Genomic DNA, 133614 nt, shown 5'->3' on the forward strand with positions numbered 1-133614 from the left:
GATCGAGAAATTCATTCCAAGGTCGTATGGTTTCTTAAGTGAGAATTGTGAGATGGAGACGTGGTATAGGCGTCGTAGAGTTTCGCCGGAGCAAAAGTGTGTTTCTCCATTGCGTCGGTGTATAGGATACTGGGGCTTGTTCGTTAGCAGCAGGTCTTGGAGGAGCATGTTAAGCAGGAGCATGTTTACAAAGATCTCGTACCTAATCTAATGCTTGTCCCAAATTAGGACGACCCAGGTCGAGCAGAGCTAGATATGGGACCTCAACTGCACGAGGAAAATTCGCTGCCACCGGCGGTGACGCTAGAAGATTTGGCACGGATTTGCACCAACATTGACGTGATCCGCGTCACACAAGCATCTACAGGCTCAGTTGGATTTCCTCTGACATGAACACGACCATCGTCAGATGGCTTGCATTGGACGAAAACGGTGGCGAAACTCAAGTCATTCTCCGTTCAAGAAATCAATATTTAATGCATGGCTGAATTTCAAATTACTTGTTGCTGTCAAAATAAAATTTAAATTAGTTACTAATGTTATAGACAAAAAAAACTGTAAAAATACTTATATATGACAATTTTTTTCTTTTTAACACCTTAAATCCACTCACACTCAGAAAAATAGAAATAAAAGAAAAGAAACGATATAAATAAGACATATGATTAATGATGTGTTAGAAAATGAAAAAAAGTACAACAAAGTAAGTGGAAATAAAACTAAAGTGTAGAAAAAAAGTAGGTCCAGGTTTAAAAACATTTATATTCAGACTCAATTACACTTTGAGTATATTTTCACTTACTTTTCATTGAAAATTAATATGTTGATTTTATTATTCGTATTTAAATATTAATTTCTCAATGGAGATGGTCGCATTCCTACTGAAGATGATTCAGTTGAGCCTGCAAAAGCTTATTCTGTTGTTGAATCGTATCTATGTTCTCCTGCATCCGCCGCTAATCATCAGGGGGTAACAAAGACCAGAGGAGGAAAAACGTCGTCAATCAAAACTCCACCTATGTTCTCAACCACCTCGCTCTTGTCACCTCTGGGAGCACGACCTCCAATGATTATTCTCCCTCCGCCAACGTTTCGATACCCACATCCAGCTTTTCTTCCCAGTGCTCTTCCGCTTCCCTCTACTACTCTTCCACCTCTATCATTTCCAGGGCTACGTCCACCATTCCAGCTTGGACCTCATCGTCTGTCTCTCACGCCTTCATTACGAGTGTTCATCGATTTGAACTAACAATAACGACAGGACCTGGGAAAAGTTTTATCATATACCCATAGATGACATCAATGTTCACATCGAGTAAAATAATGAAGCAAACCAAGTCGGAACCCTAGCAGAAGTAGGAATGTCTAAAGACCTAGCCGTTTTTGTATAATAATCAAGTGAGCATGCCAATTACAAATGAAAATTTTTCTCTTTTAGAGGAAAAGTCTAAAACCCTAAATCTGATTCCAAATTGGACTCTTGGGCCTCACAGAATAACGATCCAAGATTCATTACATACTGTTAACCATACTTGGCCCGCCATAATAGTGTAAAATCCCTAAAACAAGGAACCAACTCGCCATCTACATGAGTGGCTTTCCATGAGCGAAGGCTTTAGAGTGGACGCTTCCTTTGCCCTAACACAACACCCTAGTTATATCTTGATCACCGAAGGCTGACCCTTAGGTTAAATTTATGGGATCCTTGCTCGCCTCAACCATAAAACATTTTGAGAGCGATCGTCTTCTAAGGTGAGCCTTTAACCTAGGAAGTCCCTGATCAGTCCAAATTAAATTAATATATCAAACACTACATATACGTATGTAGAAATATCAAGATATCTAATCCCAAAATGCAGGTCATGTTATTGATGAATTATTGCCAGAATAAACTGAAAATGAAGTCAAGCTTAAGCATTGGGGTATTTGTTTTTTTTTTTTTTGTTATGAACCTTAGCGCAGGATCTGGTCATTGGTCAGGACGCAGAGGAATTCTTCTTGCGACCCATTTTGTAGAAAACAAGCGTGCTCGTCCTTGACAGAGTTTCTTTTATTTACGGTTCCTTTAGAAAATACTTGCTTGATTGTATTCAATACTGAAATACCTATTTATAATAAGGGTTGAGTACAAGAAAATAGGAAACTAGGAAACTAAGAAACAAATCCTAAGGTCTTATAAAATAAGATAGAATCAAATCCTAACTTATAAAGATATAACAATAAAATAGAGTTATCCTAAATATCCTAAATAAAATAAATCATATCAGCATCAATTCAAATATGCATCCATATCATCACACCCCTCCTCAGCATTGACCTTGTCCTCAAGGTCAAATTGTAAGATCGTTCTCCGGGTCGTTGTCATCATTGGGAACCTCAATCCAAAATAGCCTCTTACACTCGTGCCAAGTTGAATATGACTCATCACAGTTGAAACACATCCCTTTTTCCCTCATTTCCGCCATTTCAGCTCGTGTTAACCTTTTAAAAAAGGTGTTGAAGAGCCCCCCTCTGTTGTTTCCACTTGTTGGCTTGCAGATTTTTCCACTTCCCTTGCCAATCTGGGTTTTGTCAATCAGGGCAATCGAATGGCCATTCCCCACAGTCCATGGTGGAAGAGTTCTGTGTGATACCTTTTGTTTACGTTCTAATGCTCGAGCCAGGTTCATGGCAGCACCGAGATTTTCAGGTTGGTGCATCTCGATATCAATTCTGAGTTCATCTGTTAAGCAAGTAGTGAACATGTCCACTTTCTGATGGTATTTCAGGTCAGAAGTCCGAGCCAGCAACGATTGGAATAGACATTGGTATTCCTCAACAAATCTTGTTTGTTTTCGGTTAAAGAGTTCCCCAAAGGGGTTGTTACTCAAGGGTGGCCCGAACCTTACATGACAACCTTCCTTGAAACGGTTCCAGTCCAATTCTTCTCCTTCCTGGTCAATATGATTAAACCATAATTGAGCCTCGCCCAAGAAATGGAAAGCCGCTAGTCCCACGTAGTCTTCCTCAACAGTTCTTTGGCTATGGAAGAATCGCTCACAGCGTTTCAGCCAACCCAAAGGATCGTCGTTGCCGTCATAAACTAGAAATTCCATCTTGGGATATCTCGGCACCATGGATTTTCCTGCGCAGTAACGTACACCGGTGCTGCTGCTGCCACGTATGCCAGTGCTGCTGTTGTCACGTACGCTAGTGCTGCTGCCGTCTGCGCTGGTTCCCAGGGTTTTCTTCTCCAAGTCCCGAACGACGACAGAGAGATCCGCCATATGTTCTTCTAGCGCTTGCTGCCTGGCAGCCATTTGTTCCATGAAAGCGTTCAGCATTACTGTCAAATCCGCGTCCCCCGTGACAACCGACATTGGGGTATTTGTTAATCCAATCAGTATATGATAAATATTTCGAACCAAAAACTTATATAAGCTGGTACTTTCTATAACAGGCAAAATCATGGTTCATTGGTGGACTAGTTTTAACATGGTCCACCGTTAATATTTACAATTAATCTTGCTTATTTCTAGAAACAGATGAAGAGGCGTAAGTTGTCAATTGATATTTTTTAAAACAAATATAAAATAAATATTGTTGCGTAAGTAGAGACACCCTGTGAACAGTTGTCCCGAAAGAAAAATTTACTCAAAATATGCTCTGGATTTTTTTTTTCATAAACTTATCTTATTAATAAAATATTTACCTTTACAAAAAATCAGAGTCATATTGCGAACAGCTGTCTGTAATGCAGCATTGATTCAAAATTAATTTTATACTATATGAGTCATGCGAATGAGGATATGCACAAAATTTCAATCCAGATACATGTCAATACAACATTAATCTATGCATAAAAATTGCCTATAAAAAGAGCATTTTTTACGTGATTTCGAAATGTGTCTGCAACTCATCCTCTACACTCTTATCCCTCCATTTCTCTTTATTTCGTTCTTCAACAGCCATGTCCACCTCAGGAAAGAAAAGTTGGGGGCGTAAAAAGATTGACATAAAGAAAATGACGAATCAGAAACATTTGCAGGTTACTTTCTTGAAGCGCCGCACTGGGATCTTCAAGAAAGCAAGCGAGCTCTCCACGCTTTCTGATGCAGAGATGGCTCTCATCGTCATCTCGCCGGGCCAGAAGGTGTTTTCATTCGGCCATCCGAATGTTGAGACCATCATTGAGAAGTACCTCTTGGAGGTCCCGACTCAACCGGCTAACAACATGCAATACGTCAATGCTCAGAGTAGCGCTGACGTGCTTGGGCTCAATGCAAAAATATTTCTATTTAACAACCAAATCGATGCTGAGAAGAAGCACATCAAGGAGCTAGATCGTCAGATCAAGGCAGTGCAAGCTCAATTTTGGGGGGCCTCTCTGATTAAAGAGATGGACAAGTCTCAACTTGAGCAGTTCAAGGGGGCCTTGGATGAGGTCAAGAAGCAAGTCACTCGCTATTGTGACATGCTCCCTATGCAAGGTGATGTTGCTGCTAGTGATGCCCCTACCAACCCACTGATGTATCAACATTTTGCTACTGGACCCTCGAACGCCATGATCCCTCTCCACCACCCACCACCAACACCTCCTCAGGTGTTTTCACCACTAAATTTTCAAGGCCCAATGATGCAGACTCAAACCTTATTTGGTGGCCTTAACAACAAGGGAGGACATGGAGGACTACCCCCTGGTTTCTACTAATATCATCCCATGATGATGAAGATGATGCCCAATTTTTTTTCAAGTTCAAGTTTTTTCAACAATCATAGAGTTAGGACTGTTTAGGATTTGAAATTTAATTATCGCTTCATAAGTTGTTTTGAAATTTGTTCCCCTTCTATTACATATCCATTATGTAGTTGGGAACTATTGTGGTGTAGTTTTATATATGCATTATTCAAATAAAGGGCATCATACTAGAAAAAAAAATTGTGTTTTCTTTATGTCTTTTCTCTCCAAAATAGCCCCTTATTCCTTCATCTGGTGGAACGCATTTGAAATTTTCAAGTGAAATTGGCCAAAGATATAGATATGTGTTAAAATAATTAAATGTTGTAATATAATTTATGCTGATCATTTCCCACGATGTTGTCCCAAAGAGTCAAAACCTTTATGAGAAGTTTCGATTATGCATATGTCATTTCATGTATGTAATTTAGATTAATGGTGAAGATTTTGTTTGAACATTAGTAAAAACTATGACATAAATCATACTAAAGTATATACGATGATAATTTGCACTTACACCATTGTCTACCGAACAGTACTCCTCGGGAGTACCGCTTATCATCTTATATACTTTAGTATGATTTATGTTATAGTGTTAATTCAGAACAGTCTTAATTTATATATAAGGAACAGGCTACGTATAATAAGGACATATTCTTGCCTAATGTCAAATTTTATGGATTAATAGTGTAAAAAAATTAAAAGAGAAAACCAAGGCTTTCTGCTAGGTTTTGAGCGTTGGAAGGTTCCATTGTCGCTCAAGACCTCTCATAATTCTAATGACGCCATCTTTCATAATTGTCGATTTTTTCATTTAACCCCCAGTAAATACTAGTACGATTCAATTAAACATTTTGTTCATTTGGATTTGTTTGAGTTGTAGCTTTATAATTTGGATTAGGTTTATCGTAATTCGGAGTCCTTCGTTGTGTAACAAATAAGGTCCTCTTCACAATCGCCCCTATTTAAGGCGTTGTTTTTTCCCGGGTTCCAGAATTCCGGCTGCGCTCACGATCATCACGACCTCTCGCGTTGCCACTAGTGCCTCATCCACCGTTGATCTATTGTCATTCGCCCTTATTTTAAGCGTCTATATTTTTCACCCCTGTTTTGGGCGTCCTTTTTACCTTGGATTTTTTGGATATGGAGGTTCCCAGACATAAAATTTCTCCTTCTCTGAGAATTGTCCTTGCATTTCGCATCAGATAGAGTCACAATCACAATGATGCCACTCTAGGGCGTCGCCAGACCTCCACGGCGGAGACAGAAGGTGTTTGTCTCTTAATTCAGGTTGGTAAAATCTTGACCACTAACAACAATTTTCAACTATTTGAAGTCACAGTTTAACATGGCTCTTGTGTGCATCCAGGCCTTCACAAAGAGATTCCACCACCTGCACAAGTAGCGTGTTTTCCATTTCAGTGGGGTGTTGTACTTTGTTCTTCTAAGATGGTGGATCTTCAAAAGATCGAGATGTTCTGGAGGGCTTGTTCCGGATTTTTTAGTAGCCATTTACAAACTCCAAAAGAATCGAACATGAAATCAAGATTACAGGGAGATAACAGATCTAGGATTTCTCTTCTAGCATTTTCTTTGGTCTTCTTTCGTTACATTTTGTCATTATGAGGCTTTTGGAAGTCGCTCCCTCCACCGGTTTCATACGTTGTGACAGTGATGATACTAGCTCTACATTAGTTCTGCGTGATATAGGTACTCTGAATCAGTGCGTGTTGGTTTTGTCATACCTATGGCTAGTGGGTTTAGTGGAGGCTCTACGGGGTTGGAGGTCCAGCTTGACTTCATGCCATTGCGTTTTTCCGTTTTATTTTTTATTTACGTTGTTTTCGCTCTTTTAATTCAGTTGCAGAGTTTGGGTGTTTTTGCGGTTCTTACGCTTTGTGTTTGTTGGGTTTTTGTGTTGTATTGTGTCCTTTGTCGAGGACTTGTTTCTCAACTCCCATTGATTTCAATAAATTTTTGCTTTTGAAAAAAGAAAGTTAAAATTATTTAGTTACTCATATAAATTTAATTAATTCAAAAAAAAATTAATGAAAATTGAACTAAATTATCAATTGTGAAAATATTGGTCTTGGTTATATAAAAATAGACAACTCTTTCTCTTATCACTAGCTACTACTCAATTAATATTATACCATTACTTATATTAGGGTTTTTCCCACTGGGTTTTTCCTATGGAGGTTTTAATGAGACTCCTTCATTAGCATTTCTTTTCACCAAAATAGCACAAGGATTTATTAGGACATTGAGCTGGATTGATTTAATTCAGAGTTCTTCTTCTTTTGTCCTTTAGATAATCTAAATGATAGGATTGTTCTCATGACCTATTTATATATCAATAAAATCTTCATGTTCTCGAAAAAAAAAATTGCATTACCTCTAAAATAGGTATATTGAATTATTATGAGTAAATATGGACTGGTTTTCTCTTATCATCTTCTATACATACTTACAATATTTTTGTACTTATATAATTATTTATCATTTATAATTTATAAATAGAATAACTATTAAAAAATAAATAACACTACTTATAATTTTTATAAAATTAATTAATTTTATTATTTATCACTTTAAAATATTAAATTAAATTTATTTGATTAGTGGTGTATTTTTAATTTAAATAGAATAATTAATTAAAAATAATTTAATTTTAGTTAATTTAAAAATATATATAGACTCATTTATAAAACTAAAAAATAATTGACCAATTACTCTTTAGAAAAAAAGTAATTATAAATATTAAATTCTAAAAATAATATGTACTTTCATTATTATATCATATCCTATTATTATTGTGTCAACCTCCAACACATGATAAGATAAATGCTTATCTTGCTCTTATATCATATCATGCCCTTATCCATATCTTTATCATATCTTGCTCTTATCATATCCTAACTATCAAATGGGCCTTTAAGACTAACAGTAGGTCTATTTAAATAAATAAAATGGATAATCATCAAATTAGTCCTTGTGTTTGTAAAAGAATTTAATTTTAGTCCCTCCCCGAAAAAAGTTGTCTGGCTCGCTGAACTGTAAGCTGAGTGGGAAGCCAGCCAGGTCTATGGCGGAGATACGAGCTCGAGCAAACACGTACATTCTTGACAAGGAAGATGACGCGTTCAAGCGGAGGCGTGCAAAGAAGGAAGGCGACGGTGCTCGGGAGAAACAAGCGGGAAAGGAAAGGCGCGTGAAGAAAAAGGCGAAGGAAGCAAGCACAGGGAGAAGAAGGGGAAGTCAGTGGCAAAGTTGGTTAAGGAACAGCTGTACCCGCGATGGGAGGCTTTAGATCGTTACCGACCGTGGCAGCCTCAGGGATCTCGCCGGCGGGAGGAGGATATGGAGCTCAACGCACATTTGACAGATATCCTACGACAGGTGAAGGCCGCACACATGGTTGGAGAATCCACCCAGAAGGAACCCCCACCACGCAGCGGGATCGACACAACCAAGTGGTGTGAGGACCACCGGTCGGTGGGCCATGACACAGATGATTGCTTCACCATGAAGAGGGAGATAAAAAGCTGATCCAATTGGGGCGGCTGAAGCAGTATGAGCGAGGAGGCCTCCAGCAAGGAGATCGCCAACAAGGAGAGCGCGACAGGGAGACCGCCAGCAAGGAGATCGCCAACAAGGGAACCGCCAGCCGGCGGCGAAGAAGGATCAAAAGGAAACGTTGGCGACCGGAAGGGGAGGAGCTGAAGAAACCTTCAACAAGGAAATGGAGTCGGTGGTCGACACCATAAACCCAACTGTAGGTGGGTTCGGAGGCGGCGGCGACACTCAATCGGCGAGAAAGCGGCACGTGAGAGCGGTAAGTTCAGTTCTGGAAATTCCTTTTGGCTTCCAACACTCAGACATAGTGGTGTCAACGGCAGATTTCGAGGGCATCAAGACGCATAAGGACGATCCTATTGTTATCATGGTGAGGATCAACAGGTTCAATGTCAGACGAGTGCGTATAGACCAAGGCAGCTCAGCGAACATCATCTACGGCGACGCGTTCGAAAAGCTGGGGCTGACGGATCAAGACTTGATTCCCTACACAGGAATCTTGGTAGGCTTCTCAAGTGAACAGGTTTGGGTAAGGGGTTATCTGGACCTTGATACGATCTTTGGCTTTGATGAGAAGCGAAGGTGCTGCGAGTAAGGTACTTGGTTTTGCAAGTAGTGGCCTCCTATAATGTGATTATTGGCCGAAACACATTGAACCGCCTGTGTGCGCTAATTTCCACGGCTCACCTGGTGGTCAAATACCCGCTTAATAGCGGAAAAGTTGGGAGAATCGCGGTCGACCAAAGGCGAGCTAGATAATGCTACAACAATTGTCTAAGCCTGTACGGGAAGAAAGGTGCTGCTGCTAGGTATAGGTGTTATGAGACCGAGGTTCGCCAGCCATGGCAGGATCTCCCCAGCTCGAGGAGGACGGGAAAAGATGGTCAGTTTACTAACTCCAAGGCCGAGAGCCGCTGGCGGATATCATTGCCGATTTTGAAGAGCAAAAATTCAGCAGGGGAGTTCTGGCGATTGTATCCAGGCTTACTGCTTAGCAGGAATTGCGTTTGGAAAGATTGTTGGATGATAATTTAGACCTTTTCGACTGGAGCGAGAGTGACCCAACTAAGTAGGGAATACCTAAGGTCAAGCTACCAGCGCCGCAAGGACCCCTTCTAAATGAGAAAGAAATAGGGAAGGCGGTGCAGCAAGAAGTGGCAAAGGTCGCAGCTAAGGCCATAAAGGCGAGAGGAAGATTCAAGGCTCCAAAGGCGGGTTGTCAACAGAAGGGTGAGTTCAAGAAGGTCAATAACAAGCGAGGTGGAGGATGGGCGAAGGTCAGTAACGCATCTAGGCAAGGTGAAGGATTCTTTAAGAGCGACGAGTGGAAGGCGAGCACTTCGGGGAAAAAGGACGTGGAGCTAAGAGAGTTGCTGTAGCCGGGGGCATGGGAAGGCGACGCTGGGATGCGGCGAGAAGGAAGACTTTGAAAACAAGTAAGGACGAAATAAAGACGCACTCTTTTTCTCCATCTTGGGAGTCTTTTAATGTGGCGTCCAGAAAAAATGTAAAAATACAAAGTTTGTATTTGCAAAACATATATATGATAGGGCATTCTCAGAAATATTCCTACGATTGACTTTACCAATCGAGAAAAACTGAATAACGGCGGTTGCACGGTGGGAAAAATTCTCTGAAGGTAGCAATTCCATTTACGACCTTTGAAGTGTTACGAGATTTCCAAACACACCAACTCTTGAAACTCCACCCAACTTTAACCCTGTCTTCAATTCACATATCCACCTGACTTTAAGGGAGACTATTAAAGTACAGGATGTTAAAAAACCAAACTGATGATGCTGTTTCGTTGAAATCTGTTCACACATTAGTGTCTATCAAAACCAAGGTACAACTACTACGTGTTTCAAATTTTTAGGGTTTAGGGAGAAAAAAAAAAAGGAAAATGTAATTCGAGAAAACAGTGTTTCTGCAATATGAGTGATTCTGTAATAATTAAGAGGGCGCACTTCAATAAACTCATTGTGATTGATTTATTAAGAAATCAACACATTTTTTTATGAAAAGCCAGAAATATTTTGACTTCTAAAATAAATAAATAAAAACAATCACAGTGAGTGTGTTGTAGTGCATCCTTACAAGTGTATTGGTAGCCCTCCTCAATCTTATGTTCATTTGGAGACATAGAATTACTCATATTACAGAAACACTCAGTCTTGTCTTTACATTTTCCATTATTTTCTCACTTTCTCGCTCACACAAACCTTGTCCAACAAAGTAACTACATCCTTTTATCACATGGCAGTAAGTATAAACAGGTAATCAAAAAGAAACTTTTCCAGGTAAAATATCAACTCTAGCCCACATGGTCATAACCAAAAATAACAGAACCAGGTGGGTATCATGTTTTACAAGGTCAAAAGAATAACCTAGAAAAGCCCCATGATTTTTCGCGATTCAGAAAAACCGAAATTTTACCATTCCAACCTACTATGATTTACAATTTACATTAGAATTATAATTGTGGCTGTCCTGGACCTCTCTTTGACCTTGAAGGAGGAACATTTAGGTCAATAGACTGGGGTCTCCTTGGCTCTTCCTCTCTTTGTGCCTCCTGCATACAGTTTTGATAATGACATCAGAATACAGAACAAAGCAAAAGGATGTCTTAAATGAGGGCAAAAATAACAAAATTAAGAAAATAATCATCGAGAAGTTATAAATCATGCAACACATCCCTCTTCATCTCCAATTCCAAAATTCTCTATAAATTATATGAATAAACTAATGAAACAAAAAATATCGACTCGTAGAATGAAGATGTCAGTAACCTTTAGTAATGAGCTGGAAATATTACAGGACTTTGTCCGTGCTTTATGGTGCATCCGATGCTGGTTTTGCATTTGCTGAAACTGTTGTAACCTTGCAGGAAAATTTATTGCATTGTAGCTTTCACCATCTTCAGTTGAGTCACCATCCTCAATGGTTGAATATCCATCAGGCATCCGATGATTGAATTGGTAGGGATCCGCTGAAGGCATTCTCTTCAATTGCTCAACATTGAAAGAATTTGACGGCACAGCTTTTAAACGAGTTTTTAGTATCTTAAAGGCGGCACTTTGCTGCAAAGTCCATATATAAACAGCATATCATGAATTCATGAAAGAAGACTTTCCTTAGAAAGGATCATTAACACAATCATCTCCCCCACCCCACCCCCCCAAAAAAAAATTGCCTTGGGTACACATCAATCTGTCGAAGGTAACTAGCATAAAGATCAAGTTGATACATCCAACAATAGTTACTGTTATCAAAATATCAGAATCACAATTTTTACTGGCCAGACAGAAACAATTCTATAAAAAAAGGAATAACATAAGGGATAAAACATATAAAGATGAACTCACATCGGCCACTATATTCAATAACATAACGGACCACACCAATTACCAAGAAGAGGGAAAAGTTTCAAACCATATTGAATTACATTGATATAAAGAAGAGATACATCACTTATTCATAGAAAGCGAAAGCGGAGGAGTAACTATTCTCTAAACAGTCCAAAAAACTCAGCCTAATTCATAGACAACTAGGAACTATAGGAACATGTAAATATATATGTAGATATATGCCCCTGCAAACTGGCGAGGGGCATGCGTGCACTTTGGTCAGAATTGGTGAGGAGCATGCCCCCTCAACCTGCCAACGAACACATAACCAACTAACATAAGGTAACTAACACAAGATAACAACCATACATGAACAACTAGTAACTATGTGAACTGGTGGTAACTAGCCATATTATAACACTAGATGTCTTTTTTCCGGAACCTCTACTACGATATGTCTTTCTCCTAAATCTCAACCTATGAAGTACCAACTCCGACACGGACACGAGACATCACATGACACCACACAGACACGAGACATGACACGCCACGGACATAGTGAAACAAATAACATCCAAAAAGTAGGACATTGGGACAACGTGTGTCTGCGTGTATACTAATCTTCTCAAAATCAAGACAAGTAAGAATTTTTATAAAGAAAACATTAAACATCTCGTGCCCTGTCCTGGCAAGGCGGCAATGACCTTAAAAAAACGTAAAACGCGTTTTACAGAGTAAGCATTATGTCTCAAAAAGAAACAGGTAATATACCTAATGGTTTCGCTTCCTTCTTGATCATGATTGAAAAAAATACACTCTAAAGCTCATTTTACAGACAAGTACGAATATTTATAAAGAAAACATTAAACATCCCGTGCCCTGTCCTGGCAAGGCGGCAATGAGCTTAAAAATTGTAAAACTCATTTTACAGAGTAAGCATTATGTCTCAAAAAGAAACAGGTAATATATCTAATGGTTTCGCTTCCTTCTTGATCATGATTGAAAAAAATACACTCTAAAGTTCTGATTTATCAAATGACAAATTAGATAAACATGAAGAATACAACCCTCATCAAGTGTTCCCAACTCATCTTCTATTGTATCTAACATACAAAAACAAAATTATTATTTGACTTTGAAAAAATATATTAGTCCCACGAGTATCCAGCCATCAAGAGGTGTCGGCTTGAAATGTCTAAGCCGAAAGAAAAAAAAAAGTTGCTTAGAGACTACCAAAAGGTCTCATGTTGGAGTCCTACAACGGGACAGTGCTTTACAGACAGGTGTCAGTGTTTCAGAGATCACAATTACACAATGTCCTTTATGTATGTATTTTTCCTTGTTTTTATCCAAATGTATTTAGTTGTGCAACAACTAGATTAAATCATTTTCACCCACATAGAAGACTTGTTATTCTAAACTACTAAACAACATTAATGCAGTTTGATTAACTGCATTGAAATAAGAAAATTAGCTATACAAGAATGTAGTAATGAAACCCAGTAAACAGAGAATAATACAAAGAAAAATTTCACTTCTAAATGCTTAGAAAAAATACGAGAGAATTCAAATATGTAACCTATGTGAAAGGACATTTGAACACACCTTATTAGTAGGAAATTAATGTCTTAACAGCTTTTCTTAAGATAAAAAGAAATTGATAAATTCGTGGATACCTGAGGAAGCAACATCAGAAGACCATACAATGCTTTGAATAACCAGATATATCTTCCAGGTTCAAGAAGCTGCGAAGTTATATCACAGTTTGGGCACATGAGAGAAGTCATTTACAAATAAAATTATACCTTACCACATTAAAAAGAGGACTGACCATACCATACGCAATGAAGAAAGGATAAAAGCTAACATGAGGATCAGCACATGCAAAGAAGAATTCAATTTATAATACAGCTGATAAAGATTTGTATATACATTCTTCTGGGTATAGAAGCAAAAAAGAATTCAAGTTATAATACAACTGATATATTCTTTTAATTGCCTTCTCTTTTCGTAAAAGGGAAGCCAAAAACCCAGTCAATGAGTTCCACCTGTGTAACTTTTCAAAAACATTTTATCTTCGTCCTGCTCCAGTTCTGTTCCTGCGCGATATAGCGCCGCTATAGCGGCTACCTGCAACTATTGAAATGAAATAGCGGCGCACTTCACAGTAGCGGCCGTAGCAGCACGAATAGCGGCAAAAATAGCAAGAGGTCGCGGCCAATAGCCTGAAATAGCGGCGCTATATGGATGAAGGGAAAATGACTCAAGCCCCTTGATTTTAAATCGTTGGGGGACCTTTTTTGGGGCACTATAGGCCTTCTCAGGGCCATTTTAGGTTAAATTTGAAACAATGAAGCTTCATTCTCCATTCAGATTTGCAAATCCGACTTCTTTACCTTAACATAATGCCTATGAGTGAAATTTTCCCACATATAAAATAACCTTCATTTTTTAAGTTAAAAATAAAAAATTAAAAAAGGATTGTCAGAAGTGTGTTTATCAAGGATTAAATCTCTACTTGAGGTTTGATAAAAACAGGTGGCCCTTTTTAATATTTGGCTGGTGGTAAGATAAACAAAGCCTGAAATTGCTGAAAGATACATTACATTATTCCTGAAATATAGAGATAAAATAGTAAAAGTATTGCCCCAAAAGGGAATAATAATAATAATTATTATTATTATTATTAGAAGAGATTGCAGATCTTTAAGTTTAATCATCATAAACATAATCAACATCTCCATATTAATCATATTTTACCAGACTTGAGTACAAAATATATGCAATTAGAAGACTTTTAAAGATGTATATTCATGAAACAGTCTGTTTGAATTAAGCACCTGTAATCTAAGATAAGCGAATATTGGAGTTTCCATCAAGCGAATCAATTTATCCAGATGGACCAGAAACTTGACATGTATATCCTCCTCTACCAGAGATTGAATCACAGCACTTGCATGTCTGTAAGTCTGTTAAGGAAGATGCAAAATTGATATCACACAAAGGCAGCATGTCATCCAAATAAAGCTAAAGGACATAAAGCTAATATCCACAGATAGAAATTGCCGTGTGAGTGTATCCATGTGCACATGTGCTAGACTTAAAATGGAAACCAACAAATCATAACCAAGATAAAGATATCTACCTGTGCTAAAAAGCAAAGACTTATAATTGCCATTGGAGAATGACACCAAGAGGCATACAGAGAAACATACAAGTCCTTCCCAGCAGGATTAACCAGTGATTGCTTCAAAAGATCTCGAATCTCAGATAATTCCAATGATGTAAGTAAGATCAAATTCAAAGCCTGAAAAATTTTGCAAAGGAAAAAAAAGGCAGATGCAGATGAATACTGTTTCACTCACTACATAGGGTCGCCTAAATGAAAAGAAAAAGAAAAATAACAATGAAACAAGCACAACAAAAAATATAATATTGATAAGTGTCCAAGAACTGTTGATCTCAACATCATCTAGGATAGTTATACATTAGTCACTACTCACTAACTTCTCTAGTTCTATTAATTGATTGTAGCCTACAACAGAGGACCATTCAGCATTACTAAGTTAACAATGAAAACAATTTTCCACCAAATAGCAGAAGCCGTCACCTTTGAGATATTGTGCTTTTAATTTCATTGAAGTACAATATTTATTTTTAAAACATGAATGTTGGGTGTATCCACAGGATCCAAGATAAAAGTCTACAATACTACATGTAACCCAAACAATTAAGCCAGTTGTGTAATGAGAGTGCAAACCAAAGCCCACCCATAAAGGAAAATAGTTCTCTCTTCCATCCCCATAAGTCCATAACAGTATATTAACAAAACAGCAACATGAAGTTCATTGCAGCCTTTGATTAAGCTCTTGGGAAGGACCCACAAACCTGAACCATAATTGACGCAAAATCCAAATCTGATTCTCCTTCTAGTATTATCGAAAGTTCCCGGTAGACTCTCTCAGCATTCAAAAGAACACAAAGACGACGGATTATCAAAGCACCACGCCTGAAGTTTAATATACAAAAATTAAAAATTTCATCAATGGAAAAGTGAAATTAGTAGTAATTACATAGTTCCACAAATTATAGGCCCGTTTATTTCCACTTAGAAAAAAAGTGATTTTAAAATTGAATCGAAAATTGATTTTATTTTAAATGAACATTTTAAAAGCATAAATTCATTTATGTTTGTATACAAATATAATAAGTGTTTCTCACTGTAAAATTGATTTTGAATTGTTTGGATCTAAAACCAAAAGTTCTTCTTTCATATAAAATTACATTACAGAGGACATAAAATTATGAAGAATTATTTTTTCAAAGAATTATTTTAGGATTAAATTGAAAATTTGAATTCAAGTAGTGTTAACATAAAAATAGATCTCAATTTCTCTCTCCTCATCCATAATTGATTTTGTCAGAAGCTACTCAAAATAGCTTAAGAAAATAATTAAATTTCTGCTTATTTTTAAATTTTGTTATTTTCAAAAGCATACACCCACGTAAAAATATACATAAGTGATTATTTAACAAAATAAGCAGAAACAAACGGGCCCTACTAAAAGAATCCAGAGCATGAAGAAAAATATCTTACTTCTCCAGAAGAGAATTATCTAGCCGAAAACTGTGCACTAGGAAAACAACAAGCTGACGGAAGTGCTGAGGATCTCTTGCAATGCACGCATGAACATCAAGAACTAAAAGCACAACCTATTTCACATTAAAGGATTGTGATGAATTAATGACTATTTAAGTGAATCATTGATTTCCACAAATAAACAATACAGAACACAAGAGAAACTTAAAAAATATAACTGTTTATTTTAGTCAGCACTTGAACAATATTTAAAAACCAAACCAGAGATTAAACCGATGATCTCCAAGCAATGACTCAATTAGTTCAACCAGTTAAATTAGTGATTAAACCCTGATTTAACAGTGGTTAACCCAGATAATTTTTTAAACATAGATCACAGTCCCAACCAGTTCAACAAAACAACCCAGTTCAATTTTTTAAACATTGATATTCAAGATGGCGTATACGGAAATCTATATGGCCTTCTAACCATACTTATCAATCCATAATACAATAACAGCACGAAGCAGCCATTAGGTAACCATCAAAGATAGAAATGGAAACTGGAGGTCTGTAATATTTGCGTATTCAGGCCTGATATGTAGATCAACTTTTTCACATAATGAGGTATAGCAGTTACAGCAAAGTTTAGAAAGAAAATCCTAGGCACTTCGACAGACCTAAATTCCAGAAGAAGCATTGCCATTTACTCACTTTTTCCCATCTGTTTCATCGTATTTCATTTTTAGAGTATATGAGTTCTTCTATTGTTCTTATTGCTCATTTATTGAGTACAACAAAATCAGAGAAGATTGTGCCTAAAGAGGCGGATTTAAGAAATCCAACCATGAATCATGAAATATTAACAAGATTATCATGCACTCAAAATTTTAAATAAAATAAACATTCATCGGTAAGCAATCTTGAAGTTGATATTCGCCCATATTTCAAAAATATTTTATACGTAAGAAAAATGATCTTATAAATGTAAAAATCACAACTTCACCAGAACTTATGCACAAAGATCTTGAGAAATAAATTATTGGATTTTGTTGGGGGAAAAGATGCAGTTAGCACAAGACTACCTCATCAGATGGATCGGAAAGTGCTTTGAGTAGGGTGTCAAATATGTCATCAAGGTATGTCAAAACCTGTTTCAGACAACAAAAGTCAATATATGAGCTGGACACCGAAATCTGTGTCATATGGACATAAAGAAGATCTCCCAACTACAAAACATTTCATGTAAACTGCAAAAATCGATTGGCATTAAAGTCTTGAACATTAAAGGAAGAGAATGCCAAACAATAGGTAAACAAATTATACATCATTCATTCACTATGACAACAGCATAACTATTTGCAGAATTGCAGCTTAAGTAGATAAACTGCAAACTTTGGTAGTATAATTAATTAAACCATGTCAAACAATAACTACATCAGACCCCAAATTCAAGGAATAACTTCATGGAGAAAAGCATAGTCTCTTTAGATATTTACGGAAAACGCAAAAAATATAAAAGGGGCATATTAGAATTATTTACTAGTTACAGCCAAGTAGCGTCCATCATTATTCAATAGAAATAGAGCTCTTAGTGAACCTATAATCAAAATGTTGCCATGATATAGGGCATAACAAAAGAAGTGTTTCCACTGACTTCAGCAAATATCCAAACAGGCATGCAATTGAGCTCTATGACATAGGCTTCAAGGCACATAATGAGAAACTAGATTAACACCACATGTCAATATATAGAAGCCTCAATATATATAAAAATGAAATCTGAATTCAAACAATGTAGTCACCTCAGTACGATGTCTGCTTAAAAGGGTTGATATCCAATGCAATGCTTCAATTTGAGTAGCTTCCCATTCACTAGATAGTTGCCTGAAAAATCAAAACATTCTCAAAATCCCTCTACAAAATAATTAGCTCAAACTAGAGTTGGCTAAATAAAAAGGTCCTGCATAATTATGTCTAAATAGCCTCTCAGGCGTGCACACCAATATAGATAGAAACAATTTTTCAATTACAAGTATTTTGAAATTCAAACCTAGCCTTTTTCCAGGTTAGAAAAACTACACCTCCTAGCAATGGATAGGATTGCTCCTGCATCAAACACTTCTGCTGGATCAGCCTTGATTGCTCGTAACTCTTCATTGGTTTCACGGGCAACCTTAAAGCCAAGAAATATTTCAAATTCATCATTTTGCATCGCAGGTGACGATAAAATTAAATATGGGACAAAACAAAAATAAAATCGAAAAAGTAAATTTAAAAAGAAAAAATGATGGAGGGGAATGAAAATAAGAATAGCTCAAACAAGCCTACCACTCTAATTTTCTCCTCTTTATCAGATATGCAAGGCAAAATGGCTCCAAGAATGTCAGCATAATATGGAACAAGCTGGTCTCCAGCAAGTTTGACAAACTCATTTATCTGTTAAAACAAGAAAGCAAAGACATTATTTAAGAAAAAATAATGAACAAATCAACAAAACAATAAGCAACAGTTTAATGAAATTAAAGACTTGTTTAGCAAGTCAAAACATTGCCATACCACTTACCCATGTGATAGCGGTTAACCTCGTAAATTCATCTGGAGAACCTCCCCTCTGGACCAGTATTTCAGCCATTCGACCATAATCTACAGACTTCAACAGTAGCACTGCTCGAGTCAGAAAATGACTAATGAACAAATCATGTTGCTTTTGTTTCAAAATAGTAGGTGAAAAAATGATGCAAAGCATAGTTAATTGATAAAGAAAGGCACGAACAAAAAGGAGTCAGTAAATAAATGAACCCTAAAAGATGGAAACATAACGTCGGGAATCATGGCTGGTAGTAACAAGGAAAAACGATAACAAAAGCAGAATTGGGAGTCGGATAGTTCAGAAGCCTTGTTATTCAAAATGTAAATTATACATTATCTGAAGCCTTACTGGGGAGGTCCTAATCTCTTGAAGAAACTCAGAAAGAGCAGAATCAGCTTGTTGACGTATTTCATGACTTGAATCGCTCAACATATTAAACAAACCTGAGGTATTTATAAACGATTAACTAGTTTACATTAATATTGTATAAAAGTAGAATAAACCTCATTCTTCAATTGATACTTACCGTCAAGAAAATCAGGAAGAAAACCCAGCATATCAATATCTGGAACACTGTCCAACACAGTAATCCATCCTACCAAAAACTGGCGAACAAATGGATTCAATACACTCATGCGCTCCCTCAACAATGGTATAAATTCTTCAATACTGAAGATCAAGAAATAAAAGAAGATTGGTATGAAGCAGTAGAAGTTACATTCAGAGATTTCTGTTGTTTTACAAGACGTTTGAAATCAAAACACGAGGTACAGTTGTACAGAGAAACATATAGCAGAACTGCAGAAGTGAGAAGGTGTACCTGAACTGGTCACTTTCAGTCACAATATCCTGTTTCAATAGATCAATATATAAGCATTAGTTAATATAAAGAGAATAATTATTTGATTAATTCCCAATTAGAAAATTTCTTAAGCGTGAACACATGTAGATCTTTCCAAAGGCTTGCTGGAGTTGAGAAACTTATTATACCTTCACGAGTCGGTCTAAGAGATGAGCAGCACTTTGTACATTGCCATCTGAGTCAGCGGAAAGCTTGCATAAGGCATCAAAGATCTGGTTGAAGTATATAATAAACTCTCCTCTCACAACCTAGCATCAAAACCCAATTCGTAATGGAGTATTGTATATTATCATATTGAAGCTTTTCATAGGTCCATGATTAAATCCTCACCTTAGCTATGTTATATAGTGCTTCACAAGCATAATATCGAACTCTGCTATCTTGATCAGAAAAAGAATTTAGTACAGGAGGCACAATTTGCTGTCAAATAAAAAGTGTATAGGTAAGAAGAAGAAAAAGAAGGAGAGGTAAATGAATATACACACACACACAAACCCGCACACGCACACAGGAAGAGGGAATTAGCAGATTTAATTAGATCGTTTTGAAAAGAAAAATCACCTAATCCAATATTTCAGTTAACTTATTTTGTCATCCATTTCAATCCATCATAAATTTAATTTTGAACCAATCCAAGTCAATCTAAAGCGATTTGTATTGGATCGGTTTTCAGTTTGAATCTTCTTCTTTTCTCTAAAAGGGATGCCAAATTAAATGAATCTCAAAATATATAATAAATGTGTTATGGCCCCTAATGTATCATCTGGTCATGGGTCTAGACACAGGAGAGTTCTTCTTGCGACCCAGACTGGAGAAAGAAGAAGCAACTCATCCTTTTGTCAATATGCTATATGAAATCCAGAAAATTCTAAAAGAAAAAATAATTGGGTTTACGGTGTGTTTGGTTTTGGGTTTCTTTATTGATTTTTTCAATTTATTAGATTAGGTCGCCACTGCAGCAGGGACATGCAAACACATACATATGCCAGGCCTTGTCAAATTAAGTTTATAATAAAGTGAAAGATGATTACAATGGTGATACATGCTTTTGACAAATACATCTTATAAGAAGATATTTCTATTAATATTAGACATACTCTAGCTTGATAAAATTCCACATATTTCAGCTTTATACCCCTTAAGGTGAAATCACCATTTTTGTTCTTCAATGTTCCGATTCCAGAAATTTCAAGCCATGTTAAAACCAGGTCAACCAAGGTAAAAAAAACAGAACAGGGCCAGCATCTAAAAGTAATTAGCGTGTCTAGTGTTGGTAACAAGAATTGCAAAATTACACCTACTATTCCATGAACTGACATGCTTGCAATTGCAGTTCCAGAATGCAGTGGTTTTTCAAATTGCCTTGTGCATATGCTACAGAAATGCTATTGAAGAATGTTAAGAACTATTGTAAAAAGTCCTCAGAGCTTCTTATGAATTACACATTTGACACAGAATAGCTTCTTCTTATGAATTACACATTCACACAGGATAGCTTCTTATGAATTATTGAGCATCTAAATGTACACAACTTCAAAACTGGAAATGAACTATTTTTGTGGCAATATCGCCATAGGAACAATGAGTCTAACAACTAACAAGTAGTGGATACATAAACTAAATAAAGAAATGAATGCAACATGAAAAAGTGATTGCTTCCACTAGACCCAGTTACCACTACCAAGTTTCTAAGATACACTCAGAATTAGTTTTGCATATAATCTCACGACAGTAAACAGTTCAAATTGCAACCCATCATACACAAGTTTAAAACAGAAACAAAAACAATCCAATCAAAGTAAAGAAATTCAGACTTAAAATTCTACATTCCAGTAACTAGTGGTTAAACCCTTACCTCAAGATGCTGAGAAGCTTCATTAGTCAACCCAACAGTAGCAGCAGCTAAGCCTATTAACCCTCCCTAAATTAAATTTCAAAACAAAAAAAAAACAAATAACATTCTCAAATCATTACTTCAAACTTGAATCAACCCAGATAATAATAAATAATTGTGCTACCTTGCGGTGATTTGCTTGTGGGGAGTAAGTGTATTCCGTAGTCAGCAAATTGATCACAGCAGTTATCTTGTCATGATCCCCGGCAGTAGCAAGCTGCTTCAGTATCCCCTCAACCTAACCAACAACACAAAACCCACAACAACATTCACCAAATTGCAATTGCATTATTAACAAACAAAAACGAAAACGAAAACGAAAATCGAAAAACCTCGAGAGCAGCATTCTTGCGCTTCTCGTAGAGCTTGTCGGCGAGGTTGCGGAGCACGGCCGCCGGAACCACCGAGAGAGCGTCCACCATGGCTGTGGGAGAAATGCAAACAAACTCGATGGAAGAAAAAAAGATCAAATGCGCTTCCGGATCTTTTCCTCCTCGAAACGAAACATATCACTATATCATATCAGCTTCTGATTCAGAGATCGAGAATTGGAATTCGCGAGATTTTTGGAGGGCATGATTTGCGTGATTGATTGACGTGCTGTGCAAATGCGATTGATTGAGTGAGGATTTTGGAATTGGAAACCAGATCTGTGAAAATGAAAAGGAAAATTGAAACTGCAACTGAAATGTCAAGTTTCTTTTCTTTTCTTTTCAATTTTCTTCGAAAGTTTCCGTTTCTGCGAAATTTTACATGAAAATTTGGAGTTTTTTTAAGATGACAATAATGATATTTAAGCACTGAGTAACTGCGCGCATTGTGTTTCTTCGTAATTTGTTGAATTGAAAGGAGAAAGAAAGACCGGAAATTGCCTTAATTTGTGGGCAATTATATCATCATAATTTTATTATTTTTGCGTCATAAAATTACATCACTTTCTAAACATTAAAAAAAGGAAATATTAGGCTCAGCGTTAGATAAAAATATATCAGGCCGTTCGGGAGACTTAACCCTAATTTACATGAGGTTCAGATTAGGCTATATTAAATTAATAAATAAATAAATCTAAAGCTTTATTAAAAAGACTATTTCGGTAATCTACTACATCTTATTTGTGAGTTACTATTCCTAAGAAACCTCCAATCAGCTTTAGCCATCTGTCTTTCATTCCTTTTTTATTTTTTTTTTCGTTTGTAATGGACTTTTGGATACGATGTCGTTTACTACCTAACCAGTCATGGATTTTCTCATACGACATCGTTTTCCACCAAAGAACTCATCATCCCTATCTCAAATCAACCCTAGCTGGCAAAGGCGTTTTGCTTCTCACCGTGTATCTACTCCATCGTACCTTTCCTAATCATCCTTTCATGGGTTTATCTTCGACGGTTTCCTTTTGGCCACATTCATTGGATCCGTACATTAGGTTATCGTGTGTGAGTTGGTTTTTCCACCCACTTTTGAGCAATCTATCAACATCGTCTTTTCCGATTGATCGGGTGATGTGGTTCTCTTTGCCGCCGGTTGCTGTTCATTTCTTACCTTCAGTAGCTTGCATTCGTGGGTTGAATTCATCTTCAAAGGTTCATTCTGTGAACTAATGGTCAGTATCAATCGAAATCTAAATTCATTCTCCTACTACTTTTAACCTTTTCTAGGGTACTTACCTACATCTCCTAGAGGTGTGGTTCTGTCAGTGTAGTTTCCAAATTTTTCTATAAATACCCCTTGCAGTGAATACCATTCAGCACATTTCCCCCTCTCATTTTCACTGATTGTTTTCTCTGTTTTCTATTTCTATTTCTATCTGCAATTCGAATTCCAATTCCAATGTCTGGACACATGACTCCCATTCGGAGCTTATGCCCTGGTAGACAAACATGGAAGATCAGAGCAAGGATAATTAGAAAGTGGGAGATGGCACCTACTGCTGAACCTTCCAAGCCATATGCTTTGCAGCTTGTCCTCATTGATTCTGAGGTAGTTTATATCTTTTAATTTCTCTTTGCATTTTGTTTTCCCTTCAACAAATTTATGTGGTATGTTCATCAAATGTAATGTTCTGTCCTAATTGGCAGGGTTCCAAAATTGAGGCTACTATCAAGAAATATATGCTGGCCAAATTTCAAAGGGAGATTGTTGAAGGCAATGTATATAAGATAACCTTCTTCGTTGTTGTGGACAACAATGGATCATATCGTGCTGCTGATCATGAGTACAAGATTCTTTTCAATAGCAAGACAAGGGTTCAAATTGACCAGTGTGATAACATTCCTAGACTTGGTTTAAAGTTCAAAGATACCTCTGAAATTCAGATGACTATGGGAGAATCTGACTTCTTGATAGGTCAGTGTTGTTGTTGTTTGTTTGACTGTCTGTTTGTGTAGTCAAATTAGCATTTACATTTATAGATTTGTTTTTATGTTATTTACTCATATTTTTAGAAGTGTTGGATAGGAGTGTTTGGTTGATGTTTTCATTTGATATTTCTGTGTAGATATTATTGGATTGGTTACAGCAGTTTCTACTGAGCAACAATATACTAAGTCTGGAAATGTGACTAGAAGGATTGAGTTGGAAATAACTGATGACAAGTATGGCATATTTAACATTCTATGTAACTAATAGTCATAATAGTAATTATTGGGATGATTTATGCTGTTTCTTTTTAAATATTTTGTCAGGGGAAAGATTAAGATGTCTGTGTTTGGAGAGTATGTTGATATTGTTAAAGCTTTTCTTGCTGTTGATGGTGTTGGACTTGCAGTTATTGTTGTTCAGTTTGCCAAGATCAAGACTTACAAAGGTTTTTTTTACTTATATTTACTGTCCTCACAACATTTTACTTTTTCTATTCATTACAATTCAAATTCAATTCAAAATTTTGTGCATTTTATACTGATTAAGTTTGTATCACTAATTGTAGGAGAAGTTGTTATCCAGAATGTTATGCAAGCTACAAAGCTATTGTGGAATGCTGAAATTCCAGAGGTTGCTGTATTTCGTGATGGGTAATCTCACTGTCCCCTCATCATAAAATTCAGTTTCAGTATGTTATAGTTGTGTGTATTTAGTTATGAGCTAATTTAAGTTTTCCATTTATTTACAAGGTTGGCCTTGCATGGTATTGATGCTCAGATTCCTATTGGTCATATTGGTGGTGGATTCCACAATATTCCTCCCCATGAGGAGTTCATTACAATGTATCCTAGGAAGACTATTTTGGAGCTACATGACACAGATGAGGTATTATTTGAAATTTTGAACTGATGAGCCATTTTTACTTTGATTTTGAGGTTCATTCATTTTGTTTCTTTGTTTATATTCAATGTATTTTCGATGTAGGAGGGTTTGTTTGTAGTCTTAGCAACTTTTAGTCAATTGGTTGATGGGGAGAAGTGGTGGTACTCATCTTGCCGCTGCCGCAGAGCTGTGACTATTGAGGAAAGGAATTTTATTGTTCTGCTTGCTCCACTGCTGTTCTAGATGTTACTCCTAGGTTTTTCTATTTCCATAATGCAGTCCTATATTATTTCCTGGATTTTACTTTCTTATTCTTATTGTTAATTTCAGCCATAGTTCTCATGTCTTTTTATTCATCATTGTGCAGATTTCGTCTCAAGGTGGAGGTTTATGATGGAGATGAGGTTGCCACGTTTGTGCTGTTTGACACTGATTGTCAGCATATTTTAAAGAAGAGCTGCAGAGAGATAGTTTTATGCTCAAAGGTTGCTATTCTTTTTTATGCTCCTCTTCATGTTAAGTCTTCACAACTTCTAATCTTATTAGATGATTATCATCATTACATTATTAGTGAATTAGTAAATTAGTAAATCAAAAGGTTGTATATGTTGTTCTAAATTGCTTGGTTGTATATTCTTACTTTTTTTCAATAAATACCATGTAGGGTAAATCTGCTGATGAAGAATACCCTGATGTTATGAAGTCAATCATTGGGAAGGAAGTTCTCTTCAAAGTTGAAAAGTCAAGTGATCATGGGATGAAGTATGATGATTCATACAAGGTTAAAAAGATCTGTGATGACTTGGCAATAATTGAACTTTTCAAGGACAAAACAAAGATTCAAACTCCAACTAAGGTATGTCCTTCACTCAAACCTATTTTATAACTGTAATTTTTTATTTGCCCATTTAAGTACACTAACTATATTTTCCTTTTTTTTGTGCTCAGCTTCTTACTGACCCATTTGCTACAATATCTTCATTTGAGGACAAAGAATCTCTTTTCAGTGAGAAATCAGTTGGTTGTTCCAGCGAAACATCTGCGGTTGCTGAAACCAGTGTATCTCTTGATGACCTTTCCCCATTTGAAGGTGCATCAATTTGTTCAGTTGCTGGCAACTCTGAGAATGATGGTTTAAGCAATTCCAACCCTGAAACAGATGGTTTAAGCATTGCCAACTCTGAAAGTGATGGTCGAACCTTGACCAGGCCTGCAAGAAAGAGGAAGTTGGTCAATGTGAAGACTGAAAAGTGATTCCTTTTATCTACCTATTGTTGAAGAGATGTATCAGATATTGTGGTTGTGACTTAATGTCTATCTAAATGTATTTTGTATTTAGTACTATTATGAAGTCCTTAGACTATCTGTTTTTACTAGGATTTTCCACCAGACTGTACCAAACATTGTTTTGTTTGGGTATCTAGGTGTCTACTGTTTGGCATTCTGGAGTTTATAATTTGTAATGTTGAAGACATCTCTTTATTTGAACCTGTATGTTTGTTTGAAGTCTCATTTGAATTCTTAATGGCAGTTCAACTTTTATGTGATGCAGTTACGTTTTAATTTATTCTGTTGGTTATATAGTTTTGTTTTTCCACTATGATGCTTTATGTATGAAATTTTTAAAGATTAAAATTTGAATTTAAATAATCTTAACTGAAACATCTTTTTTTCATGATTCAAATATTATTTGCAAACGTTAACTTTGGTAAATAGTTGTTTATTTATTACCTAATGTTCTTTTGTATTTAGTTGTGTTTTAGTGCATTAACATATTAGTGTGTTACATGTCTACTTTCTAATCTTAAAGGGAAAACCTGCTGGTTTTCAATGCCTCCTCTTCTGCCATGCGGTGATGGTTGTTTCATGGGCTTGAAGACCAAAAAAAAATACTTTGTACACTAAAATCCAAATTTTACTTTCCTTCCTCCTTACACATTTATTTTTCTTACTTAAAATCCTGTTTTCACACCATTTGTTGGTTTTCAGTTATTTAGATTTCCAGTTATTTGTTATGTCAAGAAAATAATATTTGTTTTAGACTCAAGTCAGAACTCATGCCAAGGAAATTTTTGTTTAAGTGTGGATTTGTGTAACACCCCGATTTCGGTGGCGTCACTTTAGTAACCAAAAGTAAACTTAATGCGGAAAACGTAAATATTTTTTTTTTTGATAATAACTAAGACAAGACTGAATTAAATAAAACCCAAATGCGAAAGGCAACAGAACTAATATACAATATATATATAGCATCCCCCGCTGTAAATAGCGACCTCGTCACGAGTAACCTCCAATGACGGAAAGTAGAAAGGTGTAACGCCCGTAGGCAAAATGTACAATCCCAAAATGTTAGGTCAAGTGTCAGCAACACAAGCCCTCAAAAATAAGAATAAGTCAGAGCTAGGACACTAACACCCAACCTTAATAGACTCTAATCACCCATCCCCCATACTTCCATCATCGACTCCCATCTGGTCATGCATGAAGTCCGGGTCCACGTCGAAGGCTCAATAGTAGTCATTTCGCTCCGGGTCTTCCCCGAACGACGAGGAATCACGGAAGAATCCACCAACGACATCTGACAAAAAGGGCATACATAGCCCCCCAAACACAGGTAGCACGTGCAAGGGTCAACTTACGGAATATAGGATAGAGAATACAAGACACCAGATAAAGTATAAGGGGTATATATATATATGTTGTCTACATACATATAAGTTCTGCATTGTCTACCCTAAGGTTTAAACATAGCATGTTATCAAATCTCTAGTACAATTCCATCATCAAAGCACATAACGATATCTATCAACATCTACTCATCAAAACACATAACGATCTCTATCAACATCTACTCATCAAAACACATAACGATGTTTATTAACATCAACTCATCAAAACACATAACGATACAATTAGAGTGCATGATATGTCAATGCAACGTCACTCTCGACGGTTCCAGAAAGAATAGGCTGGGCACGTTTGAGTCGGTCCTAACACTGGCATTGTGTCGACCATAACCCCCGAGTGTCACTTACAACCTTGACATAGCCGGATCAGTCCTAACCCTGCGGGTCGACTTTTCCCTCCGCTATGCCCGACAATCAACAGGTCGATCCTAACCTCACGGTCGATCATATCCCCCGTCGATGTCCGAATTACCCGAAGGTATAAACTGTACCCGAAGGTATAAACTGTACCCGAAGGCATAAACTGTACTCGAAGGTATAAACTGTACCCGAAGGCATAAACTGTACCCGAAGGCATAAACGGTACCCGAAGGCATAAACTGTACCCGAAGGCATAAACTGTACCCGAAGGCATAAACTGTACCCGAAGGCATAAACTGTACCCGAAGGCATAAACTTAACTCATGATGATTCCTCGAATCATCCGACTCATCTCCATCTGATGGTCAAAAGCTGCTCAGCGAGCAAAGAGTATCGACATACTCAAAACTTCTCAACTTTCTCAACACTTGGATCCGACGACACTTCTCGTTTTCCAAAACTAAGATCATCATCCTAAGCTTCCTTTCGAGTTTATTATCATTATTTGAAGATTTTAGAGGTTGTTTAATGTCTTATGAGTTTTCTTTACAAAATGAGATCCTTTTAATCTTATCGCGAATCTTATAAGTTCCCGGGATCTCCAAATCCCCAAATGACTCCAGAGAATGTCTCGATCCATAAAACACCATAACAAGGCCCGAATCTCATTCGTCCTATCAAACTTTCCCCAAAACTCTCAAAATAAAATCGGCATGACCTGCCCGCTATTCTCACTATTCAGAAACTCAGATTTCATTGCTAAAGCATAAATAACTCAGCACCATCAATCAACATGTCATATATCAACATAATAAGCAATAACCACATAGCACTTAGCATATAAGGCATGCACCACACATCCTAGATTACCCACATAGCACATAGCATGTAATTCACTCTAAAAAACATTCAGTAGATGAATCATCTACATTGTCAGCCGAAGCCTCAGAAAACATTTTACCAGTCAAACACAAACAAGTGCATAAACAATAAATCAAGTCGAATTCATCGACACCTAAAGCATTAACTAGCAAGGTAAGTTGCCCTTACCTCTAGTTATTCCAGCGTTCTCCTCAAACGTTCCTTCACAATGAGCTCCTTGATCTTCAGGAAATTCTTCAAAAGAACCTTTAAAGTAAAACCACAGAATTCTATCAAAATCTATCGGAAACTAAGCTATCAATGCTCACTAAGGTTACACGAAGTAGTTCATACTCCGAGGTACGATAATCTAGCGCGAAAGGACAAGTTTTCGGAAAAGGAATTTTCCCCCTCCTCCCCTATAGGGCTCGGCCACTTTTCACAATTGTGGGGCTCGATTTTTCTTCGATCAAACTTGGTTCCTATGCTTTCATTAGCCGTAACTAAGGGTATTCTGAACTCGGAAAAATTATCGGATCAAAAACTGTCGCAGGGGTATTTTGGTCATGATTTTTAACTTAGAAATTTCAAAACTGAAATCCCAAAAACCAAATTTTGCAGGGACGTTACTAACGACGTTTATGACAACTAATCCTACTAACACTAAGCTAAGGCGATAGTTTTTAGCCTAAAGGTTGAAGCTTTACCTCAAAAACTCCAAAAATGGGTATTTAAGGCTAAAATTGATTCCGGCGGAATTCCGGCGACATAACGGAAAGTCTAATCCGGCATAAGTGATCTTGGGCACATATAGAAGAGGTTTAGAATCAGAAATGAAAGATTCAGGATAGTTTTGCAAAAACCCATAAACTATCCGCTCAGAAAACTCTACAGAAAAGCTATGGAAAAAGCGATCAGAGGTAAGGATTAGCGACTATACCTCGAAACCTTGAAGCAGCAACTGATTGATCGACGATCAAGCAAGGATTGAACAAAATCTCTTCCTCCTTCTTCTCCTTCTTGGCCGCGGGTTTGGGTGGGGAAAATGGTGGAAAATTTGTATTTTTCTTCCTTTCTTGGCTATATATAGAGGTTGGCAAAACGCGGTAAAATGAAAGTTTCGCGAATCTGATTTTTCCGGCGTCATTCTCCATGAATTCTAAGATAGGTTTTGGCGAAAGAATTCCAAAACTAAAAAGAGGTCTCTTTGTATTTTTGGCAACTAAAGCATAGTCGGTATAAAACTATTTTACCCGATAAGTTGCTTTTTGCATCGGATGTTGTAGTTCTTTTGATTGGCTGCATTTTGCTCAAACCATGATGTGCAACCATATGTTCCAACATCTGGAGCAACATGGTGGAATTACATATGTTGTTGGTTTGTTGTGAGGTTGCTGATTGCATGAGGATTCAGAAGATTTATTCTATGCTGTGCGTTTTATCTTCTGAAGGTGTGTTTGTTTTAATCTTGGCTGAAGTAACAAGATTGATAGCGTGTGAACCAAGTCTATCTCAAAGTTTGAATTCTGTTTTACTTGGTTCTGTTATTTTATTCTGGTAAGATTTGATTCCATGAAGATTCTTTCCAGAAGTGTGTTAGTGGACTCTATGACGTTTAGCCCATTGAAGGTCCAAGCCTCAAGTGAACGTCTATATAAAGGATCTTATAAACCCTAGCTGCTTACGGATTCAGAGAGATATATACTGATCTTAGGGTTTTTATTTGTGAGTCCTCTTGTGAGTTTTGTACCAACTTAGTGCTTTCGTTCATCAAAGTACTAAGTTGATTTGTTTAGGTGAGTTGTAATCTCATCAAACTTGTTTGTTGATTAACATGATATGATCGCTGTGGCAGTGGTCATTAGGGGTTAGAGAAAGTTTTCTCATAGCTTAGAGGAGAAGGGCTAAGCTAGATTCACTTGTGTAATAGTGGTGGACATAAAAGAGGCTCTATACTAAGGGGGAGTACTTAGGTATAGGAGGGACTTTCATGTGACCTGAGAGCTATTATTTGATAGTGAATTGACTCCTGGATTGGTATCCTCCAGACGTAGGTGATGTTCACCGAACTGGGTTAACAACTCCTTGTGTTTGTCTGTTTAACTGTTTGTTTATTTTTAATACTCTGATTGTGTTTTGTTGTGCTAATTGTGTTTTGTTGTGCTACACATTGTTGCAACATTGTGTATCACATCTGTCCTAGGTGAATACGAATTTCAATTGGTATCAGAGCAGGCACCCTGTTCTGGTTGGGTGAGCTCCAGGGAAGACAGATTCGGTTCCAATGGACAACTCAAAGGAAGGTGGCTCTGTGAATAGACCACCTATTCTGGATGGCACCAACTACGACTACTGGAAGGCTCGCATGATTGCGTTTCTCAAATCAAGTGACAGCAAGACCTGGAAGGCTATTGTCAAAGGTTGGAAACATCCGGTGAACATACCCAAGGAAGGGTCATCTGTTGGTGAGTTGAAACCTGAGGATGAATGGAACAAAGAAGAGGATGAGGAGGCGTTGGGTAACTCTAAAGCGCTAAATGCTATATTCAATGGAGTGGATAAAAACATGTTCCGATTGATCAACACTTGCACTGTGGCTAAGGATGCTTGGGAGATTCTCAAGACTGCTCATGAGGGGACTTCCAGAGTTAGAATGTCAAGGCTTCAGATTCTAACAACTCAGTTTGAGAACTTAAAGATGAAGGAAGATGAGACCATCTCTGATTTTCATATGAGACTGCGTGATATGGCAAACTCCTCTTTCGCTTTGGGAGAACAAATGTCAGAGGAGAAGCTTGTGAGAAAGATTCTCAGATCTCTTCCTAAGAAGTTTGACATGAAAGTAACTGCTATTGAAGAAGCTCAAGACATAAGCGGTATCAAGGTGGATGAGCTTATTGGATCCTTGATGACTTTTGAAATGACTCAAAATGATAGACCTGAGAAAAGAAATAAAAGCATTGCTCTTGTCTCAAGCACAGATTTAGATGAAGATATGTCTGATAATGAAACGGGTGAAAGCATATCAGAAGCCATAGCTCTTCTCGGAAGAAAATTCAACAAGGTTTTGAAAAGGCTGGATAAGCGATCGAGGCCAAATGTGCAAGACAAACGGCTTGACAATTTCAAGAATCAGCAATTTCAAAGAAAAGTGAAAGATGAAGACAAGATAGGAAATGGCCGAGGGGTTCAATGTCATGAATGTGAAGGTTTTGGCCACATCAGGACTGAATGTGCCACCTATTTGAAGAAACAAAAGAAAGGGATGGTCACCACTTGGTCTGATGATGAATCTGATACAGAAGGTGAAGATGAAACAGCAAACAGAGTAACTTCATTCATGGTTAGATGTGATTCAGATGATGGGGATAGTGACAAGGAGATCTCTGATGAGGAACTTGCTGAAGCTTATAAGCTTCTCTACACTAAGTGGAAAGAAGTATGTATCTACGGTCAGCAACAGAAGAAGCAAGTTTTTGAGCTTCAAGCTGAGAAGAAGAAGCTAACTGAAGAAGTGGCCTTATTGAACTCAAAAATGGAAGGAATGACCAAGTCCATTCGCATGATGAGTAAAAGCACTGACATTCTGGATGAAATTCTTGATGTTGGAAAAAATGCAGGTGATAAGACTGGGATAGGATTTGATTATCGTGCTGTTAACAAGGCGAGCCAGAACATGACTAAGGAACATGTGCAGATTGGAAGGCAATCAAATGTTAAAATGTGGAACCGCAGGCCCCAGCAATCAGTTGCACATTCGTATGCTCAAGTCAGGAACTATCAAAATTCAACTTGGAGATGTCATTTTTGTGGGAGATTTGGTCACATTAGACCTTATTGCTTCAAGCTTTATGGATATCCTATACTTCAAGATGTATCACGAGAGTATGAAAAGAAAAGTCCAGGCAAAAGCATGTGGAAGCCCAAGGTTAATGCTACTGCTCTCATTGCTCACACCTCTCTGCGTGCATCATCAAAAGAAGACTGGTACTTTGATAGTGGATGTTCCAGACACATGACAGGAGTGAAGAGCTATCTGAAGAAAATGAAACCACATGCTAAGAGCTTTGTTACTTTCGGTGATGGAGCCAAAGGAAAGATCAGAGGAATTGGAAAATTGTCTGACACAGGGTCTCCAAACCTTGATGATGTTCTGTTAGTTGAAGGTTTAACTGCAAACTTGATCAGCATAAGTCAACTCTGTGACCAAGGCTTGAAGGTGGTGTTCAAACAATCTGGGTGTGTTGTCAAAAATAAGAACAAGGATGTGCTAATGAGAGGAGCCAGATCAAAGGACAACTGCTACATGTGGACCTCTGAAACAACATCCTTGTCTGCTCGATGTTTGATGTCTAAGGAAGATGAAGTTAGAATCTGGCACCAAAAGTTAGGTCATCTGAATCTTAAGAGTATGAAAAGAATTGTCGCTGAGGAAGCAGTTAAAGGAATACCAAAGTTGAAAATTCAAGAAGGAAAGGTTTGTGGTGAATGTCAGATTGGGAAGCAAGTCAAAATGTCCCACCAGAAGCTGCAACATCTGACTACATCAAAAGTGCTTGAATTACTACACATGGATTTGATGGGACCAATGCAAGTGGAAAGTCTGGGAGGAAAAAGGTACGTTTTTGTATGCGTAGATGATTTTTCCAGATTCACTTGGGTAGAATTTCTGAAGGAGAAGTCAGACACCTTTGAAGTGTTCAAAGAACTATGTCTCCAAGTGCAAAGGGAAAAAGGAAGTGGGATTGTCAAAATACGAAGTGATCATGGAAAAGAATTTGAAAATGGTCAATTCTCTGAGTTCTGCTCATCTGAAGGAATCAAACATGAATTCTCTGCTCCTATCACTCCTCAGCAAAATGGAGTGGTTGAAAGGAAGAACAGGACATTGCAAGAATCTGCTAGAGCTATGTTGCATGCAAAAAATCTACCATATCATTTTTGGGCTGAAGCCATCAACACTGCCTGCTACATTCACAATCGTGTCACTATTCGTCAAGGAGACACAGTCACTCAGTATGAACTATGGAAAGGAAAGAAACCTACAGTGAAGTATTTCCATGTTTTTGGGAGCAAGTGCTACATTCTGACTGACAGAGAACATAGGAGAAAACTGGATCCTAAAAGTGAAGTTGGAATATTTCTGGGATATTCTGGAAACAGCAGAGCTTACAGAGTTTATAATATCCGCACGAGAGTCATGATGGAATCCATTAATGTTGTTGTTGATGATACATCCAATGAGAGAACGGAACAAGCACATGATGAAGATGATCTACCGTATGAGTGTACTAATGGGGAACCAGATGAGCCAGCAATTCAATTCCAAAATGAACAAGAAGACACTGTCTCTCAACTGCCTTTAGCTACCAAAGAACCTTCTTTTAGAATTCAGAAGATACATCCAAAAGAAAATATCATTGGTGATCTGAATGATGGGGTTATTACAAGGTCAAGGGATCTAGTCTCTAATGCATGCTTCATATCAAAAATGGAACCAAAGAATGTCAAAGAAGCTCTGACTGATGAGTTCTGGATTCAATCCATGCAAGAGGAACTGGGACAGTTCAAGAGAAATGAAGTGTGGGAATTGGTTCCAAGACCTGATGATGCAAATGTTGTGGGAACTAAGTGGATATTCAGGAACAAGTCTGATGAGAGTGGTAATGTGACAAGGAACAAATCTCGTCTAGTTGCTCAGGGATACTCTCAAATAGAAGGGGTAGACTTTGATGAAACATTTGCTCCTGTTGCTCGTCTTGAATCTATCAGATTGTTGTTAGGAGTAGCATGTTTGCTAAAATTCAGACTATATCAGATGGACGTCAAGAGTGCATTCTTGAATGGTTACCTGGATGAAGAAGTCTATGTGGAACAACCTAAAGGGTTTGTAGATCCAAGTTTTCCAGATCATGTGTACAGATTGAAAAAGGCTCTGTATGGCTTAAAGCAAGCACCTAGAGCCTGGTATGAAAGATTAACAGAGTTTCTGATCAACAATGGTTATGACAAAGGTGGCATTGACAAAACCTTGTTTGTTAAGAAAAATGGCAGTGAACTCATGGTAGCTCAAATTTATGTTGATGACATCGTGTTTGGTGGCATGTCGAACCACATGGTGGAACAATTTGTTGAACAAATGAAATCTGAGTTTGAAATGAGTCTTGTAGGCAAGTTAACTTACTTTCTGGGACTTCAAGTAAAACAGATGGAAGATACCTTATTCATCACACAAAGTAAGTATGCCAAGGGAATTGTTAAGAAGTTTGGTCTTGAGAATGCTGGCCATAAAAGAACTCCTGCTGCAACTCATATCAAGCTTACAAAGGATGGGAAAGGTACTGATGTGGATCCTAGTTTATATAGAAGCATGATTGGAAGTCTTTTGTATCTCACTGCCAGCAGACCAGATATTACTTTTGCAGTTGGAGTTTGTGCTAGGTATCAAGCAGAACCAAAGACTAGTCATCTCATTCAAGTGAAAAGGATCATTAAGTATATCAGTGGTACAAGTGATTATGGCATTTTGTACTCTCACAACACTAATTCAGTGTTAACAGGTTACTGTGATGCGGATTGGGCTGGAAGTGCTGATGATAGGAAGAGCACGTCAGGTGGATGTTTCTTTCTTGGAAACAATCTAATTTCTTGGTTCAGTAAAAAGCAAAATTGTGTCTCTCTCTCTACGGCAGAAGCTGAATATATAGCTGCTGGAAGCAGTTGCACTCAGTTGATGTGGATGAAACAAATGTTAAAGGAGTATAATGTGCAACAAGATGTTATGACATTGTTTTGTGACAATCTAAGTGCTATCAACATATCCAAAAATCCAATTCAGCACAGCAGAACAAAACATATTGATATTCGTCATCATTTCATCAGGGAGTTGGTTGAAGATGGTACTGTTACTTTGGAACATGTCTCAACTGAAAAGCAGTTAGCAGATATTTTTACCAAAGCTCTGGATGCCACACAGTTTGAAAAATTGAGACAGTTATTAGGTATCTGCCTATTTGAGGAATTATAGCAATCAAAGGGATTGTGGTGTGCCAACGGCTCTTCTATCATAACTTTTGAGGCACGCTTAATCCGGAATTTCCATTGTTTCTTGATAACCTCTCCTGCAACCTTCACTGCACGACTTCAAATCTCTGCAACTCATTCCAAAACCGTCCATCCTTTTCTTGAAGACCTGTGTTTCCTTCTTTGTGTCCTCTTCACCATGAGTCAAGATTCTAGCAAGAAACTCACTCCTGAGATGAATGCTTATGGGGTAAAGGTATTGGGTTTGAAATCCAAAACCCCAAAATCTTCAAAGGGTTCAAAATCCTCTCCTCATACCTCTGAAATCGCAATTGCTCAAGGTATTCCTCAACCATCGTCTGATCCGAGTAAGATGAAAGGGAAAAAGGCTCGATCCAAGTCAGATGCATCCAAAGCAAAGAAGAAGATGGTAACGAGAAGCTCTGAGGCAACCCAGGGAGTAAATTTCGAGGCTGAAATCAACTCAAGTACAGGTGATGATGTTGCTGATTTTCGTATCACTGAAGTGTTGGACACTCCTCTCAAGGAAGTTTTACATGCAAATGTAGATCCAATTGTTCCATCACCAAGCAACAACCAATCAAGCCACGGTGTTGATACTGATTGCAACAAGGATTCTGATCATCTTGAGGAAGAGGTAATGGTTCCCATCTCTACTCCCTCTGTTGATAAAACTATGCATGTCGAGGATGTTCAGGATGTTATTGAAAACTCAGAATCTGATGAGGTGTTGGTCAACACCCTTGGTGCTTCTGCTTCTGTTGCTTCAAAGAGGAAAAAGATGACTGTTGTTCGTAAGTACTCTACGCGTTCCTCTGGCAAGAAGTTAGGTTTGGGTTTGAGTGAGAACAAGAAGCGCAAGAAGGTCATTATTCTTGATGATGATACTCCTGTTGTCCAGAATGTCAAGAGAAAGGTTCACAAAGATAATGCTGCTCCTGTTGTTGATGAGACTCCAACTGAGGAGTTGGATAAGTCAGATACTGGTCCTGCTGCTCGGAAGCGCAAGATTGGGAAACGAATTCCAGAAAATGTGCCTGCTGCTCCTTTGGATAACATTTCTTTTCACTCTGAAGAGAGTGTTGGTAAGTGGAAGTATGTTTATCAGCGCAGGATTGCTCAAGAGAGGGAATTGACTGGTGAGATTCTGCATTGTCAAGAAATTATGAAACTTCTTGAGGCTGCTGGGTTATTGAAAACTGTTACTGAGATAGGTGGCTGCTATGACAAGTTGGTGAGAGAATTTATTGTGAATGTGACTACAAATTGCACTGTTTCTGGGCATCCTGATTTCAGGAAAGTTTTTTTGCGTGGTAAGTGTGTCCATTTTTCACCTAAGATCATTAACCAGTATTTGGGAAGAAGCACTGTTGCCACAGGAAATGAAGAGCTGTCATTGAGTGCTATCACTAAAGAACTCACGGCTGGTCAGAATATGGTATGGCCTGCCAAAGGATTGCTGTCTTCTACTTATTTGAGTGTGAAGTATGCTATCTTGAATCGCATTGGTGCTGCAAATTGGGCTCCTACTACACATAGTTCAGATGTTTCTTCAGGTTTGGCAAAATTAATTTATCTGGTTGGGACTCAAACTCAGTTTGATTTTGGTGAATATGTCTTTGCTCAAACTATGAAGCATGCTGAAACTTTTGCTGTCAAGCTTCCTATTGGTTTTCCTTGTTTAATTTGTGGGATTATTTTAAGTCAACATCCTCAAATTCTCCTTGATGATGAGGTTCCTAGCCAGAAAGCTAGTCTTCTCACTATTGATTCCAGGCTGCTAGCTGGTGCCCATGTTTCTGATGTTGCTGGTTTGGCTGAGATGACTCAGGGGGAGGGTACTTCCTCTCAGAAGACTCCTGAGACTCCTATTGCTGCGCTTATGGCCGTATCTAAGATGCTTCAGGACACGATTACTAGTTGTACATTGAGGAAGAAGAATGTGGACACTCTCATTCTGCAGTTGACTAAAGGCAAGAGGCCTCTTGAAGACACTGCTGCTGATGATCAAGATGCTGCTGGTACTTCTGATGATGACACTTCTGCTGGTGCTTAGTGTATTTGTTCCTTCTTCATTCAATCTGGTTGTAATATTTTGTTGGCTTCTGCTGACTCTCTGCACCCTTTGACAAATTCTGCTAATAAGGGGGAGAATGGTATACTGTTGCTTGTGTTACTGTTGCTTGTGATGTTGTTGCTGTTATTCAGACTAAGTATGGTATTGGTATTCCGACTCAGTAGTGTGTTCAGCTCATCATATGCTGTGTGCTGTTTTGTGTTAATGGATGCGTATGGTTGTTTTTGCATTGTTTGGCTTTCTGATCATGTTTTAGCAAAAATTTGCCAAAGGGGGAGATTGTAGTTCTTTTGATTGGCTGCATTTTGCTCAAACCATGATGTGCAACCATATGTTCCAACATCTGGAGCAACATGGTGGAATTACATATGTTGTTGGTTTGTTGTGAGGTTGCTGATTGCATGAGGATTCAGAAGATTTATTCTATGCTGTGCGTTTTATCTTCTGAAGGTGTGTTTGTTTTAATCTTGGCTGAAGTAACAAGATTGATAGCGTGTGAACCAAGTCTATCTCAAAGTTTGAATTCTGTTTTACTTGGTTCTGTTATTTTATTCTGGTAAGATTTGATTCCATGAAGATTCTTTCCAGAAGTGTGTTAGTGGACTCTATGACGTTTAGCCCATTGAAGGTCCAAGCCTCAAGTGAACGTCTATATAAAGGATCTTATAAACCCTAGCTGCTTACGGATTCAGAGAGATATATACTGATCTTAGGGTTTTTATTTGTGAGTCCTCTTGTGAGTTTTGTACCAACTTAGTGCTTTCGTTCATCAAAGTACTAAGTTGATTTGTTTAGGTGAGTTGTAATCTCATCAAACTTGTTTGTTGATTAACATGATATGATCGCTGTGGCAGTGGTCATTAGGGGTTAGAGAAAGTTTTCTCATAGCTTAGAGGAGAAGGGATAAGCTAGATTCACTTGTGTAATAGTGGTGGACATAAAAGAGGCTCTATACTAAGGGGGAGTACTTAGGTATAGGAGGGACTTTCATGTGACCTGAGAGCTATTATTTGATAGTGAATTGACTCCTGGATTGGTATCCTCCAGACGTAGGTGATGTTCACCGAACTGGGTTAACAACTCCTTGTGTTTGTCTGTTTAACTGTTTGTTTATTTTTAATACTCTGATTGTGTTTTGTTGTGCTAATTGTGTTTTGTTGTGCTACACATTGTTGCAACATTGTGTATCACATCTGTCCTAGGTGAATACGAATTTCAGATGTCGGAATGGAAAACTTCCTTCTGAAGAAAGATTGAAATCATCAAGAGAAATGGGTGTACGCGTGTAGAATATTCATTTGAAGCTCTGAATAGATAAAGTCTTCATTGCCAAGAATTTCTAGGGTTTTGAAATACCAGGGTTTCGGTTTCGGCAAACTTCCGATGATTGGAATCGGACGTTCGTAGATCCTAGAGTTTCGCCTCGAAACGATTGTGATATATGGAAAAAGAGAAGTTCTAACATTTCTTTGAAGATTTTTGGAATTAACTTCCGTCGTGCCTATAAATGAAAATTAGCTATATATTAGGGTTTCTGACCTAGGTTTAAGCGTATAACGATCGTGCTATAACTTTTATCGATCATAATGCAATCCTTGAACTTTTCCTGAACTTTCTCCCTCATAAATGTATTTCATTTAATGAACTTTTGTTCAGGTTTCCCTTCGCATTACATCAACCCTAATCGTGAATGGAAATCTCTTCCACTGATCCTAAGCTTAAAATCTTGGGTCTTACATTACTACCCTCCAAAAAGAAAGTTTCGTCCTCGAAACTTAAGGGTCAGTAATAGTTCTGGATATTATTCCTTGATCTTTTCCTCTAACTCTCACATAACACCGTCCGTGTCTTTATTCCAAATAATTTTCACTAAAACACTCTGCTTTCTCTTCGATTGTTTCACTCTTCTAGCCCCAATGCTGGTTCGACGGCGTCTCAACAGACATAACATCTTTCAACTTGCCGAGGTTTAACTACAATCGTCAATGATGACACCACTAAAACTCTTACTCAAATATGATCTTCAGCTTCCGAAGTCGATCTTTACCCTAAGATTCTCATTCCACTTAGCAAAATCCACTTGCTAATCTCTAGCTTGTATCACCGAAATCCATAACAAGTTTCATTCACTCTTAGACTTTAAGCAACTTGTCCAGATATGACAACCTCAAGTGTTCATCTTAATACTAACACTCCCCTTTTCTGTAACTTGATCACCATCTCGTCCATCAACTTCTTAATCTCTCAATCAAATTCTGACCAACTTTGAGTCCTAGAAACTTAAGACAACAATTCATAGACCTAAAACCTAAACCTTTACCAAGTTTGGACCTCTAAGGTCCGTTAATTCTTCAATACCTCTTAAATGAATATCCATTTCTTCAATCTATAACTCCTTCGCAAGAAAACTAATACTAAATGCGAACTTTTCCTCCCAACTCGACTAATCCTGGATCCAATCAAGTTAATCTTACCAATCCTTCTATCAAAGTCCATAGCCAGCTCTGATTCCGAATATCACCCCCTCAATATTAAGTTGATCAAGCCTAATCTATCGAAGGTGAAATTTAGAAAAACCCACTGGAACAGTCAATGAGTTCCTATCATCCAGTAGTCACAATATCCTGACATCACATCCTCAACGATTCCGCTACGGAACTACACGCCCTCAACATCATACGTATACTATCCATAAGAAATCTCTATGAGATTCATTCTTCAGCTTCTAGCTTCCTTTTAAACACATCGGTAGAAGACTACTTTCTAGGCTTAGCGTGTCATTCTACACCTCGTATAACTTCTATAGCTAAAATACGAGCTACGGTCAAATAAGGTATTAATAGGCGTAATAACTATAAGGTCAAAGCTTAGACAGTATAAGTAAGTTAGGTGTGTTTGCACACGCTACGAGAGTAATGGAATATATTATACTGAAATGAGAAAGAATGGTTAGAAAGTTACCATCGTTCTGTTAAATTAGACAAACAGTTAGTACTCATCATAAGATAGCATTTCCATAACTATACAATATGATTAAGCAATAACTTCAATCAATTTTTAAGCGAAAAATCGCGTGCAGACAATCAATTTTCACTCTTTGCAGAGTCACACAACCTAGCACAGAAGACCTATTCCCCAACAACTCCCGAAAGACTCGACCGTGCTCTGATACCACAATGTAACACCCCGATTTCGGTGGCGTCACTTTAGTAACCAAAAGTAAACTTAATGCGGAAAACGTAAATATTTTTTTTTTTTTGATAATAACTAAGACAAGACTGAATTAAATAAAACCCAAATGCGAAAGGCAACAGAACTAATATACAATATATATAGCATCCCCCGCTGTAAATAGCGACCTCGTCACGAGTAACCTCCAATGACGGAAAGTAGAAAGGTGTAACGCCCGAAGGCAAAATGTACAATCCCAAAATGTTAGGTCAAGTGTCAGCAACACAAGCCCTCAAAAATAAGAATAAGTCAGAGCTAGGACACTAACACCCAACCTTAATAGACTCTAATCACCCATCCCCCATACTTCCATCATCGACTCCCATCTGGTCATGCATGAAGTCCGGGTCCACGTCGAAGGCTCAATAGTAGTCATTTCGCTCCGGGTCTTCCCCGAACGACGAGGAATCACGGAAGAATCCACCAACGACATCTGACAAAAAGGGCATACATAGCCCCCCAAACACAGGTAGCACGTGCAAGGGTCAACTTACGGAATATAGGATAGAGAATACAAGACACCAGATAAAGTATAAGGGGTATATATATATATATGTTGTCTACATACATATAAGTTCTGCATTGTCTACCCTAAGGTTTAAACATAGCATGTTATCAAATCTCTAGTACAATTCCATCATCAAAGCACATAACGATATCTATCAACATCTACTCATCAAAACACATAACGATCTCTATCAACATCTACTCATCAAAACACATAACGATGTTTATCAACATCAACTCATCAAAACACATAACGATACAATTAGAGTGCATGATATGTCAATGCAACGTCACTCTCGACGGTTCCAGAAAGAATAGGCTGGGCACGTTTGAGTCGGTCCTAACACTGGCATTGTGTCGACCATAACCCCCGAGTGTCACTTACAACCTTGACATAGCCGGATCAGTCCTAACCCTGCGGGTCGACTTTTCCCTCCGCTATGCCCGACAATCAACAGGTCGATCCTAACCTCACGGTCGATCATATCCCCCGTCGATGTCCGAATTACCCGAAGGTATAAACTGTACCCGAAGGCATAAACTGTACCCGAAGGCATAAACTGTACCCGAAGGCATAAACGGTACCCGAAGGTATAAACTGTACCCGAAGGCATAAACTGTACCCGAAGGCATAAACTGTACCCGAAGGTAAAAACTGTACCCGAAGGCATAAACTGTACCCGAAGGCATAAACTGTACCCGAAGGCATAAACTTAACTCATGATGATTCCTCGAATCATCCGACTCATCTCCATCCGATGGTCAAAAACTGCTCAGCGAGCAAAGAGTATCGACATACTCAAAACTTCTCAACTTTCTCAACACTTGGATCCGACGACACTTCTCGTTTTCCAAAACTAAGATCATCATCCTAAGCTTCCTTTCGAGTTTATTATCATTATTTGAAGATTTTAGAGGTTGTTTAATGTCTTATGAGTTTTCTTTACAAAATGAGATCCTTTTAATCTTATCGCGAATCTTATAAGTTCCCGGGATCTCCAAATCCCCAAATGACTCCAGAGAATGTCTCGATCCATAAAACACCATAACAAGGCCCGAATCTCATTCGTCCTATCAAACTTTCCCCAAAACTCTCAAAATAAAATCGGCATGACCTGCCCGCTATTCTCACTATTCAGAAACTCAGATTTCATTGCTAAAGCATAAATAACTCAGCACCATCAATCAACATGTCATATATCAACATAATAAGCAATAACCACATAGCACTTAGCATATAAGGCATGCACCACACATCCTAGATTACCCACATAGCACATAGCATGTAATTCACTCTAAAAAACATTCAGTAGATGAATCATCTACATTGTCAGCCGAAGCCTCAGAAAACATTTTACCAGTCAAACACAAACAAGTGCATAAACAATAAATCAAGTCGAATTCATCGACACCTAAAGCATTAACTAGCAAGGTAAGTTGCCCTTACCTCTAGTTATTCCAGCGTTCTCCTCAAACGTTCCTTCACAATGAGCTCCTTGATCTTCAGGAAATTCTTCAAAAGAACCTTTAAAGTAAAACCACAGAATTCTATCAAAATCTATCGGAAACTAAGCTATCAATGCTCACTAAGGTTACACGAAGTAGTTCATACTCCGAGGTACGATAATCTAGCGCGAAAGGACAAGTTTTCGGAAAAGGAATTTTCCCCCTCCTCCCCTATAGGGCTCGGCCACTTTTCACAATTGTGGGGCTCGATTTTTCTTCGATCAAACTTGGTTCCTATGCTTTCATTAGCCGTAACTAAGGGTATTCTGAACTCGGAAAAATTATCGGATCAAAAACTGTCGCAGGGGTATTTTGGTCATGATTTTTAACTTAGAAATTTCAAAACTGAAATCCCAAAAACCAAATTTTGCAGGGACGTTACTAACGACGTTTATGACAACTAATCCTACTAACACTAAGCTAAGGCGATAGTTTTTAGCCTAAAGGTTGAAGCTTTACCTCAAAAACTCCAAAAATGGGTATTTAAGGCTAAAATTGATTCCGGCGGAATTCCGGCGACATAACGGAAAGTCTAATCCGGCATAAGTGATCTTGGGCACATATAGAAGAGGTTTAGAATCAGAAATGAAAGATTCAGGATAGTTTTGCAAAAACCCATAAACTATCCGCTCAGAAAACTCTACAGAAAAGCTATGGAAAAAGCGATCAGAGGTAAGGATTAGCGACTATACCTCGAAACCTTGAAGCAGCAACTGATTGATCGACGATCAAGCAAGGATTGAACAAAATCTCTTCCTCCTTCTTCTCCTTCTTGGCCGCGGGTTTGGGTGGGGAAAATGGTGGAAAATTTGTATTTTTCTTCCTTTCTTGGCTATATATAGAGGTTGGCAAAACGCGGTAAAATGAAAGTTTCGCGAATCTGATTTTTCCGGCGTCATTCTCCATGAATTCTAAGATAGGTTTTGGCGAAAGAATTCCAAAACTAAAAAGAGGTCTCTTTGTATTTTTGGCAACTAAAGCATAGTCGGTATAAAACTATTTTACCCGATAAATTGCTTTTTGCATCGGATGTCGGAATGGAAAACTTCCTTCTGAAGAAAGATTGAAATCATCAAGAGAAATGGGTGTACGCGTGTAGAATATTCATTTGAAGCTCTGAATAGATAAAGTCTTCATTGCCAAGAATTTCTAGGGTTTTGAAATACCAGGGTTTCGGTTTCGGCAAACTTCCGATGATTGGAATCGGACGTTCGTAGATCCTAGAGTTTCGCCTCGAAACGATTGTGATATATGGAAAAAGAGAAGTTCTAACATTTCTCTGAAGATTTTTGGAATTAACTTCCGTCGTGCCTATAAATGAAAATTAGCTATATATTAGGGTTTCTGACCTAGGTTTAAGCGTATAACGATCGTGCTATAACTTTTATCGATCATAATGCAATCCTTGAACTTTTCCTGAACTTTCTCCCTCATAAATGTATTTCATTTAATGAACTTTTGTTCAGGTTTCCCTTCGCATTACATCAACCCTAATCGTGAATGGAAATCTCTTCCACTGATCCTAAGCTTAAAATCTTGGGTCTTACAATTTGAATTGATACTTGATACTCATGAATTGAAAGGCATTGTATATATACACTTCACACACACTTTGATAGATTCTCATACAATACTCGCATTTTTCATGATCATGAGTTTCATGATCAGTATGCAAACCTGATGCAATAACTTAAGAATGTTAATTTCCTTAAAATTGATTTATTTTTTTTATAGGTAATAAGAATTATATTCAATAGAAGTACAAGGGGTATTTCAACCCAATACAAAGAGAAAGAAAAAGATAAAAGAGACAAGTTAATAACTAACATGTACAATGTCAAGGACCCCAAAATGACAAAATTACCCCACCTAATACCTTCTTCAAAATAGACTTCACGAAACAAACTTCATTAAAACATCATTAGGATAAAACTTCTTAATAAAACCTAGCAAGAAAAAAGACTACCAATTTTGAAAAGTCAAAAGGATATTTTCAACGAAGTTTACAAAGAAATCTAATATTCCTCACCAAAACAGAAATTGATATCATCAGAGTTCAAGGTTTCATTGAAGATTTTGTGTTTTCTTTCACTTATGAGGTACAAAATTAAGCACCACATTACAAAACTAATTAGTGAAGTAGAAGATATTTAAAATAACATTTCATTATTAGTATAAAGAATGATTAGTTTTAAAAAAAATAATGGTTGAATCGTTTACTTTCTCTTCCTTATTAAATCTGCATGTTTTATTATTTTAAGAATTCAATTCACTATACACAATATAATCAATTTTGTATGTTACAATTCAACATTTTTCATTAGCCCAGATAAACCAGAAATCATTTTTGACATAAACATAGAGGGTACAATACAGTGGTGCAAACTTCTTATTGTACCATAATGTAGCCGGATGTTGATTTCTAATTTCAGTTACCTCTTATTAGTTTCCATGATACAATTATCTATCACTCAAATCAACACTCCCTTACGTATGACAAGGATAGTGCTGTCACTTAATACACTGAATCCTTTGTTAAACCATTTTGTAACTGACATTTTTGACTGATTTTTGGGTGTAATGAAAATGATTGTCATTGTTAAAATATTTTCATGCCTTGCCAATTGTTTTCCTTCTTGCTGTGCCTATTCTATGACAGTACTAAATTGAAAGATTATTTCCGTCATGTAGTTCATATGAAATGGTAATTGGTGTATCATTTCGTTGGTTTTGTGTACATAGTTATTACTTTTTATAATTATAACTCAGTTTTATACTCAAGAATACCATCATACAATGTTCATTCTTAATAACAAAGTATTCACTCCAATTACTTGACGTACTATGTTTTCCAAACAGTACCACCATTCAGTCTTCAAATTAGTTGAAATCTTAGAATGGTTCAATCAGTGATTGATTTTTTTTTTTGTTACAATAAGTGATTGATTTGTAAGTAGAGACTTAAGCAAACCTTTTCTTTTGGATAAGATATGCCTGTGACATATCATTTAGAGTTGGTATGACACACTTTTGAATTAGATAATCATGATTGTACTTTTAAAAGTGTCCAACACCCTTTCATATTTCAAATTTACTTTTATTAGATAATAAAATATTCAATGTTTATTAGCTTACTTTTACTTTGGGTTACATCAAAAAGATAAATTTAACCTCATGAGATAAATTTTTTACCACTTAAGTGCACCTTATAAGTTCAATATAGTATTTTAACAAATTATAGTATATTATTTTACAAGGAATTTATTTCGAAATAGGTTTTAGATTTAGTATTTTAAGGATAAGGATTTCAATATTTTCTTGCTATAAAGAGGTTTATTTGTTACTCTATCTAATTACTGAATAATTTTGTTAGCATGTTATGATTGTTTAATTTTTTTCTGTTTTTACATGATCTTATTATTATTTACCTTTTTTATTCTATCATCTCTAAAATTCACTTATATTTACTTTCGAATGAGCACTTCCCTTATAAGTTATAATACTGCTTCTGAAATTGTTAGGTAACTTTTGTTCAACTAGACTAACAGATCAAAATCAGTTTATTTCAAATCAAATCAAAAGTATGAAACAAACTGATTTGCTTTTTTTTTTGTTGATAAATAAACTGATTTGCTTTTCATGGGGACTAACATGGAGTTGTTAATTATTTTGACAAATCTTTGTTATGTCATCATTTGATTTCTTTAAATTGTCTGTCCACTAAAACCTTTTTCTGATTTTTGGCTTTTGTTTACATTGGTTTGTCATGTCCATCCAGAATTTCATAAACTTTTATGTACTTAAGTGATGGCCATAGTGTACTCTAAAGTTCTTCATGATTATAATATCTTTTTCATTAGTCTATATAAGCAAGTCTTAACCTGTTCCATACACTATCACTCTCCACATCCTTTTTCTCTAATCGTCTCTTCCTCTTCAATCTTTTTACTCCTATTCAGTCCCCATGAATCAATTTGCTTTGTTAGACTATGATAATTTTCGTGACATTTCAAAGAAGGATCACCCATGGAAGCTGAGAGCACGTGTTATTGCATTGTGGAATGTTCCTGAGCATATGCTTCCTTTGTCTTCTTCAGCAATGGACATGGTTCTCATTGATACACAGGTTGATTTCATGTTCACATTATTCATTGAGCTTTCTTCATCACCTCTCTTTATTCAGAACACAACAATGGTATGCTAAACTCCTTTTTAGTCCCACACAGATTATTTATCTTTTTGACTTGCAAATGTTTCCAGGGTATGAAATTCGAAGCTTCTGTTTGTAAGTCACACCGTATTATCCCCAAGATTGTTGAAGGTGGTGTATACCAAATATCGTTTTTTAGGATCATTGACAACATTGGGATAAAGCGCTACACAAACATTGAGTTCAAGCTTTTTCTTCACTCATGCGCCAAAATTGTTCCTGCTGTGGATCACAACATTCCTTGCAATGGATGGGAATTCTTCAATATGGCTGATATCAATTACTATGGCAACACATTTGGATACTTAGTTGGTAAGACTTGAATGTCATTCACAAGGTTCTATTTGTTCACAATACTCTTACTTATGGTATCAATACTAACTTGAGTCTTTCTTTTTTATCATGGTATTTGATGCATAAAGATGTCATTGACATGTTGACTGCTGCCTCTTCTGAAAAACTTCTAATTAAGGATAACAGGGTTTATAAGTCTATGGATATCCAACTTTTGGATAAAAGGTACTTATTCTTTGTTGTCTAACAAACTTATAAGTTAATACTTATTTCTGTGTTATACTGCATTCTGAAAACTCATAACTTCATTAATTGTTTGTGTAGTGGAATGAAAAAATGTTACTTGGTTGGTGATGTTGTTGATATGATGTCTGAGTATCTATGTGCTGATTGGGTTAGAAGGCCTGTTGTTGCACTTCGTTTTGTTGAAATCAGGAAGACTAATGGTGAAGCTTTCTTAAAACTTTATCCTATTCGACTTTCTTATCAGTCTGAATTCTCACAATCTTTAAACCATGTTTAGGTGTCATTTATATACATGCTGTTCCTTATGTCACTAAGATCCTCATCAACCACAGATTTGAAGAAGATTGGGTTCTTGCTGAGAGGTAATTTTTAAATGCATCATATGTATGTATCAGTTTAACAAAAGTAGTTTTCTTGTGTGACTAATATTAGGTTACTTCATTAGTTTCAGTTTTAATATGTAACAAGTTCATGTTTAACAGATTTGATGGTCTTAACTTCAACTTACCTGTTGAGTACATCTTTAATGTTGAAAAGAATATGAATATTCATGCTGAGATGCTTGACTTGCACCCCAAGAGAACAGTCCCTGAACTTCTGTTAAAGAAAGAGGTCAATACCTGTTAATACACTGTTTTCTATTTTTATAGCATTTGATCTGTACTAACTGATTAATATCTATTGCAGAAGGGTATATTTATTGTTCATGCTTCCATTCTTAGTTTGGTCAAAGATCGGCAATGGTTTTATCCAGCATGTCGTTGTTTCACTGAACTTGAACTTGGTGATGGTGTCTATAGATGTAATCGTTGCTTTCGCCGAATTGAGAAATTTATGCACAGGTTAGTTATTTGTTGTCATCTTCACTTAAGTACTAATACCTCATGCTTGATTCTGAAATTAGGCTATTTGAGGGGACTTTATTTACAAGAATTATTAGTAAGTTTTATTCTATTTCTCTGAACTTTATCATCTATTTATTTGAATAGGTACTCTTTCAAGGTAAAAGTCTCAGATGGTCTTGATAGTACTATCTTCTTACTCAAAGATCATGCAGCAATGCAACTTATCAACATACCTTGTGAAGAACTCATGAATTCAAAGAAGGTTACTGATTTTTTTTTCATCATTGTATCCTGCACCAATTAATTTATTTCATGTTAGTAGGTCTCATAATTTCTAACTTGAAATTATAACTATTTTTGTATCAGCCTGAACTGTCTGCTGAGTACCCTGCTGAACTTGAAGATAAAGTAGTAGGCAAGGACTTATTGTTTAAGATTCGTGCTGGATTTGGTATAACATACAAGTGTTAACAAATTTATGAGGTCCTGAGCATTTGTGGTGATTCTGAGATCATTCACAGTTTTACTTCTCAAAATATGTTCACCACACCCTTGAAGGTATAAATAAATCCTTCATTCATCAACAAATAATATATTTTCTATTCCAATTTTGAACTGTTCCAGTTTTGAATGCATAGTTATCTGAGGTGAACAATATAATTTCACAATCCAGTATTCTTTTTTTACTTAATCTACCTCTGTAAATCCATTAGGACAAATTTGCTCCGCCATTCACACACTTAGAGGATATTCAAGTCAGTACAAAAGTTGAAGAAAAGCATGTTAGAAATCTGAAGTATAGGCGTGGTCGTGCTGGCAAGTTTAATGTGGATAACAATTCGTCTGTAGTTGTTGATCAAAGTTCTAAAACTACTATTATCCATCACTCCTTGAAGAGGAAGCTTGAAACAGAATTTGAGCCTTTTGTTTATGAAATATCTGAGGATATTGATGTTGTTGAATCTATCATGGAAACAATTTTCAAACAAAAGTATGGAATGAATGATGAAACTGATTTCTCTGGTGTTAAAACTGCCAAACAGAATATCAATAAGGCTGCTACTGGAGTTGTATTCAAGGATACTGCAGGTTGTGAATTTTCTGCAACTAATATTGCTGAAGGGAATATAACTGCTAATGATATTAAAGGGAAGGAAAAATCTGGTGAAGTAATTGATCTAACAGAGTCAGAAGAAGAATTTGAAATTTCCCCCACTCAAGTGGCAATGATGACTGACTCAGTTTATGTTATTGATTTGACCAAGATGAATGAGGATGATGAAGTTACTTCCAAAGAGGTTATTGATTTAACCAAGGGGATAGAAGATGTTGAGGTTTCTTCTACTCAGAAAATTGAAGATGTGGATGTTTGGGAAGTTGTTGACCTCTCCACCTGAGATGTTATTCTACTTTATGTGTTTAGAATGAGATATTAGTCTCCTTATATGTTTAGTATTTTCATATTATGTCATGTTGTTTTATTTACTAGGACTCTCATTAGTCTAAAATGTGGACTCCCAATATTATGTGCTGACATTGGACCATGTTTTTTTGTTTAGTAACATGTGTATCACTTAGACTAGGAAGAGTCCCTGTATGTTGTTTGTTGTTGTACTATGTTTAATTGTTGTTCAATCTATATAATGAAAAACCTATTATTATATATTTGTAATTCTCATCTAATTTCATTCCCTGACAGTATTTTATGCCTTATAGTAAATCTTTCTATTTTTTTGTCTCCAAATATATGTTTTGCAAAGACTTGTGGTACTCATAGTTCCCATTGGTTGTCTTTTTTTTAGTCTACTTGCAAAACTGGCTCACCACCTTTGTCTTTCCCCTGGTTTTGCTATTTCTGTTTCTTTCCTCTCTTTTTTCCTTTCTGTTTCTATTTGTTCTCATCTCTTTGTAACTATGTATCTGTTCTCTTTAGCACGTCATGTGCATGAGGTTGTTTTCTTATCTCAAAGTTGAGAAATAGTTTATTCATTGTTGCTATATATTCAAGTTATACATAATGGGTATCTCTTTCCTATCTTTTATAATTTCATTAATATATAAAATTTTGGGCTTGGAGACAGAACATGATTTTTCTTCCCATTATATAAATTTCTACCTAGGTTTGCTTTTTATTTTGTTTTTTTTAAGAAAAAAAAATATGTATTAATGTCTTATATGTTAGAACATTGAAAAAGTAATCATTTTATTTATATCTTTCATTTGATTATGGTGAATAAGAATTCACCCACTTTCATTTTAGTGAATAAGATTTGACCAAATTTTCCAGTTCTACTTTATTATTTCATAATAATATGCCCCAACGTTTTTTCTTTTTCAATATTCATATATTCTTTTACTAATTAAAACAAAATGAAATTTACATTATTACATTATATCTTGATGACATTACATAATGATATTTTTCAAAATATGTGAGATATTTTTTAACCGTATTAGGAACAAATATTAAATTGCTTTTTGACAAAATCCAAGCAAATTATAATTGAGTTTTGCTTATATTCTTTTCAAAAAAAAAAAATTTGCTTATATTTTTCTTCCAGTGACGTTTAAAAAAATTTCAGTTATTAAATATATCAATTTCGTATTTGTAGGTTTTTTATTTATCAAAACAACAAATTTAGATATACTTCTGAATTTAAATTACTGGAAATCAGTAACAAAGGATATTTTTTCTAAAGTAACAAAATCAAAACTGTTAAATATTGTTGATATTTTTTTATATCATAATTTTTGTATAGGATTATAAGATAAAAAGTAAAAAACTTCTCACCTTTTCAAATCCCGTTATCCAACACGCGTTCAATACTTGCCAATCAGATGGCAACAACGTTTTATCTTCTGCTTTTAAAGGCTATACATTATGTGTCTTATTAAAAGTCTTGTGCAGAAAACTTAGAACACTCTCTATCTTTCTCAAACACGATTTGCTTCTAATTCCCAATCTAACCAGGTATGTAGCTCTCAATACATTCTAAAGAAATATGATTGTCCAATTTCTTTCTACTTTCTCATACATTTTTCATACTAATCAAACAATTCCTTGACATGCATGCTGGTCATTGTGCTCTTATTCCCATTGCCTCTCTAATTATATCTAACGAAAACACACTGATGCATGCGTAGTTTTTTGTCTTTAAATTCTATATCATTCAAAAGATATTGTCAATTTCTCTATAAACCTACATGTGATATGTTTGCTTGACAATTTATTTGATTTATGTACCCTTTTCGTTTTAATTTGATACAGTTCTGTGCTTTAACAGGTTTTAGAGATGATAAACTTTTTCAGTCAAATATTATTGAATTCAATTTGATATGTTGAGATTTAAGGAGATCTATTCGCACTTTATTAGTGTTGTTGTTTATGTGAAATCACTTTTGTATCTGAAATTATCTCTTTCAAATTATTTTCATGTTCCCTGATTTTAGAGATGATAAACTTTTTCAGTCACATATTATGAATTCAATTTTCATATGTTGAGATTTAAGGAGATCTATTCGCACTTGATTAGTGTTTTTGTTTATGTGAAATCACTTTTGTATCTGAAATTATCTCTTTCAAATATTATGATTTTTTTGTAATCTACTAATATCCATTAGATGTTCTCCCATTAAAATGATTGTTATCTCTAATTTTTTCCAGTAAGTTATTAAACTGAATTCATTATTTGCCAGATTTTTTTAATCTATGACTTCTTAATTTACATCTTTCTATACTACCATAATTTACCTTTTCAGGTGTTCACTAAACTATTAACTTGCGACGACGATGTATGCTCTTCGTCTAAGGTCCCCTCATTCCAATCCCAGGATTTTTGTGCGACCACTTAATCCTCTGATGGTATTACCCTAAACTTTTGTTAAAGTTCCTCAATTATACACATAAGTTTAGCATTTCAGAAATTACTTGCATTTTATTTGAATTTTTGTACAATTTATAGACATATGTCATTGTGCCAAGACGATTTCATGATTCTGTTGGACATGAAATCAACGATGTTGTCCAGATTCGAGACCCTATTGGTAACACCTTCAACTTTTCATACTACTACAATTTAGGCGACTTCAGACTTGGTGCTGGATTTACGACCCTACGTGCAATACACCATATTGAAACAACTGTTTTCATTCATTTCATATATCGTCGTTACTCAACATTTTGCATCCACATTTACGACCCCATGGGTCGGGAGGTCTCATACAACATTGCCCCAGAACTAGGACCTCCGGTGAATCCTAATGTTGTTGGTGTTGAAGACAATAATGCTATTGATTTATCCAGTGATGATGAGTCTGATGACGAACTTGATCAAGCTCCATGGATGGAAAAGATCTGGGAAGCTCATATCACAGATGCACATATACTTGAATATCAAACAATGGTTTGTTTAATATCTTTAATCATTTTAGTCTTTTATTTTTTACTTTTGCCAATATTAACCATGTTCAGTATGAACAGTGGAAAAGCTTCAGAAGTTCTGAAGTTATACAAACTCTGATGAGGACTCAGTCACTAAAAGCTCTGAAGATCCAGAAGTTCTGATAACCAAGAAACACTGAAGGTTCAGATGTTCTGATGGTGTAGAAGACTCTGAAGTTGCAGAAGCTGAATAGTGGAAACTCTGAAGTCCAGAAGCAAGAAACTCTGAAGGCCATGTTCTTCCGTCTGAGTTCAGAATCAGAAGATACAATGGTCAGAGGATCTGTGCTTTCCCTCTGACTCTGATCAACCGGCTTCACAAGTTCCAATATGAAGTATTCCTCTGATCAGAAGTCTCCTAGGTTAAAAGGTCAAGTCGCTATCCAAGTACAAAAGCAAGTGTACCTTCCTGACGACCTACCTAACGTTCTCAGCCACAGCAGAAGCTGGATTTTCCAGAACTGCCCTCCAACGGTAGCATTTCCCATGCAACGCTCAACCCTAATCCTTGGAGTATATATAGAGGCTGAAGATTGAAAGAAGCGGCCAGAAGAAGATATAATACACACGCGCAAGACATATTCAAAATATTCTAAGCTTTCTTTCATCTGAAATTCATTGAGTTTACAATTAGCTTTTTAGAAGCAAATCTCTTGTAAACAATTATTTGATAAACAGTTTGTTTAGTTCCTTTAGGAGATCAAGGTTGATCGGATCCTAGAGAAGACTAAGAGAGTGAATCTTAGTGTGAGCTAAGTCAGTGTAATTGTTAGTCACTTGTAGGTTTCAAGTGCAGTTGTAACTCTTACCTGATTAGTGGATTGCCTTCATTCGAAGAAGGAAGAAATCACCTTAACGGGTGGACTGGAGTAGCTTGAGTGATTTATCAAGTGAACCAGGATAAAATCCTTGTGCGCTTTTTTATCTCTTATCTTTAGCACTTAAGTTCTCGAAAGATTTGTCTAAATCTTTAAGGTGGAAGTTTTGTTCTGAAAACGTTATTCAAACCCCCCCTTTCTACCGTTTTTCATACCTTCAATTGGTATCAGAGCGCAAGTTCTGATTACCACACCTAACTGTGTTCAGTGATCCGGGCCGGTGTGAAAAACAATGGCTGCCACCACTAGTGAAACTCAAAGAGATGGTTACAATGCAAAGCCTCCTATGTTCGACGGTCAAAGGTTCGAATATTGGAAAGATAGACTGGAAAGTTTCTTTCTGGGTTTCGATGCAGATCTCTGGGATATTATTGTGGATGGCTACGAGCGTCCAGTTGATGCAGATGGCAAGAAGATCCCAAGGTCAGAGATGACTGCAGATCAAAAGAAGCTGTACTCACAACATCACAAAGCAAGAGCAATTCTTCTAAGTGCTATTTCCTATGAAGAGTACCAGAAGATTACAGATCGTGAGTTTGCTAAAGGCATTTTTGAATCTCTGAAGATGTCTCATGAAGGAAACAAGAAAGTCAAAGAATCAAAGGCATTGTCTTTGATCCAAAAGTATGAATCCTTCATCATGGAGCCAAATGAGTCCATTGAAGAAATGTTCTCCAGATTTCAATTGCTTGTAGCTGGCATACGACCTCTCAACAAGAGCTACACAACAAAAGATCATGTCATAAGGGTCATCAGGTGTCTTCCTGAAAGTTGGATGCCTTTGGTGACTTCAATAGAGCTCACAAGAGACGTTGAGAATATGAGTTTAGAAGAACTCATCAGCATTTTGAAATGCCATGAGCTGAAGCGCTCAGAGATGCAAGATCTGAGGAAAAAGTCCATAGCCTTGAAATCCAAATCTGAAAAGGCTAAGGTTGAGAAGTCAAAAGCTCTTCAAGCTGAAGAAGAGGAATCTGAAGAAGCATCAGAAGATTCTGATGAAGATGAGCTGACTCTGATCTCCAAGAGACTCAACCGAATCTGGAAGCACAGGCAGAGCAAATACAAAGGCTCTGGAAAGGCAAGAGGAAAGTCTGAATCCTCAGGTCAGAAGAAGTCATCAATCAAGGAAGTCACTTGCTTTGAGTGCAAAGAATCAGGGCACTACAAAAGTGACTGTCCAAAATTGAAGAAGGACAAGAAGCCAAAGAAGCACTTCAAGACCAAGAAGAGTCTGATGGTGACATTTGATGAATCAGAGTCAGAGGATGTTGACTCTGATGGTGAAGTCCAAGGACTCATGGCCATTGTCAAAGACAAAGGAGCAGAGTCAAAGGAAGTTGTTGACTCTGACTCAGAATCAGAAGGAGATCCTAACTCAGACGATGAAAATGAGGTATTCGCTTCTTTCTCTACCTCTGAACTGAAACATGCTTTGTCTGATATCATGGATAAGTATAACTCTTTATTGTCTAAGCATAAAAAGTTGAAAAAGAACTTATCTGCTGTTTCCAAGACTCCTTCTGAACATGAGAAAATTATTTCTGATTTGAAAAATGAAAATCATGCTTTGGTAAATTCTAACTCTGTGCTTAAGAACCAGATTGCGAAGTTAGAAGAAATTGTTGCCTGTGATGCCTCTGATTGTAGAAATGAATCTAAGTATGAAAAGTCTTTTCAAAGATTCCTAGCTAAAAGCGTGGATAGAAGCCTAATGGCTTCAATGATCTATGGCGTAAGCAGAAATGGAATGCATGGCATTGGCTATTCTAAACCAATTAGAAATGAGCCCTCTGTGTCTAAAGCTAAATCTTTATATGAATGCTTTGTTCCCTCTGGTACCATATTGCCTGATCCTGTACCTGCTAAAGTTGCTAAAAACCCTCTTAAAAAGGGATCTTTCTCTATGACTAAATATCATGCAAATATTCCTTTAAAATATTATGTTGAGACACCCAAGGTGATCAGAACCTCTGGGGTAACTAACAAAAGAGGACCCAGAAAGTGGGTACCTAAGGACAAGATTATCTATGTTGCAGATATCCTTGATAGCTCCACTGAAACACCAATCATGGTATCTGGACAGTGGATGCTCGCGTCACATGACGGGAGAAAAGCGTATGTTCCGAGAGCTGACACTTAAGCCTGGAGGCGAAGTTGGCTTCGGAGGAAATGAAAAGGGTAAAATTATTGGTACTGGTACTATTTGTGTAGATAGTAGTCCATGCATTGATAATGTTTTATTGGTAGACGGCTTAACACATAACTTATTGTCTATAAGTCAATTAGCTGACAAGGGTTATGATGTTATATTCAATCAAAAGTCCTGCCGGGCTGTAAGTCAGATCGATGGCTCTGTTCTGTTTAACAGCAAGAGGAAGAACAACATTTATAAGATCAGATTATCTGAGTTGGAGGCTCAGAATGTGAAGTGCCTTCTGTCTGTTAATGAAGAGCAGTGGGTATGGCATAGACGGTTAGGGCATGCCAGTATGAGAAAGATTTCTCAGCTGAGCAAGCTAAACCTTGTCAGGGGCTTACCCAATCTGAAGTTCGCTTCAGACGCTCTTTGTGAAGCATGTCAGAAAGGCAAATTCACAAAAGTCCCTTTCAAGGCAAAGAATGTTGTCTCAACCTCAAGGCCGTTAGAACTTCTGCATATCGACCTGTTTGGACCAGTGAAAACTGAGTCTATAGGTGGCAAGAGATATGGGATGGTTATCGTTGATGACTATAGCCGCTGGACATGGGTAAAGTTTCTAACCCGCAAGGATGAGTCTCATGCTGTGTTCTCTACCTTCATTGCTCAAGTGCAAAACGAGAAGGCTTGTAGGATTGTGCGTGTCAGAAGTGACCATGGTGGAGAGTTTGAGAATGACAAGTTTGAGAGTCTGTTTGATTCCTATGGAATTGCACATGATTTCTCTTGTCCCAGAACTCCTCAACATAATGGTGTTGTTGAGAGGAAGAACAGAACTCTTCAGGAGATGGCTAGAACCATGCTCCAAGAAACTGGCATGGCTAAGCACTTTTGGGCAGAGGCAGTAAATACAGCATGTTACATTCAGAACAGAATCTCTGTGAGACCAATTCTGAATAAGACTCCCTATGAACTGTGGAAGAACATAAAACCCAACATTTCTTATTTTCATCCTTTTGGCTGTGTTTGTTATGTTCTCAATTCTAAGGATAGATTGCATAAATTTGATGCTAAGTCTTCTAAGTGTCTATTACTTGGTTACTCTGATAGATCTAAAGGTTTTAGATTCTATAATACTGATGCTAAGACTATTGAAGAATCTATTCATGTTAGATTTGATGATAAGCTTGACTCTGACCAGTCAAAGCTAGTTGAAAAGTTTGCAGATTTAAGCATTAATGTTTCTGACAAAGGCAAAGCTCCAGAGGAAGTTGAGCCAGAGGAAGATGAACCAGAGGAAGAAGCTGGTCCCTCTAACTCACAAACTCTGAAGAAGAGCAGAATCACTGCAGCTCACCCTAAGGAATTGATTCTGGGCAACAAAGACGAACCAGTCAGAACCAGATCTGCCTTCAGACCCTCTGAAGAGACCTTGCTGAGTCTGAAAGGATTGGTGTCCTTAATTGAACCCAAGTCCATAGATGAAGCTCTTCAGGACAAGGATTGGATTCTGGCCATGGAAGAAGAATTGAATCAATTTTCCAAGAACGATGTTTGGAGCTTAGTGAAGAAGCCTGAGAATGTTCATGTTATTGGAACGAAATGGGTATTCAGAAATAAGCTGAATGAGAAAGGAGATGTAGTCAGAAACAAGGCAAGGCTAGTTGCTCAAGGCTACAGCCAGCAGGAAGGAATAGACTACACTGAAACATTTGCTCCAGTAGCAAGACTGGAGGCAATCAGACTATTGATCTCTTTTTCAGTAAATCACAACATAGTTCTACATCAGATGGACGTAAAGAGTGCCTTCCTAAATGGTTATATTTCAGAGGAAGTCTATGTTCATCAACCCCCAGGTTTTGAAGATGAGAAGAAACCAGACCATGTGTTCAAATTGAAGAAATCACTCTATGGTCTGAAGCAAGCTCCCAGAGCATGGTATGAGAGACTCAGCTCATTCCTTCTGGAGAATGAGTTTGTAAGGGGTAAAGTAGATACAACTCTTTTTTGCAAGACTTATAAAGATGATATCTTAATTGTGCAAATTTATGTTGATGATATTATATTTGGTTCTGCTAATCAATCTCTATGCAAAGAATTTTCTGAGATGATGCAGGCTGAATTCGAGATGAGTATGATGGGAGAATTAAAGTACTTTCTGGGAATACAAGTTGATCAAACACCAGAAGGAACATATATCCATCAGAGCAAGTACACTAAAGAACTTCTGAAGAAGTTCAATATGCTGGAATCTACAGTGGCCAAGACTCCAATGCATCCTACATGCATTCTGGAGAAAGAAGATAAAAGTGGTAAAGTATGTCAGAAGCTCTATCGTGGCATGATAGGTTCACTTCTATACTTAACTGCATCTAGGCCAGACATATTATTTAGTGTTCATTTATGTGCTCGATTCCAATCAGATCCAAGGGAAACCCACTTAACTGCTGTTAAGAGGATCCTAAGGTATTTGAAAGGCACCACTAACCTTGGCTTGATGTATAAGAAAACATCAGAGTATAAGCTTTCAGGTTATTGTGATGCTGATTATGCTGGAGATAGAACAGAGAGAAAAAGTACTTCCGGAAATTGTCAATTTCTGGGAAGCAATCTAGTCTCATGGGCAAGCAAGAGGCAATCAACCATTGCACTATCAACTGCAGAGGCAGAATATATCTCAGCAGCAATATGCAGCACTCAGATGCTCTGGATGAAACATCAGCTGGAGGATTATCAGATCCTTGAGAGCAATATCCCAATCTATTGTGATAACACTGCTGCAATCTCATTGAGTAAGAATCCTATCTTGCATTCAAGGGCAAAGCACATTGAGGTAAAGTATCACTTTATTAGAGATTATGTACAGAAGGGCGTACTTCTTCTGAAGTTTGTTGATACTGACCATCAATGGGCAGATATCTTTACAAAGCCCTTAGCAGAGGATAGATTTAATTTTATTCTGAAAAATCTAAACATGGACTTTTGTCCAGAGTGAAGATGGATCAGAACCTCTGACTATGATACTTCTTGATCAGAAGATGTCTAGTCCAGAAGGTAACTCAATCAGAGTGTGTGTACCCACTGGTACTGACTCTGACGCTGAGACAACAACATGTGTGTCAGAATTTCTGATGCATAGTTCCTTGTGCCCGTGTGACAGTCTGTTATGATTGCGTGTAGATATGTTTATCTCTTGTGTGTGATTTGTGTATTTTACTGTTACTATCTATCTTTAATTTTCAACCGTTGATCTTTAAGTGCTTTTGAATCAACAACGGTTATTTGATAAAACCCACTATACACACACGTTCTCTTCACTTCCGGTTTTCACTCTCGCTCTCTCTGCTTTTCAAAACCGCTTTTTCTCGATTTCTCTCTCGATCTCTCTTCATCCTTCAACCTTCATCTTCTACCTCAAACCTTCAACCACTTCAAAATGGTGAGACAAACCAGAAGATCTACTGCAGATGCACCTCAGTTCCCTCACATGGTAGTTGGTCTAGCAACGGGTCAAAGGGGCTCTGAGAATCCGACACAAGAACAAGTTCAAGCTCAAGAGCAGATCGTTCCAATTGCAGAACGGGGCTGTGCCGTTCACTGCGTATTTGCTCCTGAGGAACTTCAAGTCCTGGCAGAATGGAGATTCGACCTCGACAACCTGGCTGCAAATGGGTATGATATTCGTCCTGAAGTCCAAGCTCAAGGTTGGGGAAATTACTTCAACCGACTTCAAGGACCGGTGTATGAGAAGCTGGTAAAGGAATTCTGGAAGCACGCCGACTGCGATGATACTCAGGTGGTTTCTCACATTCTTGGAAGAAAGATCATCATCACTGAGAAGTCATTCGTGAATCTGCTAGGTGCAGACACTGCTTATGGGTATCGGTTCCAATTCACTGAGTCGAAGCTGAAACCCAGCACCAAAGACAAAATCAACCAGGCCCTGTACACCACCTTCAAACCGGGCAAGACGAGTTACAAGGTGATGGACCTTCACCCCAAACTCAGGATCTGGCACAAGATCCTACTCAACTGCATAAATCAGAGACCGAAGGGCAGTTCTCCAGACTACATCAACTTCAACCAGAAGGTGATGTTGTTCTTCATCCAAGATCAGGAGAAGATCTGCCTTCCCTACTTCCTGTTCTCCTACTTGAAGGAATGCATCCGGAAGTCTCGCACCACCGCCTCCATCAAGTCTGCGATCAAATATATCCCTTTTGGGAGGCTGCTCTCAGACTTTCTCATTGAAAGCAACCTGGTGCAAGATCTGGTTAATCCTGGATGTGTAGAGGATCTGAGCACAATTGTCAGTGATGTCTTCACTGCAAACTCTCTGAAGAAGATGGGTTTGGTCCAGAAGAAGATTGCTCCTGCTCGTGAAGACACATCCTCTGAGATCAGAAGCAGACGGATGCCTCTGAATGACTACCCACTGTGGACTCAGGCAGACAATCCTGAAGCCATCCGATGCTATGTCGAAGACCTAAGGGCTCAAGGCTTCGAAATTAATCTTGATGATTTCTTCAGCAGACTGCCGCCAGCTCCAGAGTTTCCTTCTCCTCCCAAGAAGAAAGCTCAGAGGAAGATGGTTCTGGAAGAATCCTCTAAAGAATCTGATGTCCCTCTGGTCAAGAAGACAAAGAGAAAGCCTGATGATGGTGATGATAGTGATAGTGAGGATGGTCCTCCAAAGAAGAAGCAGAAGAAGGTCAGGATCGTGGTGAAGCCTACTCAGGTGGAACCAGGTGCTGCAGTGGTCAGAAGGACTGAACCTCCTGCCAGAGTGACTCGATCATCAGCACATTCAAGTAAGCCTGCACTTGCTTCTGATGATGATTTGAATTTATTTGATGCACTCCCTATTTCTGCCTTGCTCCAACACTCCTCAAATCCCCTCACTCCTATTCCTGAATCCCAACCAGCCGCACAAACCACCTCTCCACCACATTCCCCAAGATCTTCCTTCTTTCAACCTTCTCCTACTGAAGCACCTCTCTGGAATTTGCTTCAGAACCAACCCTCTAGGTCAGAAGATCCAACCTCTCTCATTACCATTCCATACGACCCATTATCTTCTGAACCCATCATCCATGACCAACCCGAGCCAAACCAAACAGAACCACAACCCAGAACGTCTGATCACTCTGTTCCCAGAGCATCAGAACGTCCTGCTGTCAGAACCACGGATACAGACTCTTCAACAGCCTTTACACCTGTATCCTTTCCAATCAATGTTGCTGACTCTTCTCCCTCCAATAACTCTGAATCCAATAGAAAATTCATGGAGGTTAGAAAAGAAAAGGTGTCTACCTTAGAGGAATATTACCTTACTTGTCCAAGCCCTAGGAGATATCCTGGCCTTAGACCTGAACGTCTAGTTGACCCAGATGAACCTCTCTTGGCCAATCCCTTACAAGAGGCAGACCCTTTGGCTCAACCAGCTCACCCTGTCCCTGACCAACAAGAGCCAATTCAACCAGACCCTGAACCCGAACAATCAGTGTCTAACCAATCCTCGGTTAGATCACCTCACCCTCTGGTTGAAACTTCAGACCCTCACCGTGGAACCTCTGAACCCAATGCTCCCATGATTAACATTGGTTCTCCACAAGGTGCCTCTGAAGCTCATAGCAGCAATCACCCAGCCTCTCCTGAAACCAACCTCTCCATTATTCCCTATACTCACCTCCAACCCACATCTCTCTCTGAGTGCATCAATATTTTCTATCATGAAGCCTCCTTGAGGCTCCGCAATGTGCACGGTCAGACTGACCTCAGTGAGAATGCTGAAAGTGTGGCTGATGAGTGGAACAATCTGAGCACTTGGCTAGTGGCTCAGTTTCCAATTATGATGCAGCTCCTGCATGCAGAAGGAAGTCAGAGGATTGAGGCTGCCAAGCAAAGGTTTGCTAGAAGGGTGGCTCTTCATGAACTAGAACAAAGAAATAAGCTTCTTGAAGCTATTGAAGAAGCCAAGAGAAAAAAAGAACAAGCAGAAGAAGCTGCACGTCAGGCAGCAGCTCAAGCTGAACAAGCCAGACTAGAGGCAGAGCGACTTGAAGCTGAGGCTGAAGCCCTTAGATGCCAAGCACTTGCACCAGTTGTGTTTACTCCCGCTGCTTCTGCTTCCATTCCAGATCCTCAAGCTGCTCAGAATGTTCCTTCCAGTTCTACTCAGCCAAGCTCATCCAGACTCGACATCATGGAACAGCGTCTTGACACTCATGAATCCATGCTGATTGAGATGAAGCACATGATGATGGAACTTCTGCGACGCACTGACAAACCTTAGTTTTAGGATCTCTTCTTTTTCCTTCTTTTTCGTTACCTTTGTTTTATCTTCTTATTAAACTCTGTTTCTTTTTATTTATTTATTCTTTTTTGTTCGTTTATGATTATATATGCATATCTATATATATATTTGTGTCACATATGTTTGCAAAACTCGTTTTATTCATAATCTTTTTGTGTTTACATCATACATTTCTTCCCTAAGAAGTCTAGAATGGAGGATCTCTCCTCATTCTTCTGCACTCCTGGCGCTGCTCTGACCTATCCTTCTCCAGACGATCCAGTGCATGCTGGATGTTGCTGAGCCTGCTCTTCAGCTCATCCCTCTCCAGACTCTCTTCTGCGGTATTGAGCTTCTCTTCCAAACTCTCTTTCTCTTCCAGCAGCTTGAGTTCAAGCCGGCTGAGTTCTTGCACCTCCTCCACGAAGGCAAGAAATTCCTTCAGGTCTCTCTCCAACTCTGGACGCAGGTCCTCTTCCAGCAGTGTCCGTGTTAGCTCCGCGATGGTCGTTGTACCCTCTGGATGCCTAATGTTCAGGAACAAGTCCTCTTCAAAGGCCTTCTTCCTCAGCTCTTCTAGTGCTACGTTGTATGATGCCATTTTTCACTACAAATTGTTTACGGTGTGAAGCTTACCTTTCTCTCCAACGCTTTATATAGGCTTCACTTTCTCTCTGAAAGTTAATGCTCTTACAGTTTCTCGAGGTTAAGTTCTTGGTAACTGACCCTTCTATTTACTCCCTTGACCGGTGGTAAACGTTCTTCTCTTGCATTAACTCCTTTATTTATTTCGCCTACCTCTGATTCTTACATCGTTTTCATTTTCTTTAAACTTAGACCTTCTCTAAGGGGGAGTACCTTGTACTTCAAGCTAAGTTTTTCACACCCCAAGCTTTTTGCTTATGACAAAAAGGGGGAGTAAACCCAGTTTTTGATGTGTAAGATGTGTTAGTGTGATTTATTTTTCTTTTGGAGAATTTAAGAGTTCCACCTTCATGACCATAGATGTGTCACTGGGCAAATACAAGGAATACATTTCACTTCTTCTGAAGTGATTCTAAGTTGACTCTGATACCCAAGACTCTGATACCTTGTCCGTGACTCTGATTACTTATGCGCTCTGATTATTCGTTTTTCATCTATGTCATAAGTTTTTCACTCTGAACTCTTATATCATTTAGCTCAGAATCTAGACTTTACTAACGTTTTCATCAAGTATTAGATTCAGGGGGAGCTAAGCTCAGAATCAAGCAGTGACTTGAATTCAGTATGAGCAAGATAAACTATTCACATCAGGATAAGTATTATTCTATATCTCTAAACTCTGAGTGAATTCGGTTTAATGTTTAAGAATTGTTCATCAAAAATCTTAGTTTTGTCATCATCAAAAAGGGGGAGATTGTAAGATCAAGTTTTGATCTAGTAGTACAACTCTATGTTTTGATGATTACAAGTTAACCTTTTGATATGAACAATTGTGGTACTCTAACGTGTTTTTCTGAGTGTGCTATTTACAGGCTCTGACCTCAACTCAATCTCACACAAATCAGAAGCACTGTGTATAAAGAGTAACCCAAGCAACGCTTTCGCATTCACCATGTTCAGTATGAACAGTGGAAAAGCTTCAGAAGTTCTGAAGTTATACAAACTCTGATGAGGACTCAGTCACTAAAAGCTCTGAAGATCCAGAAGTTCTGATAACCAAGAAACACTGAAGGTTCAGATGTTCTGATGGTGTAGAAGACTCTGAAGTTGCAGAAGCTGAATAGTGGAAACTCTGAAGTCCAGAAGCAAGAAACTCTGAAGGCCATGTTCTTCCGTCTGAGTTCAGAATCAGAAGATACAATGGTCAGAGGATCTGTGCTTTCCCTCTGACTCTGATCAACCGGCTTCACAAGTTCCAATATGAAGTATTCCTCTGATCAGAAGTCTCCTAGGTTAAAAGGTCAAGTCGCTATCCAAGTACAAAAGCAAGTGTACCTTCCTGACGACCTACCTAACGTTCTCAGCCACAGCAGAAGCTGGATTTTCCAGAACTGCCCTCCAACGGTAGCATTTCCCATGCAACGCTCAACCCTAATCCTTGGAGTATATATAGAGGCTGAAGATTGAAAGAAGCGGCCAGAAGAAGATATAATACACACGCGCAAGACATATTCAAAATATTCTAAGCTTTCTTTCATCTGAAATTCATTGAGTTTACAATTAGCTTTTTAGAAGCAAATCTCTTGTAAACAATTATTTGATAAACAGTTTGTTTAGTTCCTTTAGGAGATCAAGGTTGATCGGATCCTAGAGAAGACTAAGAGAGTGAATCTTAGTGTGAGCTAAGTCAGTGTAATTGTTAGTCACTTGTAGGTTTCAAGTGCAGTTGTAACTCTTACCTGATTAGTGGATTGCCTTCATTCGAAGAAGGAAGAAATCACCTTAACGGGTGGACTGGAGTAGCTTGAGTGATTTATCAAGTGAACCAGGATAAAATCCTTGTGTGCTTTTCTATCTCTTATCTTTAGCACTTAAGTTCTCGAAAGATTTGTCTAAATCTTTAAGGTGGAAGTTTTGTTCTGAAAACGTTATTCAAACCCCCCCTTTCTACCGTTTTTCATACCTTCAGTTATTTGGCTGCTGGTTGGTGTGACTTCTATAGGAGTGAGTTTAGACGCCTTCGAAATTCTGGTCAAGTTCATAGGATTGAGTTGTGGGAACTATCTGATTCCGATAGCTACATGGTTCAAGTCTTTACGATGTAATCTGTTTAATGCTCTCAAATTTTATAAGCACTATCTCATTAGAATGTACTTTTCTGTTGTGGACTTTTTCCATATTTAGTTGACTGTCATCTTTGTTGTTGTTTGAATGACTATGCTGGATTCCTGATTAATTGTTTTTTGTCAATTATATGGTTTCCACCCTATGTAAGCATTTATGGTTAAAGACTGTAATCTAAGTTTTGTATGAGTTAATATGTGTGACCTCTAATATTTCAAGATTAATTTGAAACATTAGAGATTGTTTAACAATTATATGGAACAGGAATTGTGCTCCTCTGTTGGTAGAAATTCTGGGACAACAATTGCTTGATTTTAAACAGATATAAATTCCTTATTTCATTTCTTCTTTTGTATTGTTCAGCATTTCTAATCAGTTTGAGTGTTGCTTAAATCAGATCAATTCACTGCAAATATCATACAGCCATTGCTTGAGCTATACTTATCCCTTTATAATTTCAATCACATGAATGTTCTTTCAAATTATACCATGTTTTCTTCATCCTTTTAATCATTCGTTCAACAAATCTCCAATCCTTCAATCAGTCAAAATGTGAGAACAAGCTCCAATCCTTCTTTTCATTAAAGGATTTGACTATGGACACATGATTTCTTAGACTGTTCATGTACCACTGGTTGATAAAATGGCAGTTCTCATTCTTTCTCAATCTATTGCTTCTCCTTTCGTTAATCTTATGCTATCACATGATATGAGTTGAATGACAATGAGGTAGTTGGATTTAATGGCATGATGTGAGTGCATTTAATGCTTATTAGTTGATTCAATTGGTTCACCACTTTTTACTCTAATTCTTAGATCAGTTTCCAATTCAAATGTATTATTATATTACTATATTATTAGTACCATGCATATTGTCATTGGCTTTTTGGTGCTCAGTATGCATGCTTTGACGGTGGAGTTTTTTTTTGGATTGCCACCTTTCATGCTAGAGTGGTGGACACACAATGTGTTGTGCAGCCAATGTCAATTTCTTTGCTAATCATTTGATCTCATTTAATGCCTATCTACTATACTTCTTTATTCACTCTAAGCCCATGCTTTGTCCTTTCTTTTATATATAATAAATTCAGCTATGTCTTTCGTCCACCAATCGATTCTTTTATTAGCATTTTCTTTTTCTTTTAAAGCTTTTAAATCTCTTCATATACTAATAGATTATCATCTATATAAGGGTTGGAATCCAACTCTCAAGCAGTTCATAATTTCATAACTTCTACTCACAAACTCCTTACTACCAGCACAACATAAATGGCTCCTCCTCTTCAAGGTACCAATACCGTTCATTCAAACTTTAAATATGAATTTATTGATTGATTTTCTGTATTTTGTTGCAATATGGAATAATAGGATATATACTAAAGTTGGTATTAATAAACGTCAACAGTGAAATAAGGTCAGAAAATGGTCTTTTTTTTTTTTTTTAAATGATCTATCTTAAAAGGTCATAAACATGAATTTTTATTTTTTTATGTGTAACTTTGGTTTCTCAACAATTATACTCAAATCAATATATGAAATCCTTTACCATAAACCAAAATCACCTTTATCAAGGTAGTATTATATCTTCTTAAAGAAAAGAAGGTAGTTTTATATCGACTTAAAAAAAGGGTAGTTGAATATCTTTACCATTTATATTCAATTTTTAGTTATGATGTCAATGACTATGAATATTTTTTTTGAAGTCGTGACTATGAAATAATTGATAATGAAGTTGTTTAGTTTATGAAAACCTATATTATATGCGTAGACTATATTTTTTAATTACGAAATCAGTTTATTGACATACTTTTATACTCCTAATAGTTCATAAAATTATCAAACCTATCATTTATTCGATTGTATCTGACACCAAAAATCATAATCAATTGATTACAAATTATTGTTTTTGTTTTTCTAAAATGCAGATATCTCTAATCAGATTCAGTTATCATCAAAGGATAAAGCTGAAAGTGCAACAGGTATTCATCATTATCTTATTTTATCATATGATTTTTTGTAATCTACACTGACTCAAATTTTGAAATATTCAAATATGTTAGGAAATAATAAGAAGAAGTATAAACGTGGTTGTGCTCCAAGAAAACCTAATCAACAACGACCAAAAAAACAGAGCACGAGTAGGAGTGAGTTTTAAAGTTTATTAGATTATTTGATTTAAATCAATTTATATAAGTAAAGTACAAATTTGCTCTAATCAATTCTAATAACTCCCAGTATAATTTTTTCCCAGTGTCAGCATGGACTATTTCAGGCGAAGGCTCATCATATAATTCATCTCAAATCGATATACATTTAAATACAGGTACTTAACTATATCTTTCAAAAACTTCGATGAGTACATATGAAACTTTTGTTATTAGTATTTTGTTAAAAAATATACTGCCACCTAGATTTTCGTTATTTAACTCATTTTACATTTGCAACATAAAAAATTAAATAAAATATGTATATTTATTGATTGTTTATTTTAACCCATTTTTATTGTTTTCCCTTAATTTCATTTAATTAGGTTCCAATAACCACCTTTCATCTATCATCATTGCTTCTAAGGAATTTGACACCAGATTCAATTTTGTTGAAATTGAGAAACAAAGTGAGTTATGTTTGCTTTAATGTACCAACAATTATCAATGCACTTGATATTAACTATTTTTTTTTATGACATAGCATATGTTGATCTGGGGGAAATGAATACAATATGTAAGTTTTGTGGAGCAACAATATGGGCTGAAGAACGAGCTGAAAAGAATAAATCTCCACTTGAACCGGATTTCTCTATGTGTTGTTCGAAAGGAAAAATAGCAATTCCTTACTTGAAAGACCCGCCTGAATTGTTGCTTAACCTGCTTACAAATAATGATCCCAGAAGTCGAAATTTTCTTGATAATATTCGATCTTACAATAGTATGTTTGCATTTACCTCCATTGGAGGTAAACTTGTCACCAATATTAATGATGGTCATGGTCCTCCTCAATTCATTATCAGTGGTCAGAATTACCATCGTATAGGAAGTTTACTGCCAGACGAAGGGCAGTCCCCCAAGTTTGCGCAATTATATATATATGAAACCAAGAATGAAGTTGAGAACAGATTAAAACCATTCAGGTATTGCATTTTTTTTCTTCATTCGTTTTTATCATTCTTACATGTCTACATAGTCATATACTTTTTTGTTATGTTTGCTATGAATAGCAGCAATGGAAATAATAGCCTTGATCCTACCCTGGTTGCTGAGTTGATAAAAATGGTTGATCAATATAATCGTTTAGCTAGATTATTTAGAAGGGTGCGTGATTATGTTGAAAGAGGTGAGGCTGAGAATGTTGCTTTGAGATTATTTAGGAGTAGTTCTCTTGATCCAAAGACATACAATCTTCCAAGTGTTGATGAAGTTGCAGCCTTAATTGTTGGTGATTTTGATAGTTCTGATTGTGGGCGTGATATTATTCTTCGTACTAAGCATGGCCAATTTCAAAGGATTTATGAGAACCATTCTTCGTTCCTTCCTCTTCAATACCCGATACTTTTCCCACATGGGGAGAAAGGTTTCTCTGAGGATATTGACTTTGCAAATCTTCATAATGTTAATACAGACCCTAGGCGTGATCATATTTCACTGCGTGAGTGGGTTGTTATTCTACTTTATGTGAGGAAATTTGAGTGCAAGCGAATCTTTCTATCTAGACGTTTGTTTCAACAATTTGTGGTTGACTGTTATTCAATGATTGAGTCTCAAAGATTGTACTATTATCGGAACAACCAATCAAGTATAAGAAGACATTTTCTGGAAGGAATTGAGGAAGCAATGAGCCGTGGTGATACATGTTCATCAACCATTGGATCAAGAGTATATCTTCCAGCTTCTTTTAAGGGTGGCAAGCGCTACATGTTCAACAATTGTCAAGATGCCATGGCTATTTCCAACACATATGGTTATCCTGACCTATTTTTGACAATGACTTGCAATCCCAAATGGCCAGAAATTGATCGACATGTTTCTGCATTTGGCTTGACTGCTTCAGATCGACCAGATCTAGCTTGCCGTGTCTTTCATATGAAGTTAAATGCATTAATTATTGATTTAAAGAATGGTGATTTCTTTGGCAAGGCTATTGCAGGTATGTTTTATGTCAACTTTATATAATAATACGGTAAATATTTTAATCTTCATTTATATTCTCTAAAATTATTTTATCAAAGTATACATTTTGTGTCATTTACCTACCACAAATATGGTATTAATTGTAGGCACATATACTATTGAGTTTCAAAAAAGAGGATTGCCACATGCTCATATTTTATTGTGGCTTAGCATGGAAAACAAGTTACGTACTCCTAATATGATTGATTCTGTTATTTGTGCTGAGTTGCCGGATCCCGAACGTTTCCCACAATTGTTTGAGTGTGTATCCAACTATATGGTTCATGGTCCATGTGGGTTTAGTAACAAAGATTCTCCTTGCATCAAGAATGGTCATTGCTCCAAATGTTTCCCCAAAAAATTTGTCTAGTCAACATCGTTTGATAGTGATGGTTATCCAATATATAGAAGAAGAAATATTGGTGTAATCACTCTGAGGAAGGGCGTCCCTTTGGATAATAGATATGTTGTTCCTTACAATCCAAAGTTGTTGATGAAATATCGTGCACATATCAACATTGAATATTGCAATAAATCGAACTCCATCAAATATTTATTTAAATACATTAATAAGGGAGTTGATAGGGTCACAATGTCAATGAGTGTGCCACAAGCAAAGAAGGATCAACTTGAAGAAGTGGATGAGATTAAACAATATTATGATTGCAGATATCTTTCACCATGTGAAGCTCTATGGAGATTATACGGATTTGAAATTCATTTGAAGTGGCCACCTGTGAAGAAACTAATTTATCACATGCCTAAGAAACAAGTCATCCTATTCAAGGAACAACAATCTATTAGGAATGTGTTTGACAAAAACAAGTTGAAAAATAGCATGTTCACTGCTTGGATGGTTGCAAATGCCAAATATGATGAAGGTAGACGCTTGACATATTCCGAATTTCCAGCTGCATTTGTATATGATGAAAAAAAGAAAGAATGGAAGCCAAGGCAACAAGGCTTTTCCATTGGTCGGATGAACTTTGTTGCTCCGGGATGTGGTGAATTGTATTATCTGCGACTTTTGTTGAATTTCCAACGTGGTTGCATGAGCTTTGATGATTTGAAAACACATAAAAATCGCACTTATGAGACTTTTCGAGATGCATGTGACGCAATGGGTTTGTTAAAAGATGATCGTGAATTCATCGATGCTATGCACAATGTAGCCAAGATTTCATCAGGTTTTTATGTCAGAAACCTATTTGTTACATTCTTATTGGGCAACACACTGAGTAATCCGCTTAATGTATGGAATAAAACATGGCACGAACTTGCTGATGGTATTCAGTATAACATGCGCAAGACTCATAACAAACCAGGTACACATTTCTTTCATTACAATTATTTAGTTTTAAAAATAGATTTAAAACATATCATTTTTTTAGATGTTTGTATCTATATTCATTGAAATCATATTTACTTATTTAGAAGATATTTAATTATTGCCTTAATAAAATTATTGATAGATTTGGTTATTGAAGAACATCGTCTTAAGGATCTATGTTTAATGGAGATTGAGAAAATCTTAATGGTGAATAGTAAATCGCTAAAGGATTTTCCTGGGATGCCTCGAGTTGAAGCTAATACACTGACTGAGTATGGAAATGTGTTGTTACTCAATGAGCACAATTTTGATCTTGTAGAGATGACTCGCTTGCATGAAGAATGCTTTCTCAAGTTGAATGATGGACAATCAAAAATATATAATGAAATTATGGCTGCTATCACTTCAGATAATGGTCGTTTTTTCTTTGTATATGGCTATGGTGGAACAGGGAAAACATTTTTGTGGAAGACTTTGACATACAAACTACGATCTGAGAAAAAGATTATATTGAATGTTGCATCAAGTGGCATTGCTGCTTTGTTACTACCAGGTGGTCGAACAGCACATTCATTGTTTTCTATTCCCCTTTCGTTGAATGAGGATTCATGTTGTGGGATAGCACTAGGAAGTCCTAAAGCTGAATTGTTACAACTTGCTAGCTTAATAATTTGGGATGAGGCACCAATGGTTAGTCGGTTTGCATTCGAGGCTTTAGATAGGACTTTGAAGGACATAATGAGGTTCACCTCTAATGGTGGACAACCATTTGGGGGAAAGGTTGTTGTTTTAGGAGGTGATTTTAGACAAATTTTACCTGTCATTCCTAAAGGTAGGCGAGCAGAGATAGTTATGTCAACAATTAACTCCTCCAGATTATGGCAGTATTGCAAGGTGTTGACTTTAACTGAGAATATGAGATTGATGACCAATAGATGCTCTCCGAATCATGATGAAATTAAAGATTTCGCAAAGTGGGTTTTGGATGTTGGTGATGGTAAATTGGGTGATTATAATGACGGTGAGTCTGATGTTCGAATTCCTGCTGATTTGCTAATCCAACAATCCTCAAACCCTATTGCAGACATTGTGCATGTCATTTACCCTGAAATTCTTCAAAATGTTGGTTGTGTCAAATACTATTCTGATAAAGCAATACTTGCACCAACTTTGGATGCTGTTGATTCAATCAATCAATATGCATTATCATTATTTCCTGGAAACGAAAAAACTTATCTTAGCTCTGATTCAGTATGGAAAGTCAATGAAGAAATTGGAATAGAAGCTGATTGGTTAACCACGGAATTTTTAAATGGTATTAGAAGTTCTGGCATTCCTGATCACAAGTTGGTTCTTAAAAAAGGTGCACCTGTAATGCTTATGCGAAATCTAGACATTTCAACTGGTTTATGCAATGGTACAAGGCTTATTGTTGACTACCTTGGTGAAAATGTAATCGGTGCTATAGTTCTCTCTGACACACATATTGGGAAGGTTGCATACATCTCTAGGATGAATTTGATGCCGTCTGATGAAAGCATGCCAATTAAGTTCCAAAGGAGACAATTTCCTTTAATTGTTTCTTTTGCAATGACTATAAATAAAAGTCAGGGACAATCATTATCTCAAGTGGGTGTATATTTACCGAAGGCAGTTTTTTCTCATGGGCAATTGTATGTTGCTATTTCCAGAGTTCAAAGTAGAGCTGGCCTCAAGATTTTAATATGCAATGAAGACACTAGCCAACAAGATGTTACTAAGAACATTGTCTTCAAGGAAGTTTTTCAAAAGATTTATAACAATTAGTTTGTTTCATAACCTTTATTCCTTTCACTAATATGTTGTAGTATTTAAATTGGTAAACATTTGACCTACATTTACTATAATTTTGATTGTTCCTCTTTATATAATCTAATGGTGGAATTCCACATTGCTCATTCCCCAAAATAGTAGATCCACAAAGTGAAATATATAGTTAACGTGCACATTAAACGATATATAATAAAACCATCCAATATTCGCCTGCATTATAACCATATTGTCATAGTAAATTAAACATTTGATTACCCCACATATATCAAGTACTAAACATGTAATAAAATACTAAATTATAAATTATTATAATCAGCAGCCAATTCCGTCGAATATTACCCGTGCATCGCACGGGATAACGGGCTAAATCCTAGTGATGTTAGGTTTTCGAAAAGCATCTTAAGCCCAACATGTCAATTTTTTAAATAAATAAATTTAATGTAAATTCATTCATTATTATTGTTTTTCACTTTTTTGTGCATTAGATTTTTATTAATATTATCTCCAAATTATATATTTATTAACTTATTTATAAATTTAAACACATTGGTCTATATAATCAGCTCACTTGAACTTTTGCATTAGATAAATTAAGAAATGAAACTTTCCTACTTTGGTATTAAAATACATGAAGCAATAATAAATTTTCATGGCTTGCTCCATGCACCCATGATCTAATCGTGCTTGATTCTTTAGTCGTGGGGTGAGAAGTTGTATGGAATCTCTAGATTCTTCAGATCATGGTTCATGGATCCTTCTTGCCACGGACGTGGGTTCTTGTTTTTTCCAACCTTGGTTGCGGGTTTGAGCTCGGAATCTCCACACGCCTCAAAGATACCCCGAGGACCTATACCTCTTGAACTTTACACGAAAGCGACTAAGTGTCGCAGCCTCCTCGGACACCCTTGTTCCTCTCAGCACATGATGGAGAATCTTCTAAGTGTTGGAGTCTCCTCAGGAGCCTTTGTGTCTTTGAACACCTTTTCGAGCTAGGGTGTACTATGTCTGATTGAGGCCTTTAGTCATGCTTCTGCTCAAAACTGCCTCTTGAGATGCCTTAACTATTCTCGGGGACTCAACTTCTGCCCTTATAATATAGGGAATCCTCTAATTCGAAATTCTGGTATCAACAATTCTAGATTTGTTATTTTAATACAATCTGATCAACCCATCCAATTCAAGTCGAACATCATCGGTTTGGTTCAGCTCGGTTCGAAGGTAAAAATTCATGAAATCTGATTCAAAACAACCCAAACAGTTTGGATTAGTTCGATTTTGTTTAAACAAAATATTCATTCAATCCAACTTGTGTGCACCTCTTATCTACACCTCTTTATTTGTGTTAAACTTTACATTTGATTGAAGTTGCATTTTGTAGAACTACTTTTTGATGATTATTTAGGGTTATTCCTCACTCTAGAGAGTCTATAATAGAAGATATTCATTATATTATTTAAAGTCAAAGGGTGCACTAGGGCCATATCAATCCGATCAACCCGTTCGATCCAAACCGAACCGTAGCAAAGAAAAAAAAAACGGATTACATTGAACTCATGCATTGGATTGGATTATGGAAGGGGAAATCTAATGGGTTCAATTCGGATTCCGAGTTCATGAAAATGAAATTTGAATCAAACCTTGAGTCCAAACATATATAACAATTAGTGTTTCGTTGGAATTAATTTCAATTGGCTTACACCTTATTAGGAAAAATTAGTAGCATGCAGGTAAATTACGCTAATAACTTGTCATTTAATTCACTTGGTTATATGTTGCATTACTTTAGGCTACTTTTTAATATTTTTTTTTTATAATCCAAATTTAATATTATTTTAATAGGCATCTGATCAATCCATCCGATCAAACCCAAACATCATAAGTTTGGTTCGGCTCAAAAGTAAAAAACGTGAAATCCGATTCAAACCAACTCAAGCACTTTTAATTAGTTAAAATTCTGTATCGATAAGAAACCGATCCAAACCAACCCATGTGAAAATGCCTCGACTATGTATTAGAGAGGCTTGTAGTTTTCATTTTCTTGTGTTTTGTTTTGTTGGGTGTTAGCCCCTTTTATTCATTAAAAAAACACCAATGGCATAACTTGAGCCTTGAGTAAAAGAAAATCAATAATAGTCACTCCGGGTCAATTCTTTCTTTCTTTCCTTTTTGAAACCCAATTCAGGTCATTTCTTGGAATGAAGGTCACTACGATTCACCAGGCATGGGACTACTCAGGTGATCGATCATACATACTTGTGGCTCTGACAACTCCAACCAAATAGAAGAGAATAAATAATATGAGAAATGATTCAATCCTAATCCCCAGGGTAATACGATGGTAATGTCATGTGGTATTTCATTTTATAAAATATATCAAAAAGAACATTAAACATACCAACCTAACAAGAAATTTAACATAAAAACCTAACAAGAAATTAAACATATTGTCACAAGGTATAAAAGAAAAAATAAAAAAAGATGAGAAGGAAATAAGTATTTTCTTCAATGTGAAGGTCTAGCTATTAGCAAATGATTTTCAGGAGAAATGCTTGGGGGAACATATCTGACAAGCTGTGCATCAAATCCACGTTCTCTTAACCAAATCAACCTCCCCATGTCAATAATCCACTTGCACTTAAATCCCAGTGCTGCTCGTTCAGCTGCTTCCATGTCTGAGAGAATTTTTTCAACTCCATTTGAATCTCCATCACCTTGCTCCTTTCTGCTGCCAAAACACATTTTTAATATTCCAGTTTCTTTAACACTTAAAATACTAGTTTGCTGGTAACAACAGTTTTTATGCGCAATTTAATAATGATAAGAGAATTGGATGCATTACATTGATTGCAAATGTGATGTACAATTAGTTGTATTAGAAAGATCTGAACCATGATTATCATCAACAGCCCAGCTGGTAAACCATGTAACGGCATGAAATTCTTCCTTCGTCATCCCCAAATCTAAAAAGAACCTTTTATCTGCAGGTTTACAATTAAAGTTAGCTAGTAACCAAAAGCTATAATCAAGATTTACATCCAACAGTGATTTAAATATACAAATTAAAGTGTCCACAAGTAAACGAAAGAAGAAAGTCATTACTTGTATAATGTTTCCACTGGCAAAGATGGTGACAGCATGTTGCTATAGCTAAACCTTCAAAATTACCATTAGCACTAGCAGTGTCCTGTTCACTACTATCTTTTCTGTATTCAGGAAAGCAGCATCTCAAAGTCAAGTCTGCGGAGAAAAAATTGCATGATCATTTATGTTTTCATCGATGAGATATAATCACTATGAATTTCATTGGAATGCTTATAAAAATTGATAAAATTACCAGTTGCAGCTCCACATAGATGTTTACCAATGGCCACGAACGGAACTCCTTGCATAGACTCAACCGCATTTAAATTTAAATCTTCAACTGCAAAGTTGGATTTAACAATTTTATTGGGCCCAAAAGTATATCATAAATACAAGGTAAAATAAATCGAGCAGCAATCCAGAATGACGAAGAAGCAGAAGAACTAAAACTACAAGAAACATGAATACAGTTGGATGGCATAACACAACAAAATCAAAATAATTAGACAAAGTGCACATGTCATGCACATAGAATATAAAATATATGGAAAACCAGTATACCGCGTGAAAATTACATTAATAAAAGTTGTTTCTGGGTAGGATAACAAGCGTAAGGTGAAGGCTTCAGCCTAGGACATTAGCAGGGAAGGCTAGCAAAAATGTTTTGCCAGAAATGTTGGCTTTATAAAGTCATACCAGAAAATGACAAAAGGTGCTAAATTAGCATTATTTTACTGTGGTCTAATATCACATCCAAATGGTCTGAGTGAACAGAGCCAACCAGATATATAGGAACAAAGGATTGAGGCTGTTAACAGCCCGGTAGATATCAAAATATGAAGGGGGAAGGATTAGGAATGAGAGCTGTGTTTTCTGCATTAGCAGCAGAATGAGAGATACCACTGCATGAATTGAGAAAGATGGAGAGGTTTTGTGTGAGGTCATCTGCAAATTTCCCATGTTGTCTTTTTATCCTTACATTTTCAGTCTTAACAGAGATCTACCACTGCTAGTAAAGATCTTGGTCTCCCTATTTTCTACTCTAATTCCAAGTTTCTATCATTCTCACTTATCATGCAATTAAAGTATACGCGCAGATTACTCTACACAGTTCCCTAATACTATAATCCATCCTCTCCAGCTTCAATATTATGCTCATAATAACAGCTAAAAAGAAAGATTACCACAAACAGCACCATCTACAAAATAAGGGCATACACTGATACTATCAATTATCAAGTACACTTTATAATAAGAATGATCAACAATTCTTTTTACACAAAAAGAATGGCCAACAAAAAAACTAATGGAGCAAAAGAAGAAACTATACTGAAAACACCAGCCAAGCCATGCATATATAGCCATCAAAATATGCAATGCACTTGATCCCATTTATTCTAACCTTTAAAAGCTTTGCAAGATGCTGAAGGTCATTGCATAGAGATTGATACATATGCACAAAGGTTCAGAATACATACTAAATTATAATAAGTATTTTAATCACAGTTACAAGCTGTGCACTCAGGATCGAAATAGGGTTTCCTCGGTAAAGATATATCAGCAGGCAGCCCAACTCAACTAATATAATTACATGTTCATAAGATATCTTCTACAACAATAACACTGGAGAGTCTTACTGTCAATTCTCAAGCGCTCTAACATCATGCTCTCATTCTGCCGCAAGGATCGATCAGCCTAGAAATAGCATTCGCATGATGTAAGTAACAAATAAATAAATCAAAGATTACTCAAGTTCAAACAGCTATGGAACATCACCAAATATGATTGTCATGATTTAGAACTCAGTAAAAGAAGCTCCGGTGCTGAGCAAGTCCTCATACCTTCAACTTGTATGCCTTCCGCTCGACCAGAAAGACTCTATTGATTCCATAACAATCTGCAAGCATTTGTGTTAAATACCCTCTACCAGCTCCAAACTCAATCACTGCAGGGACACCATCCTCCTTCCCCTCAACTGGTTCCTCACACTTGGATGTTTTCCTTCCAAGAGAATTCTTCAATACACCAAAACGTTCCAAATTCCCCAGAATAGAGGCCTGCTGAGTAATATGTTTCTCCTGAAATGGCAATTTCCTGTAAACAACTCAAGTTAGAAATAGAAACTAAATCCATTAAACAAAGGGTTAAATTCAGTTTACCCCTTGTAGTTTGGGTTGAAATCAAAGTCCTTCCTTGTGAAATTGACTTTGTCACATTTCCCCAAGCATTTAGTTTAACCACTGGGGTAAAGTAACATATCAGAGTCACTGGCAAAATGATTTTGATACAAACTACATGGGCAACTTAAATTTAACCCACAAATAATTCAAAGGTTTCACCAATAGCTACCTATCTTCTACTCCTCTTTTTATCCAGAGCCTGCAAACCTCAGGCATCTGAACCGATTCCTGAACATCCTTACACAACGAGTCGTGAAAAGATTCGATCTTCTCAATCAGAGTGCAAAACTCAGGCACACTCATGCTATGAAGAGCCTTCCTCTTCATTTCTGAAGAAATAGTCGCAGTGGGCAATCTTGAATCATCAACCCCTGATTCTTCCTCCTCTTGTTCTCCATCAGAACCAGCATTGATACCTTTTTGATAGAAAGGTTGGACGGACAAGGACTGTGCCTGTTTCAGCAAAGGGCACCGCTTAACATGTCCTTTGAGATTTTGCTCCAGAACTGAGCTATCAAATGATGAAAGGACAAGAACCAGATTAAAAAGAGTTTAAAATCAAAGAATGAACATGGATTGATAATGATACAGATGAATGCACAAGGGGGAGAATATGTACTGGGATGGATCTATGGGGCACGGAATCCACTGGCCAGGGGACCTTGAGTTGTGATTGCCACAGAATCTGGGTCCATATAATTGAGAGAAAGTGAGTGAATGAATCAAACAACAGATAGAAAGAAAGAGACAGCAAAACTTACAAGGAACCAGTGAGAGAGGAGTTAGCACAAAATCTGTTTTTGTTGGGAAGCCAAAACTTGCACTTCTTAGTCTCCATAGTACCTCCAAGGTAGCTTGTTTACAGTTTAAAAAGAATACAGCCTTAAACTATGCTTTCAGGTAGCTTTGCTCATAATTCTATAACCAAAGGTCAACCACTGGTGTCTGACCCCACCAGTGAAGCGGTCAAATCGGCAAACCTGAATACAAATAATTAATAAAAAAACATAAGTATTCAATAAATATATCCAAAGCCACCTTCAATTGTACATAAGATTCCAAAACAGCTAGTAAACAGAATGCAGGTTCAAACTATTTCTCCAACCAGGTCTCAAAAATCCAATTCTAACATACATAATTGATTTTATAAGGATGAAACGAAAATATGAATGATAACCTACTGAAAGTAATCTAGTAGTAATGCATGTAAGAACCTAATAAATTTGAACATAATTGATTAATTGGCTCTTCAGGTCACAACATGTAGCAACTCCTTGAGCTCATTTTCCATCGCATTTTGGAATTGATTTCAACATTGCTGATACCCAAAACAAGTAACCAGAGCAACAAAAACCAACAAAAATTTATAAATTTGTAAATGTTCAATCGTTTTTGTTCTATGCGAGTTCTCCTAGAAAATATCAATGTTCACCTTTTTAGTCTTAATTCTAAGAGTTCTTCATAACCGGCAAATCCTCTCACTATAACCTCAACAAAAGGGTTCGAAAAGAAACCCCAAACCTTGGTACTAGCCTTAACCATTTATTCAGCAGTTAAAACATATAGTAACACATGCCATTGTCAGCCAAATAAATCAGGAAAATTTCACACCGGGGCATGTCCCGGACTAGGCCTCCAGCCCAATATCTGCACACTCCACAGTTGACCCGAGCCACTCCCCATTGGGCTGAAATGCAGTTAGCTCCCTAGTAAAGATTGTCCCCATCCCAAATATCTCAGCCTCCCTAATAACTTCCTTCTAAAACCAGTTAACTAGGATACTACATCCATCCCGGTCCTACGCCCCTTATCTCGGATACAGTTCAAATTTACTAATCTGTGCCGTCCAACCTTAAAGGCTTATAAAAAGGAGATTATGACAGGCCTCCGGTATTCACAATTTTACCCTACTAAACCCCGGTTGGTTCAACTATTAAATTGAGCATCTCGGAGTGCTTTGCAGATATCATATACTTCACCACCACCACCAATCCATCGGCCCCTTGAAGCCAGAAGATATCCCTTATTGAAGAGTTATCACGAGCACCACTCTTTCACACTCGATTAAACTTTGAACTTCTTAGACTGAACAGGACACAATCTAATTCAGCATCATTTTGTTCAATTCAAGCATTTCACCAAACAGAACATGGCCTTCATTAATTCATTAGAACCGTAGACAGTGAACTAATGAATCGCGCATTTCGTATATCCAGTGCAACCCATTCAATCAAAATTAACATAATATTGTATGGAAGCTACGACCCTAGCAAAGTAGAAGGATCAAGAGACAAGTACCGGAAACACCAACGGAACAGAACAGACACCGGCAATGGGGGCGCTCCGCACGCTTCTGGACTTCTCCTTCGACCGTATCTCCGGCGGGAATAGAGCAGTAGGGCAAATTTGCTGCTACATACAAAATCTGCGCCACTCTGTTTTGCAGGAAAACACAAAATTTCATATGTATTATTAAATAAAATTAGAAAAAAATAATGCACTAAACATGTAAACATTTTTTACATTGCAAATCAATGAGATTGTAAGAATGTATCACGTCAATTAATGAAATTAAATAAAAAAGTATATTTTCTTTCCTCATTGAAATCTGATTTATTGACTGTGTTAACAAAATTTACATCGTCAATGCATGAAAATTAAATAATTAAGTGATTCCTAATAACTTTTATCGAAAAAAAGATCTGTTATTACTTTTTGTAAGTAAATTTTTTAAGGCTTAATTAAACATTTGCTCATCAATCTTATGTCTTTGTGTGATTTGAGTCCTTTTTTTTTTAAAAAAAGGCGATTTTTGTCTTTGTGTTAATTAGGTCTTATCGTTAGTTTGCGGTCCAATTGCTAACGAACGTTGCCTACATGGACATTATTAATGACGTGGACCTGACGTTTTTCCCTTGGGATACACTTCATTACAAAAAACAAATAAATAAATAAATAAATAATGAAATAAATCTCGTATGTTTTTCTCTAAGAATATTGCGCATAATGCTCAACAATAGTTGTCATGTATATTGGGTATAAGCAGGGCGAGTAACCTGGTAAGTACCTTAGACTGCATCTTCTGAAAGGAAGGGCCATTAAGGAGAGCTTTGCGCATATTATTTACAAAGTTAACTTTCACTTGGCCTCTTGGAAGCATAAACTCTTGAACAGGGCGGGGCGGCGGCTATGCTTAGCTAAATCTGGCTTAACTTCGCTTCTAGTATATTCTATGTAGGCTATTTTGCTCCCTGAGTCGATTTATGAGTATATTGATAAGAGCATTCGAAACCATATTTGGGCGCGGAAGGGACAAACCTATGGTTAGAGTTTGGTGCCTTGGAGGGAGGTCACTAGGACTAAAGCATCAGGTGGCTAGGAATTCAGAGCACTCGGCTTAATAATATTGCTATGTTGGGGAAGCTTGTGGATAATCTCCTCCATGGCCGGAGAAGCTATGGGTGCAAGCTTTGAAACAGAAATACTTACCATATGATGTGGTTCTTATAGGGAGTTATTAGAATGGTGATTCATACACATAGAGGTATTATTCAAGCTAAAGCTTTGTGCATGGGTTTGGAGCTCAACATGGGAATGGAGATTCTTCTTTATCTATAATAGATAGAACTTAGAAGTCCCTCAAAAGAAGAATTTCCTAATGTGTTACTCCCACAACGCTTTGCCACGATGCCCTCCTCTCTTTTATCCAGCCTCTCATCCGTTTGTCCAAAGCCCCTTAAATGAATGTCTACCAACATCAACATGTTTTAAATGCAACACTTAATTTCTCACCCACCTTAGCAATGTGTGTTTGTCAACTACCAACCCTATCATTGTTGCAGCATCAACTAAAAGGAGTTTGGTTTTAGCATGTTTCCACTATAAATAGAATTCGACACCTTTGTCTCTGCCTACCTTTCCCCCTTTCAATCTTCTATTCCTGAAAGTTCTTTACAATGACACTTACCTTGGTGCTTCCTAAAAGTGTTTCATCCGCTTTCTCTTTCGACAAAGTCAGCAATCTGAGATCTGGCTTGGATTCAGGGAAGATACTGGTGAAAGTAATTCGAATGTGGTAATTGTTTACCCGATGCAAGTTCATCCTTTAATTTTTGAATATTCTGAGATTTTTTGTTGGACCTCCATGTTTCCTAATAACGTTAGTTCTCGCCGCTAGGTTCCGTTTGCAAGTGTAAGACCTGGATTTGCAGAACAAGTTAAGTTCCGACTCACGCGTAGAATCAGTGTAAACGTGACAGGAGTTTGTTGTTTGAGAAAGATCAATGAAGAAGAAAGTTCAGGAATTGCTTGAGGTATGTTGCGTAGTCGCTGTAGGAATTAGTGCGAGTTGTCTGCACACTTGCCTTACGGCGAGCGTGTCCAGAATAGGCTATTTCGCTCTTAAAGCAACGTTTTGAGTGAGATTTCGAACTCTCGGAAAATTTAAAGATTCTCTTTATTTTTCCATCGACCAGCGTTTCATTTCGGAACTCTGGACTGTACGCACGATAGGTTTCACTTTTCGGATGTCCGCCGACGCTAATTTCTTTGCTTCGAAACCCTATTTCCGAGCAATGGATGAAGACTTTTTCTATTCGGGACTCCTAACGAAGATTCCGTCCGCGTTGCCAGATTTGTTTCGACGTTTCCAATCTTTCTTCAGAAGGAAGTTTTGTCGTCCGGCGATCACAGCAAAAAGTAGTTTTTCGGGACAGATTTAACTTACACCGCTTTTGAGATTTTCGATATCGTTTTTCCCATATCATAGATATTTGTTTTGAGTTCTGGATTTCTGACGCCAGAATCTCTCTTAGAATTCCTTGGTGAACGTGCTGCAAAAATCGGAATCGCGAAATTTTCATTTTCCCGCGATTTCGCCCGCATATAAATAGGCGAAAAAGCAAAATATCTTCCATTTTCCTCCATTAGTGGCCCAAATTCGTGGAGAGCAAGGGGGGAGGAGATTTTCGCGAAAACTTGACCAATCTTCACGTAGTTCGTCCCTACTTCTAGGTATCAAGGTAACTAACACGATTCCTACCTCTGATTGTTGTTTCTGTTGCGTTTCTGAAGTCGTTTCTGTGCTCTAAGTTTTGAGCTTTTTCTAAAATTGTCCGATTTCTCTGATTTCTCGCTAGGGTTATGTTCCTTATGTTCCCCTGAGTCTAAAACCTCTGTCAGTAAACTCTGATTGCGATTCAGTTGTCCAGGATCTGAAAAACTGTTTCAAAACCTTTTTGTCTTACATTTCGAAACTTTATTGTCGAAAAGTCATAATTTGACTTCGTGCCTTTAGGATTTGTTGTCACGGATGTCATGAGGATCGTTGCTGTCAAATTTGTTTTCAGAACTGATAACTTTGAAGTTTTGAGCCTTTATTTTGGACCAAAATGCCCCTGGATAGTCGTATTTCGGCCCGATTGTCCGAAAATTGTTCTGACAGTTTCTTTGCCTTAGTTTTACCCTAAAACTACCTTGTGAATTGATTTGATCGAAGAAAAAGAGCCGAAGCCCTTTTTCCTTTGAGGCCGTGGGTTATTCCTTTAGGGGGGGAGTTTTTCGGTTTCGAAAACTTGTCTTTTCATACCCGATTGTCTTATTCTGAAGCTTTAATGCTTTGTCTATCGTTTATGTGTTGTATTGCGATCGAACTAATCGATTTTGTTTGGGTTCTGCTTTGTTTTTCTCCGAGGTTCAGTTGAAGGAACTTTGGAATATTCAGAGCAACTGTTTGAGGACAACCTTGATTTCGAAGCTGGAACAGCTCGAGGTTAGGGCAACTTGCTATATTTAGCTATGATTGCATGATAGGCGTCGATAAACTTGACCTATGCTTTATCTGATGTTGTATATGATGATGATTTCTTGTTATGATTGTTTCATAACTTATGATATTGATGATGTGTTGAATTGAGCGTTTTGACGCAACTTCGGAGTGGAGGTTCATTGATCCGGTGATCTTTGACATTTCGGGTTGGATGAACAAACCTAGGCAAGTCCAAATGTGGGGTTTGAGACTTAGCCATTCGTTGGGATTCGTTGGAATTCCTAGACTTTCCCCGGGAAATGTATTTTGGGTGGTTGATTTTTGGAAACTTAGAATGATAGAGCTTTCGAAAAATAAAGACTTGGGAAACTTAGACTTTGAGAAATAAACTCATAATTTGACTAATTTGAATTGAAATCATTTTTATTAACATTTAAGCATAGGAGAACTGAAGGGGAAAAATATTTACGAAAGGCGGGGGGAAAAGTCGACCTTTGTTGTGGGTTTGGAGAGTTTTGGAATTGGGGAAAGCCACTAAGGTGAGCTATGGTGATGATTGAAAGTCACCGAGTACTCTAGTACTCTTGGGAGTGTTGTTCGAGTCGTGCTGTATTGACCGGCACAGACTCTGGGCTTTGTTTGTGGGTTTTGTGGTGGGAGTTGTGTTGTATTGACCGACACTAACTCATGGTTTTGTTGGGATTGGGTTGTGAGCTAAACACTTTCGTGGTAAGGGCGATTCGTTGTTTGGCTAACCATATTGCATCAATCGGGTGAATAACGGGAATGGTTCACCTGTGCATATCATGGTGAATAACGGGAATGGTTCATCATATGGTGAATAACGGGAATGGTTCACCAAGGATGAATAACGGGAATGGTTCATCCAGGATGGATAACGGGAATGGTCCATCCATAGTGAAGAACGGGAAGCTTCACTGAGGCGTGAGACTTCGTGAAAGCATGGAACTTCACTGAAGCGTGAGACTTCGTGAAAGTGAGTAAGCTTCACTGAGGCGTGAGACTTCGTGAAAGCAGAAACTTCACTGAGGCGGGAGACCTCGTGGAGACGGGAACCTTCGCTGAAGCGGGAGACTTTGCGGAGGCGTACACCTTTGCTGAAGCGGGAGACTTTGCGGAGGCGTGCAACTTCACTGAAGCGTGAGACTTCGTGAAGGCGCGAAACTTCACTGAAGCGTGAGACTTCGTGAATGCGTGAAAATTCACTGAAGCGTGAGACTTCGTGAATGTGTGAGATTTCACTGAAGCGTGAGACTTCGTGAAAGCGTAAGACCCCATTGAAGCGTGAGACTTCATGGAAGCGTGAGATTTCATCGTCGTTTACCCTAGGGCAACGACAGGGAACATTGGTTTAGTTGGATACGTGTGTGTTGGGAGGACGATACATTGTTTGACTAACCTTATCACCTAACTTCATATGTTGAGATTATGATGATTTGATGTTAATGAACATCGTTAGGTACTAATGATTGAACTGTGTAGGAGATTCGAGAACATGCTATGTATATACCTTAGAGTAGGCAATACATAACTTATATGTATATATATACAACATATGTATATATCCCCTTTATCACAAGTTGATTGTATATCTATTGTATTCTGTAAGTTGACCCTAGCGCCTTGGCTTTGTTTGTATGTTTGTGTTTGGGCGGTCGGCCTGCTGCCAGGCGTCTGTCAGCCGGTTCGTGATGATTCGTTGTGCGGGAAAGACCCGGAGCGAAATGACTAAGACTAAAGCTTTCGACGAAGATCCGGACTTCATGCCTGATCGAGGGAGGGTCGATGATAGTAGTGTGGGGTATGGGTGGTTAGAGTCTTTTGGAGTTGGTTGTTACTGTAATAGCTCTGATTCGTTTTGCTTTTGGGACAGGGTAGGTTCTCGATGCATGGCTTCTTGTGTGGTTCTCTTACGGAGGGATAACAGTGAGTCAGTCGGACCATAGGGGTCTTAGCTTAGGCCATTTTGAGGCCGACTTTCTCCTAGTGGTTTGTAATTATAATTTTTCTCACTCACACTTCTGGATCTGTAAATATTTGCCTACGGGCACACTACTTTGGAGTCACTGTGAGTGTGTGGGACGTGGAAGTGCAGCTGAGGCTGTACATGTTTATATTTGTTGTATATCGGTTAGTTGAGTAGTTGGGTTTTGTCTTTACTTCCTTATCGTTTTGATTTAAAGGAAAGAAAACGAAAAAAAATTACCTGTTTTCCGCGTAAAGATTATTTTTGGTTACTAAAGTGACACCTGGAAATCGGGGTGTTACAGCAAGTTAGGGTCTCAGACCACACATGTGATGTCCCGGCCATCCTCTTTGACAAGGAAGCTTCTATTATCGTTGGCAAGACCTGTGTTGAGATGCAATTAGCTTACAAGGTTATGAAGCAAATATAACCTTTCAATTTAATTGTTCGCATGCAAACATTTTACATATTGTTGTTTAACCATCATGTCAGAATGAGCCTATTGAAGGAGTTCCTATTGAGCTAGCAAATCTGGTGGGTAAAGAATTTCTGTTCAAACTGGAGGATAAGAACTTGACATCTTTTAAGTTTGATCCATTGAAGTATGACGCAGCATTCTGAGTAAAACGTATATGTATCGATGAGCAAATAATTCATCAATTCAAATTCGCCCAAGTTGAGAATAGCGTACGCGTCCAGTTACCATTTTATTGTTATTGTTATTTGCCTTTTGCATCTCCTGATATTAATTGTTATGGGATTAAGGTGGATGCTATTTCAAGCCGTATGGTCACTACTCGCCCAAGTATCTTGATGACCTCTGAGGTTCTAAAGGTACACGACATGAAGACTATTAGATCATCCTCAATGTTAATGGTTATTAACAACTGACAACATTTGTCATTAATTAATTGTGTCTGTTGTTTACAGGATGTGGTCGGTGAGGTTGTGGATGCTTCCAGCAAGAGTGTTCCCGAAACTCCTGCCACCACAATACTAGACCTGAATAATGATTCTCAAGAAGTAAATGAATCTAAGAGGGATTCACTTGATTATAACGGTTCTTTGTCTTTGAATCTCAATTAGAAGCTCACATTGACATTTTAGTTCCATGCACTGTGGAAGTCAAGCCTCCATATGTGCCTTCACGATAATGTCTGTGCACTTTTTTTTTTCTAATTTTCCAAGTTTGTTTTAAGGACCTTCCTTAAGCTGCTCTGCAGCCGAACTTTGTATTAAGTACCTTCCCTAAGCTGTGTAGCAGCCTAAGTATGTATTAACTTTCTTTATGAACCTTCAAAAGTACCTCATTATCTTTTGAGTTTATATCTTCAATGAGTAGCTTTTGTATTAAATTTTCTCCTAATACAAGAGTTTATATTTCTGCTACATAACTATGATGAAGTAACACTACAAATATAATTAATTAGTGCTAATTAAGCAACGAGGGTCAAAGATTTTTCTTCTTTTTGTGACAATTAACACCTAATACAAAGGAAACAACCCCCATAATATTTTATGATATCTCTCTCATCCCCTCATGTCTTGCTGCCAAACAATTCAATATTGGGTAAATATTAATGTGAGTTAGAGATAATTATCTTATTCATTTTAAGTTTCCATTATTGCACACCACAATGGGGAAGACAGAGTACCTTTTTCTTTTATGTTTCATATGACCTCCAATATGTCTTTTACGAGTAATTGATGAAGTAACACTTCATTACTAATAAATTGGAGCTAATTAAGCAAAGAAGAATCAAAAGTCTACAAACTTCATTACTACTTGATGTCACTATCAATGCATGTCTCTCAACTACCAACACTGTGATAAGTGCATCATTAGTTATGCAGGTTTTATTCTTTTATTCCAACACAATAAGGAATGTGAGGGAAAATCATTCACATGACCTAAAAGCACTTTCTTTCGATGTGTGTTATTCACACACAAACTGTTTTTCAATTAAAATTCTATGTCTAATATTTTAATTGGAAATTTCATCTTAAGTTTGCAACTGTTGTTTTGCCAAAAAAAATGCCAAAGCCCAGATTGATAAATAAAATAAGAATTACCATTAAAATACATTAAGGGTGTTTAAATATGTTAGTCATAAAACTTATTTATCCTCTCCTACCATAAAACAAACTAAATTGCTTATTGTACACTATGTTTGCATGTAAATTGGCAGGTCGCTAGCAGGGCCAGTCCAACAATAAATAAGGCCTAAAGTATAATTTAGACAACACATTGTTTTTCACTTATGTTTTCTGATTGCGCTCTTTGAGGAAAAAAAATAAACTTTGGCGCATATATTACTTGATTAAAAAAATGTGTGTTTGTGCAAGTACACTTCCCTCACTTGCCTGATGATATAGATGTTATGTCAATTACATTGCAGTAAGACTAAACGCGATATACATTGGTACTTGACGAGTGAAAAAATAGATCAGCGTTATATAAATTAACTAAGGCAAGGTCAGGTTTGTAGAAGACGGCATTATTTTTACAATAATACTTTTAACAGTCTTGGAAGCAGCGATATTAATCAAAATGTGCAGTTGTGGACAATGGTCGATCCAAATAGTTTCACGGCTCATTTATTTAACACATAATATTTACGAGGGTTATTATTAGCCTAATTAAGATTTTTTTAATGTAAGTAGATATGACAAAGTTATTGTTTTCAATGTTACCTTATTCTTTGATTTATTAAAAATGCTATTGAAGATGAGAAGTTGAAAAAACTACTATAGATGACCGAAAATTGTTGATTTTGGTCCTTTATTCTAATAGTAAATTTTGGATAATTCTCTGAAACCAGTAAACTGGAGTATTTAATTCACACACTATGATAAGGTTAGGAAATTCTTTTAATTGAATTATTTTTTTATTAGAATATCAAGTTTCCACTACATAGTATTCTTATTACCAAACTATCTCTAACCGTATCGGGTAACTCTTTTAGATTAAAAGTATACATTGTTTTTCTGTTGATAGGCAAATGTTAGTTGTTATAAATGATACTCCCCCCGTTCCTTATTATAAGACCATTTTTGAGAGTTTTTTTTTCCCTAAATATAAGTCCATTTCTAAAATTTAAATAACATTGATTATTTTTTCCAAATTTACCCTCTTCATAATTTTGCTTTTTATAATTTTACTTATTTTCAATGCTACAATCATTCATTACCTTTGACTACATTTTCATCTGCTCGAGTAACTACTTGGAGTATGTGAGTATAACTAAATGCTATAGATACAGCCAGAAATGCCATGAATTAAAGTGCACTTACAGTACCCACAATATTAATCTATATAAATATAAGACTTTGTGAAACAAATTTGTATACAACAAAATGGAGTCCAATAAAAATCTCAGGCCTCTATCTCTTACTCAAGTGGAGTATCTGTAACCAATTCAAGTGCAGTTGTGGAGAATGAAGTGAAGAAAAAATTTTGTCTCCCATTTGATTTAAACAAATTTCCAGAATAGTTAGTAAGGGTAGAAATATTTAAGGAACTGGAGTTGAATCAAGTTGTGAAGGAGATTGTAAAAATCTATCTCCCAACCTATTACTGAGAATGTCAAGTGCAAAGGAAGCTAGGAGGTACGAGTGGAGTAGTTAATTTGGAATAAGAATTAATTGAATTCAAAAAGTTATAAGTAAGGGTAATTTAGTAATGTTCATTAAAAAGTTTAACAAATTTATTGCTCTTAACTACTTTAACAACTTTTCTTAATCCAAGATATTTAGTTAAATTGGCCTTATAATAAGGAACAGAGGGAGTAGTAAATTAGTCCATCCTACGTGTTTGAACCCGAGACCCTTCACCCTTCATCACACTCAACCCTTATGTCCCAAACTTTAACCACTTGAGCTATCCTTCAGGTACTATACTAGCAGTATACATTGTAATAAAACTATGAACAATGATGCTAAGCTCTTCTCAAACGTGCCTATGTTAATCTCATATCCCATTTGCCATTTTTGCAACCAATCATAAATGGTTACCAGTACTAAGTCTTCCAACTTCATTACTACTTGATGTCACTATCAATGCATGTCTCTCAACTACCAACACTATGATAAATGCATCATTAATTATGCAGATTTTATTCTTTTTTTTCAACACTTTGATAAATGCATCATTTGTTATGTTGGTTTTTTCTTTAATGCTCCCTCCTAACTTGCCTGATTTCGGCTGTTTTGAATTACTTCTTCCTCACCGATTTCCAATCTCCCCATTTTATCATTTATCCTTCTACTATAAATAGAGATCCATGCTATCCGGTTTTAATTACCTGTGCAATACTTACTATAAAATGGCAACCTCTTTCGACAATGTTGGGAATTTGAAATATGGAAAAGAGTATGCCAGGATACTAGTGAAACTTATACGATTTTGGTATACCCAAGGATTCACCAACTCCAAGCTGCCATTATCTCTTGAACTGGTTGTCATTGATTCTCAAATATGTTAACCAATTATTGCTTCTTGAATATGTTATACTTTGTATGTAAAATATAAATTCCTATATATCTTTGTGTTTTTTTAAATGGGCAGGGAAGCAAGATTCATGTGACAATCAAAAAGACATTGATGTATAAGTTTGAGAGGATTATTACAGATGGCAAAGTTTGGGAATACAGGACTTCTAGGCATGCCTTCAAGTTGTCGTTTAAGTTTAAGACTGAAGTGCGTCCAAAGGACCAAATGCAAATAACTACGGATCCTTACACATTCATTTCCTTTCCTGATATTATAACCCCTGATTATGATATCAGCTTCTTAGTTGGTAAACTTTCATTGAACCAAATCTTATTATAAATGTTTTAAATTTACAAGACCCTGGTTAATAGAAATATGCAATCTATGTCAGATGTGATAGGCATTTTATCAGGAGTTGGGACTTAAAGGTCTATCGAAAGTCATGGTAACATGACAAAGATGAATGTTATTGAGATTGGCAATTATGGGTATGATCTATAGTTAATTTCGTGAAATTAGTTGTAAATATTTGGAGTTTCCGTGGTTTAACACTAATCTATTTTATCAATTTAGAGTGAAGCTGGAGTGTACTTTTAGAGTGAAGCTGGAGTGTACTCTGTTTGGTCCTTATGTGGATGAGCTCAACAATTTCCTCGGTGTTGGGGATAAGGACAACGTGGTCATTCTTCTACAGTTTGCGAAGGTGAAAAACTTCCAAGGAAACATAAGCCTGCATAATATTCATGGAGCAACAAAGATGGTCTTTAATCTTGCTGTCCCATTAGCTCAAACTTTGCAACAAAGGTATATTGATGTTTGCAATAATAAAAGTTCACTTATACCTATACTCTATCATCATTGACGATTCTTTTTTATCATCATTGGGTATAGATGTTCGGAGAGCAATGATAGTGGGTGTCAAACTCTTAGCCAGCTTCAAGATTCAGTGAAGGTGTCAGGGGAAGACGATTTCCTTTTACTCACATGTAGAAAGACTATTTCCTAGATGAAGGATAGCACAGAGGTTGTCTTCATATATACCTATAATTATATAATCCCTTTATCATTTATCTGAAGATTACATAATTTGTTATGCAAAACTACTTTTGCATTGTCTTGGGAACCATTCTCCACATAGAGGGTGTTGATTGGTGGTATACTACTTGCAAATGTAATAGGAAAGTGTTACCCGATGAGAAAATGTTTTTCTGTGAAGGCTGTAACTGTCATGTTGTCACAGTTTACCCAAGGTAAAATAAATATTTCATGATTTAAATTATTACACATCCTTGAACTCCAAAACTGCGGAAGTGAACTTTGTATGGAACATGTTTTAGGTATCGTTTACAAGTCAGTGTTTCTGACAACACGGGTGACGCATCCTTTGTCCTTTTTGACAAGGAGGCAACTACTCTGGTTAGGAAAACATGTGTTGAGTTGGTTGAAGTTGCTGATAAGGTTTGCTTCAGTTTAGTCTATCTTTACAATACCTTTGCACTCCAAACTATATTAACCCTATATTTTTTTAAAAAATATATTAGGGGGAGTCTAGTGATGGAGGGCAAGCAATTTCTCTTCAAGTTGGAGGTTAAGAACTTGACTGATCTTAAGTTTGAACCAATGAGGTTTGAGCCTTCTTTTCGTGTGAAACACGCTTGTATTGATGATGCTGTAATTGATCAGTTCAAGGCCGCTGATATTGGGAATTCTGTAAGTATCAAGTACCATTATAAATATACACCCTCTTGATATGAATCGTTATGGCATTAAGGTCGGTGCCAGTTCAAGCCTCGTGGTGACAACCTCGACAAGTGTGTTGAAGACATCCGAAGTAGTTAAGGCATGGTATTTTCTGTTTATAGTTTTAATTTCTGATGTTCATTATCCATTAATGTTTGCATTACCCTATCACAATTTTTATCTTCACAGGATTTGCTGGATGATTTTGTTGTTGTTTCAGGTGAAAATTCTCCTGAAACTCCTACCACAGCAATAATAGACCTGAATGCTGATACCTAAGAGATAATACAGTCCAAGAGGCCTTCTCCAGATGGTGAGGACCATTCAGCTGTCAAAGTGAAGAAGAACAAGTACCCTATCAAGGTTAAGAAGCAAAAAATGTGAAAGATTTCACATTCACTAATGAGTTAAGAACGCCTGTTGGACTTTGTTTGCTTCTTATGTTATCCCTTTGTTTTCAAGCTTATTCCCTAAGCTGTTATGCAGCCACACTTTGTATTAGTTTCATTCCATAAGCTGCTATGTGGTCTGCTTGTTTTAAGTACCTTCCCGAAGCTGCTATGTAGCCTAGGTTTGTATTAAGTTCCTCCCCTAAGCTGCTATGCAACCTACATATGTATTTTCAGCTTTCCCTAAGATGCCTTGCGGCCTAAGTTTGTATTAACCATCTTTATGATCGAACTCTCATAAGCACCTATCGATGTTTTAAGTATGTAAGTTCAATGAATAGCCATTTTAGTTAAATTTTTACTAAAGCCAATATTATTTACTATGTTTGAAATGATCTTTAATCTGACTTTTACAAGGATGGAAAAAAAGGTGAGGTTATTTGATATTTATTCTTAAATTAATCGGTATCAAAGTTGTTTTTTTTTTAAGAAAAAGTAATATACAATAAAATAAAATAACAAACTAATTATGTAAAGTCATGATTTTAGTTCGATATAAATCCAATTATGTTTTCTTAATATTATTAAGTACTAAGTTCAAATTATTTCTCTTCTGCAAATCCAAAACTCCCAAAATAGAACCCGCATCAGTCTCCCAAAGTCAATAATAAAGTTTGGTTCTATTTAAGATAATATCACCATTTAATGCGAAGAGATTCATTACCCCATATTTACTATGGTGGTTGGTTTCATCATTTTAGGTGTTAATTGTCAAAAAAGAGGAAGAAAATTTTGTTCATTATTATCTATTTTAGCTTTAAAATTTACGCGCATTACCTTGGATTAGCAAAGTATGTGAGTATTATCTATTTTAGCTTTAAAATTTTCCCTTTTGTTCATTATTATCTATTTTTTCAGTGGGGTTTGGATCTGAATCCAATTATACTGATGAGGATGACCTTTTACGAGAACGGATGAAGACACCATACGTGGAAAAAGAATTTGTTGGGTAAAATGATAGTGATGTTGTGTGGGGCATGAATGAGAAGACCATATGAAATAAGAGGAAACATGGGAAAAAAGTGTGAAGTGGGAGGTTTGACAAATTAAGTTTTTAAAAGTAAAAATATTAAAAAGACAATTACACAAGTACCCAGGAATTAATTGCCCTAAATGAAAGGGTGTTGTGCTTTTTTAATATAAGAGAAAAGTGTTGGGTGCTAATTTACTCCTTCACAAAATCAAGAGGGAATAAGTTTAAAAAATTTGTTAATTATTTTCTAGCGTCAACTTTTATTTTATAATATCCCAAATAGGGTAATGTAATTATGTCATCTTTTAGATTAGGCAGGTGAGCAGTGGCGGAAGAGTGTCATCCCTGGCTTCTTGAAATTTCTAAAGAGTTTTTTTTGATGCAGAGTATTCAAAGGCAACTAGGCAAGAGGCAGAGAGTGTTAATACGTGTGAGCACCACCGTCTACACACACATCACATGTAGCTCCTCTTTTTATTTTTTTCTTTTAATAATCACATGTAATGGGACCCACACATCCAAAGTTATAATATTTAAGAAATATAACATCTTCTAACTTAAATTTCAAGGTTTTTTACTGTTCACAATTGCCATTTTTTTTTGGTACAACTACGGTTGCTGTTGGGCCTTCCTGCTTCGTGGGCTGCGTTGGGAAACATGGTTATCTTCTTTTCAAGTAGGGTTAGTAGCAGTAGGCCACTTGAAACCACATTGCATCTTCCCGTGAATCCCCTCCCCATTCGTCCCCTCTACTTCATCGATTTTCCCACGCACTCTGGCACTCTAGATGTAGGAGCCAGGAGGTTCGACATCCCACCGGCCAGCTGTTGCCGTGCTGGTGCATAGAAGGTCGTTCCCTAAGGAGGTTATCTACCACCTATCCTCTGGCAGCTGTTCATATAATCAATGATACTTTCCACCTTCAACCATCTTCTTCTTAATTTCTTTGCTGCTTTACAGTCTGTTTGGCCCTGCTCTACCCCATTTGCTATCATCTATTAGCTATAATCCATTTTCTTAGTAATTTACAGTTGTAATTTGGCTGGCCACAGCTTGCAATTCCTGTCTATAAATATAACTGCTCATACTTTGATCAGTTCATACTTTGATCAGTTCACTGTTGTTGTGTGTATTGTGTGTATTTGAGTCCACTGTCCTGTTCTTATTGGGAGATATGAGTTCCCGTGTCAACCCCATTAGTCCTCAACACTGATTTGTATATAAGTGGTGTCAAGTGTTGTGATGCATCCATTTGGACTTCATTGCTCTCCACATCTGCTCTGCCCACTTGCCTCCCGCTGAAAATCTCATGCCAATCAAATTCAGCTCATGATTTGAATGTCCCTTTCTGAGATGGCTTCAAAGTTGAGAGGTCAGTTCAATTTATCCTTCCCCTTCACAAGTTTTGCCAAAGTGCAGCAGTTTGCTTATTTAAGTTGTTGAGCAGTGGTAGAATATTTTCTATGTTGCACTTCAAGTGTTAAATTAATCTTGAGTGCAGATCAATATATATGTATATGTGTAATAGAATTGTTCTTACCTCTTATCTATCAAGGCAATCAGGAACATTGAAATAGTATAATGATTCTTTTCTTTTTAAAATCATGTTTGGAGAAACTTAATAGTGTGTGTTTCTTGCCTTTGGCCTGGTGGTGGTGATTATTTGTTGATCATATAATGACATTCATGTACCCTAAATTATTGGATATGTCGGCTTAGTGAGCAAACAACATATCCAGCTCACGAATTTACCTCTGCAAGATATTTGTGTCATATCCTCAATTATTTATTTTTTTTTTGTATTTTACAATCTTTAATCATGTAGAATTTTCTCAATTATTCAATATACATGTTTTTCATATGGTTTTGATTATACCAAAGGTTTTAATTGTGATTCATCACCCAAAATGGGTTATTTTAATACTGATATCAGTTAATGGGGTTGGATTTGATGGTTTAGGAAAGAATTCTCTTATTAGATATTAGTGTGAGGAATCACACTAACACTCGACAGGAATTGACAGAGCATAGTCCCTTAGAGTGAAATAGTCAAGTTAAACTTTCTAAAATAACTATCAAGTGTAATTATTTGAACCTCATTAGTTTTCACTGGTGTTTGACTTTAGGCATGTGTGTAGTTTGAAATCGTAAATTAGCTAGGTGGGAATGAGGGAATTAGGAACAACAAGTACGAGCAATAAACTTATGAACTGTGTTTGAGATTTTTTTTTTCATAAGATGAAATATGTGATTTTAAGATTCTAAATGAGAATGGGCATAGCCTTGATTTGACTTTCAGGTTCTACACGAAAAATGCAGCATGTGTTTACTTCATGTGAGGTGTGTCATGATATTATCCACATCATTAGTAATTGTAGTCTGTGTAGTTTTGTAACAGAATCAGCTTCTTTGTCAACACATCAATATGAAATCCATTCTCTTAGATATATTTTAGGGATGTTGAATCGTTGTTTATTCTATTCCTTTGAGGACTATTTGAGTTTGATTTTCCTGAGTAAGTTATTCCAGTGTTAAATGAATACTTCTTAGTCCTTCTTTTTTAAACAAATCAAGCAACTCTTGACCACAACAACATCAATATATATATAGCAATTGTTGATCCTGCTGTGTGTCTTCATTTTTAACACTCATCTCTGCTGATGAGTGTAGAGCGTAACATGGAAATCTACCTATCTCCCGCATGTACTCTTAGTTGAATACACTACATTCATTCTGATCTGCACACTGCCAACACTATGGACTGAGCCTTAAGCGGTATGTGCTTAATCATTCACTCGATGGCTAAATACCTGGATCAATCCATTTAATTTTTTGCTGGACAAATTCCACACCATGATCAAAGCTGGAAAAGTTATTGCATATTTACATGTCTATATCGTCTGTTGCATACAGATGTGACTAATTGGTTGGATTTCCATACATCATATGCTTCCTTTTTGATCAGATGGAGTTGATCCAATAACAGAAATATTTCCTTAAGACTGTTGCTCGCAAGCATGACAATGATATTGCCTTGGCTCTCTTTCATGGTGATCCGGAACTAGGCCTCAAATATTTTCTAAAGGATTTTTTTTTTAGAAATTATGCCGTGGTGATTGGCCAAGGAGGAAGAAAAGATACATGGACAACAACTTAAGTCTTTAAGTAGAATCCTACCCTCTCTGATATGTTAGTTTTGTTACTTTCATATGGTTGTGCTAATAACATCAAAGACATTTCAGTTTTGCTCCCTATAGGAAGTTGATCTCTCTAGGTTGGTTTAGTACTTGAGTTGTTTGTTTGACAAAGTTAGTATAATTTTTAGGCTTCCAATCACTCTATGATGTAAACTTGAGAGCTTTGTCAGATGTATGTTGCTACAAAGTTTATTTATTGCTCTCTTGAGTGTCATAATGTCTTCACTTATTTATTCTGATTTACGAATGTGCGCTTTTATGCAGCACATGTATCATCTTTCATCTGATTTAATCTCTTGAGCATTCTTTTTAAGAATACTCAGTAGAGTAGCAAAGAAGATGGCTATCCTATACCTACTTTGACTTGAAACATGTTTCACTACTTATTTTATCTGAATTTCTCATGTAATGGGTTTTTGTTGCTTTTCAGAAACTCTGTTGGATTTCACGTGGAGCCAGAAATTTAAGTATACTATCATGAGAAGCAATGTTAGGAGCAGGAATGAGTTTCATGAGAAAGGAAACAAGATGGTGAGGCTGCAATCAAGAGCGGCCTGAGGGTTAAGGGTTCTTTTGAATTTAGATGCACTTTCAGCTCCAGGAAAAAGGGAGAAATTTTACAGAAATGGTCCTTTGGAACCGTGTATGAAGGCTTCACTGAGTAATTAATTTTATATAATATGACATTCTAATTTTTTGTCAGTGTCTAATTTCCAATGTCAGTGTACGGAGGCTCCCTGCTTGAGTTATATATGGAAACAGCTTGCGCAGGTATTTAAGAATAATGTTAACCGGTAATTGTAGTCAACGCATAATCTTAATCACAAGTTGCAATATAACTGCTAGCTCAACATGAATCAGATCATTGGCCTTTAGTTAAATTGCCTTATGTTAATTCCACCGGTTTTTTTTACCACAATCATCTTATGTATCATTTATTATACACGTTTTATTGAAAAAATTCAGTACGCTAGAGCCTTAGTTATTGGATTTTGATTTATTGGCTTCATACTTACCCAAATCAGATCAAATCTTTTTAAGCATGAGGTGAAATGTGTAGCCTATTTCTGCAAGTATGTTGTTCCTGTTGATTATTCATATGCATATTCACATACATATAGATACATGCACATGGTAAAATTAGAATATTCAATTGCTTTAGTCTTACTCTTTTATTTTCCTTATTCACTATAATTGACTCATTTAATGCTTATTCTATTACAGATCAAGCAAAACTTGGAGGAAACTGTTGGTTTTGGAAAGGGAGTTGTAAACTCTATGCTGGAGAAGGAAAGAGTGGGAAGGACTAGAATTATAGAAAATGAAGGGAGTAATCCCAGATGGTATGAGTCTTTTCACATTTATTGTGCCCATCTGGCTTCAAATATTATATTTACTGTGATAGATGATAATCCTATTGGAGCAACTTTAATTGGAAGAGCATATGTGCCTGTTGAGGAGGTCTGGGATGGTGAGGAAATTGATAGATGGCTTGGAATGCCTAGACCGTGAATGGTGAATATATAAAGAGGAAGGTGAAACTATTCCTCTTCCTATTAATAACCATTTAATGAGTAATTTATCACAATTATACTTTATTATCTACACATGAAATGAACAGTTTTGGTTTATATGGAGGGACCAATGCCTATTTAGCTGTTGTGCATTTGATGATGATATTAGAGTAGAGTTTATCCTCAAACCATTATTTTTGCCTTTGGAATAAGTGCTTTGGATGTGGATCTGAGCCTTAATTATACAATGGCATTTTTTATATCTGTGTTGAGAACTCAAGTAATACTATACATTTTTATATATTAACTTGCTTCCTCAGTGCATCAAACTGCATGATTTATTTGCTCTTTGTGTGATTGGTTGACAAAATAGTATGTGAGAAAATTTTATCCATTCTTTTAAATCTTTTTTGCCTGCATATATAACGGTTCCTGATATTTAAGTGTAGTGGGTGGCATATAAAATTTATATGTATATCTTTTTAAAATTATAGAAGATGAATGTGAGAGATTTATATGTTGATCTTTTTGCCTCCTTGCCACGAGCTGTGAGACATTGAAGCTGCTAAAGGAATCATGCCCTTAGTGCATCAAGTTGTTGAAATTGAAGATCTAACACAGCAGATCATGTCCAAACTTATGATTGCATTTCCGGACCTTGAAGTAGCAATTCAAAATTGTTGAAGAAGATCAAGAAGGTGAAAGAGCCACAAGTCCTGCATTTATGGTTTTAGTAATCTGAATTTAGAAATTTGCTATATTCAGCAATTGTTTGGTTAATTTAGAAGACAATGTGTTGGATTATGTTGTCAAAAAAATATGTTTTTGTCTGTCATTTAATGTACCAAGGCTAAGCTTTCAAGCAGTTTGTTACATATATTGCGTGAACAAACAATAACTAATACGGGTTATGTCCTGTGTAGCTTTGAAGATAGCGTGTTTTGCTACATATTTTGTTTGTTCTTGCACTGATAAATTTGTGGTTCAGAAGATAATAACTAATATTGTGGTTTGAATACTTGAGTGAGGGGATTTTGATCCAAGCTTTGATTGAGACTTTGTTTACAAGAGCTTTTGATAAATGAATTTTTGATTTAATGTTCATGGACAATCTCTTTTATTTATCCATTAGCATTATCATGTGGGTTGAGCTAGACTTACACTTGCATGATATGTGTAAAATTCTTTTGATATCTCATTCACAATAACAATGAAACTATTTTCATAGTAGAAAATAATTTGCAATATCTAACAATAAAAGTAATAATAATTATTATTAGAACTCCATTAAAGTCAACAAATATTTTACAATTTACATACTTTAAACATTACTATATATCTAATTTTGAAAATAAAATTTAATTAATTTAAAAAATTACTTTTAACATGTATTAGAAAAGAAATTTTTGACATGGTTAAGTTAACACAATTCCGATCGCATTAATTATGTTTATTATATAACGTGCATCATTTATTTTGCTAAGCAAATACAATTAGAAATTAAACCTTCGTGCATCGCACGGGTATAATCCTAGTTAGGATAGGAGTGAAGCACAACACAAGCAGCTCCTCTTTTTATTTTTTTTCTTTTAATAATCACATGTACGTAATTATGGGACAAACACATTCAACGTTATAAAAACATAACATTAAGATAACTTAATTGCCTTGTTTAACCGGTACAATTTTCTCTCTTACTCTTCACTTTCTCATATATGACTTTTTATGGATATTCAAATTTTTATGAGTTTAAACTTGAATTTACTGGTTCAATTATATTTTTTGTTGCTTAATTGGTCTGATTATATGAGATTGAATTTGTGGTGCTTGTGTCTTGCTTGAAAAAGAAGTGATAAAAATTATGCACACCAAGTGTTTGTAAAAAATTCCCTTTAAGATTTAGCCTTCAATAAAAGAGTTTTTGCTTTCGTTGCTTCTTTCTTGTTATGTTATTTCTTTAATTTGCTATTTTTTCATGAAATTGTTAGTGTTAATGATATAGATTTGAAATTAATTGTTTATTTGAATGTTAAGAAAAGGACTAAATATAAGAACTTGAAAGTTGTGCCATTAGAGAATCCTATTTTATTGTTCTTCTTTTCAATTATCTACAAGATAGTCTTTTTGTTGATTTTGATTTTTTTTCTCACCAGAATACTTATGAGCCGGTTAGTATCTCTTGCACCTAAATTTATCTTATATTTCTTATGCTTATGTAAAATATCTCTTGCACTCAAACTAATTTTTCATTCTCACCAAAATACCTATTTTTTTTACAAACTTTTTATTTGATAAGAATTGAAATTTTCTTACAAATTATATTCCTTTTGATCTTAGTCCCCCTTCTGAAATTCCTGGCTCCGCCCCTGCATATGAGAAACATCCTATCATATTAACTATGCTGGTTGGTTCCATTTAATTAGGATCATATTTACAAGAAAGAAGCAGGCAATTTCCTAACTTCTTTTATTTATTATGATATGATGTGTTCGTGTAGTTCATTAGCCTAACAAAAAAAGTACCTATCAAAAGAAGGAAATTTTGGACTTTCTCATCTCTTTTAGCTATAATATTTTCGTGCATTACCTTGAATTACCAAAGTATGTGAATAGCATGATAGTGGGTTTTGGATTTGAATCAAATAAAATTGATGAGGAAGACCTTTTATGATAAATGATGAAGATACCATACATGAAAAAGAATATGGTGGGAAAAATGATACGTACCTTTGTATGGAGCTTGATTATAGTATGGAACCTGAGGTATATTTGCTCATGAGAAGATTATATGAAATAAGTGGGTGGGGACTAGGGTGGGGAAGTTTGAGAATGGTCCACCGGTGGACCAGTCTTCCCAACTGGAAATTGCATGTTAGTCGGTAAAGGGGAAGTGTCCAGTACTGTTTGCTCAAATTGCAATTAAGGGCTTGTTCAATTGGTAAAATATGAACCCCCAAATTGAAAAGAAAAACAAAGGGATAACACTGAAGATCCCACGATCATTTACCCTAAAATCCGAGAACTGGTGTCGTTGTCCTTGTCCCTATTTTGAAGTCCATGGTCGCGGATCTGGAAGAACTCTAGGGTTGTAAAATCGCGGATCTTGAGTGCGAATCAGTAACTCTAACTCTTTCTGGTATCTCATCTCGTGACTTGTTTGCAAGGGTGTTGCCGTTGGTTCTCCTTGTTCGTTTGGCTCTGAATCGTTTGTCGTTGGCTATATATCGTACTTTGACAAGAGGTGAGTTCAATTAGGTAAAAAGCGAAGATTTCAGCTTTGTATTGTGTATTTGGGGGGGTATTATTTACCTGAAGATTGGGTGATTGCAGCATTCAATCAGGTTGAAATAAGTTTTGTTTGTGTATGTGTTTGGGGTTTGGTTTCATGAACTAAGGATCGGTCATAAGAGGTCGTTTATTTCCCAGAATGACACAAAAAAATTTACACTACACTGTTTGTTGCAGGGTAAATTAACAAGTTGTTGGTGTTGAGATGGAAGACTCCAGCAAAGAATTACAAATTTCCAGTTGGTGTTCACTTGAAGAAGGTATTTTTTTCTTTACAATGTGGAGTTGCATTTAATCAATCTGATAGATAGGTGGTTAATTTATGAAATGATGTGGTCCATTGCTGTAGGGTTTTCATCTAATGGTGAAGGCAAAACCAGTGCTGTTGCTGGGATTGTTTCCTCACCAACACTGAACCCGTCGGAGTCAATTGCTGAGGATATAAATGGTGAAGGTGTTGGTGTTGATAGTATGGACGATATTGCTAATACTTTGTGGGATGGTATTGATGACATTGAGATGAAGAAGTTTCATTTTCCCAATCGCCAGGTAGCATATGAGTTCTACAACTTGTATGCTAGAGTGAAAGGCTTCTCAGTGCGGAAAAGCAAGGTTTTCAGAATCAAGAAAGGTGAAATTGTGCGGCAAGACTTTGTGTGTCACAAGGAGGGTTTCCGTGAAGAGAAAAACAGAATGAGGGAAAATCGTCAGCGTGAAACTAAGGTTGAGACCAGGTGTGGATGTTGTGCAAAAATGAGAATTCGTTTGGTGGGTGATAGTGGTAGGTGGCATGTGGCATTATTTACAGATTGTCACAATCATGCAATGTTAGAGGGAAAGCAGTCAGCCATGTTACCGGCACATCGTAAGTTAAAAGAAGGGGATATATTGGGATTGAATAGCATGCGGAAAGCTGGGATTAGTACGACACAGATATACAATTTTTTTGCTGACCAATCAGGGGGTTTTGACAAAACCAATTTTCTCAAGGTTGACATGAAAAATCAAATGACCAAACAGAAACAAAAGGAGCATTGTGATGCAAAAGCTGTTTTGGTGTATCTGAAGGGGCTTGGTTCAGGTGATCCCGAAATGTTTTGGTCCCACCATGCTGATGAAGAAGGCAAGTTGAAACAACTGTTTTGGGCTGATGGTATTAGTCGAATGGATTTTCAAGTGTTTGGGGAAGTCCTAGCCTTTGATGCAACATACCGGAAGAATAAATATGGTTGCCCCATTGTTGTTCTTGTCGGAGTTAACCATCATTGCCAGACTATTGTGTTCGGAACAGCAATTTTGACAAATGAAAAAGAGGAAAGCTATGTGTGGGTTCTTGAGCAATTTATGGCAGCAATGAAGGGTAAGGAACCAAGTGCAGTGATAACTGACGGTGCTCCTACAATGCGGAATGCTATTACTAGAATTTTACCTAGAGCTCATCATCGTTTGTGTGCTTGGCACCTTTTACAAAATGCACAAAGAAATGTGGGTGACCCGAATTTTGTGAAAGGATTTAAGAGCTGCATGTTGGGGAATCTAAGTGTTGGGCACTTCAAAAAAAATGGGCACAATTGGTTAGCGATCTGAACCTCGAGGACAATCCATGGGTTCAAGGGTTGTACGAGAAGAGGCACATGTGGGCTACATGTTTGATGAGGGGAAAGTTCTTTGCCGGTTTTCGAACAACATCTCGCTGCGAAGGTATGCATTCACAAATTGGTCGCATTGTTCGATCCCGAAATAGCCTTCTTGAGTTTGTTCAGTATTTTGAGCGGTATGTGAATTACATGCGATGGACTGAGGTTGATGCGGACTACAAGTCAGTCGTAGGAGATGCTGTGCCTAAGACTAATGTGAGAGCACTTGAAAAATGTGCTGCAAATGTATATACAAGGACTGTTTTCCTAAAGTTCAAGCCATGGCTGAACGGTGGTAGTGTAATTAAAGTTGCTGCCATTAAGGAAAAATCCTCATGTATGATCTATTCCATGTACAAGTATTGTAAACCCGATAAGTTGTGGCATGTCGCACATGATGTACAATTGTCTACGTTTAGATGTTCATGTCAGCGGATGGAGACATTTGGGCTTCCTTGTGATCATATCATTGGTTTGTTGGTTCACTTGGACATTGATGTGATCCCTGAGAGTTTAATATTACAGAGGTGGTGTAAGTCAGCAAAGGATTGTATGAAAGATAATAGTGAATCCTCCTACAAATTCTGGGAATCAACAATTCTGGCTAGGCTTGGTTCTCTAGTGATGAGAAGTAGAGAAATGTTTAACCTTGGGTGTGAATCTATGGAAGACTACTTGGACACTGTTGATGTAATGGCAAAGCATGTTATGAAACTTAAGGCAAAAAAGGAGGCAGCCCTTGGAACTGGTGTTGAGAACCTTGATGAAGATGTTGATAATGTAAAAAATCCTCCTGTCATAATGAGCAAGGGATGTGGTGGAACCTCAAATGTGAATGGAAGCAAGGGGAAAAGGAAGTGCACAGTTTGTAAGGTTGAAGGCCATAACAAGACAACATGCCCCCAGAACAAACGAGCCAAAGTTAGTAATGAAGCAGCTGTAGCTTCTAATGCCTCCTTTTTTTGAAGTTGAGGTAATGAGCCAAAGTGAGTAGACATTGTTATATAACATGCATGATAACCCATAATTTAATCTTACCCAAAGGAAGTGACAATTGTACTGGAATGGCTGCTGCAGGTAGTGGATGTGTTAGAATTGTCAGTGATTGAAGTCAAAAGAAGGCAATTTCAAAGTGATTGAACTTGAAGTCATTCATTCATACTTTGCTAAATTGGTGTAATTTACTTATTGGATTATATGTCTGTCAGTTAATTGTGTATTTTTATGTGTTAGATATTTGTGTATTTTTATGGTTAGTGTGGTGGTTAAATATGGCCATTATTATGTTTTTACTTGGAGATTGTGTGTAAGAGAGAGATATTGTATGATTTCGTATTGTATGATTTCGCTGGATAATTCCCATTATTACTGGTGCTATTAGGTAATGCAAATCCCATTACACATGGTGTGAGCTTGTCGCATGTAATGTCATTAGTGTATCAAAATTATAATATTAAAACATCACCACAATCATGTAATGTCATTAGTGTATAAAAATTATAATATCAAATCAGAGCACCAAACTTACATGATTGATGGTGTCTCCTTTTGTTTTTTGTTATGAATTTGTTTCAAAAGTTTCAGTTTTTGGCATTGAATGGACATTTTTTCCCATTAATTTTGAGTTCAAATTTTTGTTTTCTAAGGTAGCCTTTTTGGGTTTACTTCAATCATGTTGGGTTTAGTTTGATAATTTCAATTACAATTGGATATCTTTGCACAATGTAATTGTGTGCAACACTGCAAAAGTCCTAGGTTTTAAGGGTAAATTGCGACCGATGTTGTGTTCAGCCAACCAGCTGCATCCTTTGATGCCAATATCTGCATTATTGGTTGCATTTGTTTGTGTTTGGAAAAAGAAATTCCTTCTCCCTTGCCCGCCAGTGAAATACAATCATGCTTAATTTGAAGAGCATTTGGAAACCTCATCTGGACACCAATTCAAATGCACGTGAGGTTCAATTAGAAGTCATTACGATGTATTGACCTTACCTTAACTAATAAGAACAACAACAAAGCATACTTGGCATGAGTCAACATCATGATGTTCAATTACAGAAGTAGAAAATAAAAACATAACATGTCTTGGGCATGATGCTCATAGGTGCACCATGCTTTCATCCCAAACATTGACTATACAACATTCAAGTGTTTGGGTTAAGCACATCGCAAGTGCTGTACACCCAAACGTCGCTCTTCAAACAAAATTTACACAAAAAAATATTGAATACCACTTCTCATCCCAGGTAAGCATAAGTACTATCTTAACAATTTGTGGTACCCAACTGAAGATGTTCCCCAACCAGCTAGTACTTGTCCAACATCTTTCCCAAAAGATGTTTGCTTTTCCAACTAACACTAAGCACATCGCAAGTGCTGTAAACCCAAACGTCGCTCTTGACACAAAATTTACACAAAAAAATATTGAATACCACTTCTCATCCCACATAAGCATTAGTACTATCTTAACAATTTGTGGTACCCAACTGAAGATGTTCCCCAACCAGCTACTCCTTGTTCAACATCTGACTTTCCCAAAAGTTGTTTGCATTTCCAACTAACACTTTGAAGTGTTCATTGTGTGGTCCATTCAACAGTGACATGGCAGCCTTCATTCGCACAAGGTTATCCTCCACCTGCAATTAAAATGTATGCAACATGGCAGAAGAATTAAAACATTTTCATGGACAGTTAACTAAACAAGACTCCAATGTTGATTTATCTAGTGCTTACCCGAGGGAGTAAGTTTGACATAAAGACATCATCCATTTGCATCCACTCCAACGTGCATAAAGTTGAGTGTTGAGTGCTAAATAATTAAAGTAGAGTAATAAAAATTCCGAACATTGATACAAGGGTGTGACTTGTAGAGGCAAACAAATAAAAGTGGAGTCGCCAATTACCTCGCAGTGTAGTCTTCACTAGATTTTGCTTCTTCGATATCCCAAGTCCCTAGCTCAAAGTTGCCTTCAAGGTAGTTTTGAGGGTAGTAGGATGAAAACACCATGCGGCCAATCACCTTGCCCTGTAAAAATAATTCAGTCATTAAACTGGAGAATTAAACTGGAGAATAAATAAAATTTTACCGGACATACAAAATGAAGGAATCTAGTACATACAATTTGCCTTATCGATTTCTTCCTAGCGGAAGTTTGTTGTGCACTGAGGCATGAGTCAACTAGGTAAATTACCATCTCATCCATAGAGGCAACCATTAAAAACCACTCCCCGTTTGCCTCCCTAACAGGTACATAGATCTGTAGCAAATACACTTAACATTAGGTGATGTATTGAAAATACGAATAATAGAGTTACAGGAAAAATATTATAACAGACGTATTTCAATGTATCAAACAGTGCCATCCACTGTTCTGCAAACTCCGGAAGCAGATCTTCTGACATCTTTCCCTTCAACACACCATCCTGCAACAATAGTTGTGTTAAAGCTTGCCCATCCACTGTTCAACAACTGTTTGCACCGGTGAGGGTGGCTCCACAGGGTGGCCCCTGCTGCACTCTACATGGACATGGCGTGAGCTCTGACTATATGCTTGAGAAACTTCAGCTTCGCTAGCCCTTGCATCTGATCTTTCAAAATAATCCTGCAGTGCCTTCTGAGCTTCATAAAGGGTTGAATACTTCTCATGCTTGTTGTTTTTGAAACCTAGTACTTCATCCTTGCATTCATCCCAAGAATTGTAAATCCCAGGGTTTCTCCCACGGAATACAACATAAAACCTCTATTTACCAGTCATGCGTAGGCTTGGACGAGACTAAAGAAAAAGAGAGGAGGAGCGGAAACAGAGAGGACGACGACAAGTAAGAGGGGATGAACTTAAGGTGAGTTGGAGTTAAGGGTGAAGGACTGATGAAGTTCAAGGAAATTAAAGTTAACCCACCGACCCCACTGTCATGGGAATAATAGCGAAGTGGACAAAATTCAACACTCACGTGGCTGGTCCATGCGTATGGCAGAGAATCTTATGCTTTTCCAGGAACCCAGCGAGTTGTCCCTTCAACCAAATCAACTGACGTTCCTTCCTTTACAAGCCTATGGTACGCGTTTGGGAGGGAAAACAACCAATTATTCGGATTAATTTCGAATTTTAACGTAACCATTTTAATTTCCTATTAGAAATGCAATTACTCACACAAAAAAAAATCATTGACACAAACATTTTTAACGTGGAAATATACAATATTATAATTTAGGGTTAGAAATACAATTACTCACACAAAAAAAAATTAAAAGTCTTTTATACAATAAAAATTCCTCCTATCATATTTTAATTATATAACGTATTTCAAGGTGTATAACATCTAATATTTATCTCACCAAACTGTTACACTCTAATGGTTCTTCATTCAACACCCTACCCCACAAGGAATTTTGGTTAATAAAATATTTCCGAAAAAAATTTGGAATCAGATAATTGAGTTCAGAATATTAAGATAGTAAAAATTCTTATAAAGAAACAAACTCTCATGAAATTAGGAAAGACGTAAACGTGAGATGTAGTTAGGACAGATATAAAGAAAGTCGATTAAGTGATTCTTTGAAGGAATCAAGTGATTATTGTAAGGAATCAAGTGCAGTGAAGCTAGGAGAGGCGTACAATAAGCCGGTGAAGTGATTCATGGAGGGAATCAAGTGCAGTGAAGCTAGGAGAGACGTACAAAAACTCTTTGAAGTGATTCTTGGAGGGAATCAAGTGCAGTGAAGCTAGGATAGACGTACAATAAGCCGGTGAAGTGATTGTTCGAGGGAATCAAGTGCAGTGAAGCTAGGATAGACGTACAATAAGCCGGTGAAGTGATTCTTGGAGGGAATCAAGTGTAGTGAAGCTAGGATAGACGTACAATAAGCCGGTGAAGTGATTGTTCGAGGGAATCAAGTGCAGTGAAGCTAGGATAGACGTACAATAAGCCGGTGAAGTGATTCTTGGAGGGAATCAAGTGCAGTGAAGCTAGGATAGACGTACAATAAGCCGGTGAAGTGATTCTTGGAGGGAATCAAGTGCAGTGAAGCTAGGAGAGACGTACAATAACTCTTTGAAGTGATTCTTGGAGGGAATCAAGTGCAGTGAAGCTAGGATAGACGTACAATAAGCCGGTGAAGTGATTGTTCGAGGGAATCAAGTGCAGTGAAGCTAGGATAGACGTACAATAAGCCGGTGAAGTGATTCTTGGAGGGAATCAAGTGCAGTGAAGCTAGGATAGACGTACAATAAGCCGGTGAAGTGATTGTTCGAGGGAGTCAAGTGCAGTGAAGCTAGGATAGACGTACAATAAGCCGGTGAAGTGATTCTTGGAGGGAATCAAGTGCAGTGAAGCTAGGATAGACATACAATAAGCCGGTAAAGTGATTGTTCGAGGGAATCAAGTGCAGTGAAGCTAGGATAGACGTACAATAAGCCGGTGAAGTGATTCTTGGAGGGAATCAAGTGCAGTGAAGCTAGGATAGACGTACAATAAGCCGGTGAAGTGTTTGTTCGAGGGAATCAAGTGTAGTGAAGCTAGGATAGACGTACAATAAGCCGGTGAAGTGATTCTTGGAGGGAATCAAGTGCAGTGAAGCTAGGATAGACGTACAATAAGCCGGTGAAGTGATTGTTCGAGGGAATCAAGTGCAGTGAAGCTAGGATAGACGTACAATAAGCCGGTGAAGTGATTCTTGGAGGGAATCAAGTGCAGTGAAGCTAGGATAGACGTACAATAAGCCGGTGAAGTGATTGTTCGAGGGAATCAAGTGCAGTGAAGCTAGGATAGACGTACAATAAGCCGGTGAAGTGATTCTTGGAGGGAATCAAGTGCAGTGAAGCTAGGATAGACGTACAATAAGCCGGTGAAGTGATTGTTCGAGGGAATCAAGTGCAGTGAAGCTAGGATAGACGTACAATAAGCCGGTGAAGTGATTCTATGAGGGAATCAAGTGCAGTGAAGCTAGGAGAGACGTACAATAACTCTTTGAAGTGATTCTTGTAACACAAAAAAAGATTTACTCTAATTATAAATCATCAATGAATAAATAAGGGAAAAAATATTTGATGTGTTTAATAGATTTTTTCTCTTCACCTTAATTTACAAATTTTTTATTTAACCATTATTTAAACAAATGGATTATACCCCAAAATAATTATTATTAATCTAACTGAAATTTTCCTCGTCATGGACATTAGGGCCGGCCATTGGGCCTGGTCTAATTTATAAAAAAATAAATTATTGTATATTCTATTTATAGTTGGGCCGGGTTTAAGGATAAACCCGTTAGTTACACCATTATCTCCTGTGCACCGATTCTCAAATCTTCTACCACCGTTCTCAGCAACTGCATCAGCTTAACGGAAGCAGTTCGACGGACGAACAGAGTTTCCTAGTTCCGCCGTGCCAGCCTCTTCGATATTCATTGTCGAAACAGGTACTGTGTTTCTCTCTTTCCAAACCCTAATTTCATAACCCTAATTGCTCTCTATGAAAACCCTAATGTGTTGGTATTTACCTTTTGGAACATAGGGTTTTGTGGTGGGGTTTTGTCGCTTTCAATCAACTGAATATTGTTAAGGGTTTTGTCGCTTTCTATCTCTTGGACCACATATTGTTGTCGTTAATTACAATTTATTTCCATTTTCAGCCTTTACGACAGTTGCGAACAATTTGGAACATCATCCTAGTCCCCACACATATTCCCTTATGTCCTTTTTGCTATTTATAACTGCTTTGTCTCCTGCCTTGTGTTCTGGATTTAGACACAGAGATAGATTAACTATGTGTGAAACAATCAATTTAAATACAGACTCTTTTTTTTTCTTTTGTTTTTCAACATCATTAGTTACTTAATCACTTGCCCTAATGAACCACATCAATATATTCCTCATATTTGTAGTTCGTAATTTACCTAAAAAATTGCAATAATTTAACCTGCACTTGTTGTATCAATTCTTTCTTGGCTGCCTATTTCATAATTATTTAAAAATGTTAGCCTAAAGTTAAAAAGATAGCCTGCACTACCTTTTTCAGTGGATTCGTTGTTGTAATGGAGACTCCCAAAACAGTAGGTCAAGATCCATTTCACACACAATTTGGAATGTGGTGGACACCAGACCAGGTATTATCCAACCTTATTTTTGGTCTTTCTCATCCTATGTTTAGTTTATCATCCTGTTAACATCATTGTTCCTAAAATGCAGGACTTTCTGTACATAAGCAGAAGGTTCTATGCACATTGGGAATCCGTACTTGCTGGTCATCAGGTTTTGGCTTCAGACCCCAATGGAAATACAAGACAGTTCACAATAGGGTTGAAGAATGGGAGGCCTGCATTTACCAATGGATTGCAGCAGTTTGCTGATTTTTACTCATTGAACTACAGAGCTTTGTTGCACTTCAAATATATCGAACCACTAACCTTCCACTTCCGCATTTTCCGTGATCCTGAACATGAAATTGAATACCCAGAAGTCATACACATTTTGTCTGATACTGATTCTGAAGATGATGACTTTGACCGTGACAATAATTGGCATAAGGTTGTGACTAAAAGGATAGCAGATGGTAGAAACCCTTTGGTAAGATCCCCTCAATTCATTTCATTTTCTCTAAGTTTAAATTCCCCAATTTACCTTATCTGATGCAATATGATGCTTTTTATTGTTGCAGCATGTACCTGCTAGGGTCGCCGGAAGACTCCCACAAACTGGAAGGCCAACCATCAATGTGAGGGTGTTAAACAGGAATGTGTCTGCAGATTGTGAAATTCGTCGGACTGAGAGACAAAAAAATGAAGCTTATTTATGTGAGGGCTGGTATGGGCTGTGCAAGGAGTTACAAATGTCCCCGGGAAGCACAATGTTCTTCACTTTTTTCCCAACTGAAGTGCAGCTGGTCATGAGTGTAGTTCGCAACAATTAGCCTTGTTTTAAGTACTTGTTGTCCTCTTATCAAACTTTGAGTCATCGTATCATTAATTCTAGTATTTGTGTTTAAGGGCACCTACATTTTGAACCACTTTGGACCTCTTAAGACATTCTGTATCAGATTTGTGTTCCAGTGTTTGTTCCAGTGTTTCAATTTGAGTCATCTTAGCATCTTTGAAATTTATTTTCATGCTGCAATTCGTATATAGATCAGGTCATGGATTATGTAACGATACTAATTAAAATTATCCATCAATCTTACAAATCTGACATTTTTCCATTGTCTTTAAATGCCACATCAACTATTGCCATGCTTACATAGTTTGCTATAATCTTAACATTCAAGACACATAAATCACTCAAACACGAACACAACTATCTTCACAATCCCTTCTATACAGGTCTACATGTCATGGGGTTTGACTGCACTCATTAAAGAAGTTACACTTTGAATACCCATCTCACAAGTGAACAACATATGAGAGATGAATCCCTTCAAGCTTTCTTCTTCCAAGGACATTCCTGTGAGGTCACCGAAGCATCAATGCATATACATGGAAAGTTGCAGTCCACAAGTACTTTGTCCAATGCTTTCGGATCTCTTAACACTTTTCACAAAAATAACAACCTCATTCAGGGAGGACGTCCAGTGCATCAACAAGACCATTCAACGAGATGAGCACACTTAAGATACAAACCGTTTTGGAGAGGCTTCCGACAAAATGGCCATTATGGCATATGAACATCGTGAACAAAATTTGAGAACCCGGACTCTGTCCATTTTCCATTTCATGAGCTTCATGAGCTTACGTTTTCAAATCGAGCATTTCATCGAACAACTCACATGCATATCTCACCAACTTATAAAACCCCCACTTTCACCACATTTTTCATCACACTACTTTTTCTTCCTTTGCTTTCGGATCTTTGCCATGCTTGTCATCCTTCGCTCGCAACACTCCATACCATTCCAATCATTTCCCAAGGAACACTGATGAGTGATTACTTTTTTTTTCATGCTCCGCTCTCCGCTCTTTGCACCACTTTTGTAAATCAAAAATTTGGACAAATTTACTGAAATCCATAATTTGGTAGCGTTGGAGAACAGGAATGGAAATGAAACGCAGACAAGCAAATCATGACCCAAACGGAGATGCGACGGAGATGCCGTGGTGGGGGTTGGGTGGGTTTCAGAGGAGTAGTGGTGGTGACATATTCTGACATCACGTGACATAACGTGCCATCAGAGAGAGAAACAAAGGGTTATTTCATATTAGGGTATCTTTGCAATTTTTCAAAATTATCACTAGGTAACCTGTACTCCATGTGCAAGGTCGAAAATCTGGACCACAAGATTAAAATAGTATATATGAACGGTTGGGAAGACTGGTCCACCGGTGGACCATTCTCAAACTTCCCCACCCTAGCCCAAGCCAAATAAGTGGAGACGCGGGAAAAAAGTGTGAAGTGGGAGGTTAGACAAATAGGGTCATGTAATTATGACCTCTTTTAGAGTAGGCATGAGAGAAACATCCTATCATATTAACTATGGTGGTTGTTTCCATTTAATTAGGACCATATTGGAGAATGTTTTCTAGATGAGAATACCAGATGATGAGAAACGAAAATTAGTGGGATGTGGCAGAAGAGACAAATTAGATGTTAAGAAAAAAAAATGAATAACATAATTACATAAATTCCCAGTATTTAATTGGCTTGAATGAAAGAGTGTTGTGTTTTGTTGTCAAAAGTGAGAGTTGTTGGGTGCTATCATACTCCTTCATTCTTGTGCTCTTTGAATATATTATAGATACCAACTACTACCTCATATTGTAGTTCTCACTAATTAATTGACCATAAATTTTCATTCATTCAATTTAATATTAATTAGCATTAAATAAACGAGTTTTAGGGAAATAATAATATCAATGAATGAACACTTAAATGATGTGGATGGAGGAATTTGCAAAAAAAATTTGAACAGATGTAATAGCTCAAGAAGAATTAAAAAAATCGGATCCCACATTAGTGTCACCAATGGAATAAAAAATTTGTTTCCATCCACAATATCAGTCTCATTCAATGCAATTAGATTTTGGCAGACTTTAAAATGAATCAATTCTTAAATATTTCGGTTGCAAAGATATGGGATGAGATACCCATCAAAACATATTAAGGCTAATTGCACATGGTTGTTGGTCTCATCATTTTTTGTTGCATTGGACATGAAATAACATTAAATATGTGTCCTTATTTACTTGATTTGGTTCACCTTGCCTGTTTTAAACATAGCAAAAAAAGGAGCTTCTTCACAACACAAATAGAAGGAGAATCCCGTGCAAGTTCATAGACAAAGTTTCTTATGGAGTTGTTTTTTAAAAAGCTTGACAACTGAATGGGGTGTGTCAGGGGAGCAGCCGCAGACCGTTATCTTGGAACTCAGTGTTTGGAGTTGAATAGTGATGAGGTACATTACTTATATCTTGAAGAAAAAATCTTCCAAACTCTTCATGAAAAAATGATATTTTTTTAGAACTATCTGTATTGTAAGATCTTCCACACTCTTCATGAAAAAATGTTATGATATTATCTATTATAGAGTTGACCGTTACCAAGACTTTGAATCTGAGTATGTAATTTTTGCTGTTATAATAAATAAAACAGAGGTGAATGGTAGTGTTTCCTTTCACAGTTATCGTGATTTCTAGCTAATAGGGCACTGAGTATGTATCTAATCTTTCATATATTTTTTCTACAGGTTAAGTTGGGTTCGATGCCTTAAAATTAATGTTTAAAATTTGTATGCAAGAGAAATCTACTCAGTGATACATGACGTATTGGCTTGCCTTCACTTAATAATATTGCATGAAATGAGCATACTACTTGAAAGTGAATGTTAGTTATGTAACTCTAGATCATCTCAAAATGTAGTGTCTACTTAGTGGTGATTTAAGTAAGTTGGAGTTAAGGCAGACTTTCCAATCTTGCTATTTACACTTGAATGTATGTTTTACGAATACTAGGTGGAGTTACAGTAAAAAAAAATTGTAAGCTTTATGTAGTAAGATTTTTCCCATCTATCTAAATAATATATTTATGTGTAACAGGAAAGTTCGCGGGTGGAACTTCCATTTGTGCTTAAGCATTATTCTCAATTGGGTCCTGAGCGGACTATAACTGATCCGGTTGGAAACAACCATGTTATGCTTTTTAATTGTTCACTCTCTAACCCGCGTGTGTATGGCGGTTGGACTTCTTTGATGGATTACTATGGTATCGAAGGTTATCATTGGTGTGTTCTTAACTTCAAAGGAGATTCTCGATTTGACATTGTTATATACAATGATATGTTAGTATTGATTAATTATAACCATTTTCGACAAGCTGACCTAGCAATGCCCATGTTGAACCATCCTCCTTTGATTGCTATTGACTTGAATGTTCCTGCTCCAAACGAGGAAGAGATATTCATAGACATGCCTAATGTTGAAAATCAGGTTGTGGAGGACATTGATAGAGAGAGCAACAACAATCCATATGTTGATCATGGTTTGGAAGAACTCATTGAACCTGTGTTTCATCTTCAGGTTATACCACCACTTGAACAAGTTGTGGAGCATGGGTTGGAAGAACCCAATGTACCTGTTCTTCAACTTCCTCTTATGCCTCGCCTTGAACCAGTGAGGTTGGATGGTGCTCCACACGAAATTCCTTTTGGGTATAACTTTATGGAAAGGCGTCCAGTTGTGTATGAAATGACTACTGTCATTTTTCTTGCTAAACTCTCTTCATTGACCAACACCTTGGTAAGATGAAGGCTTCATGTAGCATTCTTTACTCTGCTGTTTCCTTTTTTTTATCTCCTGTTATTGGTTTTTAGCACACATAGTGCAATTATTTATTCATTAAATTGGCTTTCCCACAAAATAACTTATATTTAATGTTAAATTAAAATCTTTTTGGTAAGCTAAATTAAATATTGATGCATATTTATATGTTCCTAGATTGTGAGAGGTCCTCAAGTTTAGCAATGCTCAAATTCGGATTTGTGATGTGGACATTTCATTAAGGAGGCTCTACTAGCTTGCTCTTGATGATGAAGATTCTAATGGTAGTACTTTTGTTGAAGTTGTACGTGTTTTTCATGTTGTCTTAAAACTTAGGCTATATAGTATATGTTTTTTAATGTTGTCAAGTCTAAGTTGTATGGTTCTATTTAGAACTAAGAAGAACTTTGTATTATCAAGTTTGCTTATATATGTATTCACTTACTAAGCTTGTGATTATTTGCTTATATATGTATTCACTTATTAAGCTTGTGATTATCCAGTTTTCCTCAATTGAGCATGTTGCTATATATAGATGGTTAGGCATATCTACAACCCTCCCAAGTGAAGGTATGGCTCATTTCTCACAGCATAGTGGCATGCTCAGTAAAAAAATCAGAAGCGGGGATTGATAACTATCTGGACAGCAAAGGCATGGTCCATCATGGTCCATATGGACATGAAGAAACAGAGTTGTGTTTGATGGGCAAAGTTGAGACTATGAGTGAGTCTTTGAGCTGGCACAGTTGAAATATTGGAACTGGATACGAGCCAACACCAAGGAATTTACGTGCTCTTTTTATGATTGGGTATCTCTTCCATTACACTGTTTGCAACCCATGTAATGGTTGTTGCATTTATATACCTAGTGGGGCATATGTATTCATGTATATGATAATGGGGGAATGGTGTTCTTTTTACTTGCCTAAGATTTTCCCTCTTTCTTTTTGGTGTTGGAATAATTGCCTGTTCCATAATCATGTTGGCCTACGCGATATACATTGTGCTTTTATTAATATATGTTTCGTTTGCTGAAAAAAAAAACCAAGGTATGCCATTTGGTGCTTTTGAAAAACAAAAAAATATATAAGCAATTGAATGAATAAATAAAGGGCACAAGGGGTGCCTCACAAGACAATGTTAAAGAGTTAGAGATAGAAAGAACATAACACGTAAGAGAAAAAGAAAACAATGTAGTAGAAAAACATATTAACAAAGACAACCAATACGGGAGAAAAAAGCCAACGGAATATCCAGCGGGAGATAATATCTCTACCCTCCTAGAGGATATCTCCATAAAATAAAATAACCTTCACTATTGCTGCTAAAGGTCATCAACTAAATTATGTACTAAGAAAGGCATGATATAATTCATTCAATCTGTTTGTGTAAGACCTGGATTTGCAGAACAAGTTAATTTCCGACTCACGCGTAGAATCAGTGTAAGCGTGACAGGAGTTTGATGTTTGAGAAAGAGTAATGAAGAAGAAAGTTCAGGAATTGCGTGAGGAATGTTGCGTAGTCGCTGTAGGAATTAGTGCGAGTCGTCTGCACACCTGCCTTATGGCAAGCGTGTCTAGAATAGGCTATTTTCGCTTTAGAGCAACGTTTTAGGTGAGATTTCGAATCCTTGGAAAATTTAAAGATTCTCTTTATTTTTCCTTCGACCAGCGTTTCATTTCGGAACTCTGGACTGTACGCACGATAGTATTTACTTTTCGGATGTCCGCCGACGCTAATTTCTTTGCTTCGGAACCCTAGATTCGAGCAATGGATGAAGACTTTTTCTATTCGGGACTTCTAAAGAAGTTTCCGTCCGCGTTGCCAGATTTGTTTCGACATTTCCAATCTTTTTCTAGTACAAAGTTTTGTCGTTTGAGCATCACAGCAAAAAGTAGTTTTTCGGGACAGACTAACTTACACCGCCTTTGGGATTTTAGATATCGTTTTTCCCAAATCATAGATGTTTGTTTTGAGTTATGGAATTCTGACGCCAGAATCTCTCTTAGAATTTGTTGGTGAACATGCTGCAAAAATCGGAATCGCGAAATTTTCATTTTCCCGCGATTTCGCCCGCCTATAAATAGCTCGAAAAAGCAAAAATCTCACCATTTGCAACCTTTGAGGCCGTGAGTTTGAGGGAGCTTGGGGGAGAAGAGATTTTCGCGAAACCTTGACCAATCTTCGTGCAGTTCGTCCCTACTTCAAGGTATCGAGGTAACTAGCATGATTCCTACCTCTGATTACTGTTTCTGTTGCGTTTCTGTGCTCACAGTTTTGAGCTTTTTGTAAAACTGTTCGATTTCTCTGATTTCTTGGTTGGGTTATGTTCCTTACGTTCCCAAGAGTCTAAAACCTCTGTCAGTAATCGCCGATTGCGATCGAGCTGTCCAGGATCTGAAAAACTGTTTCAAAACCCTTTTTGTCTCACATTTCGAAACTTTATTGTCGAAAAGTCATAATCTGACTTCGTGCCTTTAGGATTTGTTGTCACGGATGTCATAAGGATCAATGCTGTCAAATTTGTTTTCAGAACTGATAACTTTGAGGTTTTGAGCCTTTATTTTGGACAAAAATGCCCCTAGATAGCCGTATTTCGACCCGATTGTCCGAATATTGTTCCGACAGTTTCTTTGCCTTAGTTTTACCCTAAAACTACCTTGTGAATTGATTTGATCGAAGAAAAAGAGCCGGAGCTCTTTTTCCTTAAGGGCCGTGGGCTATTCCTTTAGGGGGGAAGTTTTTCGTTTTCGAAAACTTGTCTTTTCGTACCCGATCGTCGTATTCTGAAGCTTTAATGCTTTGTCTATCGTTTATGTATTGTATTGCGATCGAACTAATCGATTTTTTTTGGATTCTGCTTTGTTTTCTCCGAGGTTCAGTTGAAGGAACTTTAGGAACTTCAAAGCAATTGAGTGAAGGAGCCTTTGCTTGCGAGACTGGAGCAGCTCGAGGTTAGGGCAACTTACTATATTAGCTATGATTGCATGATAGGCGTCGATAAATTCGACTTATGCTTTATCTGATGTTGTTTATGATGTTGAGTTGATGTTATGATGCTTTTCCATAACTTGTGATGTTGTGCTTTTGTTGGATTGTGCGTTTTGACGCGACTTCGGAGTGGAGATTCATTGATCTGGTGATCTTTGATATTTCAGGTTGGATGAACAACCCTAGGCAAGTCCAAACGAGGGGTTTAGGGCTTAGCCATTTGTTGGGATTCGTTTGAATACTTAGACTTTCCCCGGGAAACTTCTTTTGGAGGGTTTTTAGAAACTTAGAAAGATTAGAATTTCGAAAATTAGAGACTTTGGGAGACTTGGACTTTGAGAAATAAATTCATAACCTGACTAATGCAATTCGAAACGTTTTTACTAAATGAATAATTATAGGGAATCTAAAGGAGAAAATGATTGCGAAAGACGGGGAAAAGTCGACTTTGGTTGTGGGTTTGGAGAATTATTGGAATTGGGAAAGCCACTAAGGTGAGCTATGGTGATGATTGAAAGTCACCGAGTACTCTAGTACTCCTGGTAGTGTGTTCGAGTCGTGTTGTATTGACCGGCACCGACTCTGGGTTTTGTTTGTGGGTTTTGTGGTGGGAGTTGTGTTGTATTGACCGACACTAACTCCGATTCGTGTTGTATTGACCGACACTGACTCTGGCTTTGATTTTGGGTTTTGTTGAGGGAGTTGTGTTGTATTGACCGACACTAACTCCGAGTTGTGTTGTATTGACCGACACTAACTCTTGGGTTGTTTTGACTTTGGGTTGGAGCTAAACACTTATGTGGTGAGGACGAGTCGTGGTTTTGATAATCATATTGCACACGTGCATATACGCGATGAAGTGCCAAGTGGAGTACTTCGGTATAGCAGGAAGTAACGATCAGCCATGCAGAGTTGAATCGGTCCTGACTATACCTGGCACAACATGAGGTAACGATCATCCATGTAGAGTTGTATCGTGCCTGTTGATGTTCGGCATAGCAAGCAGAAATGGTCAAACCATGTAGAGTTTGTACCGTCTTGACTATAGCCAAAGGTGATAAGCGACGCCCGAGCAGAAATGGTTAAACACGAGGCCAGTGTTACGACCGTCTCGAGGTGCCCAGCCTATAAGTGGCAATACCGTTGGTTTGTCCCGTCGCCAAGCAGAGTGACGTCGTTGATTTGTTCCGTCGCCAAGTAGAGTGACGTTGTTGGTTTGTTCCGTCGCCAAGCAGAGTGACGTTATTCGGGTTTGTGTCAACATATTCTGAACTGGCACACAATGCATCTTATTATGATTTGATGTTGATAAACATCGTTATGTGTTTTGACGATTGAATTGTGTAAGAGATTCGATAACATGCTATGTATTTCATTGAAGCAATCACTACTGAATTCGTCATCGACAAAGGAAGTATCAAGGCAGATTTCTACTCTGACCGATAGACTCAACAAAGAAAATGGTTCTTTGCAAAGTATCAGGGTGAAAAGAGAAAGAAGATCCAAGAAAAATTCTATGGGTTCCTTAAGAAAACCCAGCAAAACATCTTCTTTTTTGAATGGTTTCAAGATTATGCCAACAAGAATTGGAAATCTTACCCCTTCCAAATTGGCATGGTTAAATGGCAGCATAAGGATGGAAAAGAAACCCTTTCTAACCTGCCACCTAAAACTCCTTTCCTTCTTAAAGGAGCTCAATCTACACCTGTCCTAGCTTCTCCCTTCAAGACTAGGAAAGAAGAAGGTGATGTCACTGGTAAAGACATCAAAGACCTCATGGAACAATCCAATTATACCAATAAGTATCTTCAAATTCTTGGAGAATCCCAAGTGCAGGATTGCTCTTCCAGGAAAGGAAAAGAAAAGGTCAAGATTGAACCTTCCTCTTCTAATCTTGATATCCCTAAAGGATGCCAACTTGAAAAACCTCTTTTCAAACCTTTTCAAATCAGTAGCCGTTCCAGACACTCGGCTCAAACTCTTCGAGCAAAAAAGGAATCTGACAATGAGCTCCTCCAAAAGGTGGTAGAACAACTTCAGCTTCTCAAACAAGTTATTCCTGAGACTTCGGAACCTCCTGAGACTCCGGAACCTACTCCGGAAGCAATTTCTAATCCCACTATTACTGCTCCTCCTCCTCCTAAAACTCGTACTTCTACTCGTAATACCTCTACTTCTTTAAATAATATTGAAGATGGTAAGGTTGAGTCTGATTATGATATTCAATCTATGAAGTCTGACGTTCAATCTATCAAAAGTATTCCGGTCAATACTGTCATTCACAATTCTAAGAATCAGTGGAGAAAAGAAACCAAGCTCTACTATCCTAGAGCTACTGCTCCTGATCTTCTTTTAGAAGAATCTTCAAACTTCAAAAGCTTCAGTGCCAACAATGTCTATGAATGGAATATTGATGGTGAAAACGAGTATGGCATCACCAAAATCCTCCAAAATATGACTATGGTAGCCACTGCCTATGTTACCGCCAACAATTGTCCTGAATCTCTTATCGTTGAAGTCTTGGTTGCTGGTTTCTGTGGCCAGCTCAAAGGTTGGTGGGATAATTATCTCACTCAAGACGAGAAGGATCAGATCTTAACTGCTGTCAAGACAGATGAAGAAGGTAATCCTATCATGGAAGATGGCAAATTCATCTCTGATGTTGTCAACTCCTTAATCTTTACCATAGCCCAACATTTTGTTGGAGATCCTTCCCTCATCAAGGACAGATCTGGTGATCTTTTGTCCAATCTTAAGTGCAAATCTTTAGGTGATTTCAGGTGGTATAAGGATACCTTCCTGACCAGGGTTTACACCCGAGAAGACAGCCAACAAGCTTTCTGGAAAGAGAAATTCCTGGCCGGTCTTCCTAAATCTTTTGGCGACAAAGTTTGTGAGAAACTTAGAAGCCAAAATCCGGGGGGAGAAATCCCTTATCATACCCTTAGTTATGGACAGCTCATAGCTATCATTCAAAGAGTTGCTCTCAAAATCTGTCAGGACGACAAAATCCAACAGCAACTCACTAAGGAGAAGTCTCAGAATCGCACGGATTTGGGTACTTTCTGCGAACAATTTGGTATTCAAGGCTGTCCCAAGAAACCTAAACCCAGAAAGCAAGATCCTCCTCCCAAACAACAATGGAGAAAGAGATCTAGCAGGAATGATCATAGGAAACCCAAGCCTAGATCAAAACCCCAATCTTCGCAAATTCCAAAGAACCCTCCTGAGACTAGACCCTCTCAAGGAAAAGATGTTACCTGCTACAACTGCGGCAAGCCGGGCCATATTAGCAGGTATTGCAGACTCAAAAAGAGAATCTCTGAGCTTCATCTTGAACCTGAGATCGAAGACAAGATCAACAATCTTCTCATTCAAACTTCTGATGAAGAAGAATCTAATCCTTCGGATTATGAGGTCTCTGAAGACCTAAATCAAATTCAGAATGATGATTCTCAATCATCATCCTCCGTCAATACCTTGTCTATCAACACTTTGACCAATGAACAAGATCTACTCTTCAGGGCCATTAATTCTATCCCTGATCCTGAGGAAAAGAAAATCTATTTGGAACGCCTCAGGTCTACTCTTGAAGATAGGCCTCCCAAAAGTCCTATAACCACTAATAAATTCAATCTTAGGGATACTTTCAAGCGTCTTGAGAAATCTACGGTCAAGCCCGTCACTATTCAAGACCTCCAATCTGAAGTCAATTCCCTTAAGACTGAGGTTAAAAGCCTCAAACAAATCCAAAGCAGTCAGCAGCTTATTTTGGAGAAACTGACTAGAAATTATGAGGAAGATGATTCTTCTGTACCTGATTCCAATCCAGCTCCTAACGACAACTGCGAGGACTTTCTGGAAAATATTAACCAGGTCACCATTCAGAAATTCTTCATCCATGTCAAAATCCTCATAGGTGATTTTATTCTCGAAATCCCTGCCCTCTTTGACACAGGGGCAGATTCCAGTTGTATTTCGGAGGGACTCATTCCCACCAGATATTTTGAGAAAACAACTGAGAAGCTCAGCGCTGCCGAAGGATCTAGACTAAAAATCAAGTATAAAATCCCCTCAGCTATCATCAAAAATGGTAGTCTTGAAATCGAAACTCCATTTCTGTTAGTCAGAAATTTGAGTCAAAAAATCATTATAGGGACCCCTTTCATTAAGAAGCTCTTCCCCTATAATACTGACGTAGATGGCATTACTGTCCAGCACCTTGGACAGCCGATTTTATTCAAATTCTCTGAACCCCCCATAGAAAAGACTTTGAATGTCATATCCTACAAGGAGAAGCAGATTAACTTCCTCAAGGAAGAAATCTCTTACAAAACCATTGAGGTTCAATTACAACAACCTTCTGTCAAATCAAGGATTGAGAATATTTTGGAAGATATTCAATCTAACATCTGTTCTGATCTACCCAACGCCTTTTGGGAAAGGAAGAGCCATATGGTGGAACTTCCTTATGAAAAAGATTTTCCAGACAAACAGATTCCAACCAAGGCTAGGCCTATTCAAATGAATGAACAACTTCTTCATTTCTGCCAAAAGGAAATCAATGATCTCCTTGAAAAGAAACTTATTAGCAGGAGTAAGAGCCCTTGGTCCTGTGCAGCCTTCTATGTCAACAAACAAGCTGAGATAGAACGGGGAACCCCTAGGCTGGTTATTAACTACAAACCTCTCAACCAAGCCCTTTGTTGGATTAGATATCCTATCCCCAACAAGAAAGATCTCTTAGCCAGACTGCATGATGCTAAGGTCTTTTCAAAATTCGACATGAAATCTGGATTCTGGCAAATCCAATTGCAAGAGAAGGATAGGTATAAAACTGCTTTTACTGTTCCTTTTGGGCAGTATGAGTGGAACGTTATGCCTTTTGGGCTAAAGAACGCCCCATCTGAATTCCAAAGGATTATGAACGAAATCTTCAATCCTTATTCCAAATTCACTATTGTCTACATTGACGATGTTCTAATCTTTTCCCAAACTTTAGATCAACATTTCAAACATCTCAATACGTTCATCTCTGTAATCAAAAGGAATGGCTTGGCTGTATCCAAGACAAAGGTCAGTTTGTTACAAACCAAAATCAGATTCCTTGGTCACAACATCCACCAAGGAACCATCATTCCTATCAAAAGAGCCATCGAGTTCACGGATAAATTCCCTGATCAAATCATTGACAAAACCCAACTACAAAGATTCCTGGGTTGTCTCAATTATGTTGCGGACTTCTGTCCTCAACTCAGTACCATAATCAAACCCCTTCATGATAGACTCAAGAAGGATCCTCCACCTTGGTCCGATATTCATACCAATGTGGTCAAACAAATCAAACTTCGTGTCAAGAATCTCCCTTGTCTTTATCTCCCTAATCCTCAAGCTTTCAAAATTATTGAAACTGATGCCTCTGATATTGGCTTTGGTGGTATTTTGAAACAAAAGGTTTTTGACAAGGAACAAATTGTTGCTTTTACTTCAAAACATTGGAATCCTGCCCAACAGAATTACTCTACTGTCAAAAAAGAAGTTTTAGCAATCGTTTTATCTATTTCAAAATTTCAATCTGATTTGATTAATCAAAAATTCTTAGTCCGTGTAGACTGCAAATCTGCGAAAGAAATCTTACAAAAAGATGTCAAAAACTTAGCTTCAAAACATATCTTTGCCAGATGGCAAGCTATTTTAAGCGTTTTTGACTTCGATATTGAATATATAAAAAGATCTGACAATTCTCTCCCTGATTTCCTCACTCGTGAATATTTGCAGGGAAGATCATAAGATGTCCTCCAGAGGAGGATCCTCCTCCTCCCGAGGAAGAGGATGAAACAAAGAAAAGAGCAAAGGTATTATAATCTCTGACTCTTTAATCTTATCTGGGCCCACTGCCCATCAATCTGGACCCACTGTCCAAAAATTTGAGCCCACTGCTCAAAACCAATCTTCACAACCAAAACAAACCAAAGCTGATTATGCTTTATCAATTCCAACTCTCCTTGCCTTCAAACAAGCAGGCCTGGATAATGTTCCTCAGGGACTCATCAATTTACCAAATAAATCTTGGGCCAGCATCGCTGATAAAGATGATGACCTAGATCTCCAATCCCTCCAATCTTTTATTGAAAGAACAAAAAGCTTAGCAACTCATGATGGAAAGAAACCTGTTGTTGTTGCCCAATCTAGCCCAGTTACCCAATCTAACCCAAAATCGGAATATTTGACCAAAACTATCTCCAAATTCCAAACCTTGATTGAACCAGAATGGTGGGACCATTCAGGAGGGAACCTCGCCAATAAAATTGGTGCTAAACTTTTCCCTGGTTATCTTGATCCAATCCACCCAAACAAAACCCAGAGATTCTATGAGTTTATCTTGGTTGATACAAACAGTGTGGATATTAAGCATTTTAGGGATAAAAATGACAACTCCCTAATTACCCACTCCACACTCCAAATTCTCCGTGTCCTTCGTCCCACTGACTTTGGACCCAATCCAAACACCTACAGGAAATTTTCCCAGAATTTTGACCCTATAGGTTTTAATTATTGGGATTACATCAAAGCTTGGGAATTTACAATCCTTGGCCTGCAAAACCAAAATTTCAAGCATTCTTGGCTCATTTACTTCAAATGGACCAACAAATATTCCTTTCCAATTTGGTTCCATTCCTGGTGGAGCTTCTTTGGTCCAACTACTGAAATCTTTCCCCCTGAAGTTCTGGAGGGATACAATCTTTTCCTGAAACATTGGGACAAAGAGTTTAACAATTATCCTGATTGTTTAAACTTTTATACAATCTTTTCCCTTTCTTGGGTATTCTCTTGGAGGTACGGTCTTAAAGCCAAACCCCAACCAATTCTCAACAAACATGCCCTTATCAAGTGGTGGAAGGCTTTTGATGCTTCCAAATCTTACAAGGATAAAGTAATTCAATGGTTCAAAAACAACCAGAAATATCTCAAGCATGCAAGTCCGCAAACCAGCCTCTTGCTAAATCAAAAGGCCCACATCACAGCGGCCCTTGCAGGAGCTTCAACAGAAGAAGACTTGCTAAGAAATCTTCAATCTGCTCTTCAATTATTGAAGGAACCAATTAAACAAGCCTCATCTTCAAAGGCCCCTCAACACAAAGTCTCCGAGCCATCCTCTCTTGGGTCGTCAGATTTTGTCCAAACCACAGAATCAGATGATGATGACTTCTGCTAAGTTTGTCGTCTTGTAATCATTTTATTCTGTAATAATTCAATTTTTGTACTGTAGCAACAGTAAAATTGACTTTTTACTGTAGCAAATAGTGCCAGTCAAATAGTACCGTCTACCGGAACTATTCAACCGGAACTGTAACGCCCCGATTTCTCGAGTGTTACACAGTAACTAATTAACCAATTTTCGTAAAGAGTTTTCGTCGATTCACTTATTAATCTTGAATTAATGATAAAAGTTCAATTTTACAAAATTCTCGAAACTTAACCATTTCAAACTTGCGGAAATAATCATCAACGTAAACCTCAAACTTTATTAATCATTGAAAAGAGTATGAAATAAATATCCAGAAGAAAACTTCAAAGTAAATTACATCAAGTTAAACTATCTCAACTAAAATAAAGTAATGGTTCAATACTTCCAAAACTCGGTACTCTCAACCCAAAAGAAAAATGGATGTCTCACAACCCAACCATATCCTTGGCCCCTTCCTCTTTATCTTCTTCCTCTTCATCAGAAGTGTAGTCGTCATCCGGTAGTGGCTCGTCACGTAGCATCAACTCCTAAGAATGAGTCGTCGCCATTATCTTCACGACCATCTACCCCCCCCCCCCCCAAAATAAACACATAGCAAACAAGCAGGGTCAAGTCCAACAAAAAGAATGATAATGACAAAATCAATAACAACATAATATAAGTACATTATATGTCTTTTATGGGAAAGAGTCAGTTACTAACGGAATCTCACATCACACAACCCACCAAAACTCCTTGGCCAATCACATACATCCGCAGATGTACAACACGTGAAGCTGCAATACTTCAAAAAAATCTCACGGTGACCGCAGTCAACCAAATCACGAGGATCCACTGATCCACAAATCTCCCTCGCGTGCAAGTCCATCGTTCTCATGGACCATAGTCTACCTGACCTATGTCCAAATTATTCACATTTACTTGCAAGCGAGTTTATTACACTTTTCTCTTTGTTAAGTCTCTAAAGTCAATCCTAGAGTCTTATCATACTCTTTATACAACAACCTTCACAACACAACATTCACGGGTTACAAGGGAATTACGGCTAGGTGAGCGACCCTTGAACCATTAACTGAGAAAATAAATATAATCCACGTAAAGGAACGCAAGAACATTCACTCATGCATAATATATCATCGCAACTTCAACATATTGACAGCAGAAACAACTTTCACAAAAATAGAGCCACAGAATGCATCTTTCAACCAAAAATCACGTATGATACCTTTCTAGAAAGCTATTTTAAATATCTACAACTCTCTAGTTACACACTTGTTCATTTGAGTCCCAGAATTAGGTGATATTAGGACTTAAAGCTAACTGTCCGGAACAGGAAAAACAGCAGGTGTGACAGTTACTAAACACGACCCCCAGATCACATTACTAAACCAAAAATTATGATTTTTATATGTCTGGAAAGATATTTCGAAAATCTACAACTTTCATTTTAATCTCTTTTTCATTTGATGAACATAAACAGGTAAAAAGGGGCTCTGAAGTCCGCTGTCCAGTACAGGAAACTGGCAGCGAAACTCCCATGGCTCTATGGTTTTCAAAAATAATTTTCCTTCCTTCCCCTTTGATCATGGCAATCTTGGTACAGCCCCAACAACCCAAATATCCACTCAAAATTTCAGAACCAAACATTTAGCAAGGATCATGTTATAACAAGTGCAAAATAGCACAAAACTTAACAAATACCATGGCAACTCGCATAAAATCATAGATTCAGATCATAAACAACGTTTGAGGATCATATTCATGGCTTTTCAAGAGAAAAATTCCAGCAAGCAAGCATGTACAGGAAATCATGCAAAAACAGTCCAAAACTCAAGTTGTTTCTCATGGCAATTCATGGCATATTCCCTAAAGAACCTACCCATTCCTAGAACCAGCCCTTACCTTGGGTTTTGAATGAATTTAGATGAAAAGAAGTAGGATTTTGATGGAGAGAAGTGAAGAATAGAAAGAGCTTCCTCTGCTGTCCAAAATTCTCCTTCCTCCACGTGCTTCCTCTCCTTCACGCGTTTCCTCTCCTTCCTTGCGGTTTTTCTCTCTTTCTCGTGTCTCCTCCTCCTCCTTGGTGGGCGGTGGTTGCTGGTGGTGCAAGGGTGACGAGTGGAGGCCTCTTAGGAGCAAGGGGAAGGGTGCTGGTTTGCTTGTTTGGTTGGTGTTTACGTGAAATATTTTCTGGTGCTGTTTTGCATGTAAGAAAATAAGGATTTCACTCTAATCCTTACCCATGGGTGGCGGCCAGGGCTTGTGTGGGCTAGGGTTCTGGTTTCAGATCTGATACAGCCCAAGAACAGAGTATTAATGGCTCATTAAAGCTCATAATTCAGAGGAAAAACCAGCTGCAGCCCCCTTCCTTTTCCATGGGCAGCCGGCGGCTCACCAAGCCTTAGGGTTTTCAAAACCCTTGCTTCTTTCCTTGGATCAGCCTTCCTTGGCCCATAATGCTCCATTCAGCCTAAGAACCTTCTGATTATGAGTTTAATCCACCACTTAGCCCAAGTTAAAAAGGTTTAAGCCCAAAACACAACCCAACTTTTAATAAAATTTCGTAGGTACTGTACAGCCAGACCTTTGCTCATTAAAACAGGGATATCTGGAGCTACAGATATCGGATTTACACGAAACCACATCGAGAATTTGCTTAACTTAAAGGGCTACAACTCTCATGAAGGAAGTTTTCCCGAATGAAGTCGTTAAGACCCTCTAACAATTAACACAAGTTGACAGTCCTAATCTGCCAGTCATCAAACATTAGCTAAAACTTCAATTTTATTCAAACTTCCATAAAATTGTTCCAAATTGAACTTAGGGCCTTACAGGAACTATTCAAACAGTGTCCAATCTTTTTCTTTAAATAGGCTCATTCTGAACCTTGTTAATGAGAGTTTGGTAGAGCTTAGATAGAGAGTTTAGAGAGAGAAACACTGAGAGAATTCCTTCTGTAAGTTCTCCTTTAGTTTTCCTTTCTTTCAATCTTTCTGTTTTTAAGTTTCAGTTTTGTAATCTATGTTTATGTAATATATATCTTGTTCAAGTTTTATGTTTCTGTTTATGGAAGGCTGAGCCTCCTGTTTTAATTCCTGCTTTTCATCTCTGCATTTTCTGCAAGAAGCCCCTCCTGGTGGCGTCCTACTTCTCTTAATCCTCTTCTCATCCCCCTCCTTCTGCTTCCGACCCCTCTTGGTATCAGAGCCTGATGGGGAAGTAGGAACATGCTAAATATGTTAGATATAAGTTATTTCTCTGTTCTGTTCTTATATAATTAAGCACTATGGTCGGGATCTGGACTGGTAGTACACTTTGAACTAAACTAAAATGAAAGCTCTTTTGAAAACCTTCTAGGATTATTACTATTCAGACTTATGATCATCTCTGCAGCGGAGGCGTTGAAGGCAGTAAGTCCCTGTGTGGCAGTAAGTCTATATTGGCCATACTACAGACATGTTATTAAGTTCTGAATATTTTTAATGTCCTTGTTTAGTTTCTTTTTGTGGTAGCTTAAGTCTGATCCAGATCTATACTACTCAACTATTAAGAACAACGCAGAACCTAACTTATATTTCTAATTTATTTATCTGTTTCTATAGAACCAGGTGATGGTGATGATACTTACGGGTGAGGAAGATCTATCTTTCTTGATGCTTCGCTCTTTCTCTTCTAAGCTTTCTTTCAGATCTTCCCAACCCTCTTCTTCTTCTATCGATCATCCTCATCAATCCAATCAATTATCCAAATCTGTCTTCAAAGAAGAAATTCATTTTGAAGATATCAATCAAGATCTTGACAACTGGGAAATTCCAAAAATTTCTCATGCTGAGATCTACAAACCAAACGGATCCTTTTTCAAACGATCAGATTTCATTATCAAAACCGTTGAGCAAACTTACAAGCTCAGATCTGATGATGAAGAAATCCATCTGCTTTCCGAGAAAAGCATCAAAGAACATATCAGCAAGAACTTCAACTATCTTCATATAGGTAGTGTTCAAGTTGGTCTTAAACCCCTAACCAGGAAATCTCTTGACATAGCTGTACTCCTTTGTCTTAGGGGATGTTAGACATAATCAATTCCATGACTCCCTCTTAGGAACGGTTGAAACCAGCCTGAGTAATGGACCAATCTTTTTCAATTGCTTCCCAGATCTAACTGTTAGTCTGGAAGATAAAAACATCCTTGATGTCCTCTTCCTAAATATCAAGCTTCACGGCCTTGATATGAAGGAGGATTCATTCCCATCTCCTTAATCTACAGGGTTCAATACAAGGTAATGAACTCCATCAAATCTTATTTCTTGCGAACCAATTGTGAGAAATCCGGGGAAACAACTCTTTTCCTTACAGATTATGATAAGGCAAACGTTATTGTTCCCAAAACCATCCAATGGAGTGATATCACCCTTCCAGAGAAATGGTCTTTGGAAAAGGCTACTCCAGCCCAACCTGTTGAAACTCCTGAGTTTCGTGAAATTGTCCAACACCAATCTGGCCAAGTAGATCTCATCTTTGATAGAAGAAATTCTTTCTCCATCCCTAGATCTATTAGGACATCCTCTGATTTCCAATCTGCCATGTCAGAAGATCTTTTTCTATGACTAGAAGGAACCAACCCGAGTCTAGCGCTCGACCTTCCCTCTCTCATGACGGATCTACTATCCATTTGGCTAGATATGTCAATACCACTCCTGTCAAGACTACCTATGACAAGGGTGATGAAGAACATCAATCGCCTTATCTCCAACGTATTCTTCTCTAGAAACCCCTGGAGAAACTTCTGATTTCATTGGAGCAATCACTACTGAATTCGTCATCGACAAAGGAAGTATCAAGGCAGATTTCTACTCTGACCGATGGACTCAGCAAAGAAAATGGTCTTGCAAAGTATCAGGGTGAAAAGAGAAAGAAGATCCAAGAAAATTCTATGGGTTCCTTAAGAAAACCCAGCAAAACATCTTCTTTTTTGAATGGTTTCAAGATTATGCCAACAAGAATTGGAAATCTTACCCATTCCAAATTGGCATGGTTAAATGGCAGCATAAGGATGGAAAAGAAACCCTTTCTAACCTGCCACCTAAAACTCCTTTCCTTCTTAAAGGAGCTCAATCTACACCTGTCCTAGCTTCTCCCTTCAAGACTAGGAAAGAAGAAGGTGATGTCACTGGTAAAGACATCAAAGACCTCATGGAACAATCCAATTATACCAATAAGTATCTTCAAATTCTTGGAGAATCCCAAGTGCAGGATTGCTCTTCCAGGAAAGGAAAAGAAAAGGTCAAGATTGAACCTTCCTCTTCTAATCTTGATATCCCTAAAGGATGCCAACTTGAAAAACCTCTTTTCAAACCTTTTCAAATCAGTAGCCGTTCCAGACACTCGGCTCAAACTCTTCGAGCAAAAAAGGAATCTGACAATGAGCTCCTCCAAAAGGTGGTAGAACAACTTCAGCTTCTCAAACAAGTTATTCCTGAGACTCCGGAACCTCCTGAGACTCCGGAACCTACTCCGGAAGCAGTTTCTAATCCCACTATTACTGCTCCTCCTCCTCCTAAAACTCGTACTTCTACTCGTAATACCTCTACTTCTTTAAATAATATTGAAGATGGTAAGGTTGAGTCTGATTCTGATATTCAATCTATGAAGTCTGACGTTCAATCTATCAAAAGTATTCCGGTCAATACTGTCATTCACAATTCTAAGAATCAGTGGAGAAAAGAAACCAAGCTCTACTATCCTAGAGCTACTGCTCCTGATCTTCTTTTAGAAGAATCTTCAAACTTCAAAAGCTTCAGTGCCAACAATGTCTATGAATGGAATATTGATGGTGAAAACGAGTATGGCATCACCAAAATCCTCCAAAATATGACTATGGTAGCCACTGCCTATGTTACCGCCAACAATTGTCCTGAATCTCTTATCGTTGAAGTCTTGGTTGCTGGTTTCTGTGGCCAGATCAAAGGTTGGTGGGATAATTATCTCACTCAAGACGAGAAGGATCAGATCTTAACTGCTGTCAAGACAGATGAAGAAGGTAATCCTATCATGGAAGATGGCAAATTCATCTCTGATGCTGTCAACTCCTTAATCTTTACCATAGCCCAACATTTTGTTGGAGATCCTTCCCTCATCAAGGACAGATCTGGTGATCTTTTGTCCAATCTTAAGTGCAAATCTTTAGGTGATTTCAGGTGGTATAAGGATACCTTCCTGACCAGGGTTTACACCCGAGAAGACAGCCAACAAGCTTTCTGGAAAGAGAAATTCCTGGCCGGTCTTCCTAAATCTTTTGGCGACAAAGTTGTGAGAAACTTAGAAGCCAAAATCCGGGGGGAGAAATCCCTTATCATACCCTTAGTTATGGACAGCTCATAGCTATCATTCAAAGAGTTGCTCTCAAAATATGTCAGGACGACAAAATCCAACAGCAACTCACTAAGGAGAAGTCTCAGAATCGCAGGGATTTGGGTACTTTCTGCGAACAATTTGGTATTCAAGGTGTCCCAAGAAACCTAAACCCAGAAAGCAAGATCCTCCTCCCAAACAACAATGGAGAAAGAATCTAGCAGGAATGATCATAGGAAACCCAAGCCTAGATCAAAACCCCAATCTTCGCAAATTCCAAAGAACCCTCCTGAGACTAGACCCTCTCAAGGAAAAGATGTTACCTGCTACAACTGCGGCAAGCCGGGCCATATTAGCAGGTATTGCAGACTCAAAAAGAGAATCTCTGAGCTTCATCTTGAACCTGAGATCGAAGACAAGATCAACAATCTTCTCATTCAAACTTCTGATGAAGAAGAATCTAATCCTTCGGATTATGAGGTCTCTGAAGACCTAAATCAAATTCAGAATGATGATTCTCAATCATCATCCTCCGTCAATACCTTGTCTATCAACACTTTGACCAATGAACAAGATCTACTCTTCAGGGCCATTAATTCTATCCCTGATCCTGAGGAAAAGAAAATCTATTTGGAACGCCTCAGGTCTACTCTTGAAGATAGGCCTCCCAAAAGTCCTATAACCACTAATAAATTCAATCTTAGGGATACTTTCAAGCGTCTTGGGAAATCTACGGTCAAGCCCGTCACTATTCAAGACCTCCAATCTGAAGTCAATTCCCTTAAGACTGAGGTTAAAAGCCTCAAACAAATCCAAAGCAGTCAGCAGCTTATTTTGGAGAAACTGACTAGAAATTATGAGGAAGATGATTCTTCTGTACCTGATTCCAATCCAGCTCCTAACGACAACTGCGAGGACTTTCTGGAAAATATTAACCAGGTCACCATTCAGAAATCTTCATCCATGTCAAAATCCTCATAGGTGATTTTATTCTCGAAATCCCTGCCCTCTTTGACACAGGGGCAGATTCCAGTTGTATTTCGGAGGACTCATTCCCACCAGATATTTTGAGAAAACAACTGAGAAGCTCAGCGCTGCCGAAGGATCTAGACTAAAAATCAAGTATAAAATCCCCTCAGCTATCATAAAAAATGGTAGTCTTGAAATCGAAACTCCATTTCTGTTAGTCAGAAATTTGAGTCAAAAAATCATTATAGGGACCCCTTTCATTAAGAAGCTCTTCCCCTATAATACTGACGTAGATGCATTACTGTCCAGCACCTTGGACAGCCGATTTTATTCAAATTCTCTGAACCCCCCATAGAAAAGACTTTGAATGTCATATCCTACAAGGAGAAGCAGATTAACTTCCTCAAGGAAGAAATCTCTTACAAAACCATTGAGGTTCAATTACACAACCTTCTGTCAAATCAAGGATTGAGAATATTTTGGAAGATATTCAATCTAACATCTGTTCTGATCTACCCAACGCCTTTTGGGAAAGGAAGAGCCATATGGTGGAACTTCCTTATGAAAAAGATTTTTCAGACAAACAGATTCCAACCAAGGCTAGGCCTATTCAAATGAATGAAGAACTTCTTCATTTCTGCCAAAAGGAAATCAATGATCTCCTTGAAAAGAAACTTATTAGCAGAAGTAAGAGCCCTTGGTCCTGTGCAGCCTTCTATGTCAACAAACAAGCTGAGATAGAACGGGGAACCCCTAGGCTGGTTATTAACTACAAACCTCTCAACCAAGCCCTTTGTTGGATTAGATATCCTATCCCCAACAAGAAAGATCTCTTAGCCAGACTGCATGATGCTAAGGTCTTTTCAAAATTCGACATGAAATCTGGATTCTGGCAAATCCAATTGCAAGAGAAGGATAGGTATAAAACTGCTTTTACTGTTCCTTTTGGGCAGTATGATTGGAACGTTATGCCGTTTGGGCTAAAGAACGCCCCATCTGAATTCCAAAGGATTATGAACGAAATCTTCAATCCTTATTCCAAATTCACTATTGTCTACATTGACGATGTTCTAATCTTTTCCCAAACTTTAGATCAACATTTCAAACATCTCAATACGTTCATCTCTGTAATCAAAAGGAATGGCTTGGCTGTATCCAAGACAAAGGTCAGTTTGTTCCAAACCAAAATCAGATTCCTTGGTCACAACATCCACCAAGGAACCATCATTCCTATAAAAAGAGCCATCGAGTTCACGGATAAATTCCCTGATCAAAATCATTGACAAAACCCAACTACAAAGATTCCTGGGTTGTCTCAATTATGTTGCGGACTTCTGTCCTCAACTCAGTACCATAATCAAACCCCTTCATGATAGACTCAAGAAGGATCCTCCACCTTGGTCCGATATTCATACCAATGTGGTCAAACAAATCAAACTTCGTGTCAAGAATCTCCCTTGTCTTTATCTCCCTAATCCTCAAGCTTTCAAAATTATTGAAACT

At 37.3% G+C, this 133614-nt stretch overlaps 8 protein-coding genes and 1 pseudogene across 9 annotated transcripts; 7 read left to right on the forward strand and 2 right to left on the reverse strand.

The window, feature by feature from the left end:
• Positions 1 to 3949: 3949 nt before the first annotated feature.
• Positions 3950 to 4690, forward strand: LOC130736152 (agamous-like MADS-box protein AGL62). Its single transcript, XM_057587998.1, has one exon. The coding sequence runs from the start codon at positions 3950 to 3952 to the stop codon at positions 4688 to 4690; it is 741 nt and encodes a 246-aa protein (XP_057443981.1).
• Positions 4691 to 10570: 5880 nt separating this feature from the next.
• LOC130737711 (protein VAC14 homolog) lies at positions 10571 to 22383 on the reverse strand. Its single transcript, XM_057589537.1, has 20 exons — positions 21901 to 22383; positions 21693 to 21806; positions 21530 to 21595; positions 20005 to 20094; positions 19803 to 19922; positions 19633 to 19661; positions 19339 to 19481; positions 19161 to 19255; positions 18786 to 18872; positions 18551 to 18658; positions 18304 to 18395; positions 18025 to 18106; positions 17305 to 17370; positions 16238 to 16353; positions 15529 to 15649; positions 14786 to 14947; positions 14481 to 14609; positions 13317 to 13385; positions 11083 to 11373; positions 10571 to 10865 (listed from the first exon to the last, which is right to left on the reverse strand). Exons 1-20 carry the CDS (start codon positions 21988 to 21990, stop codon positions 10767 to 10769), a joined length of 2169 nt encoding a protein of 722 aa, XP_057445520.1. The 5' UTR covers positions 21991 to 22383; the 3' UTR covers positions 10571 to 10766.
• Positions 22384 to 24265: 1882 nt separating this feature from the next.
• LOC130736153 (uncharacterized) lies at positions 24266 to 26065 on the forward strand (annotated as a pseudogene).
• Positions 26066 to 35941: 9876 nt separating this feature from the next.
• On the forward strand, positions 35942 to 37819 carry LOC130736154 (uncharacterized). Its single transcript, XM_057587999.1, has one exon. It carries the CDS (start codon positions 35942 to 35944, stop codon positions 37817 to 37819), a length of 1878 nt encoding a protein of 625 aa, XP_057443982.1.
• A 15062-nt stretch (positions 37820 to 52881) lies between these two features.
• Positions 52882 to 72501, forward strand: LOC130736155 (uncharacterized). The gene is made up of 9 exons (XM_057588000.1): positions 52882 to 53082; positions 67128 to 67181; positions 67438 to 67525; positions 67733 to 67816; positions 67891 to 68329; positions 68417 to 69342; positions 69473 to 69645; positions 69736 to 70690; positions 70838 to 72501. Exons 1-9 carry the CDS (start codon positions 52882 to 52884, stop codon positions 72499 to 72501), a joined length of 4584 nt encoding a protein of 1527 aa, XP_057443983.1.
• A 2285-nt stretch (positions 72502 to 74786) lies between these two features.
• LOC130737712 (uncharacterized) lies at positions 74787 to 81160 on the reverse strand. Of its 2 annotated transcripts, none has more exons than XM_057589538.1 (11): positions 80836 to 81160; positions 80067 to 80203; positions 78530 to 78748; positions 78388 to 78453; positions 77938 to 78279; positions 77430 to 77682; positions 77226 to 77283; positions 75842 to 75928; positions 75607 to 75744; positions 75347 to 75485; positions 74787 to 75232 (listed from the first exon to the last, which is right to left on the reverse strand). In XM_057589538.1, the coding sequence occupies exons 3-11, from the start codon at positions 78604 to 78606 to the stop codon at positions 75010 to 75012; spliced, it is 1383 nt and encodes a 460-aa protein (XP_057445521.1). In that variant the 5' UTR covers positions 78607 to 78748; positions 80067 to 80203; positions 80836 to 81160; the 3' UTR covers positions 74787 to 75009. The 2 variants fall into 2 exon arrangements, with proteins under 2 accessions (XP_057445521.1, XP_057445522.1); XM_057589539.1 differs by having other exon boundaries at positions 74787 to 75229; positions 80836 to 81117.
• Positions 81161 to 89847: 8687 nt separating this feature from the next.
• Positions 89848 to 90353, forward strand: LOC130736156 (uncharacterized). Its single transcript, XM_057588001.1, has 2 exons — positions 89848 to 89979; positions 90090 to 90353. The coding sequence occupies exons 1-2, from the start codon at positions 89848 to 89850 to the stop codon at positions 90351 to 90353; spliced, it is 396 nt and encodes a 131-aa protein (XP_057443984.1).
• An 11151-nt stretch (positions 90354 to 101504) lies between these two features.
• Positions 101505 to 102761, forward strand: LOC130736157 (protein FAR1-RELATED SEQUENCE 5-like). The gene has a single exon (XM_057588002.1). The coding sequence runs from the start codon at positions 101505 to 101507 to the stop codon at positions 102759 to 102761; it is 1257 nt and encodes a 418-aa protein (XP_057443985.1).
• A 47-nt stretch (positions 102762 to 102808) lies between these two features.
• LOC130736158 (protein FAR1-RELATED SEQUENCE 5-like) lies at positions 102809 to 103777 on the forward strand. The gene has a single exon (XM_057588003.1). It carries the CDS (start codon positions 102809 to 102811, stop codon positions 103775 to 103777), a length of 969 nt encoding a protein of 322 aa, XP_057443986.1.
• The last annotated feature ends 29837 nt before the right edge of the window (positions 103778 to 133614 follow it).

The sequence above is a fragment of the Lotus japonicus genome, chromosome 2 (assembly GCF_012489685.1).
Source record: "Lotus japonicus ecotype B-129 chromosome 2, LjGifu_v1.2".
NCBI classification, from domain to species: domain Eukaryota; kingdom Viridiplantae; phylum Streptophyta; class Magnoliopsida; order Fabales; family Fabaceae; genus Lotus; species Lotus japonicus.

Bases quoted from the DNA above. Each gene is read 5' to 3' on its own strand.
- LOC130736158 (XM_057588003.1), top strand. From the start codon at position 102,809: ATGTGGGCTACATGTTTGATGAGGGGAAAGTTCTTTGCCGGTTTTCGA.
- LOC130736157 (XM_057588002.1), top strand. From the start codon at position 101,505: ATGTGGTCCATTGCTGTAGGGTTTTCATCTAATGGTGAAGGCAAAACC.
- LOC130736155 (XM_057588000.1), top strand. From the start codon at position 52,882: ATGGGTCGGGAGGTCTCATACAACATTGCCCCAGAACTAGGACCTCCG. The intron at 67,817-67,890 runs GTGAGTTATGTT...TTTATGACATAG, and splicing joins TGTTGAAATTGAGAAACAAA to CATATGTTGATCTGGGGGAA. The intron at 69,343-69,472 runs GTATGTTTTATG...TATTAATTGTAG, and splicing joins CTTTGGCAAGGCTATTGCAG to GCACATATACTATTGAGTTT.
- LOC130736156 (XM_057588001.1), top strand. From the start codon at position 89,848: ATGGCAACCTCTTTCGACAATGTTGGGAATTTGAAATATGGAAAAGAG. The intron at 89,980-90,089 runs GTTGTCATTGAT...TTAAATGGGCAG, and splicing joins TGCCATTATCTCTTGAACTG to GGAAGCAAGATTCATGTGAC.
- LOC130736152 (XM_057587998.1), top strand. From the start codon at position 3,950: ATGTCCACCTCAGGAAAGAAAAGTTGGGGGCGTAAAAAGATTGACATA.
- LOC130737712 (XM_057589538.1), bottom strand. From the start codon at position 78,606: ATGGAGACTAAGAAGTGCAAGTTTTGGCTTCCCAACAAAAACAGATTT. The intron at 77,683-77,937 runs GTAGCTATTGGT...AGTTGTTTACAG, and splicing joins AAAAGAGGAGTAGAAGATAG to GAAATTGCCATTTCAGGAGA. The intron at 75,745-75,841 runs GTAATTTTATCA...TTTTCTCCGCAG, and splicing joins TCTATGTGGAGCTGCAACTG to ACTTGACTTTGAGATGCTGC.
- LOC130737711 (XM_057589537.1), bottom strand. From the start codon at position 21,990: ATGGTGGACGCTCTCTCGGTGGTTCCGGCGGCCGTGCTCCGCAACCTC. The intron at 21,596-21,692 runs GTAGCACAATTA...AATTTAATTTAG, and splicing joins CACAAGCAAATCACCGCAAG to GGAGGGTTAATAGGCTTAGC. The intron at 15,650-16,237 runs GTAAGATATTTT...ATTAAACTTCAG, and splicing joins GATAATTCTCTTCTGGAGAA to GCGTGGTGCTTTGATAATCC.
- LOC130736154 (XM_057587999.1), top strand. From the start codon at position 35,942: ATGAGTCAAGATTCTAGCAAGAAACTCACTCCTGAGATGAATGCTTAT.